Source organism: Ranitomeya variabilis, chromosome 6 (assembly GCF_051348905.1).
Source record: "Ranitomeya variabilis isolate aRanVar5 chromosome 6, aRanVar5.hap1, whole genome shotgun sequence".
Taxonomy (NCBI): domain Eukaryota; kingdom Metazoa; phylum Chordata; class Amphibia; order Anura; family Dendrobatidae; genus Ranitomeya; species Ranitomeya variabilis.
Window position 1 is genome coordinate 328762366 of NC_135237.1, and position 121896 is coordinate 328884261.

A 121896-nucleotide genomic window follows, 5' to 3' on the forward strand; every position below is an offset into this window, starting at 1 on the left:
GCGTAGTCAGGTCACAGGTCGAGGTCAGAGTATCAGGAAGGTAGCGGATCAAGACAAAGGTGTATGTCAAAGATAAATCCAAGGTTGGCAACGGATATCAGAATAGAACTCAGAGCACACACCACTTGAAAAGCTACAATTGGCAATGGTTCTAACAATTTTCATAGTGCTTAATAGCCCTGTAATCACCCAGAACAGATGACACCTGGGCGAGATCCCACAGACCCAGCCAGGTAAGGTGGCTGAGTTGTCTTTCACATTACTCACACCTCTGCATCAAATTGGGCTGTTGAGCTGTCACTTACAATCCTGACAGCTCAGCAAGCCCTCGACCCTATACAGCGGCAGAGTTATCATTCACAACATCCACAGGACTCCGTGAGTGGTGGAATCGTGACAGTAAACTGTGACACTGTCCCCTCTTCTACGGGGGCCACTGGACCTCCAAGCTTCCTATGATGGAAGGCCCTGACCAGACGATCAGCCATTGTGACTTGAGCTGGCACCCAGGATCTCTACTCCCATCCCTAACCCTTCCAGTGGATGAGATGCTAGAGGGAATTACCAACAATTTCGCCTTACAACTTGCGGCGTCATCAGGGGTTGAGACTATAAGGTTACGGAAGGGTCATATCCGTCCTTCCTCCTCGCCTGTAGCAACTGTTTTTTTTTAATGACTATAAGGTTTTAGTCTCAACCCCTGGTGACGCCGCAAGCCGAAACATGTTGGGAAGACTAATGGCTGCGTAATTTCAAACCAGAATAACAATGTGTGATGAGTGGATTTAAAACACGATCAATAGTCTTGAACTGGAATATAGTGGGTTAATGATATCAGATCTAATGGATCAGAACACATGATCCTTATGAGAGTAGATGACTACCAGTTAGTGATTTAGCAAAATGGTTGCATCAAAGAGACATTTGGAATCGCATATGCTCTATAGATTTTAAATGACATATTAGTTGCAGATCTTTTATGATCTGGCAACAAGGTAGTCGCCTGTATAAAGTCTCCTGGCTGTGAATTGAGCTGTGTGAAAATAACATAGCATTAGTGGTCAGATAATTTTGTGACCATTGCAGATTTGATCATATATCCCTACAAGCTTATATTAGTGGAGAATCTGAATGTGTGATTCTTCAGCAGTCATCTGTGAGATTGCACTGCAGAATAGATTATGATTCCTTATCCTTCGTGATAAAATCATCTATATGTCACTAATGCCAGTGAGCTTTAATGCGACTTAATATAGATCTGAGTTTGCTAAAATAGTAATCTGCTATATTTCAGGACATATTAAAATAGTGGACCCAAAGGTGGGCCATAAGCTCTAGTAAAAGAAAGAAATTGATACAGTGATCTATTGACATGTTCTATATTAGTATAGGATAGTGACATTATAGCTCAGAGTGAAGGGATGCTCCTGGGTGAATTTCACCTTGAATAGCAATACTGAAATTCCCTCTACAGCTAGAGCCATTATGGGTAGTGCAATAAATAATAAAAATACGCACTTTTGTCACTAAATCACTTTTGTGGTACACTCACACACACATTTGTTTTTTTAATTTTAAATGTGTTTCCTTTACAAAATAATTAAAAGTTATGTTTTACTTTATGATCTTTAATAGGGATCTCTAGTTGCCTTAGGCAAATTGTGTGGTAATTTAAACCCTATGCTGAATCCAGACAGTACTGTATGTAGCCCTAACATTCTTGAACCCTGGCCTGAACGTAATAGAAAATTGAATCTAGGAAAAAATAAGGACCATCTGGCTCGTCTTGGGTTTAAACGTTTAGCAGATTCAATATAGGGTAAATTTTTATCATCCATCACAACAGTGACCTGATGAATAGCTCCTTCCAAAAAAGTCTCCATTCTTCAAAAAGCTAATTTGACAGCTCACAGCTCACCATTCCCAACATCAAAAGCGCTCTCAGCAGATGAAAAATTTCCTAGAGAAAAATGCACATGGCCACAAGTTGGTCGGAGTTTTGATACTTTAAAACAAAACATTCCCTACTCCTACCTTTGAGGCATCTACCTCTACGATGAATGCTTTCTGGAGATTGGGATGGATTAAAACTGGAGCGGACATGAAACACTCTTTAAATTTTTAAATAGCTTCTAAAGCATCCAGAGTCCAAACTGTGCCTTTACGTGTAAGATTAGAAAGAGGTTTAACGATCTGTGAAAAATCCCTAATATATTTTCCCTAGTAATTGGCAAATCCTAGAAAATATTGCAATGCTTTAATGTCACGAGGTTGAACCCAATCAATAATAGCGTGCACCTTCCCAGGATCCATCTGTTAGGTGTCGAATTCCCGCCGCTGCACAGGGGGAATCTTGAACCTTGTCTGCTGCGGTCTCCCATTCTGCATCAGCCGCAGTGGAGCCTGCTCAGTGAAGACGTCGGTCCCAGTGTCTTGCTCAGCCTGATACTGTGCAAAGGGTTACAGCTGCCTTTCCAGGCTCTGCTTTTGTAGCCAGCACTGGTCAGCGGCGAGCAGGCTTTTCTCGGACTAAGTCCTGCTTTGCACACGCTGAGCATGCCCACAAGAGGACCTCTCATTGGAGGTCAGGGGTGACACGCTCAGGTCCTGTAGTGGCTCCTATTGGACCACTAGGAAGGTCCTTGTCTGCTGCAGCTATAAAAGTTTGGCATGGCCGCACGGCCATGCACTAGTATCAACCTATGTTATGAGCTTTGCTATCTTGTGGTCATGTATGCATGTGGTCAGGGTTGGCTGAAATAAGCCCCTAGAATACTGGCACCTCTGATGAGGAGTTTTGTGTGTATGGATTCAGGGCTGGCGTATAACCACTAGAATTTCGACTCCACCGGAGAGTTGTTCATGTGCTAGGCTGACTGCATGACTACTCTTTGCTTTTGCTCAGTTAGGTAGCTGTGATCCTCTGTGAGCTTAACAGGACACAGCATTTTCATATCTTTGCGATTCTGTGAAGTAACAGAGTTCGCTTGTGCCGCCATTTGCTAGCAGCAGGTTTCTCTCCTGCACGGTGGACTTCGGGTTGCGAAAGCACCTATTTAACATATATATTTACTCGGTGCGTTCCGCCAGCCCTAACAGTATACTAGCGCCAGTGTCTGGCTTGTAATGGCGGACAAACAGTGATTGCAGGGGTACATCCAGGAGCTGTAGGGCAGGTTGGCGACTCTCGAGCGTGCAACCTCAGCTGTGGATGTAACTGCAATAGCTGTTCAGGCTGCTAGCGTGCCTGCAGCAACTATAACCACTGCCATCCCTGTTCTGACCTTATCCCATCTCCCGCTGCCAGAGAAATATTCTGGTCACAGTTAAACCTGTAGGGATTTCGGAGCCAGTGCGGTATACACCTCGAGCTTCTGGCTGCACGTTTTCCCACAGAGCGGGCAAGGGTGGGATTTATAATCTCTCTGCTGTTGGACAGGGCGTTGGAATGGGCTACACCGCTGTGGGAGCGCGACGATCATGTGGTGCAGAGTGCTTCTCGGTTCTTGAGCACTCTGAAGCAGGTCTTTTTAGGACCTCGAGTCACCCATGATACGGCGCTCCAACTGCTGGCATTGACTCACGGGTCGTCCATGGTCAGCCATTTTGCCGTCCGTTTCCGGACTCTAGCCTCTAAGCTGGAGTGGCCGGATAAAGCTCTCATCCCGGTATGTTGGAGGGGGCTGGCTGACCATGTGAAGGACGCTTTGGCCACTAGGGAGATTCCCGCCATACTGGAGGAGCTAATAGCTGTATCCACTTGTATTGACCTCCGTTTTAATGAGCGGAGGTTAGAGCGAGCCCAGTGTAGGCAGAGGTTTCGGCTGGCTCCCACCTTCGCCAAACCTTTGGAATCTCCGGTACAGGTGCCCGAGTCACATGAGGCCATGGAGGTGCCACGAGTGGGATCTAAGTCCCAGACCGCTTGTGCACCCAAGGTCTCTCACGTCTGCCGGCAGTCAGGACATCTTGCCACCAGATGATCCCAGCAGTCGGGGAAACGTCAGCGCCTAGTGGTAGTAGGTGGAGGTACACTAGACATGGCAACGTTTGCCTCCAAATTGTCCTTTAAGGGGACAATTACAATAGGCTCATCCACTCATTCAGTAGAACTTTGCTTGGATTCTGGGGCGAAGGGCAATTTTATGTCATCTGCCTTCGCCCAACGACACGCAATACCTCCGGTGATGCTCGCCCAATCAGTGACCGTACGAGTGGTAAATGGGTCAACACTGCCCTCACAGATTACACACCAGACCATTCCTTTTAATCTATCCATAACGCCATCTCATCAGGAGATTATATCTCTGCTCGTCATTCCTGAGGGAATTGATGAGGTCCTGTTAGGGATACCTTGACAACGGTATCACTCTCTTCATATAGAGTGGTCCTCAGGGAGAATTCTGGGATGGAGTAAACCCTGTGAGGGTAGATGTCAGAGGGAGTGCATTCAGGTTGCTACAACTCAGGTACCAGCAGATCTTTCCTCTCTTCCCAAGCACTATTGGTCTTATGCAGACGTGTTCTCCAAAAGGGCTGAGGAGACCCTTCCGCCTCACCGTCCCTATGACTGTCCTATTGACCTCTTGCCTGGTGCAGAGCCTCCCTGGGGTCGAGTCTATCCGTTATCTCTCCCGGAGACGGAGGCAATGTCCCAGTATATCCGAGAGAATTTAGCAAGAGGATTCATTAGGAAGTCAGTGTCACCCGCAGGGGCTGGGTTCTTCTTCGTACAGAAGAAGAGTGGAGAACTGCATCCATGCATAGACTACAGGGGTCTTAACGCCATCACCATTAAGAATAAGCACCCACTACCCCTGATATCTGAGCTTTTTGATAGGCTACGGGGAGCAAGGGTATTTACTAAATTAGATGTGCGGGGTGCTTACAACCTGATTCGCATCCGTGAGGGGGCGAATGGAAGATGGCTTTTAACACCAGGGATGGGCACTATGAATGTCAGGTGATGCCCATTCGGGCTCTGTAATGCCCCAGCCGTTTTCCAAGACTTTGTACACATCTTCCGGGATATGCTCTCCACCTCGGTTGTCCTTTATCTGGATGATATTCTCATCTACTCTCCAGATATTGATTCCCACCGGAGAGATGTTTGCAAGGTCTTCGACCTCCTACGGGCTAACTCCCTCTATATCAAGTTGGAGAAGTGTGTGTTTGAGCAGGAGTCCTTACCTTTCCTTGGCTATATCATCTCTGCCCAGGGATTGGCTATGGATCCTGCCAAGCTACAGGCTGTGATGGACTGGCAGGAACCCCATTCTCTCAAAGCGGTGCAGCGCTTTATGGGGTTCATTAATTACTATCGCCAGTTCATTCCCCACTTCTCAACTTTGGTAGCACCCTTGGTTGCCCTCACCAAGAAGGGAGCAAATCCCAAGTCGAGGTCGGAGGAGGTCTCCAAGGCCTTTCTCTCAATTAAGTCACACTTCGCTAGCGCTCCCATCCTACATCGCCCCGATGTAGATAAGCCATTTATTATGGAGGTGGATGCCTCATCCGTTGGTGCTGGAGCAATCCTCTTCCAAAAGGATGACCAAGGTCGGAAGCATCCTTGCTTCTTCTTCTCCAAGACCTTTTCACCAGCGGAGAGGAATTATTCCATCGGGGACAGGGAGTTGCTAGCCATGAAGTTGGCTTTCTCAGAGTGGAGACACCTTCTGGAGGGAGCTCGCTTTCCCTTCCAAGTGTTCACAGACCACAAGAACCTGGTGTATTTACAGACAGCCCAGCGGCTAAATTCTCACCAGGCTAGATGGTCCCTGTTCTTCTTCCGGTTCCATTTCTCTCCATTTTCTTTCCTGGGAGAAGAACATTAATGCCGACGCTCTCACTCGCTCTGTAGTGTCATCAGAGGAGGAGGAGCCTTGGCTTATTGTCCCTTAAGAGAGCCTGAGAACTGTGGCTCCGGTTTCGCTAGAGTCTGTGCCCCCATGCAAGACTTTGGTTCCATCTAATTTGTGACCGGAGGTTCTCTCTTGGGCTCACTCATCCAGGGTGGTGACATTTTGGGATAAAGAGGACATCTGAGCTTTTGGCGAGGATGTACTGGTGGCCACATATGGCCCGTGACGTTGGGGACTATATTTGGGCGTGTGTGTCCTGCACCAAGAATCGGTCTCCTCGGCAACGGCCTGCTGGGCTACTTTACCCCCTGCCGGTGGCAGACAGGCCCTGGGAGATGGTCAGGATGGACTTCGTGGTAGGCTTACCCAAGTCTCGTAGCTGTAGTTATCTGGGTAGTCACCAACCATTTTTCTAAGATGGTGAACGTGGTTCCACTTCCACGGTTACCTTCTGTACAGGCTTTAGCGGCGTTGTTCGTGAAACATGTTTTCCGTCTACATGGCATGCCTGACAAAATTGTCAGTGACCGGGATCCTCAGTTTGCGTCTCGGTTCTGGAGAGTACTGTCGTTTACTCAGCACTGAGCTGAATCTCTCTTCTGCATACCATCCCGAGACGAATGGGTTGGCAGAGGGCCAACCAGACTCTGGACACATACTTTTTGTTTCCGCCAGGCAGGATGACTGGGCATCTTTGCTACCTTGGGCGGAATTTGCTTTGAACAACGCCGTAGCCGACTCTATCGAGCAGACTCCATTTCTCCTTAATTACGGCCAGCATCCGCGTGTCCTGTGCCCATGCCCTCCACCGATTCAAGGGTGGCAGACTGGGCGGTGGAGGCACGTGACATTTGGGACTGCACACAGGATGCCATCCGGGCCTCCAAGGAGAGAATGAGGGTTTCTGCTGATGTTCACCGGCGCCCCGCTCTGACCTTTGCTCCTGGCGACTTCGTGTGGCTCTCCGCCCGTAACATCAGGCTGCGAGTTGAGCCCACTAAGTTTGCGCCTCGCTACATAGGTCCTTTCAAGGTTCTGGAACAGGTCAACCCCGTGGTCTACCGTTTGGCTATTCCTCCGCACATTGGTATCACCGACACTTTCCGTATATCCCTCTTAAAGCCCGTCTATATGTCCCGGTTTTCCGAGTCATCAGGTTCGACCACGGATGAGTACGAGGTGAATTCTATCTTGGGGTGCAAGGTGGTACGTGGCAAAAAATACTATCTGATGGACTGGAAGGGCCACAGCCCAGAGGACAGAACCTGGTAACCTGTGGAGCACATTCGGGCTCCGCTGCTCATTGCAGTCTTTGAGCGTAGTGAGGCCCTAGGAGGGGGGGTAATGTTCGGTGTCGAGTTCCAGCCGCTGCACAGGGGGAATCTCGAACCTTGTCTGCTGCGGTCTCCTATTCTGCATCAGCCGCAGTGGAGCCTGCTCAGTGGAGAAGTCGGTCCCAGCGTCTCGCTCAGCCTGATACTGTGCAAAGGGTTACTGCTGCCCTTCCAGGCCCTGCTTTTCTAGCCAGCACTGGTCAGCGGCGAGCAGCCTTTTCTGGGATTAAGTCCTGCTTTGCACACACACTGAGGAAGGCCACGGGAGGACCTCTCATTGGAGGTCGGGGGTCACACGCTCAGGTCCTGTAGCAACTCCTACTGGACCACTAGGAAGGTCCTTGTCTGCTGCAGCTATAAAAGGTTTGCATGGCCGCACGGCCATGCACTAGTATCAACCTATGTTATGAGCTTTGCTATCTTGTGGTCATGTATACGTGTGGTCAGGGTTGGCTGAAATATGCCCATAGAATACTGGCACCTCCGCAGAGGAGTTTTGTGTGTATGGATTCAGGGCTGGCATATAGCCACTAGAATTCCGGCTCCACCGGAGAGGAGTTGTTCGTGTGCTAGGCTGACTGCATGACCACTCTTTGCTTTTGCTCTGTTAGGTAGCTGTGATCCACTGTGAGCTTAACAGGGCACAGTGTTTTCATATCTTTGCGATTCTGTGAAATAACAGAGTTCGCTTATACCGCCGCCAATTGCTAGCAGCAGGTTTCTCTCCTGCACGGTGGACCCCCGGGTTGCGAACACACCTATTTAACATATATATTTACTCGGTGCGTTCCGCCAGCCCTAACACCATCTTAAACCCTTCAGAAGATAGAATGAACCCTAGGAATGATATTTCTTGAATGAAAAAAGTATATTTATCCACTTTAGCAAACGAAGAATTTTCCCTGAGCTTTTGTAAGACAAAACATAGTTCGGATCCAGATTAGGTGAAAAAATTTGAATGTCATCAAGGTATAACACAACAAAACTTCCAATAACATCAGAAAATATTATTCATAGTTTTGAAATACTGCTGGTGCATTGGTTAACCAAAAAGGCATGACAAGACTTTCAAATAGACCCTCAGACATTACAAATGCTGTTTTCCATTCATCATCATTCTGGATGCATATCAAAATAATAAGCCACTCTAAGGACAAGTTTAGAAAACCATTTAGCCTCAGTAAGCTGATTATATAGGTTGTGGATGAGTGCAAGTGGGTAAGTTTTCTTAACCGTAATTGTGTTTAATTCACGGAAAGGACGGAGACCCCCATCTTTCTTTTTCATAAAAAACCCTAGTTGCTATAGGCGAGAAGGAAGGACGGATATGACCTTTCTGTAAACTTTTGCATATATAGTTTTTTCATGGCAGTATGTTCAGGTCCTGACAAATTGTACAGGCGAGCTTTAGACAATTTGGCATTAGGGATAAAATTAATAGCACAATGATAAGAATGACGGGAAGGTAGTATTTTTGCTCGTTTTTCTCCAAGAACACATTGCTGATGTCTTTCAGATTCCCTTTCCCCTTGGCCCACAGTCAATGAAAACAAATGCAGATAACCACAGGTTCTGGAAACATAAATCCACATTTAACAACACTTTATCAGAGGAATAAAAAGGTACCTGGAAGTCTGAGTGACCTCCTCAACAATCACCTAGACTTAGGCATTTCCCGTCGACTTGCTTGTTTAAGGGCGTATCGTGCAGTTCTAAAGAAAATGCCCAGCATGACCACAGTAAAAGCAGAGTCAGAGATTGCGCCGACATCTCCTCTCAACTACCCGAGAGCTGGCAGCTCCAACTTCCATCAGATCCACCTCAGCAACATGGACAGGTTTAGGGGAATGGCTTTTCACACCTCTCCCGAATTCTGTGATCCAACCGAATAACCCGAGTCATGGCCTCCTCCAAGAAACAAGGTGGAGTATGAAGGGTCAGAGTGTCCTGAAGAGTATCTGAGAGGCCTATGCGGAACTGGCACCTGTGAGATGCATCATTCCACAGCATTTCCATGAATCATTGCAGTAACTTGGGACAATAATCCTCAGCAGTGCGGGCCCCCTGTATCAGTGTCATAATCTTTGCCTGGATCCTTTAAGGTTCCTAATGCAGGGTGGGCCATTTATATGGATACACCTAAATAAAATGGGAATGGTTGGTGATATCAACTTCCTGTTTGTGGCACATTAGTATATAGGAGGGGGGAACTTTTCAAGATGGGTGGTGACCATGGTGGCCATTTTAAAGTTGGCCATTTTGGATCCAACTTTATTTTTTCTAATGGGAAGAGTGTCATGTGACACATCAAACTTATTGAGAATTTCAGAAAACAATGGTGTGCTTGGTTTTAACGTAGCTTTATTCTTTCATGAGTTATTTACAAGTTTATGACCACTTAGAAAATGTGTTCAAAGTGATGCCCATTGTGTTGGATTGTCAATGTAACCCTCTTCTCCCACTCTTGACAAACTGATAGCAACACCGCAGAAGAAATGCTAGCACAAGCTTCCAGTATCTGTTGTTTCAGATGTTGCACATCTTGTATTGTAAGGCAATTGTCTATGCTGTGAAGAAACAAGATGTGCAGCATCTGAAACAAGGGATACTGGAAGCATTTAGTTTTCATCACGGCAGCTGAATGATTTACAGCTATTAGCCAGGCTTGAGTACATGTGGGGGTTGCCTGGTGGCTAGGTATTCCCCACATGTAATCAAGCTGGCTAATAGCTGTAAATCATGATGCTGAGGTGGTGTAAACTTAATCTCCGAGCAGTCATAAATACTAAATTCCAAATGGCTGCGTTCCAGTTTTATCAACACCTGCCATTTCACACTAGTATTGTTGTGCTAGCCATAAAATTTCCTTTGCTCTCAATTTATCTCCTGAAAAGAAATCTAAGATCACAAATGACATAATATTGAATAATGAATAGTTTTATTTACACAAACATCTTCTAGAAAAAAGTATTAAAAAAATATGAAACATTAAAAAAATATATTTTTTTAATTAAAATGTCATCTCAGCTGAGTAATATAACCGGGCATTGAACGTTCATCAGTAGTTTACGGTTAACTCTGAATCTGCTGTTAATAAAGATACAGTAATTCTAGCTAAACTATGAAATAAGTCCAACATAGCGGTAGTAATCACAGGGTTTGTGTTAATTTTAACCAATTCAAGATTAGAGATGGGCGGACCCCTGGATGTTGAGGTCCAGCCGAACAGTTAAAAAAAAAGTTCGGGTTCGGATACCAGAACAGTATCCGTACCCCATTCCCTTGAATGGGGGGCCCAAACATCCAGTGTTTGCCAAGCTGTCATGTGCATGACAGCGCGGCAAACACTACTTCTGATCGGCGGTAAAATCATTACCACCAGTCAGACAGCCGCAGTTGCCACGCTGTCAAACGACAGTGTGAGCCCGCAGCTGTGATCGGAGGTATAAATTTTACCTCCAGTCACTGTCATAGGCTGATGGGCCTACTACTCCCATCAGCCTACACCTGCTGCCTGCCACTAATAACAGCGAGCGTAGGTGCGGCTGATGGGAGTATTCATCAGCCGGCGCCTACGCTTTAAATAAATAGTTAAAAAAAAAACGCATGGGTTGCCCTGATTTTTTTGATAATAAGCCAGGCAAAACTCACAGCTGGGGGCTGCAACCCTCAGCTGTTAGCGTTCGCATGGCTGGTTATCAAGAATAGAGGGGTCTACACGCATTTGTAATAAAATTTATTTAGTTAAATACTTAAAAACCAGCGTGGGATCCTTCTATTCTTGAAAACCAGCCTTGCTAATGCTGACAGCTGAGGGTTGCAACCAGCTGAATTTTGGCTGGCTGGTTATCAAAAGTACAGGGAAACTTGTGCCTTTTAAAAAAAAACTATTTAGAGTGCAGGCGCCGGCTGATAAATACCCCCATCAGCCGCTAATGCTCTTGCTGTAATTAGCAGCAGCAGGCGTAGGCTGCAGGGAGCAGTAGTTCCATCAGCTGACGCCAGTGACCGGAGGTAAACTTTTTACCTCCGATCACAGCTGCGGGCTCACACTATCATCTCAAAGCGTGGGAACAGCAGTAGTCTGACCAGCGATAATGATTTTACTGCCAATCAGAAGCAGTATTCTTCGCGCTGTCATGCACATGACAGCGCAACAAACACCCGATGGTCAGGGGGGGGGGGGGCGACCAGGACTACGAAGTGAAGTGTTCGGTGATCGTACCCGAACAGTAGGTGTACGGTACGGATGTCAAACTTTACTGTTCGGGTTTGCCCATCTCTATTCAAGACCAGGCAATTTACCCCTGTTCCTATTTCCGTTTTTCTTTTCATACATGGGAACTGAAGAGCTTCAACCACATGTATGAAAAGAAAGCATGGATCACATAAATTTTTCTCATGCGGATACTCAAAAGTATTGGCAGTAGCTTTTTTTAATTTATATTTTTCATTCATTTCACACATTCCGACCCCCTTAAGTTCATAAAAGACCTTTGAGAAGCATTGCAATATTTAAATACTTTTTTGATTTTCCCTGTAACTCACACATTAGCTCCAGGTATAGTAGAAATACAGCCTTCCTGGCAGCATGGCAGAGCTGACTGTGTCTCCTTGGACAAAGCAGCAACTGTTACTTCCTTACAACTAGCAATCACATGACCGCAGGGGCCAGAGGAAGAAGCACCATTAGCGAGTTGTAATATGTATACACAAAGCATGTTCAGTGCTTTTTATACAACATTAGCGAAGGCAGAGATGTTAATAAACCACCTGTGCCTTCTCTATGGAATCCCAGTTCCTGCAGTTGCATGTTTGCTTGCAGCTGCTCTATTGTGCATTTACCGGTACATTTTAGAAGATCACTGTAGAGTAGAATGTGGACTGACGAGATGTTTATCGTCTATGAGCTGTCTAGTAGGAGTTAATTAAGTTTGCTATTTAGGCCTCATCTTTCAAGTATGCAAAAAAATGTTCTGAGTTTCATTACTGTTTGGATCAGGTTTTCATCAGTGGTTCATCTGTTGCTATCAGTAAGTCATCACTGATTTTCACCTGAAAAAAAAAAAAAAGAAAAAACATAGCAAAGCTCCTATACATTGCATAGCTAATCATAGACAGCATATGGATGCCAATCACGTTTTCACTGACTCAGACTTGTATGTGCAATTTTGATCAGGGATTCCGATTAAAAAGGAGGACAAAAGAAGACATGTCTCCATGATTTTTTGGAGGATGCATGGACCTCAGACTTTAATGGATATCTGTTCTATCCTTAAAAATCACTTATCTATCCCAGCTAGATTGGAGTGGAGGTCTGCATGCTCGACCAATTCATTTATTCCCTATAGTGTGCCATGGTTCACAAATAAATGTATCCAGGTGTTAGAATGTCAAGTCAAAGTCCAGACCTCAATCCAATCGAGAATCTGTGGAAAGAGCTGAAAACTGCTGTTCACAAACGAGCTCCATCAAACGTCACTGAGCTCGAGCTGTTTGCCAAGGAAGAATGGGCAAGAATTTCAGTCTCTCGATGTACAAAACTGATAGAGACATACCCCAAGCAACTTGCAGCTGTAATTGCAGCAAAAGGTGGTGCAACAAAGTATTAAGTTAAAGGGGCCGAATAATATTGCACGCTCCACTTTTCAGTTTTTGAATTTCCACAAAAATTTAAAATAACCAATAAATTTCGTTCAACTTCACAATTGTGTTCCACTTGTTGTTGATTCTTCACCAAAAATTTACATTTGGTATCTTTATGTTTGAAGCATGATACGAGGGAAAAGGTTGAAAAGTTCCAGGTCGCCGAATACTTTCGCAAGGCACTGTATGTAATGCAGCTGATGTCCATGTTGTACAGAGCAGGCTCAGCTTCTGTGCCTGATCCATAAAGCGCTGACCCACGGCTGCCTTACATGTACTGTTGCTATGGGATTAAGCTGATATTTTGACATTAGTGCACTCAAAGATTAATATTTCTGGGTGTAGTGGGCACAGGTTTCTCAAGCGTCTCATAAACAATCTATGAAAAACAGACGGCATTTAAATGCTGTTCAATTTTTTCTTGAACCCGTGGACTTGCATTGGTGAGTTTGATCTAAGACTCAAGTAAAATCTCAGACCACTCAGTCTGCAAAAATACACATTCGTGTGAAAAGTGCCATGGACTAATAGGTACAAGTTCAAATATAAGAAGAACTCTGATAGTAGTTGTATGAGAAAAACTAATGTCTGAATGAGCCCTAAAGAGGACCTGTAACTTTCCATAAACATGTATTATACGTTACCTGCTCTAAATGTCACTGTTCTCTTGAATCTGGTATTGTTTTATTTTTTGTTTGGCCGCTGTTCATTTCTTGAGACATCGCCTCCTCTTCCTAGTGTGTACATCTACTCTAGTTAGCCAAGGATGGGTGGTCTCTCACTACTCTCTATGTGAATCTTCATAAGGATCATGTTTGCTAGGCTAGCACATCTAGATTAACATACAGGGAAGAGGGGCCATATATCAAGGAAAAAAGAAAAATAATGGCACATTGACATTTAGACAGAGGAAACAATTCCATCAGAGCAAGTGACACATCATCTTTACATTACAGCTTTCTTAATTCCTTAATGTCCCTAATTTTATTTCTATTTAAAAGGGGAAAACAGCCCACTCCAATGACATGACTCATTAGCATAGATAATCTGTTTTTTTCTAGGACCCAGCAGCTCTGCTATGTTGGCAGATACCCAGCAATTAAGTGATACCCAGGTCTTATATCAGCTGTGCCCATGCCACAGTACAACGCACTTATTGAGTGCCATGTTGACGGTAAAATAGAAGCAGTAATAAATCACTTCTTTCTTCTTGTCCCCACAGTCCCCGGCTGTGTCTGAAAGTTGAGGAGACCTGACCTCACTTCTGATAGATTGCGGGAACAAAAGCTTTAGCCGTGCGATATATTTACAATATCATGGGTCCTTGTGAGGTTCATAAAGGTTGCCGTAAAACAAATAAAATTACTTCAAGACATTACTATAATAAAAAATATATATTATAAAACAATGTGACCAAACAAAGTGCTATAAAATAAAAAGATTTCATGTTTGGGTGATGGCTGCTGAGCCAGATATTTGTCAGCTGGTGGGAAGTTGCTTGCTGGATAGCTGGGGATCCTCGTTGGCATGATGTTTCTTGGTATGCTTGTGCAGCAATTGTTTGTCAGGAGTGGAATACTGACAAAGGCTACATTTGAACATTTCTCTTGTGTGGTGCCGACGTATGTGGAGGTCGAGACTTTTCTTCTGAATACTAAAAATAATATATTAAATAAAATACGTTAATAATGTTTCTATGTTTTTGTTGAAGGTGGTAATACTAAAGCATTGCCTTTATATGAGATGATTAACATATATTACAAACAATCTTAAAAATTAATAAACTCATTTCAGACTTTCAAGAACATATTGAATCACTGGATGGCAAATATGACATGATATTTTCTCTCATGGCATCAAAGCTGTATCTAAGATGCTGAGCTGTGGGGTATGTAGTTTTCTAGAATTTAATTCAGTATTTTCATGTAAAAAGTGGGTTAAATGCTTGCAGGACAGATGGCCCTGTTAGGAATGCTCTTACTCCAAACAGTGATCGAGAGGTCTACATTCATTTACAGAAACTCATATAGGAAGAATTGTCAATCACCGAGTGTGGGGGAAGCAAGACACATAGGGTTTCTGTACAGCAACCTATAATGAAAATACGAACAGAAATCATAGATATATATATAACCCCCTTTATAACATAGTGCTCTAAGGCAAAGTCACCTTAAATGAATGTGGATGGGCTATACATTCTAACAATCACACAATTCATTCTCTCCCATCCTGCACCATCGTAAGACACCAAGAGAGGTATCATAGCTAACAGATAAATGCCATGCATTTACAAGGTAAATCAAATATGGCATTTATCACTGTTGAAATGCTCATAGATTTCTAGTATCATCCTAAAAGGAGACCTGTGGGATGCGAAAATGAAGATTTTTGGTATTCACGGTAAAATCTTTCTCGTAGCCTTCATTGGGGTACACAGGAACCATGGGATAGTATGTTACCACCTGGAGGCTGACAGTAAGGCCGGGGTCACACTTGCGAGTGCAATGCGAGAAACTCGCACGAGTCTCTTGCATCAATACCCGGCACTGATGCCGGCACTTGGGACCGGAGTGTGCGACTGCATAGAAATACATGCAGCTGAACGCTCCGGTCCCGAGTGCCGGCGGCAGTGCCAGGTATTGATGCGAGAGATACATGCGAGTTTCTCGCATTTCACTCGCAAGTGTGACCCCGGCCTAAGACTACATCTTAGGAATAAAAAATAGCTGACTCCTCCCTGCTAGGTTACGCCTAAGCAGCTGGCACACAGGTATTCAGTTATTGCAAATCAGTAGGAGTTGCAAAATCAAGAAAAGCGCCCCACCCTGAAAATGGAGGGTTCTGTTTCACACATCAGTGGCTCCGGTACGTGTGGTGACAGTTTCCTCACGTACCGGAGACACTGACTCACGTAGACACATTAAAATCAATATGTCTCTGCACATGTCAGCGTGTTTTCACGGACCGTGTGTCCGTTTGAAAAAACACGGAGACATGTCAGTGTTCATGGGAGCGCACGTTTCACACGGACCCATTAAAGTCAATGGGTCCGTGTAAAACACGTACCGTACACGGAAGCTGTCCGTGTGCCGTGCAGGAGACAGCGCTACAGTAAGCGCTGTCCCCCCAGCTTGTGGTGCTGAAGCCGCCATTCATTTCTTCTCTCCAGCAGCGTTCGTTGGAGAGAAGGAATGAAAAAATCTTTTTTTTTTTTGTGTTTAAAATAAAGTACACCATAGGGGTGGAGCCGCATATTCATCACTGTAATGAGCGGCACCACGTGACCGCTCATACAGGAAGAAGCTGCAGCGCTGAGAGGAAGCATCGAGGGAGCTGGGTGAGTATTTTATTTCCAGCGGGCGGGCGCACAGGGGGTGGGAGGGGGTTGGTTACAGGGTACTTTATTTTAAACACAAAAAAAAAAAAGATTTTTCATTCCTTCTCTCCAGCGAACGCTGCTGGGAAGAAGGAATGAATTCCGGCTTCAGCACCAGATGCAGAGGACAGTGCTTATCTCTAGTGGTGTCTCTTGCATGGTGCGTGTGGTACCCAGTCGGCACACGGGCGGCACACGGCTGCCGCACGTGTGCCACACTGATGTGCCACGTGAGCACACGGACACACGGATAACTCCGGTACCGATTTTTCCGGTACCGGAATTATCTGGACGTGTGGGACAGGCCTAATTAAGACTACAAAAAAAGATATCATGGTGATTACCAAAAATCTTATTTTTTTTTTTTGATTGCTGCATTGGGGGACACAGGAAACGTGGAACATCCTAAAGCTGTCCCTGCTGTCCAGTACTGCAGAAAGAAGAATAGCAATCTCTAAGTTTAACACGCAAGCCACTGCCACTTGTTGTACCCTTCTGCTAAGACTTGCATCCCTAGAAGCAAATTTTAGAGCTCCACAAAGATGTGGACAGAAGAAGACCTTCTGTATTGGCAAATCAAAACCAGACAACATTGGTTGCCCTCGAGGTGGTCTGACATCTTCCAGAGGAAAAAAAAAATACAATACTCTATAGGAAAGCCAAAATGGAGAGATATCTCTGATCAGTCCAAAAGAAAGTGGATGAAGGGCATCCAAGACTAGAATGAGGTCCCCCAGATCTAAGGGGGGGGGGGGGGGGCAATTCGGTGGCCCAGAGCTCTCCCTGCTCAGGCAAGCAGTCCTGATCAATGGTTTACAAGTCAGGTTCTGCTGGATAGCCATGGCTGGAACCTGACCATTGGAAGTCAACCCAGGCTCAAGACATACAAGCAAAAATTAAAAAGGTGGATATCGGTATAGGAGTGCTGCTGATTTGTTCTTAGGTGAGAATCTGAGACTTTCTAAATATAATGGTTTAAATGTGACATCTAAGGTCCTTGTTCCACAAATCAAGTCTAGCACACCTAATCTGAAAGGCACAAAGCCTTCTGAACTGTGGACTAAACAATTCTTGCTGGTAAATTAGAAGACTAAGAAATTGGGTAGACGAGATCACCGTTGGGAAAGGTTTATCTGGATGCTATGAGTGGTTTCGGGCCATCTCCAACAAAGAACGGGAGCTCTAGATACAATCTGAAAAATCCTGAGTTTAGCAGGGGAAACTGGGGAAGGAAAAACCAGCCCTGAACGGGAAAGATCAAAATTTCTCTGTAATGTAGAAGAACCCAGAACAGTCACCTAAAGAGGAAAACTCTAGTGGAAGAGCTTTGACTACATCCAACAATTTTTGGGCACTTGCTGGCTTTGCATCAGAAACTGAATTTTTTATGTCACCCCACAAGTGTTCTATCGGATGAAGGTCCGGGGATTGGGCTGACCACTCCATAACCTCAATTTTGTTGAACTGAAACCAAAATTTTGCTTGTTTACTGGTGTTTTTTCGGTCGGTTTTGTTGAAACACCCATTTCAAGGCCATATCCTTTTCTGCGTAAGGCAACATGACCTCTTCAAGTATTTTAATATATGCAAGCTGGCCCATGATCCCTGGTATTGCGGTAAATAGGTCCAGCATTGTAGTAAGAAAAACAAGCTCATATCATGATGCTTGCACCACCATGCTTCATTGTCTTTAGACAGTGCAGTGGCTGGAATGCAGAGTTTGGGTGTCATCTGACGAACTGTCTGCAGACCATGGACCTAATTATACTTTCATAGGGCCACAAAATGTTTCTCCATTTCTCTTTAGGCCACCATGTTCTTTAGCAAATTGTATCCGCTTAAATAATTTTTTTTTTATTTTAGCGTCGTGCACTGCACGTCGCAATGCGACGTTGCGGCGCACCGACGCATACTGTGGATGCGCCGCACAACGGGGGCAGCGGATGCTGTTTTTCAACGCATCCGCTGCCCCATTGTGAGGTGCGGGGAGGCAGAGTTCCAGCCGCGCATGCGCGGTCGGAAATGCTGCAGACGAGGCACCAATAAACGTTACATGTAACGTTTTTTGGTGGCAACGGTCCGACGCAACCGTCGCACTGCGTCGCTAATAAAAGTCTATGGAGAAAAAACGCATCCTGCAAGCACTTTTGCAGGATGCGTTTTTTCTCCAAAGCGACGCATAGCGACGTGCAGTGCACGACGCTAGTGTGAAAGTAGCCTTAGCTTCACACATGTGTCTTCTAACTCTCACACTACTCACGGGTAACTTGAGACTGTCTTTGATCATCCTGGAGCAGATTGTTGGCTGAGCCTTTGCCATTCTTGTTATTCTTCCATCCATTCGAATGGTAGTCTTTCTTTTTCTTCCACGTCTCTCTGGCTTTGGCTTTCCATTTTAAAGCATTGGAGATGATTTTAGCTGAACAGCCTAGCATTATCTGCACTTCTTTATGTTTTATTCTCTCCAATCAACTTATTAATCAAAGTACACAGTTCTTCTGAATAATGTCTCGAACGGCCCATATTTCTTAGGCTTTCAAAGAGAAATGCATGTACATGTCCTGGCTTCACCCTTAAAGGGAACCTGTCACCCCCAAAATCGAGGGTGAGGTAAGCCCACCGGTATCAGGGGCTTATCTGCAGCATTCTGGAATGCTGTAGATAAGCCCCCGATGTTACCTGAAAGAGGAGAAAAAGAGGTTAGAATATACTTACCCAGGGGCTGTCCCGCTGCGGTCCGGTCCGATGAATGTCTCAGGTCCGCTCCGGCGCCTCCTATCTTCATTCCATGATGTCCTCTTCTGGTCTTCACGCCGCGTCTCCGACGCAGGCATACTTTGTCTGCCCTGTTGAGGGCAGAGCAAAGTACTGCAGTGCGCAGGCGCCGGGCCTCTCTGACCTTTCCAGCGCCTGCGCACTGCAGAACTTTGCGCTGCCCTCAACAGGGCAGACAAAGTACGCCTGTGCCGGAGCCGCGGCGTGAAGACCACAAGAGGACGTCATGGAATGAAGATAGGAGGCGCCGGAGCGGACCTGCGACGCCCATCGGAGCAGGACCGCCCCTGGGTGAGTATAATCTAATGTCTTTTTCTCCTCTTTCAGGTAACATCGGGGCTTATCTACAGCATTCCAGAATGCTGTAGATAAGCCCCTGATGATGGTGAGCTTACCTCACCATCGATTTTGGGGGTGACAGGTTCCCTTTAAATATGGGCCACCTAATTCACACCTCTTACTTCACAAAATGATTGACATCATTAATTGAAATCCACACTGCTATTATTTTGAACACACCCCCTTTCAATTAATTATTCTAATGCACAGACTCAAAAAAATGCAGATCATGAATCTAAGATACCATGAACACAGGATTCCTACAAGTTGGAGAAGCCTATGAGAGTGACCAGCCAGCATTCTGCACTGCAAAGCAAAAATGACTAGCTGACTAAGGCTACGTTCACATTTGCGTTGTGCGCCGCAGCGTCGGCGACGCAACGCACAACGCAAACAAAAACGCAGCAAAACGCTGCGTTTTGCGAAGCATGCGTTCTTTTTTTGGTTGATTTTGGACGCAGCAAAAATGCAACTTGCTGCGTCCTCTGCGCCCGGACGCGTGCGCCGCAGTGACGCATGCGTCGCAAAACGCAAGTGCAACGCATGTCCATGCGCCCATGTTAAATATAGGGGCGCATGACGCATGCGGCGACGCTGCGGCGCCCGACGCTGCGGCGCCGACCGCAAATGTGAACGTAGACTAAGCCAGTCACCTCTGCCTCTAGAATTAGAGGAAGAGAAAAAGGTTAGTTCCTCACCTGCCTAATTAAGACTAAGACAATTCTCCTACTCAGACTCATGTCTGCCTCTAATTGACACCAGGCTAAACTGAATAACTGAGCATTGGCTGACGATGTAGACTGGTGAGGAGGAGTCAACTTTTTTTCTAAGATATATTCTTAGTGTCTGCTTCCAGGTGGCAGCATATTATCCCATGGTTCCCGTGTCCGCCAACAAAGCAACCGAGAAACATTCACATGGTTACTTCTAAATCAATTCACTGTAGAGTGTGTAGAATATGTGTAGCAAACTTGTACTGGCTTTACGCTCCAAAAAGCTCTGAAAAGATTTCTTGATCTGACTCCCCAACAGAAGCCGATTATGTGAGTAAGCCTTAAATGAGTTGCGCAATACTTAATATTGAGGGCCTGTCCTTAGGATACTTCATCACTTTCGTTTTGGTGGTGGCGCAACACCTGGCACACCTGTGATCAGTTGCGCTCGGTGCCGGCCAAGACTGGAAGTGATTAATTGCAGAGTAGAACTACACAAGCTCTGTCAACTTTATAGTGGTCACAGTAGGGTGCTGTAGTTCCACTCCTATTTAAATAAATAGGTATGGATGTGCAGTACCCGGCGACAGCCACTAGATAGTTGATGGAGTTTTGTAGTTCCGCTCAGCAAGTGAGGGCAAAACAGTTGACAATTGAGGGTGCCTGGTGTCACATCTTAAACAATCTGATATTTATCCTATGGATAGGCCATCAATATAAAGCACCAGACAACCTATTTAAAGCAGACCATAAAAATACATCTAGTATGAAATAAGTTAATTTGTGTGTTTGAATGCTGCACAATATCACAAGTCTCACTCACACAGCACAGAAGTAGGAAGTCTCTACAGCTGTCAAACAGTGAAACAGTGGGGAGTAAAGATGGGTAAACCGTGGATGCTCTGGTCCGGCTGAACATTTAGAAAAAGTTTAGTTGGGGTACTAGAACGGTACTCGAATCCAGACCCCATTCAAATGAATGGGAGGCCCGAACAACTGGTGTTTCCCATGCTGTCATCTATGCGACAGCGCGAGAAACACTGGCTCTGATCGGCTCTGTCATACAGATGACAGATGAGCCAACAGCTGTGACCGGCGGTAAAAACTTTACCACCGGTGACAGGCGTTGGCTGATGAGAGTATTAGGCCGGCGTCACACTAGCGAGTTTTACGGACGTATGAGCGCAGAAAATACGTCCAGAAAATACGGATTGCATACGGTACAATGATTCTCTATGGGCCAGCTCCTATCTGCCGTATTTTACGGATCCAGATTATACGGTCTTGTACGGCTGTAGAAAATCGCAGCATATTGCGTTTGTCAGCGTATTGCGCAAAAAATCCACCAATGAAAGTCTATGGGGGCGAGAAAATTACGGATTACACACGGACCATGTGTGTGACTTGCGAGAAATACGCAGCGGTGTTCTCTAGAAAAGCCGGCAATTCAGTGCGGGGTACAGTAAAATCACACTGACAGAATAGAATAGGTAGAATAAATGTGTACACATAGAATAGGTATATATATATATATATATATATATATATATATATATATATATATATATATATATATATATATATATATATATATATATATATATATATATACACTCACCGGCCACTTTATTAGGTACACCTGTCCAACTTCTTGTTAACACTTAATTTCTAATCAGCCATCACATGGCGGCAACTCAGTGCATTTAGGCATGTAGACATGGTCAAGACAATCTCCTGCAGTTCAAACCGAGCATCAGTATGGGGAAGAAAGGTGATTTGAGTGCCTTTGAACGTGGCATGGTTGTTGGTGCCAGAAGGGCTGGTCTGAGTATTTCAGAAACTGCTGATCTACTGGGATTTTCACGCACAACCATCTCTAGGGTTTACAGAGAATGGTCCGAAAAAGAAAAAAAATCCAGTGAGCGGCAGTTCTGTGGGCGGAAATGCCTTGTTGATGCCAGAGGTCAGAGGAGAATGGGCAGACTGGTTCGAGCTGATAGAAAGGCAACAGTGACTCAAATCGCCACCCGTTACAACCAAGGTAGGCCTAAGAGCATCTCTGAACGCACAGTGCGTCGAACTTTGAGGCAGATGGGCTACAGCAGCAGAAGACCACACCGGGTACCACTCCTTTCAGCTAAGAACCGGAAACTGAGGCTACAATTTGTACAAGCTCATCGAAATTGGACAGTAGAAGATTGGAAAAACGTTGCTTGGTCTGATGAGTCTCGATTTCTGCTGCGACATTCGGATGGTAGGGTCAGAATTTGGCGTAAACAACATGAAAGCATGGATCCATCCTGCCTTGTATGGAGCATCTTTGGGATGTGCAGCCGACAAATCTGCGGCAACTGTGTGATGCCATCATGTCAATATGGACCAAAATCTCTGAGGAATGCTTCCAGCACCTTGTTGAATCTATGCCACGAAGAATTGAGGCAGTTCTGAAGGCAAAAGGGGGTCCAACCCGTTACTAGCATGGTGTACCTAATAAAGTGGCCGGTGAGTGTATATATATATTTATTTATTTATATTTCACATAGCTAGTGAAATAGATAGTAGAAAAGCCGGTAATTCAATGCCGGCTTTTGCTATCTCCTTCACAAACCCGACAGGATATGAGACATGGTTTACATACAGTAAACCATCTCATATCCCTTCTTTTATTACATATTCCTCTTTACTAATGTAACAAGTGTCTCGGTGTAAAATTTGGGGTCTCTAGCTATTAAATTAAAGGGTTAAATTCCGGAAAAAATTGGCGTGGGCTCCCGCACAATTTTCTCCGCCAGAGTGGGAAAGCCAGTGACTGAGGGCAGATATTAATAGCCTAGAGAGGGTCCATGGTTATTGGCCCCCCCCCCTGGCTACAAACATCTGCCCCCAGCCACCCCCAGAAAAGGCACATATGGAAGATGCGCCTATTCTGGCACAAATATTCTGAAAAGTTCCCAGGCTCGAGTTCATATGAGTTCATCCAGCAGAGGGCGCATCACCGTGACTCGAGGTAACTACAGGACATTCCCCTGCATTCCATTCATTCACAAAGTTTTGGGCCGGCGTCACACTGGCGTGTTTTACGGACGTATGAGAAAATACGGATTGCATACGGTACAATGATTCTCTATGGCCCAGCTCCTATCTGCCATATTTTACTGATCCGTATTATACGGTCTTGTACGGCCGTAGAAAATCACAGCATATTGCGTTTGTCAGCGTATTGCGCAAAAAATCCGCCAATGAAAATCTATGGGGGCGAGAAAATTATGGATTACACACGGACCATGCGTGTGACTTGCGAGAAATACGCAGCGGTGTTCTCTAGAAAAGCTGGTAATTCAGTGCGGTGTACAGTAAAATCACACTGACAGAATAGAATAGAATAGGTAGAACAAATGTCTACACATAGAATAGGTATATATATATATATATATATATATATATATATATATATATATATATATATATATATATATATATATACATACATATATATATACATACATATATATATATATATATATATATATATACATACATACATACATATATATATATATATATATATATATAATGTGTCTCACTGACATAAATATATATAGAGAGAGAGAGAGACTGTATATATGTTTTTAGGAATATTTTAGCCGATGGACACATGATTTGTCCATTTTGCAAGCCTGCGCAAACAAAATCGCCGTACAGAAGCCATACGGATGCCACACTGATACATTTGTCTGTAAAAATCGCATCCTCGCATTGAATACGGAAGTATTTTGGGAAAATTACTGCGTATTACGGCCGTAAAATACGGACCGTATTTCCCTACGCCGGCCTTACAGACAGGAGCACAGCTGCATTAGCAGAGCTCCTGGGTGTAAAATGATTTAACCCCTTCAGATGGATTTACAGCGTGGGAAAAGACTGAACGACAAAAGGTATGGAATATTGTTGTTTGTTTTTTTTTTACTTTATTTCAGGTGACAAGGCTCTTCAGGTGGATTAACAGTATAATAAAATATTAAAACACCCTGTGTCTTTATTTCATTAAAATACTTTTTAATAATGTGTGTGTTTTATTAACCATTTCGTACTATTGGATTAATAATGGATAGGTGTCATAATTGACACCTCTCCATTATTAACCTGGCTTAATGTCACCTTACAATAGCAAGGTAACATTAACCCTTCATTACCCCATATCCCACCGCTACACGGGAGTGGGAAGAGAGTGGCCAAGTGCCAGAATAGGCGCATCTTCCATATGTGCCTTTTCTGGGGTGGCTGGGGGCAGATGTTTTTAGCCAGGGGGGGCCCAATAACCATGGTCCCTCTCTAGGCTATTAATATCTGCCCTCAGTCACTGGCTTTCCCACTCTGGCGGAGAAAATTGCGCGGGAGCCCACGCCAATTTTTTCCGGGATTTAACCCCTTAATTTAATAGTTAGAGATCCCTAAATTTTACACAGAGACACTTATTACATTAGTAAAGAGGAATATGTAATAAAAGAGGGGATATGAGATGGTTTACTGTATGTAAACCATGTCTCATATCCTGTCGGGTTTGTGAAGGAGAGAGCAAAAGCTGGTAATTGAATTACTGGCTTTTCTGCTATCTAGCGCTGAAAATATATATATATATATATATACATATATATACATATATATATATATATATATATATATATATATATATATATATATATATATATATATATATATATATATATATATATATATATATATATATTTATTTTCATGGCCAAAAGTATTCACACCCCTGCAATTCTGTCAGATAATGCTCAGTTTCTTCCTGAAAATGATTGCCAACACAAATTCTTTGGTATTATTATCTTCATTTAATTTGTCTTAAATGAAAAAAACACAAAAGAGAATTGAAGCAAAAAGCAAAACATTGATCATTTCACACAAAACTCCAAAAATGGGCCAGACAAAAGTATTGGCACCCTCAGCCTAATACTTGGTTGCACAACCTTTAGCCAAAATAACTGCGACCAACCGCTTCCGCTAACCATCAATGCGTTTCTTACAATGCTCTGCTGGAATTTTAGACCATTCTTCTTTGGCAAACTGCTCCAGGGTCCCTGATATTTGAAGGGTGCCTTCTCCAAACTGCCATTTTTAGATCTCTCCACAGGTGTTCTATGGGATTCAGGTCTGGACTCATTGCTGGCCACCTTAGAAGTCTCCAGTGCTTTCTCTCAAACCATTTTCTAGTGCTGTTTGAAGTGTGTTTTGGGTCATTGTCCTGCTGGAAGACCCATGACCTCTGAGGGAGATCCAACTTTCTCACACTGGGCCCTACATTATACTGCAAAATTTGTTGGTAGTCTTCAGACCTCATAATGCCATGCACACGGTCAAGCAGTCCAGTGCCAGAGGCAGCAAAGCAACCCCAAAACATCAGGGAACCTCCGCCATGTTTGACTGTAGGGACCGTGTTCTTTTCTTTGAATGCCTCTTTTTCTCTCCTGTAAACTCTATGTTGATGCCTTTGCCCAAAAAGCTCTACTTTTGTCTCATCTGACCAGAGAACATTCTTCCAAAATGTTTTAGGCTTTTTCAGGTAAGTTTTGGCAAACTCCAGCCTGGCTTTTTTATGTCTCGGGGTAAGAAGTGGGGTCTTCCTGGGTTTCCTACCATACAGTCCCTTTTCATTCAGACACCGACGGATAGTATGGGTTGGCACTGTTGTACCCTCGGACTGCAGGGCAGCTTGAACTTGTTTGGATGTTAGTCGAGGTTCTTTATCCAACATCCGCACAATCTTGCGTTGAAATCTCTTGGCAATTTTTCTTTTCCGTCCACATCTAGGGAGGTTAGCCACAGTGCCATGGGCTTTAAACTTCTTGATGACACTGCGCACGGTAGACACAGGAACATTCAGGTCTTTGGAGATGGACTTGTAGCCTTGAGATTGATCATGCTTCCTCACAATTTGGTTTCTCAAGTCCTCAGACAGTGCTTTGGTCTTCTTTATTTTCTCCATGCTTAATGTGGTACACACAAGGACACAGGACAGAGGTTGAGTCAACTTTAATCCATGTCAACTGGCTGCAAGTGTGATTTAGTTATTGCTAACACCTGTTAGGTGCCACAGGTAAGTTACAGGTGCTGTTAATTCCACAAATTAGAGAAGCATCACATGATTTTTCGAACAGTGCCAATACTTTTGTCCACCCCCTTTTTTATGTTTGGTGTGGAATTATATCCAATTTGGCTTTAGAACAATTCTTTTTGTGTTTTTTTCATTTAAGACAAATTAATTGAAGATAATAATACCAGAGAATTTGTGTTTGCAATCATTTTCAGGAAGAAACTGAGTATTACCTGACAGAATTGCAGGGGTGTGAATACTTTTGGCCATGACTGTATGTATGTATGTATGTATGTATGTATGTATGTATGTATGTATGTATGTATGTATGTATGTATATATATATATATATATATATATATATATATATATATATATATATATATTTATTAATATATATTGTAGCGTGGCTAAAGGTTATATAGTCGACGGGAGGTATGTATCACAGAGAAGGCTTGTCGCTGTGATGTAACCCGGAGTGTTTTCTTTAATGCACATAAAGCAATAAGGCATTGTTTGTTATATTTGGGTCCGGGTTACGGGTAGCTATGAGAGATGGGAGGGTCTGGCTACCCATATACCTCACCCCTGGGTAAGGGGCATAACCATGCCTATCTATGTTTTTTTCAGGACCTGTGGTGATGTCAGAACCACATGTCTAATCATGTGACAGGTACCTGGGTGTGGTTTCAGGCTACATAATGGAGGTGTGTTTGGCACATGGCTGTGAGTGTTTGGGAGTCCATCAGTGTGGACAGAGATCCCTGTGTCCAGGCGGGACACTACAGACAGGAGTCTGTGTGTGTGGAGGAGAAAGCCTCCACAGTGTGTTAAGGCTCCAGGACTGGGCCTGCGTGCTGGACATAGCACAGTCTGTGTGCCTACAGACCTGAGAGAGCGGAGCTCTGTTATGGACATTGAGGTCTCATCCGTCTGATGTAAGACTGTTTACCCGTTGTTCATGTTGCTATGTGGTTTATGGAGCAATAAACCCGGTGAACTTTTAAAGGAACGTGTCTCCTGCGTGTCAGCCGTTGCACCTGAGCGAGTGAACCCCTACAATATATATATTATATATATATATATATATATATATATATATATATATATATATATATATATATATATATATATATATATATATATATATATATATATATATATACATACATACACACACACACACACACAGTTGTGGCCAAAAGTATTGACACCCCTGCAATTCTGTCAGATAATACTCAGTTTCTTCCTGAAAATGATTGCAATCACAAATTCTTTGGTATTATTATCTTCATTTAATTTGTCTTAAATGAAAAAACACAAAAGAGAATGAAGCAAAAAGCAAAACATTGATCATTTCACACAAAACTCCAAAAATGGGCCAGACAAAAGTATTGGCACCCTCAGCTTAATACTTGGTTGCACAACCTTTAGCCAAAATAACTGCGACCAACCGCTTCCGGTAACCATCAATGAGTTTCTTACAATGCTCTGCTGGAATTTTAGACCATTCTTCTTTGGCAAACTGCTCCAGGTTCCTGATATTTAAAGGGCCTTCTCCAAACTGCTATTTTTAGATCTCTCCACAGGTGTTCTATGGGATTCAGGTCTGGACTCATTGCTGGCCACCTTAGAAGTCTCCAGTGCTTTCTCTCAAACCATTTTCTAGTGCTTTTTGAAGTGTGTTTTGGGTCATTGTCCTGCTGGAAGACCCATGACCTCTGAGGGAGACCCAGCTTTCTCACACTGGGCCCTACATTATGCTGTAAAATTTGTTGGTAGTCTTCAGACTTCATAATGCCATGCACACGTTCAAGCAGTCCAGTGCCAGAGGCAGCAAAGCAACCCCAAAACATCAGGGAACCTCTGCCATGTTTGACTGTAGGGACCGTGTTCTTTTCTATGCCTATGCAGCATCAATAGTAAAAAGATCTAATGTTAAAAATAATTAAAAAAATAAAAAATCATTACATTCTCACCTTCCGGCGCCTTTCCCAAGAATGCATTGCGGCAATGTCTCGACATCACGTAGCGGTCTCGCGAAATGATGAAGTAGCGGTCTCGCGAGACCGCTACATAATTACGTGTTATTGCCGCAATGCATTCTTGGGACCGGAGCGTCGCGAGGAGCATCGCTAAACGCCTGGGCTAGATCCGGGGGCCGACGGAAGGTGAGTATATAACTATTTTTTTATTTTAAGTCTTTTTTTTAACAAGGATATGGTGCCCACATTGCTATATACTACGTGGGCTGTGTTAAATACTATGTGGGCTGTGTTATATACTGCATGGCCTGTGTTATATACTGCATGGCCTGTGTTATATACTGCGTGGCCTGTGTTATATACTACATCTCTGTGCTATATACTACGTGGGCTGTGCTATATACTACGTGGCTGTGCAATATACTGCGTGACTGGGCAATATACTACGTGGCTGTGTTATATACTACATGGGCTGTGTTATATACAACGTCTGTGCTATATACTACGTGGGCTGTGCTATATACTACGTAGCTCTGCAATATACTACGTGGCTGGGCAATATACTACTTGGCTGTGTTATATATTACATGGAGTGTGCTATATACTACGTGGGCTGTGCTATATACTACGTGGACTGTGCTATATACTACGTGGGCTGTGCTATACACTACTATACATATTCTAGAATACCCGATGCGTTAGAATCGGGCCACCATCTAGTTTTTAATAACCAGGCAAGATAAAGCTGACACCTGGGAACTGTAGCCTGCAGCTTTTGGTTTTGCCTGCACTGGTTGTCAAAAATAGAGGGGACCCCATGTCATTTTTTTAAATTATATATTTACTGCAGAGGTGTTGGTTGGCGAAAACTCCCTTCATTGTACATCTGCTCACGCTGATATCAGCGAGAGCGGGCGTATGATGAAGAGAGTAGTATTTTCATCAGGCAACACCTGTGACCGCCGATAAACTTTTTATTGCCGGTCACAGCTGCTGGCTCACATGCTTTCACATGTGTAACAGCGTCAGAACCGCAGTGCTCTGACTGGTGGTAACGAACTTACCAACGATCAGATGACAGTGTGTGAAACACCCAATTTTTGGGCTGATGAACCCGAACAGTAACACGAACTTAATAGTGAAGTCCGTGTTCAGAATCTGCATGGACACTAGTTGTTCTGTACGGACAACGAATTTTACTGTTCGGGTTCGGCCATCACTAGTGGGGATCCAATTTCAGTCTCCCATTCTTAAAATGACAAAATTTTCATCACTAAATTTCACAGTATTTTTCTAGTTTTCCTAATCATGTATAGTTTAAAAAGATTTTATATTTTGGTCATCTTTTACTTCATCAAGTTTTCCAGTAGGCGATAGGTTCTCTTTAAATTACTATTTACTGATGAAAAGGATACCGTATATACTCGAGTATAAGCCGAGATTTTCAGCCCACTTTTTTGGGCTCAAAGTCCCCCTCTCGGCTTATACTCGAGTCATACCCAAGGGTCAGCAGGGGAGGGGGAGCGGGGGGGCTGTCTAATAATACTCACCTGCTCCTGGCGCGGTCCCTGCACATCCCTGCTTCCCGGCGCTGCAGTTTCTTCCTGTAGTGAGCGGTCACATGGTACCGCTCATTATAGTAATGAATATGCGGCTCCACCTCCCATAGGGTTGGTGCCGCATATTCATTACTGTAATGAGCGGTAACGGTGACCGCTCACTACAGGAAGAAAATGCGGCGCCGGGGAACAGACGTGCAGCAACGGCGCCAGGAGCAGGTAAGTATGACGGGGGCAGTGCGCGATATTCACCGGCTCCTCGTTCCACCGTCGGTGTCGCTGTGTCTTCCGCAGTGACGTTCAAGTCAGAGGGCGCGGTGACGCGATTAGTGCGTGCCGCCCTCTTGCTGAACGTCGGTGCAGAGGATGAGAAGACACAGCGGCGGTCAGCGGTGGAACGGGGAGCAGGTGACTATAGCAAGTGCCGGGGGCCTGAGAGGTGAGTATGTGATTTTTTTATTTTTTTAATCGCAGCAACAGCATATGGGGCAAATATCTGTATGGAGCATCTTATGTGTCCATGTGCAGCATGATATGGGGACATATATCTGTATGGGGCATCTTATGTGGCCATGTGCAGCATGATATGGGGGCAAATATCTGTATGGGGCATCTTATTTGGCCATGTGCAGCATGATATGGGGGCAAATATCTGTATGGGGCATCTTATGTGGCCATGTGCAGCATGATATGGGGGCATATATCTGTATGGGGCATCTTATGTGGCCATGTGCAGCATGATATGGGGGCATATATCTGTATGGGGCATCTTATGTGGCCATGTGCAGCATGATATGGGGCAAATATCTGTATGGGGCATCTTATGTGTCCATGTGCAGTATGATATGGGGGCATATATCTGTATGGGGCATCTTATGTGGCCATGTGCAGCATGATATGGGGGCATATATCTGTATGGGGCATCTTATGTGGCCATGTGCAGCATGATATGGGGGCAAATATCTGTATGGGGCATCTTATGTGGCCATGTGCAGCATGATATGGGGGCAAATATCTGTATGGTGCATCTTATGGGGCCATAATCCACATTTGTGCAGCATTATTTGGGGCATATTTTAATATGAAGCATCTTATGGAGCCCATCATAAACTGTATGGGGCATTATATGGGGCTCCTGATTCAATATGGATATTCAAAAACACTTAGCCTACTGATGTCTCAATTAATTTTGCTTTTATTGGTATCTATTTTTATTTTTGAAATTTACCGGTGGCTGCTGCATTTTCCACCCTAGGCTTATACTCGAGTCATTAAGTTTTCCCAGTTTTTTGTGGCAAAATTAGGGGGGGTCGGCTTATACTCGAGTATATACGGTAATTGATCGTTTTAATTTTCACAGTACATATCTTTTTCTTTTGGATTTTTTTCTATCTAGCAAACAGAGAATTCACCAACTACCACTATGGCAAACAAAAAGAGTTTATCATTAATCCTTTAAGACACATTAAAATCACAAAGTTTGCAGCACCTGCTTCATTCTCCATAACTGCACTTTGTCTATCATCAAATGCAGAAACTATTACTCAGTCTTCTAAAATTACAGGTAAAAAGAAATAATAAGAAAATATAATATGATCCAAAAGACAAAATGCAGGATGAAACAATTCAATTTATAGTACTTGTCAGACATCTCGTTTGACTAAGGAATAACCATATAAACTTACCAACTGTATGAACAATGCTGACACTTGTAAGGCTTCTCATGAGTATGCGTTCTGATGTGTCGGCGGAGAGAACTAGCATCTATTGATGCATAGGAACATAGTTCACATTTAAAGGGCTTTTCACCTACAAAGATATGCAATAAAATAATTTATTAATTATATTATTATTAAATGATAATTAAACCCAATTTAAGCCAAGAAAATGCTTAAAGGGGTTGTCTTCTACTGGACAACCACTTCTTAAATATTAATGTGGCCTATATAAAATTAAAAAACCTCCATACTCCTCTGAACATTGCAGTTTCAGTGATGTCTGCGATATGTCTCCCAGTGGTCATGTGACATTGTAAGGGTATGTACGCATGAACTTGATTTCCGGCGTTGCTGCAGCAAACGGCTAAAAAATTGCTCTAAAGGCAATTTAATTCATTTCTATTGAAAAACAACATAGCGTATGAACAGCTAAGGATTTTGATTTTGATTTTTTTTTTTCAAAACAAGTGACCTAAACATTCTTCCGGTGTTTTCCATTATGAAGCCACTTTATAACTTTACAATAGCGGTTAAAAGGAAAGCTACAAAAACATCTGGATGCTTTTTTTCAGCATTTGGCAACCTTTTTTTTAAGCATTTTTGCTAACATTTTATTCATCACTTAATGGATTGGATTTGAAAACACATGACAAAATCTCCTCAATATATTCTTACATAACACTTTAAAAAAAGCTGTAAAAAACAAGTGCAAAACATTTACAGGGAACGCAAAGAAATACAAAATTCAGGAAATGTTAACAAAAACATGTTAGTGCCAAGAAAACGTCAACTTCTCGAATAATTTTGTGCTTAAATACTAATCATTTTTGACAGCCTGAAAATAATGTGTGAAGGTACCCTTATGTCACATGAGCACTGCAGCCCATCAGTGGTCAAAGATGTGCTGCAGCATTCATAGTTCTGGCAGGTGGAACAGTCCAGAGATCTAGCCAGTTTCAGAGTTGTGCTTACAAGATCTATTAGAAAGAGCTCGTAAGCGCTGTGCATGTTCAGCCACCACTTTTAAACTGCAGTAGTAGGTGGTAATCTAGGCAATAAGCCATAAACAATAACATTAAAACTTTAAAATTTTATTATTATAAAATTAACAATTTTTCCCACATGAGAATTTTCCTTTAAGCCTTCAAAATACATTCAAAGAAAAGTCAAAAATGCTATGGGACTTTTACAGGATGAAAAGGGTGAAGTGGTCAAAAATGATTTTGAGAAGGCTGAACTTTTAAATTCCCATTTTGCATCCTTGTTCTCTGGGAAATTAATTGTAACATCAATGGATCTTCAAGGTGCTATCGAAGTAATACAAGTATCCACACTATCTATAAACAGAGAGATGGTGAGAGAACACTTAGCTAATTTAAATTAATTTAAATCTCCTGGTCCAGGTTAATTACATGTTAGGGTACTGAAAGGGTTAGCTGAGGAAATTGCAGAACCACTAGCTAGATTCTTTGAAAAATCCTGGAAAACAGGACAAGTCCCAGAAGCAAATATTGTCCCTATCTTTAAAAAAATGAAAGAAGATGGGAGCCAGGAACTTACAGGCCAGTGAAAGTGATGGTGATCAATGAGTGGAACAAGCTGCCACAAGAGGTTGTGAGTTCTCCTTCAATGGAAGTCTTCAAACAGAGGCTGGACAGATATCTGTCTGAGATGGTGCATTGTGCAGGGGTTGGACATGATGACTTTGGAGGTCCCTTCAAACTCTAGCTTTCTATGATTTAATGAATGCCACCCAAAATTTTGTTGAGATGCACATGATTAAAGGGAACCCACAACCAGGTTTGTACCATATGAAGTAAGGCAGTACCGTTCAGCTCTGATATACAGCATTCTAATGTTCTGTATAAACTATGTCCCCAATCCGGACTGCAAGACAAGAAAAATATATTTTATAATACTTACCTGTGGGGACGGTCGGGTCTGGTGTGCGTTGCGGTCATGATCCGGTGCCTCCTCTCTTCTTGCGATGCAGTCCTCCTTCTGTGCTTCATGTAAATGACACATCTTACGTCATCCACAGTGTCCCTGGCATTGTGCTCCTGCCCTATCGAGGGCACCGCAAAGTACTGCAGTGAGCATATGCCTGAAAAAGCCAAAGGGCCCCGTGGCATGCGCACTGCAGTACTTTACTCTGCCCACATCAGGGCAGAGAAGCATGCATGCGCAGGATCGCGATGCCGGCATGCTGTGTGGATGACGTAGCACACGTCATCCACACGTAGCACAGAAGGAGGACTGCATCGCAAGAAAAGAGGAGGCGACGGACCAAGCTCAGGGACGCCCACCGGTCCGGACCGCCCCATAGGTGAATATAATAAAAGATATTTTTCTTGTCTTGCAGGTCGGATTGGGGACATATATACAGCATATTAGAATGCTGTATATCAGGGCTGAAAAGTACTGGCCTTATCTCATATGGGACAAACCTGGTGATATGTTCCCTTTAACTTTAACCTTAACTTCACTACTTTACCGGTTACATCCTCATCAACTCTCCCTGATCCTACATGCCAGTTGTACAACCCCTGCTTCCCAGTAATATTAAATGTAAGTCTGTGCTCTCACGATTAATTTTTTGTGAGTTTTTTTACACTGCAAATTATTGCTGCATCAAAAAAGCAGCATCTTAGGCTTCTTTCACACTTCCGTCGGTCCGGGTGCATTGTAATGCAGTGAAGCGACGTATCAACGTACGTTGTGAAAGTACAGGAAAACGTGTGCGACGCATCCAGTGTTATGATGCGTCGAAGGAGTGCCAGCCTGCATTTTCAGGTATAAGATTCTGGAGAGGAGAGGGGGAGAGGGAGAGAGAGAGTTTTTTATTTTGTTTCCGGACTAGAAAATCCTTCCAGGCATGCTCAGAATGAAATAACGGGACACGTCGCTGGATTCCTGCTTTTGACGGTCAGCGACGGATCCTGCGCCCATAGGCTTCCATTATAGCCAACGACGGACAGCGCAGGACCCGCCGCTGAGCGATTTTCTGATGTGCAGAAAAAACGTTCCTCTGAACGTTTTCTCCTCCCGACGGACAGTTATTTTCCAATGGATCCAGTGCACGACCGATGAAACGGATGGCCATCCGTCATGAATACAAGTCTATCGGAAAAAACTGTATACTGCAGAAAAAATTGCAGGATCCTGATTTTTCAAAACGCGACGGATTATGACGGGAGGTAAATGACGGAAGTGTGAAAGAGGCCTTACAGTTCAAGCAAAGTGGATGGGATTTTTTTACTCAGTGTAAACCGATCTGTGGTGCAAGTTCCAAATATAAAACATATGAATTTCTCTTGCGGAGTTTTATGTGCAGATTTTCCCCATAGGCTTGCATTAGATGTTGAAAATCCGCAGGTAAAAAAAGTGTTTGAAGAATGGGGAAAAAAAAGGTGAAAGAAATGCAATTTCACCATTGTTGTTTGGGTTTCATTTTATGGCGTTCATCGTATGGTAAGGGTATGGATGCATTTTGAATATTTGATTGCAGAAATTTCTGCAACGTTTCTGCATCTCTTGGAATTTGTTGGCAGCAAAAACGCAATGGAAAAACCGCAAGTTCTTGGTGCCTTTTTGTACAGCAATGAATCCTTTTTGGGGCTAAATTAAGATATTTGAAAACAAAAAAGTTTTGTGGTGTAATTTCCTTCTTCAACACCTTCTTTTTTTCATACTTATTTGCCCCATCCCAGGCTAAAAAAAAAAGCCCTCAGCTGCCCCGGAAATGGCACTTTATATTTGAAGTGCCAATTCTGGCACTTAGCCCAGGCTCTTTCCAATGCCCTGGTGCAGTCGCATTGGGGTAATGGGATTAGAGCAGACCTGGGCAAAGAGCGGCCCCGGGCAACATCCGGCCCTCTGGCTGTCTCAATCCAGCCCGCGAACTGAAACAGCCGTGGGGCTGGAAACCAGAGGCCCACACCGTGCCCACCGGGTCGCTGTCTCCATAAGTGCTGACTACATTGGTGGAGGAGGGGCCTCCGGCTGTGTGGGGCTCATGCCGCATATGGGGGAGGCTGTGTGGGGCTCGTGCCGCATATGGGGGAGGCTATGTGGGGGGCTCATGCCGCATATGAGGGAGGCTCATGCCACATATGAGGGAGGCTGTGTGGGGATCTTACAGTATATTGGGGTTCATACGATATACTGAAGGGACTGTACTCAGGTTCAAACGATATATAGGGGATTGTCAGCATTCTTAATTCTGCTCAATATTAAGTGATACAATTAATATAATTATCAATAATATAATACCGTATTGTTCAGAGTATAAGACGCACCCGACCATAAGATGCACCCCAAATTTTCAGAAAGAAAATAGGGGGAGAAAAAAAGGTGTCAAATGGGGGTTCATCTTACAGTCCGAATTCAGCTTACCGGGGGGAGAGAGAATTGGCAGTGCTGGTGGAGCGTGGTCACAGGGGGTGTTCAGCGGTACCAGGCCGGTGCGGTGGCCTCCGGGAAATCCCATCCCAGGCTGGTGCGGCAGATTCAGCGGTGGTGCTTTGTGGTGCAGGGGGCTTCTCCGGCATTTTGTGAAAGACCGGAGGCCCTCACACATCCGTTGCTGCAATGCGGTGGCCTCCAGGAAAATGGCCGCCGGGGGCGGCACATGCTCAGGTTGAGATCTTGGCAACGAGATCTCATCCCGAGATCTCGGGACGAGATCTCAATCTGAGCATTCGCCACCCCCGGCGACCATTTTCCCGAAGGCCACCGCATCGCAGCAGATTGAGATCTCGTTGCCGAGATCACAATCTGAGAATGCACTACCCCGGCGGCCATTTTCCTGGAGGCCACTGCATCGCAACAATGGATGTGCGGGGCCTCTGGGCTTTCAAAAAATGCCGGCAGAGTCCCCTGCACCACCGCCGAACTAGCCTGGGAAGGGAGTGTGATTGTCGGACCAGGACCGCCGCAGAATTGCCTGACTCCTGCTGCCGCCACAGTATTTGTAAGTATATTCCAACTATAAAACACCCCCATTTTCCCCAAAAAATTTTGGGGAAAAAACTGCGTCTTATAGTCCGTAAAATACGGCAATTATAAAAATATATTGATATTAATATTGAGTAGAATTAATTTCAGCCTATTGGTTTGGCCCTCTACAACAGTCACAATCTCTCATGTGGCCCCTTGGGAAAATTATTTTCCCACCCCTGGATTAGAGGATGGTGGCAGCAGCTGCACTGACCCCAAGCCCTAGGTTTAGTAATGAACAGGTGTCAGCCAAACACCCTTATTACTAAAACTGTAAGTAAAGAGTTAAATAAATACACACACACACACACACATCAAGAATATAAAATTGTAGTATGCTGCGATTGTCCTTGTGTATCGGATGAGACTCGTCAATGCAAGTCAATGGGTGCAAGAAAAAAAAAAAAAAAATCACACGTTTCTTGGACCATGCGTGTGCCGTCCGAGATTTACACACCCATGTTCTTGTAAACCTGACATTTCTACTGCTGTGTACCACAAAATCACTGCATGACCCAACAAAATAGGATAGAATAAATATATACACATAGAATAGATATATAAAGATGTCAGTCACATATATATAATTAAAACCACAAAAAGTGCCCTTCACTGTGAAAACGGAGAACCGAGGCAATCAAGAAAACCTACAAAAAAGAAGTCATCCAATAAATTCATATAAAAGTGTATATTTTATTAAACCATGTCTAAAAAATATTTTTTTGCGCAATACGGTGACAAACGCAGCATGCTGCGATTTTGTACGGCCGTAGAAGACCGTATAATACGGATCAGTAAAATACGGCTGATAGGAGCTGGGACATAGAGAATCATTGGGCCGTGTGTTATGCGTATTTTATGGGTGTATTTTCTGCGCTCATACATCCGTAAAACTCGCCAGTGTGACGCCGGCCTAAAAGTGTTTAGTTTATTAAACCATGTCTAAAAATATTTCAAATGGGATGACATCATACAGAAAAGAAGCAAGCAAACATTGAGCAGAGGGATGCATCAAGTCCAACAATAATAATGAATACAGTCATGGCCAAAAGTATTGACACTTCTGCAATTCTGTCAGATAATACTCAGTTTCTTCCTGAAAATGATTGCAAACACAAATTCTTTGGTATTATTATCTTCATTTAATTTGTCTTAAATGAAACAACACAAAAAGAATTGTCCTAAAGCCAAATTGGATATAATTCCACACCAAACATAAAAAAGGGGGTGGACAGAAGTATTGGCACTGTTCGAAAAATCATGTGATGCTTCTCTAATTTGTGTAATTAACAGCACCTGTAACTTACCTGTGGCACCTAACAGGTGTTGGCAATAACTAAATCACACTTGCAGCCAGTTGACATGGATTAAAGTTGACTCAACCTCTGTCCTGTGTCCTTGTGTGTACCACATTGAGCATGGAGAAAAGAAAGAAGACCAAAGAACTGTCTGAGGACTTGAGAAGCCAAATTGTGAGGAAGCATGAGCAATCTCAAGGCTACAAGTCCATCTCCAAAGACCTGAATGTTCCTGTGTCTACCGTGCGCAGTGTCATCAAGAAGTTTAAAGCCCATGGCACTGTGGCTAACCTCCCTAGATGTGGACGGAAAATAAAAATTGACAACAGATTTCAACGCAAGATTGTGCGGATGTTGGATAAAGAACCTCGACTAACATCCAAACAAGTTCAGGCTGCCCTGCAGTCCGAGGGTACAACAGTGTCAACCCTTACTATCCATCGGTGTCTGAATGAAAAGGGACTGTATGGTAGGAGACCCAGGAAGACCCCAATTCTTACCCCGAGACATAAAAAAGCCAGGCTGGAGTTTGCCAAAACTTACCTGAAAAAGCCTAAAACGTTTTGGAAGAATGTTCTCTGGTCAGATGAGACAAAAGTAGAGCTTTTTGGGCAAAGGCATCAACATAGAGTTTACAGGAGAAAAAAAGAGGCATTCAAAGAAAAGAACACGGTCTCTACAGTCAAACATGGCATTGGTTCCCTGATGTTTTGGGGTTGCTTTGCTGCCTCTGGCACTGGACTGCTTGAACGTGTGCATGGCATTATGAAGTCTGAAGACTACCAACAAATTTTGCAGCATAATGTAGGGCCCAGTGTGAGAAAGCTGGATCTCCCTCAGAGGTCATGGGTCTTCCAGCAGGACAATGACCCAAAACACACTTCAAACAGCACTAGAAAATGGTTTGAGAGAAAGCACTGGAGACTTCTAAGGTGGCCAGCAATGAGTCCAGACCTGAATCCCATAGAACACCTGTGGAGAGACCTAAAAATGGCAGTTTGGAGAAGGCACCCTTCAAATATCAGGGACCTGGAGCAGTTTGCCAAAGAAGAATGGTCTAAAATTCCAGCAGAGCATTGTAAGAAACTCATTGATGGTTACCGGAAGCGGTTGGTCGCAGTTATTTTGGCTAAAGGTTGTGCAACCAAGTATTTGACTGAGGGTGCCAATACTTTTGTCTGGCCGATTTTTGGAGTTTTGTGTGAAATGATCAATGTTTTGCTTTTTGCTTCATTCTCTTTTGTGATTTTTCATTTAAGACAAATTAAATGAAGATAATAATACCAAAGAGTTTGTGTTTGCAATCATTTTCAGGAAGAAACTGAGTATTATCTGACAGAATTGCAGGGGTGTCAATACTTTTGGCCATGACTGTACATAGAGAACAACAATAAGGTCCCTTCATAAATCAATCAATAAATCAATAAAAGCACAGTGCTTAAAGCAGATCATGTGCAAAAATTCATGTGAATAAGGACCAGACACATCCTGCAGGACTGGGTGAAGTTATTTAAATGGTATATTGCAATGCATAGTAAGAGAGATTTTACTTAGGAGCTTTATAAGAGAGAAGAAACATTTCTCTGCACATCATAGCCAAACATAGAAACATATTAAAAAAGTACATGATAAGTATTGGCTGAAAAATACATATAATTACCCAAAGTCCAGACTGCCATAACGTACCCCCTGACGCGCATTTCGAGAATCTCTTCCTCAGAAGGGGTGCATTACTATGCATCTGCTTTAAGCACTGTGCTTTTATTGATTTATTGATTGATTTATGAAGGGACCTTATTGTTGTTCTCTATGTATTTATTATTATTGTTGGACCTGATGCATCCCTCTGCACAATGTTTGCCTGCTTCTTTTCTGTATGATGTCATCCCATTTGAAATATTTTTAGACATGGTTTAATAAACTAAACACTTTTAGGCCGGCGTCACACTGGCGAGTTTTACGGATGTATGAGCGCAGAAAATACACCCATAAAATACGCATAACACACGGCCCAATGATTCTCTATGTCCCAGCTCCTATCAGCCGTATTTTACTGATCCGTATTATACGGTCTTCTACGGCCGTACAAAATCGCAGCATGCTGCGTTTGTCACCGTATTGCGCAAAAAAATCGCCAATGAAAGTCTATGGGGGCGAGAAAAATACGGATTACACACGGACCAGCAGTGTGACTTGCGAGAAATACGCAGCAGTGTTCTATAAAAAAGCCGGTAATTCAATTGCCGGCTTTTCATTTCTCCTTCCCAAACCCGACATGATATGAGACATGGTTTACATACAGTAAACCATCTCATATCCTTTTTTTTTTTTGCATATTCCACACTACTAATGTTAGTAGTGTGTATGTGCAAAATTTGGGCACTGTAGCTTGTAAAATAGAGGGCTAAATCGCGGAAAAAATTGGCGTGGGCTCCCGCGCAATTTTCTCCGCCAGAGTGGTAAAGCCAGTGACTGAGGGCAGATATTAATAGCCTAGAGAGGGTCCATGGTTATTGGTCCCCCCTGGCTACAGACATCTGCCCCCAGCCACCCCAGAAAAGGCACATCTGGAAGATGCGCCTATTCTGGCACTTGGCCTCTCTCTTCCCATTCCCGTGTAGCGGTGGGATATGGGGTAATGAAGGGTTAATGTCACCTTGCTATTGTAAGGTGACATTAAGCCAGGTTAATAATGGAGAGGCGTCAATTATGACACCTATCCATTATTAATCCAATAGTACTAAATGGTTCATAAAACACACACACATTATTACAAAGTATTTTAATGAAATAAAGACACATGGTGTTGTAATATTTTATTAGACTCTTAATCCACCTGAAGACCATCGTCCTGAAACAAAGTTAAAAAAACAAACAACAATATTCCAGACCTTCCGTCGTTATGTCCCACGATGTAAATCCATCTTAAGGGGTTAAATCATTTTATAGCCAGGAGCTGTGCTAATGCACTCGCTCCTTCCTGTAAAACCCCGGGTACTGAATGGAAAGCAGGGTGACCTGTAGTTACCTTGAGTTGCGGTGATGCGCCCTCTGCTGGATGTCCTCATGAACTGGAGCCTTGGAAAAGTTCCCATGCTCGAGTTCCTATGAGGACATCCAGCAGAGGGCGCCTCACCGCGACTCAAGGTAACTACAGATCACCCTGCTTTCCATTCAATACCCGGGGTTTTACAGGCAGGAGCGAGTGCATTAGCACAGCTCCTGGCTGTAAAATGATTTAACCCCTTCAGATGGATTTACATCGTGGGACATAACGACGGAAGGTATGGAATATTGTTGTTTGTTTTTTTAACTTTGTTTCAGGACGATGGTCTTCAGGTGTATTAAGAGTCTAATAAAATATTACAACAACATGTGTCTTTATTTCATTAAAATACTTTGTAATAATGTGTCTGTGTTTTATTAACCATTTCGTACTATTGGATTAATAATGGATAGGTGTCATAATTGACGCCTCTCCATTATTAATCTAGCTTAATGTCACCTTACAATAGCAAGGTGACATTAACCCTTCATTACCCCATATCCCACTGCTACACGGGAGTGGGAAGAGAGTGGCCAAGTGCCAGAATAGGCGCATCTTCCAGATGTGCCTTTTCTGGGATGGCTGGGGGCAGATGTTTGTAGCCAGGGGGGCCAATAACCATGGACCCTCTCTAGGCTATTAATATCTGCCCTCAGTCACTGGCTTTACCACTCTGGCGGAGACAATTGCGCGGGAGCCCACGACAATTTTTTCTGCCATTTAACCCTTTATTTTACAAGCTAGAGGGCCCACATTTTGCACATACACACTACTAACATTAGTAGTGTGGAATATGCAAAAAAAAAAGGGATATGAGATGGTTTACTGTATGTAAACCATGTCTCATGTCGGGTTTGGGAAGGAGAAAGAAAAAGCCGGCAATTGAATTACCGGATTTTCACATATCTCGCGCTGAATGAAATATAAAAACAGAATATATATATATATATATATATATATATATATATATATATATATATATATATATATATATATATATATATATATATATGTATATGTATGTATGTATGTGTCTCAGTGACATATATATATATATATATATATACTGTATATATGTTTTAACGAACATTTGAGCCCATAAATCCATTAGATGACGGTTTTGCAAGCCTGCGAGAAAATATCGCAGTACGGATGCCATACGGATTACATACGGAGGATGCCATGCGCAAAATACGCTGACACACCCTGCCTACGGATGACATACGGATCACTATTTTGGGGACTTTTCTGCGTATTACGGCCGTAAAAAACGGACCGTATTTACATACGTTGAGTGTGACGCCGGCCTTACACATATATAATTAGTACAGTGTGTGTGCAGCTTACTGTACATGTATATAGTAAATGATTATTTTTCTGAAAAAATGACGTGTGCTCCTGCATCATTTTCATAACCAGCAGAAAGAAAGCAGACAGCGGGGGGCAGATGTTTAGAACCTGGGAAGGGGGTAATACCCATGGAACTTCCCAGGCTATTAATATCAGCTCACAGCTCTATACTTAGCATCTACTGGTAACTAAATTGGGGGACCCCCCAAAAAATTAAGTAGGGTCCCCTATATTTAATAACCAGCAAAGGCTAGGCAGACAGCTGCAGGCTGATATTAACCCCTTAATGACCAGATGTATTTTTGGTTTTGCATTTTCAATTTTTGCTCCTCTTACTCCTAGAGCCATAACTTTTTTATTTTTTGGTCAAAATAGCCATGTGAGGGCTTGTTTTTTGTGGGATGATTTCTACTTTTGAAAGACACCATTGGTTTTACCATGTTGTGTACTCAAAAATGGGAAAAAAATTCCAAGTGCAGTGAAATTGCAAAAAAAAAGTGCTGAACTGCCATTATGATTCTCAATTTTTCAATCATCCATGGGAGACTAGAAGCTGCCATAACCAGATCGGCTCTGCTACATACAGGCAATGATCAGATCACCTGTATGTAGCAGAATTGCTGACTTGCTATGAGCTACGACCACCAGGTGGCGCTCATAGCAATCCAGCACTGACAACCATAGAGGTCTCCAGGAGAGCTCTGGTTGTCATGCCATCCCACTGGTGACCTGAGATCATGTGATGGGGGTCACCGGTGGGCAGATTTCCGGCGCCATTACTGGAAGTGCATGTTAAGTGCCTCTGTCAGAGTTCGACAGAGGCATTTAAAGGGTTAATAGCTGCAGGTGGATCGCAATGACACCAGTGGCTGTTACAGGCACATGTCAGCTGTTCAAAACACCTGACATGTACCGGGAAAATGTGGGCTCACCTCCGGGGCCCACATCAAAGGGAGGGCGTCCGACATCGGCGTAAATTTATGCTCGATGTCGGAAAGGGGTTAATATGCCATGAAGGTGCCATGGATATTGGCCTTGCCCCAGACTAAAAACATCAGCTCCCAGCCATCCCAGAAAAGGCGTATCCATAAGATCTAATTCTGGCACTTAGCCCCGCTCTTCCCACTAGCCCTGGTGTAGTGTCAAGTGGGGTGATAGTTGGTGGGGTTGATGCCACCTTTGTATTGTCAGATGACATCAAGCCCAGAAGTTAGTAATGGAGAGGTGTCTATATGATGTCCCCATTACTAACCCCATAGTGATATTATAAAGAAAAAAAAGAAAACACACACCCAGAATAAAGTCTCTTAATTGTAAATTAGGGGGCAGGTCACCGAGTGATCAGTGATCTGTCAGCAGTCTGCATTATGAATACCTAATCAGAGCACCACATGAAGACCCCCCACAGGCCACTCCAGAGCACAGGCATATCATTAACTCAAAACTGAAAATAAAGATTAAACAACAACCACAAGATGGATTTCATTAACCAAGGTATCATTTTAATCAGTATAATGGTGCCGACCTGACACTGTCTGTAGGTTACTGTGCACAATCCTGCTGACAGGTTACCTTTAAATGCGGTTAGTAATAAATAGACCATCTATTAACTATTCTAACTGGTCAGATGGCTCTTACCTGTATGGACCCTCATGTGCTGTGTTAGTGAAGCTTTTAGTCTGGTCTTGTATTCACAGTGCGAGCAATGAAATGGCTTTTCTCCAGCATGTACTCCCATGTGTCTGTGCAATGCTAGTTTTGATGAACAGTTCCTAGGAAAAAAATGTATTTTGTCACAGCCTAAACACAATAAGCTTATTTAACTGCAGTAGATGAGATCATTAATGGCTGCTTTTATAAGGACTGGAACAAACATCACATAACAGACTGTTATAGAGGAAACAATGTCTAGGTTTTAGTGTAGCACTACATTTGTCTGAAGCATTTCAGTAGAAGCATTAAAAGAACAGTTCAACAAATTTGTCATGTTGAACAAGACAATGCAATAATGGCTGCACAGTGGAATACAATAATTATATATTTATTTAAATAAATGAGTTAACAGCATGAAATGTCCAGGCAAATGAAAACTTAAGTCCAAGTAGGTGTTATTAGTTTTTACTGAGGGGTGTATTTCTTTCTACTGTATGGTGCTGACCAATCATAAGTAGGCAGCCACACAGAATTGCAGAAGGACCTGTGACATCATCAGGGTCACATGACCCAAGTCCACATGTCCTGCTAGCTGAAGTGTCCAGCCTAAATAAACACTAAAGATATATTACATGCCACAGAAGTGTGGTGCCATTATCTTCAATGCTTATTTAGGCAGCACACTGTGGCCGGCAGGACATGTGGACTCTGATCATGTGACCATGATGACATCATCACAGGTCCATCTACACTTCTATTTTGCTGCCTGTAAATGATTGGTCAGTTTCATACAGGAGAAACATAAATTCCACCAGCAAAAAAAAGACCCAACTGAACTTAAAAAGTTAACTCATTGAGTGATAAATACATTTGCTTGCTAATATTTCTGCACACAACAAAAAAATAAATAAAACCTTTCTATTGCAGTGTGCAGCCACTATTACATGGTGTATCCAAGTTAACATGAACTTGGTGAAAGTCCTGTTTAAAGCACCAATCCATTCTAGACTGACCGTGTATCCTTAATATAGGCCTTCAATGTTAGATTAAGGTTTGAAGGGGACTAGGAAACTGCTCAGTATTTGTAGTAATGGCTGTACTTGGTTTTCCAGTGCTTTCGGCAGCCCCTTGAATGAGCCGATTGTCAAGGATCCCAGGTCAACACCCATAGCATTCTACTAAATTTTAAATAATCGGATAACTACTGTATTTTTTATTTTGCTAATTAGCAAAGTGAAGTCAAGGAATGATTGATGTAAACATCCTATAACACTATAGTATGCATCTATGGCCATCAATATATACAGTAGAGTTTATTACATATGAAAAGGAACTAGACATGGGCAAACGCTAGAATCATGCTAGTGAATGTAGCATTAAAAACACTGAATTCTATCTTTCAGAGGGGCCACTTATTTCCTGCACACTAAGCAATCTGGCTCGAGAGACTCAATTTTTCATTATCTTTTTGCTCTTGACTCACGGGGACGCATCCGCATAAAACACATGACCACGCGTACACAAAGTTAAAGATAGGTACGTAGGACGGATGCGGATCTGAAGGTAAGACGTACGCAGCCCTATGCTGCATACACAAACACTAGTGTGAACCTAGCATTACAAAGTGGTTCTTTATTCTTGAGAACTCAAAGGGATTGTCTAGGAGTAAAACAACTTTTTTTAGGCATGGATTCTTTGAAAATAATATAATAAATGAAATCATACTCATCTTCCAGGGCACCCAAGAAACCATCAATGGCTGCTCTGGAAGAATGGTCTGCTCCTTTTGGAAGTCTTAGCACCATTGCTGTCTGTGATTGGCTGCAGCCATCAGGTGACTAGGAAGCTCAGATGTTTTATGACAATGCTCTTATAATCACCAGACCCCTGTAGACCATCACAGGCTGCAGTGGTGCTTTGACTTCCAATTTTAGCAGACATTGCTTCAGGAGCTGGTACAAACCTCTGGTGTGATCTGTGCTGGATCCTCTCTGTAAGGAGAGTATGACTCAGTTTGTTATTTTCAAACAATCCATACCTTTAAAAAGTGTACTGTCAGGCAAACCCTTTAATGGGGATTCAAAACAAAAAAATCTACAGAAATTAAAAAAAAATGAAATGTTGTTATTCTATGGCTATTACAATAAGTGATAATAGGAGGGAAAACAGGATGTGAAGCGATATTGACTTTATATATATTTTTTATCTAATTTCTCAGAAAATGATTCTGTTCTTGGCGTCGCTCTGGTTGTCCTTTGCCGTTTGTAAGTCTACGAGAGCCAGAACGAGGCTCTCATAGACTTACACGGAGACCATGTGACCGTAGTTACCTCTGACTTCCAGCCAATCAGAAGGTGAGGTTACAAGATGGCGGATTGGGACCGGAGAAACGGGAAGGGGAACAGCTGAAGACAGAGGCTGGAAAGTAGAATACTGGGGGCAGGTAACACTGCTTAGTGATACCACTCCAATGCTGAAATAAGAAAAAAAAGAACAAAAAAAAAAACACACTGGCGTGGTGCTTTAACATGTTTAACATTCATGTCCCGAGCAGGTCACCTTCTGGAATGGTATATTTTATGCGTTTTTACATTTCTTTGAATAGCCCAATATTTATATCTATTTTACGTTTTCTCATTGATCACAAATGGAGCAGAAATCCCCTTTCATATTTCAGCTGTTTTGAAGGAGACTATTCCCAATTATTAACTTTTAGGTACATTGATGCATACATGTGTACATAGTGTTGGTCTTAAAATACTCACTAATTGCTGGCTTCTCTGACTATTGGCACCGCTTTGGTCCACTTCTGCACCTTGTAATGGGCAATGAGATTATCCGGATCGCACAGTGTGGACCCAGAAGTCTCTTTATCAATGCAAGTCTGTGAGACTTTCACAGACTTACGAGGCAGAGGTAGAGCACACGAATATTAGTGGCCAGACTAAATTTCTTTATGTTTTAGGGATTGTACTTTCGGTGTGATAACATCTTAACGACTGAGCACCTGACAACCATGCAAAACCTGTTTACATCAAGCAGGATGTTGATGACCGATCATGAGGTCATCAATATGAGATGTCCAGACAACTTCTTTCAAAAAGAGCAAATTGAGCAAATCGGAGTACAAAGCCTAATTGCAAAAATTCAGTTACATGCCAAAATTATGGTTTAAAAGCCACCAAAATAGTACTTACTGGTTATAGCCAAAGATCTCTAGCTGGATATGATGGTCCCCACTGTGTTTTGTTTACTTGGCTGCCACAATAATAGACTATGCCCACATGAAGGCTGTAGTCAATGTATCGTACTTCACTGAGGCCACTGATTGGGTGCAGAAGCCAGCCTGATTAACAAAAAACAGTGTATCTCACTGGAGAAGCGATGCTCCAGAGGTTGGGGATTTTTAGCGGTGCTTTTTTTTTTTGTTATTTTATACCAATCGCTCCCTTTAGACAATTTTTTTACGCTCTTTGGAAGCCCTGTAAAGCGATTGTCTCTTCTTCATAAATGGGTAAAATTGCAAGGAGCTTGTAAAAACAGGCAACCTCGCAATTTAATTGTTATTAAAAATCCTCTTCATTGCCGATAACTGAGGGTTTGTTTTTTTTTCAATTGTACAGCTTTTGGCACCCCTGTTCAAAATTACTATTAATGTGAACACTTAAGCAAGTTGAAGATTAAATGATCTCTAAAACCCTTAAGTTGAAGTTAAAAACACATTTCACTTATAATTTAGGCTAGAAAAATACAATTTTTAATCTTTTATATTTTAAAAATTAGAAAATGGGCCTATGAAAAAGTGTGGGCATCCTGCATGTTTACTACCTAGTAGCACCCCAGCTTATAAACGCTTTTTGTAGCCAGCCAAGAGCTTTCAATTCTTGTTTGAAGGATTTTCGGCCATTCTTCCTTGGAAAATGCTTCCAGTTCGGTGAGATTCCTGGGTCGTCTTGCATGCACTGCTTTTTTGAGGTCTAGCCACAGATTTTCACTGTATAGTTTCCTGCTCAATGCATATGTTACTGACCCCCTCTATTCTATTTTCAAGGCAAAGGGTGCAGTGCTTAGACGCTCTTTTCTTTAGAGCTTCTAATCACTGCTCTGAAGCTGCTGGATCGGTGAATGCAGCTTTAGCCTAAGTGTGCTCTTCCCAAGATGCAGGCTCAAAGCTGTTTCTGCTTGAAGCATCGGAGAACACACAGTTTGGACCAGCAGCACAGCAAAGAAGCTGGTCCGAACTGAAAATTAACATAGAGTTAAGAGGCATTTACACTGTAAGATAAACGTGAATAAGCATTGTTAAAAATGCTCATTTCATGATTATCTTGCCATGTAAACAGGCTACCAATCACTCAGTGAATGAGTGAAACACTCATTCTTCATGTGAAATGATCTTTTGTGCACCATAAAAAGTTCATTGCTCTTGGTGGTGCATCGCACTGTGTAAACACGGCTCGCAATTGCGAGAACAATGGCAGCCTAAGCGCACTGAGAGATCTAGTATAGGTTGCTCAGCACGCATTGTTTACTTTGGTCTGCCTGGCAATCAAACGGGCAACAATCGGTAAACGTTTACCGATCAGTGGTCATACTATGCCGCTGATCAGCCAGTGACTTGAGCTTCAATCTTACCCCATTTCATCATTGGTAGTGATAGCCCTAAAGAGGACCTGTCATCTCTCCTGACATGCCTATTAAAGTAATTATATACACTCCATGTAAAATAACAATTCTACATCTAGCTCTGCATTAAGCTGTTACTCTTTATAGAAATGTAACAAAAAATTGACAACTGGATGTTACCAATTTCCTTAGCAAATTAGTGTGTCTGCAGTATTGACAGTCTGATACTGTGAGTACTGATTAGACTGCATCAGAATGGGTATGGTCACATCCCAAACTGCTAATATCTAGATGTCAGTTTATTAATATATTTCTAGGAGAAATATTAAAGAAACTGCACAATGCAGAGCTCTAAAAAATATCATACCCTAAAATTGCCAGCTTAATGGGAATGCAAATTTTTTTTTTAAATAGGCAAGCTGACAGGCTCTTTGTCTGGTCTGTGACTACAGATTTATGAGTCCTTACAGCACGTGTGACACATGCTATCAGGATTCTCTGGTAATGCTGGTTAGCGGGAGATCATGTTACCGCAAGTATGTGATTTTTATACTTCTGGCTACATTCCAACTAGATGTACTTGGCCTCACTCAATTGACTGGTACTGAGTGAGGCAAGAATGTGATTTGTATACTTCTGGCCACATTCCAACTAGACGTGCTTGGCCTCATTCAATTGACTGTTAATGAGCGAAGCCGAGCTCGTCTAGTCGGAATGTGACTAGAGGCATGTAAATCTCATACTTGCAGTCACTTGACCACTCGCTCTCGCTGGCAGTACCAGAGAATCCGAACAGCATACGGTGTGCGTGCTGTTAGGATTCAGAAGTCTGCAGTTATACTTATTACTGCAAACTTCAATCAGAAAACTAGACAACCCCTTTTAAAATTATTCACATTTTTCTATACCAAGAATGTAGGGCCTAACTATTTCTTCATTCCATTCTTAAGAGCACCGCAATCTTTCATCTCGCTCTCTTAGGTAATTATGGTAAAAAACAGGAAGAAGTGTTTTCAAACACAAATCTTTTGATCCCTACAAAGGAAAAATGTGATAAAATATTGTGCCAGATGTTAGTTGGTCTGTTAAATTACTACTCCTCAGAAAATTCTATTTACATCTTTTCCTGAAAGCAAGTTCATCTCTAGAAAGTAATTAAAACGTAATTTACTGAATAAAAAGTATGCAGATTTGAGAGAAAATGGCAATCCTAACAGCTTCACACAGCGATACCATATGTCTGTGGATTTGTAACTGAAAAACTGTCAAAACTGCAAAAGCTAAACATCAGATAATGTAATCCACGTACAGTATCGCCAAATGCTAGAATAATAAACACTTAATAACAAAAGTTCCCAACATATTGCAATGCAAGTATGAATCACTGACAATGCTTTCCATTTAGCAGGAGAACAGATGAAATCCTATGCACTGGAGTTGAGATAACATTCCCAGTACTTTCCCCCGCTGGCATTTCTCTCTATCTCATGAAAGCTGTACTCGTGGCTACACAAGAGAGATGGGGAAAGAATGAGCCAAATATGATCTCATTTAGGGAGGCTAACCGTGTAATCTGACTCAGCGCACCGCCGCTGCGCTCTCAGACATGAATTAAAGCTGCAGCCTAATTTACCAATACATTACGGAAATTCAATGAGACAAGTCCTTCACATGAGCAGAAGGAATTCAGGGTGTTATAGCCACAGGGTCATTTAGTTTACTTTGGGCAGCCTGGGAAGTGTGGAATGACTCAAAGGAAATGAAAGGTCATTTGATACACAGGTGCTGTTCTGCAGTCAGTTGAATCAAAGTAGAAAATTAAAAACAATCCCGTTGTAGATAAAGATATAGTAACATACAGTATGAGGTGCTGTGAAATGCATGTCCCCCTACCATTTCTTTTTCTATTTTTACATATTTGTCACACTTGAACGTTTCAGATAATCAAACTTATTTTACTATCAAAGATAATTCAAGTTAAAGGGAGTCCATCAATCCCAAAATGCATTCTAAATGGGTTATACAGTGTTGTAGGGGACGTAGGCCCTATAATAACCATACTAGCGCTGTACCTGTTACTGGCACTGGGCCTGAGAAAATAACTTAACTGGTATGAAAATGAAGAGGGTCTGGTGCACTCTTGGTGTGGCCAAGAGTTTGGTGCCCGTAAAGCCTTCTTATTTGCATATTGGGGCTCTTCTTCCACCTCTCAGAGGAGCGCTGTCTGAATGCTGCCGGCGTGTCTGCAGCCGCTTGCGCCCGCAGTGGCCGGGAGCATTCTCCTTCCTGTCTCCTTTCTTCTGACGCCGCTCGCTACACTAAGGCAACTTTCACACTTGCGTCGTTTGGCCTCCGTCGCAATGCGTCGCTTTGGGAAAAAAAAAGCATCCTGCAAACGTGCCCGCAGGATGCGTTTTTGTCCCCATAGACTTGTATTGCTGACGGATCGTGACGTATGGCCATAAGTCGCGTCCGTCGTGCACTGGATGCCTCGTGTTTTGGCGGACCGTCGTCAAGAAAAAACGTTCAAGGGAACGCTTTTTCGTACGTCGCATCCGCCATTTCCTACCGCGCATGCGCGGCCAGAACTCCGCCCCCTCCTCCCCGGGACTTTAGAATGGGCAGCGGATGCATTGAAAAACTGCATCCGCTGCCCACGTCGTGCCAAATTTTCACAACGTCCGTCGGTACGTCATGCCAACGCTTAGCGACGGTCGCGTACCAACGCAAGTGTGAAAGAAGCCTAATACACCCAAAAGTACAGCGAGGGGCAAATACTTTTTCACAGCACTGTATACATGATTATGATATTACTACAACAATGCCTATTCTTAATTCTTCTGTACAATCAGTTTCTCTTATCACAGCCATATACCACCTCTCTTTTGGGCTAAATAATTCCTGCACCTCATTTGCCAATTCTTTTTCTTTATGCTGAAGAGCAAGAAAAAAAACAAGTGAATATATAAGCTGTTTCAGTCTCTTGAAACGCATACGTCCATCATGAGATGACATGACTAGTATGTAATACTTTATACAAGAGAATAAAAACATACCAATATAGGCTGTATCTGTGTGTGTGGGGGTGGGTAGTTGATAAATCTTGGTACTGTAATTTCAATGTCATTTTTAAGAGGTTGGGTTGCTGTGAGTGAAAATGAGCATTCAGATTTCTACATTCACAAATCCTTGTGCTCGCCATTTTTTGTATACACATGTATACAAATGATAATACAGATGAAAAATTGTCAGCTTTTTTCTGGATGAAAACAGCACAAATTTTTACACGGTCATGTGAACTTTTGCATACATCGGCAGTGAATAAAATTTACAAGAACAAGTGCAATTCTTGACATAGGAAACTGTATTGTAGCTGTAAAAATTGGATGTAATACGGTTGATCTCTACGGGATCCGATTCCTTTTGTGTGCACATAGACTTCAACAGCCAAGTCTCATCCAAAATACAGGAGGAGACTACTGTCTGCTGCATTTTTTTTTTTTTTTACATGAAATCTGAGCAGCCCAACCGAATAACATTGGTCTGAGTGCTGCCTGCGTGAGGCGAGTTTTTTTCCCCACAGACATTACAGGGACCAAAAATACAATCACTTTAGACTGTACACAATGGTATCCTCTTTTTAAAGGGAATCTGTCAGCAGGTTTTTGCTAAGTAATCTAAACAGAGCAGAGATAGAGGCTGAAACCCAGAATTCAGAGATGTGTTACTTGTCAAACTGTGAAGGATTTATCACTAGAGATGGGCAAACCCGAACAGTAAAGTTTGGCATCTGTATCGAACACCTACTGTTTGTTCACGGCCACAGAACATGGATGCCACCAGGAAGTCTGTGTTACTGTTCAAGTTCGGCGGCCCAGACACCGGGTGTTTATCGCGCTGTCATATGCATGACAGCGCAGCAAACACTGCTTCTGATCAGCTTTAAATTCATCCCCGCCGATCAGACAGCCGCAGTACCCACGCTGTCAAAAGACAGCGTGAGCCCCCCTGTGATTGGAGGTATACAGTTCACCTCTGGTCATTGGTGTTAGCTGATGGGACTACTGCTCCCATCAGCTGCCGCTAATATCAAGGAGAGCAGGAGCGGCTGATGGGAGTATTCATCAGCCGTCTCCTGCACTGCATATAAATAATTTAAAAAAAAGTGGGCTTAATGTCATCGGACAATACAAAGGTGACATGAACCCCTCAAATATAAACTCCACTTACCACCGCTACAGGGCAAGTGGGAAAAGCCAGGCACAGAGCCAGAATTGGCCCATCTAATAGATGCACATTTTCTGGGCGGCTGCGGGCTGCTGTTTTTAGACTGGAGAGGGCAATATCCATGGCCCCTTACCAGCCTGAGAATATCAGCCCCAAGCTATCTGTTGTTTAGCAAGGCTGGTTGTCAAAAATGGGAGGGTTCCTGACATTTTTTAAATTACTTATTTAAATAATTAAAAAATACGGCTTGGGACCCCTCTATTCTTGATAACCAGCCTTGCTGAAGCTGACGGTCTCCCAGCTGTGAGTTTTGCCTGGCTGGTTATCATAAATACAGGAAAACCCACTCCGGGTTTTTTTTTTATTTATACACAGGGCGGGCACCAGCTGATGAATACTCCCATCAGCCATTCCTGCTCTCACTGTTGTTATTAGCAGCAGCAGGTGTTGGCTGATGGGAGCAGTAGTCCCATCAGTTAACACCAGTGACCGGAGGTGAGTTGTATACCTCATATCACAGCTGTGCACTCACTATGTCTTTTGACAGTGTGGGAACCGCAGCTCTGACCGGCGGTAATGATTTCACCGGCGATCAAAAGCTGTGTTTGCCGCACTATTATGCACATTACAGCGTGGCAAACACAGGATGTTCGGGCCAGCCATTCAAATGGTTGGGGTTCGGGTTTGAGAACTGTTCTGGTACAAAAAATTTTTGTAACTGTTTGGCCGAACCAGCTGGACCCGAACATCCAGGTGTCCACCCATCTCTATTTATGACTAAGAGATTAAAGGGAACCTGTCACTCCCAAAATCGAAGGTGAGCTAAGCCCACCAGCATCAGGGGCTTATCTACAGCATTCTGTAATGCTGTAGATAAGCCCCCGATGTATCCTGAAAGATGAGAAAAAGAGGCTAGATTATACTCACCTGGGTGGGCGGTCTGATCCGATGGGCGTCGCGGTCCGGGGCCTCCTATCTTCATAAGATGACGTCCTCTTCTTGTCTTCACTCTGTGGCTCTGGCGCAGGTGTACTTTGTCTGCCCTGTTGAGGGCAGAGCAAAGTACTGCAGTGCTCAGGCACAGGGAAAGGTCAGAAAGGCCCGGCGCCTGCGCACTGCAGTACTTTGCTCTGCCCTCAACAGGGAAGACAAAGTACGCCTGCGCCGGAGCCGCAGCGTGAAGACAAAAAGAGGACCTCATCGTTAAAAGATGGGAGGCCCCGCACCAGACCGCTACGCCCATCGGCCCGGACCGCCCCTGGGTGAGTATAATCTAACCTCTTTTTCTCATCTTTCAGGATACATCGGGGGCTTATCTACAGCATTACAGAATGCTGTAGATAAGCCCCTGTTGCTGGTGGGCTTAGCTCACCTTCGATTTTTGGGGTGACAGGTTCCCTTTAGCATTATCAGACTAGTACTGCAACGGTCCCTCCTGTGACAAGCAGCTCAGTGTGTATGGACTTTGTACATACAGTGCCTGGTGTGGATGGGGGCAGCTTTCTCAGCTCTTCTTCATTTTAAGGCTAAGAGCACACGTTGCAGAATTGCCGCGGAAATTTCCTCGGCAATTCTGCAACTCCTGCAGCGGGTATATCGCATGCGGAATTGGCATGCATATTCCCGCAGAAAACTAGCGTTTTGCAAGCATAATTAGCTTGCAGAATGCTAGCGTTTTCCAAGCGATCTGTAGCATTGCTTGGAAAACTGATTGACAGGTTGGTCACACTTGTCAAACATAGTGTTTGACAAGTGTGACCAACTTTTTACTATTGATGCAGCCTATGCCGCATCAATAGTAAAAGATAGAATGTTAAAAATAATAAAAAAATTTTAAAAAAATGGTTATACTCACCTTCCGCAAACAGCCGATCTCCTCAGCGGCTTCCGTTCCTATAGATGGTGTGTGTGCAGGACCTTCGATGACGTCGCGATCACGACGTCATTGCGGGACTGTGACCGCGACGTCATCGCAGGTCCTTCACACACACCATCTATAGGAACGGAAGGGGCCACATGCACCGCTGAGAGGCAGGAAGACTCCGGGGCCATCAGAGGGTGAGTATATCATGATTTTTTTTTTTTTATTATTTTTTTTTAACAATTAGATGGTGCCCAGTCCGTGGAGGAGAGTCTCCTCTCCTCCACCCTGGGTACCAACCGCACATGATCTGCTTACTTCCCGCATGGTGGGCATAGCCCCATGCGGGAAGTAAGCAGATCAATGCATTCCTAGGTGTGCGGAATCCCCGCGATTCCGCAAATTTAATGAACATGCTGTGTTTTTTTCTGGAATGCGATTCCACTCAGGAAAAAAATGCAGCATGTGCACAAAAAATGCGGATTGCATTCTATTAAATAGGATGCTTAATGTGAGCGTTTTTTTTCGCGGTTTTATAGCGTTTTTATAGCGAAAAACCGCCAAAAAAACGCGAAAAATCTGCTACGTGTGCACACAGCCTAAATCTAAAGAACTGGAGAAAGACATAGGTTATTCCCCGGCTTGTCGTGATGAAGACGTTATATACTTCGAAATGCGTTGATGAATAAAACCACCTGAAATTTGATTGACATTCTTCATTTTTTCTCCACAGTAGTGCAGAATAACTCATTTGATTCTCTAGTTCTATGCATTTATCTCCTTGTAGGTCTGCAGGAGCCTTAGGCCTTATAAGTGGTTGTGTGTACACAACCCATCCAGGTGAGCACCGTCATGCATATCCTTCTATATTGTTACTCAGATAAGACCCTATTTGTGCTTTGTCTCCTCTTCAGTTTCTATCTCTCGGATCATTCTAAATATAAAAACTCTGTCAGAATGTCTGAACCCAATAAACTAAGTGATACATCATTGGATTCAGCTTCTCTTTACCTACATCATGCTGCTCTCAGATGAGGTAGCAAAAACCTGCTGATCAATTCCCTTTTATTCAAAGCAAGAATTCCTATGTCCTGGTTCACCGTATTTTTGTTCACTCACAGCAAAATAATATTTCACAAAAAAGATAAAATGGTGAGGATTTGAACCACAAGCAAAAAATTATAGAACATTTAATTGATATAGTTATAGCTTTACTGACATAACACTGGTCCCAACTGGGTACGACCTTCTATAACGCAAGGTCTTATGAAAGGCGAGCAGCTAAGACTGGCTTCTGCTTGCTCCAGATGCAGTATAACATGGTAATCAATGACATGGTTGGCTACTTATAGGATTGAGTCTTGCCATAGAAGAAGCAGTGTTGTTCTATTCTGGCTAATAGCACAGGATTCTGAAAAGAAGACTAAGTGGACAATTTCACCAGGATACCTGGTATTGGGACATCCTCAATCGGCTCATAGTAGCCAAGTTCAGTTACAGGAACATATCTAATGTTATTTTAAGAGAATCTAAATACAAATCAGCTAATATCCAAAACCCCCGACATATCTTTTTAGCCTAAAAACTGAAAAATGAAACAGAGCATGGGACACATGACAGACTGCACCAAATCACAAAGCTGAAATGTTACTTGATCTTTGCTGACACCTACTGGAAAATATGTATACTAGCTTTTCTTGTAAAGAATTATTACTTTACAATACAGAAAACACAGAAAATGGATATAAACTGCATACAAGAGTTCCCATGTAACAGATTTATAAGTAAAATCAGGACAGTCTGCATGTAAAGAACTGTAATGTGGTAGTAGTCAATCTAAGCTACGGCAGCACGGGATGCATGTGATGTGGAATCTCTGCAGTGGAAATGCCATAGCAAACTCTTAATAGCAATGTGGCACTAAAATACGGTTAAAGTTAAATGCTGCAGATGTACCGCGACTTCACCCTTTCCATTGCAAAATATGGAGTTTTCTGTAAATATCTGCAGCATAAATCCATTGTGGATGTAAGATCTGTAGCAGAGGTCGATTTATCTCCGCAGCGTGTGGTTATGATTTTAGAAGATCTCCTCCACCACATTGGTAGTCTAATACTAGCTTGTTATCAATCAGGATCAACTATGGAAAATTCACAGCAAAAACATCTTGTATAGATAGTCCCTTAGGGTCACATTACGTTAGGGCAGTCCGTTTAGCGCATAGCGCTACGGACTGCGCCAACGCAATGTCCCAAAAGGGATCGCGTTAGCCGATACCGCTAGCGCAGATCCCCGATCTGCGCTAGCGAGGAACGGACCGCGAACGCTGCGTTCGCGGTCCTTCACTCAAATGACGGCACATCGCTAGCGCACGCCCAATGTGAGCGGGCGCTAGCGACGCGTTCACCATTACAGGCAATGGCGGCGTTAATGAACTACGTTACACCGCGTTATGCCGCGGTGTAACGTAGTCCGTTAAACGCGGTCACAGAACGCAATGTGACCCTAGCCTTAGACATCAGAAAACTGTTCTGAGAGGAAGGCTAAAATGCATGAGAAATTATCCCATACGTACTATAATAATTCCAAGTTTGTAGCGATACAGAAAATCTTTAGACCTTATGTAATACTAGCTGTTTCCAGCCAGCTAACGCTCGGCATGCTCATTGCTATCTAATTAAAGGGAACCTGTCACCTGAATTTGGCGGGACCAGTTTTGGGTCATATGGGCGGGGTTTTCGGGTGTTTGATTCACCCTTTCCTTACCCGCTGGCTGCATGCTGGCCGCAATATTGGATTGAAGTTCATTCTCTGTCCTCCGGAGTACATGCCTGCACAAGGCAATCTTGCCTTACGCAGGCGTGTACTATGGAGGACAGAGAATGAACTTCAATCCAATTTTTCATGTGTTTATTTATTGAGTCACCAGCCTCAGAAATCGCAGGTTAACAGCAGCTTAGAGACCAGGTCAATGCAACGCAGAGTTCTAGCAGCAGACACATCTCTACAACAACTGTTAAGAGGAGACTTTGTGCAGCAGGCCTTCATGGTAAAATAGCTGCTAGGAAACCAATGCTAAGGACAGGCAACAAGCAGAAGAGACTTGTTTGGGCTAAAGAACACAAGGAATGGACATTAGACCAGTGGAAATCTGTGCTTTGGTCTGATGAGTCCAAATTTGAGATTTGAGTCTTTGTGCGACGCAGAAAAGGTGAACGGATGGACTCTACATGCCTGGTTCCCACCGTGAAGCATGGAGGAGGAGGTGTGATGGTGTGGGGGTGCTTTGCTGGTGACACTGTTGGGGATTTATTCAAAATTGAAGGCATACTGAACCAGCATGGCTACCACAGCATCTTGCAGCGGCATGCTATTCCATCCGGTTTGCGTTTAGTTGGACCATCATTTATTTTTCAACAGGACAATGACCCCAAACACACCTCAGGCTGTGTAAGGGCTATTTGACCAAGAAAGAGAGTGATGGGGTGCAACGCCAGATGACCTGGCCTCCACAGTCACCAGACCTGAACCCAACCGAGATGGTTTGGGGTCAGCTGGACCGCAGAGTGAAGGCAAAAGGGCCAACAAGTGCTAAGAATCTATGGGAACTTCTTCAAGATTGTTGGAAGACCATTCCCGGTGACTACCTCTTGAAGCTCATCAAGAGAATGCCAAGAGTGTGTAAAGCAGTCATCAAAGCAAAAGGTGGCTACTTTGAAGAACCTAGAATATAAGACATATTTTCAGTTGTTTCACACTTTTTTGTTAAGTATATAATTCCACATGTGTTAATTCATAGTTTTGATGCCTTCATTGTGAATGTACAATTGTCATAGTCATGAAGATACAGAAAAATCTTTAAATGAGAAGGTGTGTCCAAACTTTTGGTCTGTACTATATATATACAGTATATATATATATATATATTTTATTTTTTTTTTCACTAATATTTGAGCCCATGGATCCATTCTATGTCCATTTTGCAAGCCGGTGAGAAAATCTCGCTGTACGGATGCCATACGGAGGTTTACATGAGCAAAATATGCTGCCACACCTTGCTTGCAAATTACATACGTATCACTATTCAGGGAACATTTCTGCGTATTTGGTCTGTAAAAAACGGACCGTATTTTTATACGTTGTGTGCGACTCCAGCCTCTGTCTTTTTATGTCTTTCAGGTATTCATGTATGGACTACAGCAGATTCCCTGGACTACGACAGAACTGCATGGCTTTATTTTAATAAATTGGTGAACCTGGGAATGTGTGGGGGAGTCTTTATTGAAATCAACTTTTTTTTTGTGTGTGTATGTCTTTCTATTTTTTATTACCGGGTTAGTACTGGGGGAGTCTGATAGACACATCTCCATTACTAACCCCAGGTGTTGAAGAGCTGTGATTTTTGACAAATCATAGCTGTCATCAACCCCTAATACTATTACCCCTATTTCCACCGCACCTGGACAATCGGGATGAGCCAGGCAAAGCCCTAAATGTGATACTGACATGAAATTCTCACCAGATGTAATGACCCATCCAATCAACACAGGCAAAGAAATCAAACCATAGATGTCCATAAATTAAATTATGTATAATAATTAGAAATGACACGGGAAAAGTACTGAACACATGAAGAGATGTGCAAAAAGCCATGGAAAGTCATGACACCAGCTGAAATCTATCAATAATTAAAAAGTAATCCTGCCATTTAGTGAAAAATATTATCAAGTGGTTCAACTGAAGCCTATAAAAAGGTGTCTCATTACCAAGGTGCCACACAAGAAACATCTCATGATGGGCAAAACCAGTGAGAGGGCTCTAGACCTTCGCAACCTTATTGTTGCAAAACATACTGATGGCATTGGTTACATAATTACTGAAGGTTCCATTGAGCACGGTTGGAGGTCATAATCCAGTAGTGGATAGAACATCATTTTACCATAAACCGGCCACAACCAGGTGTTTCTGCAAGATTTCAGACAGGAGTGTAAAGAATTATCAGAAGAGTTGTCCAAGAGTCAAGGACCACCTGTGGAGCACTGCAGAAAGACCCGAAATCGGCAGGTACAGTTGTTTCAAAGAAAAATGTAAGTAATGCACTCAACCTCCATGGCCTGTATGCAGGCTCATCACATCAAGACTCCACTGATGAACAAAAAACATGTTCAAGCACATTTAACGTTTGCTTAAAGGGAACCTGTCACCTGAATTTGGCGGGACCAGTTTTGGGTCATATGGGCGGGGTTTTCGGGTGTTTGATTCACCCTTTCCTTACCCGCTGGCTGCATGCTGGCCGCAATATTGGATTGAAGTTCATTCTCTGTCCTCCGGAGTACACGCCTGCGCAAGGCAATATTGCCTTGCGCAATGCGTGTACTCCGGAGGACAAAGAATGAACTTCAATCCAATATTGCGGCCAGCATGCAGCCAGCGGGTAAGGAAAGGGTGAATCAAACACCCGAAAACCCTGCCCATATGACCCAAAACTGGTCCCGCCAAATTCAGGTGACAGGTTCCCTTTAACGCTGCTATTGATTAAACAAAAGTAAATAATGACAACATTCAATAGCGCTTACGCAGGTGGTAAATTAACTTAAAATGAAGTTAATAGCAATAATAATAATAATAATTTAAAATCAGAATAATACTAATACATTTTATTCACAGTGTAAAATCAAAAGCAAACTGGATTCGTGTGGCAATGTGGGGGACAGAGCCTCGTGTGGTAATGTGTGGGGACAGAGCCTCGTGTGGTAATGTGTGGGGACAGAGCCTCGTGTGGTAATGTGTGAGGACGGAACCTCGTGTGGTAATGTGTGGGGATGGAGCCTCGTGTGGTAATGTGGGGGGGCGGGATTGTATGGTAATGTGGTGGGGGCGTGATTATGTGTGGTAATGTGGTGGGGGCAGGATTGTGTGTGGTAATGTGGTGGGGGGGCGGGATTGTATGGTAATGTGGTGGGGGGGCGTGATTATGTGTGGTAATGTGGTGGTGGGGGCGGGATTGTGTGTAATAATGGGGTGGGGGGCATGATAAAGTGTGGGGGCGGAGCTACTGTGCAGGGGGCGGGATTAGCGAGTAATCAAGATGCTATATATATATATATATATATATATATATATATATATATATATATATATATATATATATATATATATATATATATATATATAGAGATATGGCTCTAGGTAACAGTGATTGCCCGGTTCTTTGTCTCATATGGCGGCAGGAGCAATGTTCTGTGATGACACTGAATGCCAGTGGTATAACTTGAAACTCATGGGCCCCGAAGCGAAAGCTCCAACGGGGCCCCCAAATATTTTAAATCTGTAATAGCAATAGTCTTTATCTATATGCCAAAGGCGCTTTTAGGGCCCCCTAGGCTCCAGAGCCCGGGTTCGATTGCAACCCCTGCACCTGTTGTAGTTACGCCCCTGGTGAATGCCCCAGTGTGAGCCTCAGAGTAGCTCACATACAGAGTACATGACAGCGACTACACTGCTATGAGGATGCCAGAGAACATACATCCACATACAGTTATCTATGTTCTAAAGGTCCACATCAAGTAATGTAGATTTTAGCATTGAAAAAAACATATTTAATAGGTTGCTAGTATTACCACTAATCAGCACTGCCTTCTTCACAGACCAAGGATTGACTTAACAGGGCCAGTATTGCTGCAGTACCAGGTACATTTGTTATTAATCTGACTTGGTATTCATTGTGCTGCATGGCAGATTATCAGGGGGTCTGGACTACAGGATCCCAGAATTATAGAATTTTATTGCACTTTTACCACTTAATGGTAAGTGATGGTCAGTAGTCTATCAAGAGGCGAGAATATTTTTTAAAGGGAATCGGTCACCTAATTTTGGGCCTATAAACTGCGACCACCGCCATCAGAGGCTTATCTACAGCATTCTGTAATGCTGTAGATAAGCCCCCGATGTAACCTGAAAGATAAGAAAAACAAGTTAGATTATACTCACCCAGGGGTGGTCCGGTCCGATGGACGTCGCAGCCCGGTCCGGAGCCTCCCATCTTCATAAGATGACATCTTCTTCCTTGCTTCCTGTCGCGGCTCCTGCACAGGCGTACTTTGTCTGTCCCATTGAGGGCAGAGCAAAGTACTGCAGTGCGCAGGCGCTGGGCCTCTCTGACCTTTCCCGGTGCCTGCGCACTGCAGTACTTTGCTCTGCCCTCAACAGGACAGACAAAGTACGCCTGCGCAGGAGCCGCGACAGGAAGCAAAAAAGAGGACATCATCACATGAAGATGGGAGGCCCCTGGGTGAGTATAATTAACTTGTTTTTCTTATCTTTCAGGTTACATCGGGGGGGGGGGGGGGGGGCTTATCCCCTCATGGTGGTGGCAGCAGTTTATAGGCCCAAAATTAGGGGACAGATTCCCTTTACAGTAAGAACACATTTTCCATATATATACAAAATGATGATTGCAGGTAGTCCCAATATGTAATACTACAGCGGACACCACTGTAGCGCCTACAGATAACTATAATGGAATAATAGTAATCATGATTACTACTAGGAATAACCATGTTATTGCAAAGCAATATGGCTCAGGATTTAGTTAACAGATCAGGGGACTCTTGACAGGGAAATGGCTATGATCTAATATGCATAAGGGAAAATGCGTCCTAGAAAAAAGTCACTTCTCAAAACCCAATAAAGGCATAGAATAAAGTCATATTAGCTCTCAAAGAACCCCTAGACAATGCCAATTTAATGAAGGTGGGTAAAGAAATGATTACCTGTTACAAATGTCACAACTGAATCCTCTCTTTGGAGCATTTTGCGGATTGATGGAGCCGTCAGAGGCAAGGACTCTATTTTGGTTCTCTAATTTCCCTTTTATTTTTGAACGATTTTTGTTATTCTGTTTGGCATGAATTCCTTTTTGATGTCTAGTCAGTTGGCGAATATTTTTGAAAGTCAGGTCGCAGGATGAACAAGTAAGAAGCTGGTGCTTTTGCTGGTGCTTTTTGTACTTACAGGAGTGGGCTTTTAATTGTGATCTGCAAAAATGAAAAAGAGGATCTTACATATAGTTTTGCATTATATAGTTACATAGGTTGAAAAAAGACCTAGGTCCATCAAGTGCCACCTTTCTCCACCAATTGTACATTTAGTCACTAAATTAACTATAACCCGCAATGTTATGTGTAATAAGGAAATCACCATTACTACCTCTTGTGGTAGGGCCATTCCACAGTCTGACTGATCTTCTGTCTCGCACTCGTGTTGCTGTCCCGATGTGCAGAGCTTTTAGCCGGTAGCGATGCTGGATCAACCGCCATAAAGAAAAACCATGATCCTTTAAAACACATTGGTTTGTTTGGCTGCATCAGCACTCTGTGGTTTCCTCAGGTGACGTCACACGCCCGTTTCACGTGGATCCACCATCGCCACTGGCCGGAGTGCTCTGCCCATTGGGACAGCAACACGAGCAAGAAACAGGTGGCGGTCACGCAACTAAGCCCAAAGAACTCACTTTCAGCCTGACAGTCGTCTATGGACTTTTCCTACCTAAAACAAGCAAAAGCAAGGTAATCCTTTAGAAAGTCAATGAAGGATATGCTAACTGCCACATTACATTTACCGGTACTTATGGCGGGACTTACATCATTGTCTTTCAATAAATGTTGTACTACTAATTTTGACACTAATACTATTACAATTGTGTTAACATTGTGGTACAATTGCTTCATTTTTATTTTATGCACACACTTCTCCTGTTCTCATTTTCTTTAAGTATCGTAATATTTATTTTTAGAGCAGAGTTTTTTCCTATATCCATTTTATTCTTTTGACCGGGCAGCACACAGAATCGATCTCTCTACCAGCAGCAATAGCCTACAGATGTTTTAGGAAGAGCGCCAGTGGATTTTTTTTGCGTTCACCTTTCCATTTTTTGCATCTTTGTACTTTATAATTATTATTATTCTTAAGGCATTTTCAATTTATTTTCATTTTGTGATTTGTACCGTTCTTTACACCCTTCTTCCTTACTTTTGATACTTATTTCCATTTCTCTAAATCCAGGTATTTACCATGGTACATCTCATGTGATCTATTTACCATGCTTCGATATTCCATACGTATTCTATACATTTTGGCTGTTGGTCATTCACTGTTTGCATATCTGCCACTGAAATGTTGGATATTTTAATCCTACCTTACTTCCTCCTTTTTATTCACTTTTATTATTATGTGAAATTGAACTAATAAAGATTTATAGCATTTTCAATCATTCTCTTCCAAGCACATCTTTGTATTGGTTTTCATATCTATATGTGCATGTAGCTTCTTCAAAGACAAGTCCAGTAAACCCTCTACATGGCCAGTCCGATTCTCCCTTACTGAGAAGTCAACATTTTCACCAATATGCAATTAAGTCTGTAGATCTGAAGCCTCTGTCACTCCACTCTCCTTTGCCTGAAGTCACACATCATAGAGGTTGTCAGTCACGCAGGAGAAGGTGCAAAAAGAGGGATAGAGCTGGAGTGACAAAGGCTTCAGATCTACAGCATCAATTGCATATCAATGAAAATGCTGATTTCTCAGTAAAGTAGTATGGACTGGTCATGTAACTATTTCAAAGACAAGTCCAGCAATACTTTTAGGCCACGTTCACACTTTGCGGCCTGCTCTGCGGGTTAATCCCGCAGCGGAATTGATAAATCTGCAGGGCAAAACCGCTGCGGTTATCCCTGCAGATTTATCGCGGTTTGTTCCGCGGTTTCCGCTGCGGGTTTCCGCCTATACTATTGATGCTGCATATGCAGCAATATGCAGCATCAATAGTAATGTAAAAAATAATAAAAATTGGTTATACTCACCCTCCGATGTCCGGATCTCCTCGGTGCTGCAGGCGGCTGTGCCGACAAGGACCTTCGTGACGTCACGGTCATGTGACCGCGGAGTCATCACGGTCATGTGACCGCGACGTCACCACAGGTCCTGCTCGCACAGCAACTGAGACCGGACGCCGCGGGCAGCGCTGAGAGGTGAGTATAGCATCATTTTTTATTTTAATTCTTTTTTTTACACCAAAATATGGTTCCCAGGGCCTGGAGGAGAGTCTCCTCTCCTCCACCCCGGGTACCATCTGCACATTATCCGCTTAACTTCCAGCAACGTGGGCACAGCCCCATGCGGAAAGTGAGTGGATCAATGCATTTCTATTGGTGCAGAATCGCTGCGATTCTGCACCAAGAAGTGACATGCTCCTTCTTTTTTTCCGCAGAAAAGCCGCGCGGCTTTTTCCGCGGAAATCCACAGCGTGGGCACAGCGGGTTTTGTTTTCCATAGGGTAACATTGTACTGTACCCTGCATGGAAAACTGCTGCGGATCCGCAGTGTTAAATCCGCTGCGGATCCGCGGCAAAACCCGCAAAGTGTGAACGTAGCCTTACAAGTACATAAATAGTTTTATGTGGGGGAAGGGAGGATGAAATCCTTTAAAATTCCCTTTAAAAACATAACAGACAGCATGTCAATGTGGAGGAACAGCTGCTGTTCTCTTACCATTAGGTCCTGCATGACCTCCAGAACTGATTTTGCATTTACTTTTCATAACAATAAAAAAAAGCAATTAAATACAAATATGAAAAAAGACACAAAAACATTCCTCCTCTCTGTTGACTAACATGAGACTTTCAAGCAATACTATGGGTGAGGTGGTTAAATCAATATAGAGAATGTACAACTAAACTTTAGCAGAAATGATTGATAAAGTAATGATATACTTTAAAATATATTCTCCTTAGCAGAATATTTTGCTTTATGATGCTAAAAATACATCAGCGTGTAGTTAACAGTTTTTCTCTTTAGACAAATTTATGTTTATGCCTCCATAGGACATAGAGGCAGATAAATATAATTATTATTTACAATAATTACACCGTAATTGTTTCCTTTTTGCAGAATACATGCTAATTAACCTTGTATGATAAATTCTACAGGTATAAAAATATATTACATTCTGTTATTGCTTATCTTGCTATATCAATACGTCTAATTTGCAGCACATACAGCTAACTTATCCATAAGGCCCCATTCATCCAGTATATGACAAAAGAATACTTAAACCAGTATTTTTTATTTCATAGTGTGATAAATTTTTGGGCTTATACTATTGCCAATAATGTGGCTTATGCTGCAGCCTTTTGTTGGAAGTATACATCAGGGAGTACATATGCCATAAAACAAAATAAATAACTTACTTGGTGGAAAATCTTTTGCTGCATTTGCTACATATAAAGGGCTTTAAACTGTTGTCATGCTTGCACAAATGCTCAAATATATTGTTCCATTCTTGTTCTACAAAACAATAGACATAAAATAACAGTTACTAATTAGGTGATAAAATAAAATGGGCTATAATGGCTGCTGTAGATGTCACAACTTAGGAAACAATTTTTTTTGCTAGGAAGTTATAAGGGTTAAAAGTTGACCAGCGATTTCTCATTTTTCCTATAAAAGTTACACAACTTTTTTTTTTTTTTTTTTAAGGGACCACCTCACATTTGAAGTGAGTTGGGGGGGGGGGGGGGGTCAATATGACAGAAAATACCTAAAAGTGATAGCATTATAAAAACTGCACCCCTCAAGGTGCTCAAAGCCACATTCAAGAAGTTTATTAACCCTTCAGGTGCTTCACGAGACCTAAAGCAATGTGGAAATAAAAAATAAACATTTTACTTTTTTCACAAAAAATGTGCTTTACACCTAAACTTTTTTATTTTCACAAGTGTAACAGGAGAAAGTGGACCACAAAATTGGTTCTGCAATTGCTCCTGATTACGCCGATACCCTGTACGTGGGGGAAAGCCACTGTTTGGGAGTATGGCAGGGCTCAGAAGGGAGGGAGCACCGTTTGACTTTTTGAACTCAAAATTGGCTGGAATCAATGGCGGGCACCATGTCGCGTTTGAAGACCCCCTGATGTACCTAAACAGTGGTTCTAACTCAACCATAACCCTAACACACCCCTAACCCTAACAACAACCCTGACCCCAACATCACCCTAACCCCAACCCTAACTGCAAAGAATGGAAAAAATATATATATATATTTTTATTATTATTTTTACTTAAGTAAGGGGGTGATAAAGGGGGAGGGTTGATTTTCGATTTTTCTTTATTTTGATCACTGTGATACAGTCTATCACAGTGATTAAAATGAACCATGTGCTCGCCATTTTCTTCCAGGAAGAAGACGTGGAAGTTCGTGGGACGGAGCAGGAGGGTCCGGGGATGGCAAAGATACCGGGGTTGGGCTCGGTGGACCCCAATTCTCTCTCCGTGGGTATGCTAGATCATATCAGAGGAGAGAGGAATAAATGGGAAATCTGACTTTTTTTTTTTTTGCAACTGCCGTTATTCGGTGAATAACGGCAATCACAAGACTAGAGACTGTAAAAACTGACCCGATTCATGTTCTCCGGGGCCTCAGCTACCCCCCCGTAGCAGAGACCTCAGAGATTTTACGATGCTGAGGGGCGCTATACACTTATTTCTCAGGTTAAAGGGAACCTGCCAAGTGATTGAGCAGTCAGAGATCGGCTCCATCTTTACAACTATATCTGTTTTACTCTGAAATGCTCCGGAGCTCAAGAAAAAAAAAAAACATACCTTGAACAGGGAGTCAAGAACGAGGTGACTATGTGGACTAGACAGGGGAATGAGTCCCTTCAAACGTCTCTCCACTCAGCTCTACTTGACTGACGGGTCTCTCCCTATACACACACAAAAATGAGAGGCGAGGGAGCAGCCGCGCTGAGTATCTGCCAGTCAGGCCTCTCTGCTTTACTCTTGTGACCAGTTCACTCCCTGTTCATATTATATTACAGTTCAGAGTAAAACAGGGATATTGGTAAAATGATGGAACAGTCCCAGATTTAAGCTGACCATGTTTCAGAGAGCATGAATCACCTGACAGGTTCCATTTAAAAAGGAGCATTCAGATTTTCTAACACATCTATTTTTATTAAATGTGTATTTTCTAATAAATATGACTGTCACTTAGTCAGTAAAATACTTTATAAAAATCTCTGAGCTCCTTTTATTCTGCAACTCTTTTCCATCTTGTAGCATTTCACTAAAATGCAGAGATATTCACATATATTTCTTCAGGAGCACACTATGTGAAATCTCTTCTTGCAGTACAACTGGACGTTTCTTCAGAGTTTTCTGTGGGGGCATGCATTTTCAGCCTCTCACCCAGATAGTACCAATCACAGCTCAACTATAGCAGTCTATCAGGCTCAGAGGCTGTGATTGGCAGTATCTAAGAGGTAGGGATGAAAGCCCACTCCCTCAGAAAAGTCTGGGAAGAAATGCCCAGTTTGTCCGCAAAAAGATTTCACGCAATGCGCACCAAAGAAATACATATGAATCTCTCTGCAATGGAGTGACACAGCACAAAACGGAAAAGAGCGGCAGAATCAAGGAAGCTCAGGGATTTTTACAAGTTATACAAGCTTGTGACCATTACCTCTGATTTCTGGTCATTCAGAAATTGCCATCACAAGATGATGGCATGGGAAGAGAGCAGCACTGGGAATAGCAGAAGACAACAAGTAAGTAAAATACTAGGCTCAGGGGCTTCGTGTCAGTGGCAGTACTCCAGCACTGTAAAAAAAAAGCTGGATTGGTGCTTCAAATAATAATTCTGGATAATCTTTTCTTGAAAAAAAATAAAATTGACAATATTGATATTACCAGTTGGGGGGTCCACACAGTTTGATATAGTCCAATTGCTGGTGATTGTATCAGACTTTGTAGACTTTGTAGGGAAACACCATTTTGAAAAGAAGAATTTAAACAGCTGGTTGTCATTTAATTGATCATGACACATTGAGGCCTCATTCACATCTCCATTAATCCTGTTGTTCTACTTACTTTCACTGTGTGCACAATTTTTAGGCAAGTGAGTATTTTGACCATATCATCATTTATATGCAGATTTTCCAACTCAGGATGTAAACATGAATACTTATTGGATGAAGCAGATCAGAAGATGTGCAATTGTGTAATGAAAGATGCTGTGGACTGAGGACACAACTCCATTTATCAAGGTGTGCAGAATTATTAGGCAGCTTGTTTTCCTCAGGCAAAAAGGGCCAAAAATAGATTTAACTATGAAAAGTCAAAAATTGTTACATCTTACAGAGGGATGCAGCATTCTTGAAATTACTAAGATATTGGGACGCAATCACAGAACCATTAAAAGTGGTTACAAATAGACAACAGGGTTGCAAAAACATGTTGAGGAAAAAGACTCACATTAACTGCCAAAGATTTGAGAAGAATCAAATGTGAAGTGACCAGGAACCCATTGTCCTCCAGTGCTGTCATATTCCAGAACTGCAACATCTGGACTACAAGGTGCTCAGTACTCAGAGACATGGCCGAGGTAAGGAGCCTGGAACCCGACCACTACTGAACAATACACAAAGTGCAAAATCAAGACTGGGCCAAGAAATATTTGAAGACGGATTATTCAAAGGTTAATGGACTGATGAGATGAGAGTGGCTCTAGACAGACCAGATGGATGTGTCCCTTGGCTAGGTCAGTAACGGGCACAGACCTCAACTTTTACTCAAATGCCAGCAAGGTGAAGGTCGGGTACTGCTATGGGCTGGTATTATTAAAGATGAGCCAACAGGACCGTTTTTTCCTTCATTTTTTCCTTAACTGGACCTTTTCGGGTCCAAGATGGACTTAAAATCAATTTTCAAACTGCGAGCTAGGTTTTGAAGAGTTTCTGCAAGCAGTGTTACTAGAAAAGCTCAGCAGCTTTAAAAAAAAAAACAACAATTTTTCTGCAGGACAATGCTCCATCGCACGCATCAAAGCACTCTACTGCTTGGCTAGCCAGTAAACACCATAAAATGAAGGAATAATGACATGGCCCCAACCTCAACTGACCTAAACCCTATTGAGAACTTGTAGGCCCTTCTTAAATGGGAGATTAACGGAAAGAAGACAGTACACCTCACTGAACAGTGTAATCCTGCACATTAACAGTTGCCCAATAATTATGCACATATAGATATTCTCTTAAGAAGCACAATATTTTACTTTTACTTTCTTAACCCCTTTCTGACCTCGGACGGGATAGTACGTCCGAGGTCAAAAGCCCCACTTTGATGCGGGCTCCGGCGGTGAGCCCGCATCAATGCTGGGACATGTCAGCTGTTCAAAACAGCTGACATGTGCCCGTAATAGGCACGGGCAGAATCGCGATCTGTCCGCGCCTATTAACTAGTTAAATGCCGCTGTCAAACGCAGACAGCGGCATTTAACCGGCGCTTCCGGCCGGGCGGCCGGAAATGAGCGCATCGCCGACCCCCGTCACATGATCGGAGGTCGGCGATGCTTCAGCACTGTAACCATAGAGGTCCTTGAGACCTCTATGGTTACTGATCGCCGGTAGCTGTGAGCGCCACCCTGTGGTCGGCGCTCACAGCACACCTGCATTTCTGCTGCATAGCAGCGAACATCAGATCGCTGCTATGTAGCAGAGGCGATCGTGCTGTGCCTGCTTCTAGCCTCCCATGGAGGCTATTGAAGCATGGCAAAAGTAAAAAAAAAAGTAAAAAAAAATGTGAAAAAAATAAAAAAAAAATATAAAAGTTTAAATCACCCCCGTTTCGCCTCATTCAAAATAAATCAATTAAAAAAAAAATCAAATCTACACATATTTGGTATCACCGAGTTCAGAATCGCCCGATCTATCAATAAAAAAAAAAGCATTAACCTGATCGCTAATCAGCATAGCGAGAAAAAAATTTGAAACGCCAGAATTACGTTTTTTTGGTCACAGCGACATTGCATTAAAATGCAATAATGGGCGATCAAAAGAACGTATCTGCACCAAAATGGTATCATTAAAAACGCCAGCTCGGCACGCAAAAAATAAGCCCTCAACCGACCCCAGATCATGAAAAATGGAAACGCTACGGATATCGGAAAATGGCGCAATTATTATTATTTTTTTTTTTTTTGTTTCAATGAGTTTTATTATGTTTTTAACAATAAACAGATCAGGAATAGTTTACCCACGCAGGGGATGATTACATATTTGTAAGACAATCAACTATAAAATCCTGAGATAAACCAATTTTTTACATATAAAGACAGGACAAAAACAGGGTGGGAGACACAATAGGGATGGGGGTGTTACCAAACCACTTTATGGCATTATGAAAAATTACAGCAGACATTGACCACTTAAACACGTTAGTATATATTACTGTGAGGAAATATAAATAAAATTGAACGTGTACGTTAAAATCTTGATAGATCTTGGGTGGAAGAGGGGGTTAGATAAAACGGCGAGTTTCAAATAGAACAAAGGAAGAACTTCCAAGTTCCACAAAAGAAAGAGGCATTATGGAGAGAGTACTAACGCCTGAGATAAGCAAGTGTTGGAGTCCAGGTCCAGCCAAGGTGACCATGTCCGAAAGAATGTATTCCAACTGTCTGTTCTAGTCGCTTGAATACGTTCGTATAGCATTATTGCACTCATTCTGTCTTTGACCGAAGATATAGAAAGCGATGAAGTCTTCCACTTTGATGCTATATGTATCTTAGTTGCCATGCATAGTAGATTAAGCAGTTTATGTGAATACTTCGAGAAACCAGGATGTTTAGAACCCAATAAGAAAACAATCGGGTCAAGATGGAGAATTCTATTAAACATTTTCTCTGCTATGGCTTTTACTTCCTGCCAAAGCGTCAGGACTAGGGGACAGTTCCACCAGATATGTTTCATATCACCTGGGACATTACAACCTCTAAAACACATATCAGATAAATGAGGATAAATGACCTTGAGTCTAGTAGGTACCAAATATGTCCTCTGAAGGACTTTGATCGAAGATTCCACCAACGAAACCTGGTGGCTACCCCTGGAGATGTTGTCACAACATCTGTGCCAATCCTCCAAGGACATAGTAAATCCCAGGTCTTTTTCCCATTGTTTCATATACTTTAATTTCTCATTATCATGTGTAGCATTAATTGTAGAGTATAGTAAATAAATTGTCCCCCTACCCAAGGGGTCAGAGAGACACTTCTGTTCGAAGCCAGACAAGGGGAAGGTAGCTTTATTCACTACATTTTGTTTGGCAAAATTAAAAATTTGGTTCAAACGGAAGGCCTCTCGAACTGGGGGATTATATTTTTGAATGAATTCTTGTATAGTTAACAATGTATTGAATGGGGTACACAAATGTCTCAACGTAGTCATACCATTTAGTATCCACCAAGAGTAAGGGCGGAGGTCCAAACCCGGTCTGAACATTGGATTGTTAAATAAGTATTGTAGTGGTGTAGATTTAGATTGGAGCCCAAGTTTGAATCTCTCTTTACGCCAAAGAATTAGTGATTGAGCGGCAAAAGGTGTTTTGGTAGAAATGTCATGTGGCAGTTTCTCTGTGGTCCACAATAAACCTGACAGAGAATAGGGTTTTAACAGGTAAGATTCCAAATGGACCCATCTTGGTTTATTACTGGTTGAGCAGACACTGGTTAATTGAGCAATTTGAGCAGCTTTAAAATAGGCCATAAAATTAGGTAAGGACAAACCACCTTTCTTTCTGTGCACAAACATCATTTTTTGCTTAATTCTAGGTTTTTTCCCCTGCCAAATGAATTTTGAAATAATAGAGTGTATTTCCTGGAACATCTTTAAGGGTACTGAAATGGGAAGGGAGCGAAACAAATATAAAAACCGGGGGAGAGACACCATTTTAATGGCATTCAATCTTCCAAGCCAAGACAATGGCATTGTAGACCATCTGGCCACATCCCTCCGGAGATTCTGAATTAGTGGAACATAGTTCCATTTATAAAGCGATGACTTATTGGTGGTAAGGTTTATTCCCAAGTATGTCAGGAAGTGTTCTCTTTTGGTGAATCCAAATTGGGTGATTAGACTTGACTGTATCTCTTCAGGGGTATTTATGAATAAAGCTTCAGACTTTTCGATATTAATTTTAAGGCCCGAGACCAACTCAAACTCACGGAGTGTCGAAAACAGATTGGGGAGGGTAGTGTAAAGGTTAGTGATGGTCAGTAAGAGGTCGTCAGCAAAGAGACTAACCTTATATTGGTTACCAAGGCCTGGAGGGCCTAATATGTTAGGGTTACTTCTAATGGCTTCAGCTAAAGGTTCCATCGCTAAAGCAAATAATGCTGGTGATAGGGGGCAACCTTGTCTAGATCCTCTCCCAATATTGATCGGAAGAGGTTGTATTGAGGGTAATTTGAGGTATGCAGTCGGATTATCATACAACAGGTGAAGACTAGAAAGTAGAGTTTGGGGGATACCAAACTTGGGGAGGATCGTGAAGAGGTAAGTCCAGGATAGGGAATCAAAGGCCTTTTCAATATCTAATGATAATAGTAAGGTCGATTTTTGCGAGTTATGAGCAGAGTGAATAATATTTAAGTTTCTTCTTATGTTGTCAGGACCTTGCCTCAAGGGTATAAAACCCACCTGGTCTCCATGTATTAGTGAGGGAAGTATTTTGTTGAATCTGTCAGCAATAATTGACGTGAATATTTTGAGGTCCACATTTAGAAGTGAAATGGGCCGGTAGTTTTTAGTTAATAGATGGTCCTTATTCGGTTTGGGGATCACAGCCACTTGCGCAAAATAAAATTCAGGGGGCATCTGGGATCCAGATAGAAGAGCGTTACAGAAATTTTTTATGTGTGGCGTAAGTGCATCCTGGAACTTTTTGTAGTAGAGGGTTGTGAGGCCATCGGGGCCGGGTGCCTTACCCGTTTTCAAATTTTTTATTGTGAGTTTTATTTCCTCATCTGTTATATTAGCTTGAAGTTGTTGAGATGTGGATTCATTAATTTTTGGAAGTGTTAAGTTTTGTAGAAAGGACTGCAAAAGATGGGGGGGAGGAGATTGCGGGGAAGAGTAAAGTTTTTGATAGTATTCATGAAATTCTTTGTAGATAATTTCGGGGTGAGCCGACACTCGGCCTTTAGAATCTTTAATTGATGGAACCGTATTTAGCAATTCTTTTATTCTTAACTGGCGCGCCAACATTTTACTCGGTTTATTTGCTTGTCTATAAAAAGTGGCCTTGGTCCAGGTTAATGCCCTCTCTGTTCTATTAGTAAGTGTGGCATCTAGTTGCAATTTAGTACTTTGTATCTGTTTAATTAGATAACGTGAAGTAGATATTTGGTTTGCTTGTTCTAGTTTCAACAGCCTAGCCTCTAATTTATTTTGAAGTTCAGATCTATTCTTTTTTTTATTGGCGGCCAGTTTTATAAAGGATCCCGTAATAAATTTTTTATGGGCCAGCCATACGTTTCCAGGAGACGAGTCCTCGGTAACATTAGTTTGGAAATAGAACTTTAATTCTTCTTTAATTTGGGTGGTGGTTACAGGATCTGTGATAAGGGATTCATTTAGACGCCATCTAAACAGACGCGATGTCGCAATATTAAAATTAAACACAGAGAATACGACGTCATGGTCAGACCACGAGGACGGAATATGGCGGGAAAATAGAGTGGATGGCAGTGAATGTGCTGTGGTCAAGTGCAGGTCGATTCTTGAATATGTCTTGTGCACAGATGAGAAGTAAGTATAGCCTCTTGCTGAGCCATTGGTTTCCCTCCATGTGTCTACCAGTCTATTCTCGTTCAACAAATGCACAATTTTTTTCCTATCTGATTTGGATATATCGAATCTTCTCAAAGCGCTACTGTCTAGGAGCGGGTTCAAAGTGAGATTAAAATCCCCACACCATATCAAGTGAAGGTAGGGAATAGTAGATATTTTGGACAGGATAAGTTTTAATACTAAAGTTTGAGTATTGGCGGGGAGATAGCTATTTATTATGCAAATATTTTGACCTTGCAGAGTACCATGAATAATTATAAACCTACCCTCCGAATCTGAATATGTGTTCTCAACCTGGAGTGGGAGACTGTTTCTGATAAATATGGCCACTCCTCTAGTTTTCCGATCCCAAGAAGCTAAATGAAAACGCGTATAGTGAGAATCAAAGTATTTGGGGGCTGAGGACTTGGAGAAATGAGTTTCCTGTAGACATATGATATCGGGTTTCTGCTTGTGATAATCTATAAAGGCTTTTCTACGTTTCATGGGGGAGTTAAACCCCCTTACGTTATGGGAAAGAACTCTACACATGACAACACAGCCAACAACTGCTAGGGAACAAAGTGACCTGGGATTTCAAATTAAACTTCTTGATAACAGACCATGGTCTATATGGGCAATATCGGTATGAAGAGCCATTTCTGTGGAGACACAGTGGGAAGGAGACATAACAGGGGGAAACAGTGACAATTAACAAAAAGAACACCAGTAAATGGGCCCAAAACCCAAATTGTATGGTGATTCGGATCACCATATTAACGGGGGATCCAGATATCACCAAAAGTGAGCAGCATGTAAAGTACCCGACAACCCAACCCGTATATGAAAATGCCCTTATAAGTGAGGGGAAGGGGAGTAGAGAGAGGGGGAGAAGAAAAAAGAAAAAAAAAAAAAAAAAGAAAAGAAAGAAAGAAAAAAAAAAAAAAAGGGGGGGGGAAAGGGAGGGAGGGGGAAAGAGGGGGGGGGGAGGGGGAAAGGGGGGGGAAAGGGGGGGGGAGGGGGAAAAGAGGGGGGGGGAAAGGGAGGGAGGGGGAAAGAGGGGGGGGGGAGGGGGGGGGAGGGGGAAAAGAGGGGGGGGAAAGGGAGGGAGGGGGAAAGAGGGGGGGGAGGGGGAAAGGGGGGGAAAAAAGGGGGGGGGGAGGGGGAAAGAGGGGGGGAGGGGGAAAGGGGGGGGGAAGGGGGGGGGAAAGGGGGGGAGGGGGAAAGAGGGGGGGGGAGGGGGAAAGAGGGGGGGGGAGGGGGAAAAGGGGGGGGAGGGGGGGGGAAAGAGGGGGGGGAGGAGGGGGAAAGAGGGGGGAGGGGGGGAGGGGGAAAAGGGGGGGTAGGGGGGTAGGGGAGGAAGGGGGGAAGGGGAAAGAGGGGGGGAAGGGGAGGAGGGGGGGGAGGGAGGGGGAAGGAGGGGAGGGAGGGGAGGAGGGGGGGGGAAGAGGGGGGAAAGAGGGGGGGGGAAGAGGGGGGGAGGGGAGGAGGGTAGTAAAGTAAGAGAGGGGTGTAACATTAGGGCATATATTATTTAGCTCGGAATCTAACATGAGAACAACTTCTTAAGGGAAACATATCACTTCGTAGAGGCTATGCTCTACAGCCTTATAGAAAGAACATAAACCTTATATTTTGAAACTGTACAAATAACATTCTGACAAAGATGCCAACAATTTTGAGAGAAAATCTCCTGATCGCCATTTTAAGTGCGGTCAAGTAACCCGGGAATTCTGGCTCCTGGTTCTTGGGGCATTAATCCAGTCTTTAGTTGGACGTGGTCTCCGTTGTGGTTGAGGTGGTGCAGCTTCAAGGAGAGGAACTCCAGCGCGTTCAAGCACTTTTCTGCCATCTTCTAAGGAACGGCAGATGAAGAGTTCATTGTTGTGAGAAAATGAAAGAGCGAAGGGGAACCCCCATTTATATTTTATCTGCAAAGCCTGAAGCGCTGTTGTGACAGGCCTGAGGGCTCTTCTCCTAGCTAGTGTAGATGGAGAGAGATCAGCATACAGTCTCACCGAGTCCGGCAGGCCCGGTAGGGAAGCTAAGTCCCTTGTAGCAGCCAGTATAAGGTCTCTAGATTCTTCGTAATGCATCTTTAGAACAACATCTCTAGGAAAATCTGAGGTGCGGGGTTTGCCCAGAGCCCTATGTATTCTTGTGATGTGCAATAGGCTTGGGTCTATGTCAGGCAGTAATGCTTTAAACAATGCAGAGGCAGTATCCTTTAATGTTGAAATCGATTCAGGGAGACCACGAATTCGAATATTACTTCTGCGGGACCTATTTTCGTAGTCCTCACATTTTAATTCTAGGTCTGTAATTCGGTCAGCCTGGTGCTTAATAGTATCTTTGTCTTCCTCTAATGCCTCTGCAGTGGCATCCATTTTATCTTCCAGGGCTGAGGTACGCTGGGCTATGTCCTGCAGCTGCAAAGTAACAGTCTGCATGGCTGTGGTGAGCTCAGCCCTGAAAGTCTGTTGAAGTGTCTTTACTAAAGCGGCCGTGGGGATAACATCACCTGCAGCCATTACCAATTCCTCAGGGCTGGCCCCGACATCATGTGGTGGGGAAGGAGCCGACATGGAAGAAGTTGCGGCGGCCATCTTGCCCACTCCGCCTCCAGTCAGAAAGTCGGCTATTGTGCGGCTTACCGGCTGTTTTGCAGAGCCTTTCTTTGGCATATCAGGCCGGGTCGGACTCCGAAGCGATAGCGGTAAGTTCCCAGTGAGAGCAGGGAGATTCCGGCGCTCTATGGGGTCTCGTCGGTAGATCGGGTCACGGAGCTCAGCAGAGCATGTCTGGCTCCGTCAGAGTCCGCGCATGCGCCCCATTATTATTTTTTTTTAGCAAAGTTTGGAATTTTTTTTCACCACTTAGATAAAAAATAACCTAGTCATGTTAGGTGTCTATGAACTCGTAATGACCTGGAGAATCATAATGGCAGGTCAGTTTTAGCATTTAGTGAATCTAGCAAAAAAGCCAAACAAAAAACAAGTGTGGGATTGCACTTTTTTTTGCAATTTCACCGCACTTGGAATTTTTTTCCCGTTTTCTAGTACACGACATGCTAAAACCAATGATGTCGTTCAAAAGTACAACTCGTCCCGCAAAAAAAAAGCCCTCACATGGCCATATGGACGGAGAAATAAAAAAGTTATGGCTCTGGGAAGGAGGGGAGCGAAAAACGAACATGGAAAAACGGAAAATCCCAAGGTCATGAAGGGGTTAAATATTCAGGTTTATTAACCGTTTGGATTAACCCCTTCATGACCCAGCCTATTTTGACCTTAATGACCTGGCCATTTTTTGCAATTCTGACCAGTGTCCCTTTATGAGGTGATAACTCTGGAACGCTTCAACGGATCCTAGCGGTTCTGAGATTGTTTTTTCGTGACATATTGGGCTTCATGTTAGTGGTAAATTTAGGTCGATAATTTCTGCGTTTATTTGTGAAAAAAAAAACGGAAATTTGGCGAAAATGTTGAAAATGTCGCAATTTTCACATTTTGAATTTTTATTCTATTAAACCAGAGAGTTATGTGACACAAAATAGTTAATAAATAACATTTCCCACATGTCTACTTTACATCAGCACAATTATGGAAACAAAATTTTTTTTTGCTAGGAAGTTATAACGGTTAAAATTTGACCAGTGATTTCTCATTTTTACAACAAAATTTACAAAACCATTTTTTTTAGGGACCACCTCACATTTGAAGTCAGTTTGAGGGGTCTATATGGCTGAAAATACCCAAAAGTGACACCATTCTAAAAACTGCACCCCTCAAGGTGCTCAAAACCACATTCCAGAAGTTTATTAACCCTTCAGGTGTTTCACAGCAGCAGAAGCAACATGGAAGGAAAAAATGAACATTTAACTTTTTAGTCACAAAAATGATCTTTTAGCAACAATTTTTTATTTTCCCAAGGGTAAAAGGAGAAACTGGACCACGAACGTTGTTGTCCAATTTGTCCTGAGTACGCTGATACCTCATATGTGGGGGTAACCACTGTTTGGGCGCACGGCAGGGCTTGGAAGGGAAGGAGCACCATTTGACTTTTTGAATGAAAAATTGGCTCCAATCTTTAGCGGACACCATGTCGCGTTTGGAGAGCCCCCGTGTGCCTAAACATTGGAGCTCAACCACAAGTGACCCCATTTTGGAAACTAGACACCCCAAGGAACTTATCTAGAAGCATAGTGAGCACTTTAAACCCTCAGGTGCTTCACAAATTGATCCGTAAAAATGAAAAAGTACTTTTTTTCACAAAAAAATTATTTTAGCGTCAATTTTTTCATTTTCACATGGGCAACAGGATAAATTGGATCCTAAAATTTGTTAGGCAATTTCTCCTGAGTACGCCGATACCTCACATGTGAGGGTAAACCACTGTTTGGGCGCACGGCAAGGCTCGGAAGGGAAGGCGCGCCATTTGACTTTTTGAATGGAAAATTAGCTCCAATCGTTAGCGGACACCATGTCGCGTTTGGAGAGCCCCTTTGTCCCTAAACATTGGAGCTCCCCCACAAGTGACCCCATTTTGGAAACTAGACTGCCCAAGGAACTTATCTAGATGCATAGTGAGCACTTTAAACCCCCAGGTGCTTCACAGAAGTTTATAACGCAGAGCCGTGAAAATAAAAAAAAATTTTTCTTTCCTCAAAAATGATTTTTTAGCCCGGAATTTTTTATTTTCCCAAAGCTAACAGGAGAAATTGGACCCCAAATGTTGCTGTCCAGTTCGTCCTGAGTACGCTGATACTCCATATGTGGTGGTAAACCACTGTTTGGGTGCTCGGCAGGGCTCGGAAGGGAAGGCACGCCATTTGGCTTTTTGCATGGAAAATTAGCTCCAATCATTAGCGGACACCATGTCGCGTTTGGAGAGCCCCTGTGTGCTAAAACAGTAGAAACCCCCCACAAGTGACCCCATTTTGGAAACTAGACCTCCCAAGGAACTAATCTAGATGTGTGGTGAGCACTTTGAACCCCCAAGTGCTTCACAGAAGTTTATAACGCAGAGCCGTGAAAATAAAAAATAATTTTTCTTTCCTCAAAAATAATTTTTTAGCCCGCAATTTTTTATTTTCCCAAGGGTTACAGGAGAAATTTGACCCGAACAGTTGTTGTCCAGTTTCTCCTGAGTACGCTGATACCCCATATGTGGGGGTAAACCACTGTTTGGGCACACGTCGGGGTTCGGAAGGGAAGTAGTGACGTTTTGAAATGCAGACTTTGATGGAATGCTCTGCGGGCGTCACATTGCGTTTGCAGAGCCCCTGATGTGCCTATACAGTAGAAAACCCCCACAAGTGACCCCATTTTGGAAACTAGACCCCCAAAGGAACTTATCTAGATGTGTGGTGAGCACTTTGAACCCCCAAGTGCTTCATAAAAGTTTATAACGCAGAGCTGTGAAAATAAAAAATAATTTTTCTTTCATCAAAAATAATTTTTTAGCCCGCAATTTTTAATTTTCCCAAGGGTTACAGGAGAAATTGGACCCCAAAAGTTGTTGTCCAGTTTCTCCTGAGTACGCTGGTACCCCATATGTGGGGGTAAACCACTGTTTGGGCACACGTCGGGACTCGGAAGGGAGAGAGCACCATTTGACTTTTTCAACGCAAGATTGGCTGGAATTAATGGTGGCGCCATGTCGCGTTTGGAGAGCCCCTGATGTGCCTAAACAGTGGAAACCCCTCAATTCTAACTCCAACACTAACCCCAACACACCCCTAACCCTAATCCCAACCCTAACCCCAACACCCCTAACCCTAGTCTTAACCCTAATTCCAACCCTAACCCTAAGGCTATGTGCTCACGTTCTGAATTTGTGTGCGGATTTTTCACACCATTTTTGAAAAATATGCAGGTAAAACTCACTGCGCTTTACCTGCGGATTTACCGCAGATTTCCAGTGTTTTTTGTGTGGATTTCACCTGCGGATTCCTATTATGGAGCAGGTGTAAAACGATGCGGAATCAGCACAAAGAATTGACATGCTGCGGAAAATACAACACAGCGTTTCCGCGCTGTATTTTCCGCACCATGGGCACAGCAGATTTGGTTTTCCATAGGTTTACGTGGTACTGTAAACGCGATGGAAAACTGCTACGAATCCGCAGCGACCAATCCGCTGCGGATCCGCAGCCAAATCCGCACCATGTGCACATAGCCTAATTCTAACCCTAATTCCAACCCTAGCCCTAATTGTAACCCTAACCCTAATTGCAACCCTAACTCTAATTCTAACCCTAATTCTAACCCTAACCCTAAGTGCAACCCTAGCCCTAAGTGCAACCCTAGCCCTAAGTGCAACCCTAGCCCTAAGTGCAACCCTAGCCCTAAGTGCAACCCTAGCCCTAAGTGCAACCCTAGCCCTAAGTGCAACCTTAGCCCTAAGTGAAACCCTAACCCTAAGTGCAACCCTAACCCTAAGTGCAACCCTAACCCTAAGTGCAACCCTAACCCTAAGTGCAACCCTAAGTGCAACCCTATCCCTAAGTGCAACCCTAACCCTAAGTGCAACCCTAGCCCTAAGTGCAACCCTAGCCCTAAGTGCAACCCTAACCCTAAGTGCAACCCTAACCCTAACCCTAATGGAAAAACAAAAATAAATATAATTTCTGTATTTTATTATTGTCCCTACCTATGGGGGTGATAAAGGGGGGGTATTTACTATTTTTATTTTGATCACTGTGATAGAACCTATCACAGCGATCAAAATGTACCTGGAAAGAAACTGCCGGCCGGCAGAGTCGGCGGGCGCACTGCGCATGCGCCCGCCATTTTGGAAGATGGCGGCGCCCATGGAGAAGACCGAGGACTCCGGGAGGGACATCGGAGCTCGGTAAGTATGGGGGGGTGCAATCGGAGAACGGGGGGAGCAGACAGGAGGACGGAGGGGAGCATGGGACATGACAGGACGGAGAGGAGGAGATCGGTGGCGGTGGGGGGGGGCAGATCGGGGTCTCCAGCCATGGCAGATGCTATTGCAGCATCGGCCATGGCTGGATTGTAATATTTCACCATAGAAGCAGAACTAAATTAAGTGTCAGCTCTGTCAAACCACCCTCTAAAGTAGTACTGAACATAGTCATAATCTTTCAAGCTGAATTAATCCAAAATACACAATACCCGATCCCTTAACACCAATAGATCTCCTTCAGACGTCCGTGATTGCTACAATATGTAACACAGACCACTGTACATCAGTTTTGGATCTGAGTATCATCAGTCAGTTTGTGCGATCATTGTTTTATCAGTGACAAAAACACTCCTATTCATTGCAATGTTAACCCCTTAACGACTGCTGATATGCCTTATAACGGCGGCAGTTAAGGGCACTTATGCTTTAGCGCCACTATTTAATGATAAATAAGTGTATAGCACCCCCCCAGGATCGGAATTTCTCCAGGACCCCAGAGAACATGATTTGGGTCAGTTTTTACTGACCACAGTGTTGCGATCGCCGTTATTACCGGTACAACGGCGACCGAAAAAAAAAAGTCCAATTTCCCATTTAATTTCTCTCTCCTCTGATGTGAGAACACATCACAGGAGAGAGAAATGGGGTCCCCCAAACCCCTCGGTACCTCCAGAGTCCCTGCAACCCCCCACCGTGAAGTCCCGCGGGTCGCTGGCGTCTTCTTCCAAAAGAAAATGGCGGGCGCAGTGCGCCCGCTTAGATTTGGCGGCCGGCACCAAGCAACAATAGGAAATCTTTCCTATTGGTTCATTTTGATCACTGTGATAGACCCTATCACAGTGATCAAAATAACAAAAATAGTAAAAAAATCCCCCTTTATCACCCCCTTAGTAAGGAAAAATAGTAACATAAAAAAAAAGTATTTATTTCCATTTTTCCATTAGGGTTAGAGTTGGGCTAAAGTTAGGGTTGGACTAAAGTTAGGGTTGTGGTTATGGTTGGGATTACGGTTATGGTTGGGATTAGGGTTAGGGTTGTGTTGGGGTTATGGTTGGAGTTAGAATTCAGGGGTTTCCACTGTTTAGGTACATCAGGGGGTCTCCAAACGTGACATGGAACCACCATTGATTCCAGCCAATTTTGCGTTCAAAAAGTCAAATAGTGCTCCCTCCCTTCTGAGCTGTGCCGTGCGCCCAAACAGTGGCTTTCCCCCACATATGGAGTATCGGAGTACTCAGGAGAAATTGCATAACAAATTTTGTGGTCCATTTTTTTCCTGATACCCTTGTGAAAATAACAAAAATTGGTTCCAAATTAATTTTTTTGTGGATTAAGTAAAATGTTCATTTTTTCCTTCCACATTGCTTTAGTTCTCATGAAGCACCTGAAGGGTTAATAAACTTCTTGAATGAGGTTTTGAGCACCTTGAGCAGTGCAGTTTTTAGAATTGTGTCACTTTTGGGTATTTTCTGTTATGTTGAACCCCCAAACTCACTTCAAATGTGAGGTGGTCCCTAAAAAAAAATTTTTTTGTAAATTTTGTTGGAAAAATCGGTGGTCAATTTTTAACCCTTATAACGTCCTAACAAAAAAAATATGTTTCCAAAATTGTGCTGATGTAAAGTTGACATGTGGGAAATGTTACCTATTAACTATTTTGTGTGACACCACTCTCTGATTAAGGGTATAAAAATTTAAAGTTTGAAAATTGCCAAATTTCCATTTTTTTCATAAATAAACGCAAGTTATATCGAAGAAATTTTACCACTCACATGAAGTACAATATGTCACGAAAAACAATCTCCGAAACAGTGGGATACGTTGAAGTGTTCTAGAGCTATAACCTCATAAAGTGACAGTGGTCAGAACTGTAAAAATTGGCTTGGCCATTAAGTACCAAATTGGCTCTGTCACTAAAGGGTTAATAAAGGACAACACACATATTGTACAAGTATCATCTGTATGCTGGCAGTGATTTTCATGTGCCCTTAAACATTTTTTTACAGAGTTTATTTTACAGATTTTTTTTAACCCCTTCACGACTTTGCGACTTTCCATTTTTGCACTTCTTTGTTTTGCTCCCCTTCTTCCCACAGCCATAACTTTTTATTTTTCCATCAAAATGGACATGTGAGGGCTTTTACTTTTGAACACCACCATTGATTTTTCCCATATAGTGTACTGGAAAAAAATTCCAAGTGCATTGAAACTGCAAAAAAAGTGCAAGTCTACAATTGTTTTTTGGGTTTTTTATTTATCGTATTCATTAAATGCTAAAACTGACCTGCCATTATTATTCTCCAGGTCTTTACGAGTTCACATATATCAAACATGTATAAGTTCTTTTTTTTTTAAGTAAATGGTGAAAAAAAAAAATTAAAAGTTTGTAAGAAAAAAAAAAGCCATTTTAAGAGACCTGTAGAGTCTCCACTTTTCGGGATCTGGGGCAGGTAGAGGGCTTACTTTTTGCGCACTGAGCTGGCGTTTTTATTTATACAATTTTGGGGTAGATATGATGTTTTGATCACCTGTTATTGCATTTTACTTTACGTGCGGCGGCCAAAAAACGTAATTCTGGCATTTTGATCCCATTTCTTGTTATGTCATTTACTGATCGGATTAATTGTTTTTATATTTTGATACATTGGACAATTCTGAAAACAGCGATACAAAATATGTGTTTAATTGGTTTTATTTTGAATGGGGCAAAAGGGAGATGATTTAACCCCTTTCTGACATCGGACGTACTATCCCGTCGAGGTGGGGTGGGCCCGTATGACCACCGACGGGATAGTACGTCCAGCGCGATCGGCCGTGCTCACGGGGGGAGCGCGGCTGAGTGTCAGCTGACTATCGCAGCTGACATCCGGCACTATGTGCCAGGAGCGGTCACGGACCGCCCCCGGCACATAAACCCCCGGCACACTGCGATCAAACATGATCGCAGTGTTCCGGCGGTATAGGGAAGCATCGCGCAGGGAGGGGGCTCCCTGCGTGCTTCCCTGAGACCCCCGGAGCAACGCGAAATATTCACATGTGTAAAAAAATTAAAAAAAATTCCCCAAAAAAATATATATATTGTTCCTATAAATACATTTCTTTATCTAAATTAAAAAAAAAACAACAAAAGTACACATATTTAGTATCGCCGCGTCCGTAACGACCCGACCTATAAAACAGTCCCACTAGTTAACCCCTTCAGTGAACACCGCAAAAAAAAAAACCGAGGCAAAAAACAACACTTTATTATCATACCGCCAAACAAAAAGTGGAATAACACGCGATCAAAAAGACGGATATAAATAACCATGGTATCGCTGAAAACGTCATCTTGTCCCCCAAAAACGAGCCGCCATACAGCATCATCAAAGAAAAAATAAAACGTTATAGTCCTCAGAATAAAGCAATGCAAAAATAATTATTTTTTCTATAAAATAGTTTTTATCGTATAAAAGCGCTAAAACATAAAAAAATGACATAAATGATGTATCGCTGTAATCGTACTGACCCGAAGAATAAAACTGCTTTATCCATTTTACCAAAGGCGGAACGGTATAAACGCCTCCCCCAAAAGAAATTCATGAAAAGCTGTTTTTTGGTTAATCTGCCTCACAAAAATCGGAATAAAAAGCGATCAAAAAATGTCACGTGCCCGACAATGTTACCAATAAAAACGTCAACTCGTCCCGCAAAAAACAAGACCTCACATGACTCTGTGGACCAAAATATGGAAAAATTATAGCTCTCAAAATGTGGTAACGCAAAAAATATTTTTTGCAATAAAAAGCGTCTTTCAGTGTGTGATGGCTGCCAATCATAAAAATCCGCTAAAAAAACCCGCTATAAAAGTAAATCAAACCCCCCTTCATCACCCCCTTAGTTAGCAAAAAATTAAAAAATTTAAAAAATGTATTTATTTCTATTTTTCCATTAGGGTTAGGGCTAGGGTTAAGGCTACAGTTAGGGTTAGGGCTAGGGTTAAGGCTAAAGTTAGGGTTTGGATTACATTTACGGTTGGGAATAGGGTTGGGATTAGGGTTAGGGTTACCGTTGGGATTAGGGTTAGGGATGTGTTTGGATTAGGATTTCAGTTATAATTGGGGAGTTTCCACTGTTTAGGCACATCAGGGGCTCTCCAAACGCGACATGGCGTCCGATCTCAATTCCAGCCAATTCTGCGTTGAAAAAGTAAAACAGTGTTCCTTCCATTCTGAGCTCTCCCGTGCTCCCAAACAGGGGTTTACCCCAACATATGGGGTATCAACGTACTCAGGACACATTGGACAACAACTTTTGGGGTCCAATTTCTTCTGTTACCCTTGGGAAAATACAAAACTGGGGGTAAAAAATAACTTTTGTGGAAAAAAAAAAGATTTTTTATTTTCACGGCTCTGCGTTATAAACTGTAGAGAAACACTTGGGGGTTCAAAGTTCTCACAACACATCTAGAGAAGTTCCTTGGGGGGTCTAGTTTCCAATATGGGGTCACTTGTGGGGGGTTTCTACTGTTTAGGTACATTAGGGGCTCTGCAAACGCAATGTGACGCCTGCAGACCAATCCATCTAAGTCTGCATTCCAAATGACGCTCCTTCCCTTCCGGCTCTGCGTTATAAACTGTAGAGAAACACTTGGGGGTTCAAAGCTCTCACAACACATCTAGATGAGTTCCTTAGGGGGTCTACTTTCCAAAATGGAGTCACTTGTGGGGGGTTTCAATGTTTAGGCACTTCAGTGGCTCTCCAAACGCAACATAGCGTCCCATCTCAATTCCTGTCAATTTTGCATTGAAAAGTCAAACGGCACTCCTTCTCTTCTGAGCTCTCCCATGCGTCCAAACAGTGGTTTACCCCCACATATTGGGTATCAGTGTACTCAGGACAAATTGGACAGCAACTTTTGGGGTCCAATTTCTTCTCTTACCCTTGGGAAAATAAAAAATTGGGGGCGAAAAGATCATTTTTGTGAAAAAATATGATTTTTTATTTTTACGGCTCTGCATTATAAACTTCTTTGAATCACTTAATGGTTCAAAGTGCTCACCACACATCTAGATAAGTTCCTTAGGGGGTCAACTTTCCAAAATGGTGTCACTTGTGGGGGGTTTCAATGTTTAGGCACATCAGGGGCTCCCCAAACTCAACATGGCGTCCCATCTCAATTCCAGTCAATTTTGCATTGAAAAGTCAAATGGCGCTCCTTCGCTTCCGAGCTCTGCCATGCGCCCAAACAGTGGTTTACCCCCACATATGGGGTATCGGCGTACTCAGGACAAATTGTACAAAAAGTTTTGGTGTCCATTTTCTCCTGTTACCCTTGGTAAAATAAAACACAATGAAGCTGAAGTAAATTTTTTGTGAAAAAAAGATAAATGTTCATTTTTATTTAAACATTCCATGTTCGCTCATCACTACTGCTGGAGCAAATATTGGCCACTTTTTCCCTCGTAACAGGTCCTCTTTAAATGGGCATTTTTTTTAATTTTATGTTTACGGTTTGTTTCCTGCGTTACTGGCCATCTCAGCAGTCTATTGGAGTACAGTGCTCACAATTTCTTCGCTATAGAGCTCGCAAGCGCTGCTCTGAAACTAGCCAGATAACTGGATCAAGCTTTTCCCCGCTGTGCTCTCCCCCGCTGCAGAAGTAAAGCTAACTCATAACACGTGGAGTGCAGAGGGATTTCGGTCCAAACTGTCAAATCAGTTAGGAGCAAATTGTCCTACAACAACCAGGAGAGCTCCTCAAAGTTGAGAAGACCCCTTAAAATTTAGGTGTGGTCATGCATAGCATGAATAGAAAAAAAAGGAAGGTAGGTCAACACTGGAGTGATTAATGAGCAACTAGTAACATAAGCTGCCTAGGAAAAATATTAAGCACATACCCACAAGTCCACATTGACAACACTTGAAGACATCTTCGTTATGACAGGTCACATGCAGGTTTCTAACACTTTCACTTTCAAATGATAAAGGGCACTTTGTGCACAAGAACAGTTCACTCTTCTGATCATGGCCTCTCATGTGGCTTTTCCATGCATTCTGGGTCATGAACCGTTTCCCACATACCTGACATTGGTAGCGCTTTCTTACTAGACGATGGCTTTTTATGTGCTTTTCCATTGGGTCCCATTCATTCATGAAGAGGCCACAATAAAAGCAGGTGAACCCATCACCATCATTGTGGCACTGTGTATGTACTTTATAGGTGTCCTTTGTCTCAAATTCAAGTTGACATGAAGCACACTTATGACTTTTTTTGTGGCTATCGTTATCTTTGATCTGTTCAGTCGACAAGGAGGGTAGATTGGCAAGCCTTCTAATATTGCTCCTAGTTCTTACAGATTTTCTTACCAAGTTGCTTTCAGGAACTTTTGTTTCAGTTGATAAAGAGAGGGGTCTCAGGTTAGAGATGCGGTATAGACCCAGAGACAAGAGGTGCTCGCATTGAGCATCATCTTCATCTTTACTTTTGGGAGAATTAGCAGAGCTCGAAAGTGGAATGCAGTCACTTGGCATAGATTCATCCATGGGAAACTCTGACTGCTCTCCATCAAATAATGAATTCACATCACTTGCACTGACCATATTTGTACCCATATTTTGGTCCCCAAGACTCATATCACAGGACGCTGGGCTCAGAGTGTTCAACATTCTGTACAAGAAGGGCATTTTTTCCAAGTTTTCCTCGTTCTCCTTGTTTTCTTGACTCATTTCCTCTCCAATACCATAAGAATCACTTTCTTCTTGTTCAGTGCATTCTGATATCAGAGGAGTTTGATCCAGCTGATGCACGTCTGACACATGAAGACATATTTTATTTTTCAAGCTGCTGGTAAACTGGCATAGTTTGCACCTATAAACCTCCAGCAAAAATACTTCCACCAGGTTGGCTATCCTGGCATCTAAATCTTCTGCATTAGATGCATAAAAACTTGTCGCTGTAATCTCTGTGTGGATATGTAGCGTTGTTGGCGTGATTCGCTCAAATTTGTATTTCAGTTCATTCATTTTTCAAAAGAAAAGAAAACTGCCTAAAGGGAAAAAAAAAAAAAAAAGATTACGGTAATTATATGGAAAAAAATGCTGTTAACTGTTAGATCTGAAAGGTTTTAACTGTGACTGCACTCTTGTATGTGAGCCCTTAACTGTTACGAAATACAGAATTCTATTTTTTTGCGATACGCCGTAATGGTGTACAGTGATATCTACGGCAGTATTAAACTCTCACCAGATGTTGGTAACAAGTTACAACCCATCCACACAAAGAAATCAAACCATAGACGTCCATGAATTAAGTTATGTGTAACAATGAGAAATGACACAGGGAAAAGCAATGAACACTCTTACTGAAATGTAATAATTAGTACAAAAGCCTTTGTCATTTCTCATTATTACACATTCTACTCATTATTACACATAACTTAATGTATGGACATCTATTGGTTTGACTTTTTTGCCTGTGTCGATTGGATGGGTTGTTACTGACATCTGGTGAGCATTTCATGTCAATAGTACTCTTAGAATATTTACTAAAGAAACTGGTGTCGTGTTCAATACTTAATTAATCCGCTGTATATAAGCAACATAAATTGAAAAAAAGCTGCAGGGTTTGAGATCTGAAGCAAATGCTTTCAATGCAAAAAGTAACGGTAGGTGCACACGGTCGGTAATTTGAAGCTTTTGACGCAGCACATGTCTGCTGCGTCCAAAGCGCTGACGGCTATTGAATGCAGGTGATTCCGCATGTGTTCATTGAACCATGCGGATTCACCGCATCCAATACATTGTACAAGTGAAATTTATCTTGACATGCGGTCTGGAAAGACGCGCTGCATGTCCGTCTCCGCGGGTGATCCTCGGGAGTCTATGCAACCACTGTGGGCATGGGATTTCTTGAAATCCCATCCACTATGCTGTAACATCTGGACGCTGTGGGTTGGACACTGTGCAAGTACCCAGCATCCAAACCGTAGCGTTTACAGACCCTGTGCACCAACTCTAAAATGTGCAGCCAGTGCGTGAAATTTCTTACAATTTCAAACACTGTTCTGACAATATAGAGTGCAGCTTAGTATATACACACAATAGACATTTCAACTGTGGACCTGTTGAAGTGAGATCTGCTTCAATACATATGGCAGCTGATGAAATCGTCTGGTTATGCCGTGCATTTCAGCCTTTGAATAGCAAAAGATCTGCAGTAACATTCACAGTAAAGATTGCCAAATTCTGGTAGTTGGTCAAGTTATGCTGCGGATGTTTCCATAGTTCGTACATAAGATTTCTTAAAATATCATGTGCATAACATTTTATGAAAACCCAGTACATATGTGGTGAGACCATACCCTTCCTTCATTCATTGTCTTCTAAACTCAAAAGAAGGCTATGGAATCAATATGTTAACACTTTACAGGGCTAAGAGATATGCAACAGAGTTCTGATCCCTAACTCGATACTGAGAAAAATATTAAAATAAAGATTTTAGGTCAATGTCAGAGAAAAATTAAAAATGCAGACGTACTCCAGAGACGGGACATATAACCCTCACATTGAACTAATTATAACTAGGGAAGAGAGAAATGAATTAAACCAAGGGAACTGAGATAGATAACACTTCGAACTCCATTGAAGTAGGGGCCTCCTGCAGTGAACAGGTAATTGCCACAGGAGCTTTGTTTTGGGAAAAGACCGCAAGTCTGAGATTCGTTTATGCAGAGGTGAAGTACACTTTCAAACCATAGTGCTTCCTCTGATCAAAATCTTTTTAGATGTTTTGGAGCCAACGGTCAGTGATGAATAATGGGGTTTTGCATCAATCTGATATTTATGGGAGATATATTTTCTGCATTGTAGCAAAGGGACAGACATAGTGCATTCACTCACATCACCATAAGGCTGGAAGAACCTCTCCAACTTAATATAGGTCCAATGCATGATGCTATCCATGTCATGTTTCATTCCTATAGACAGGTAAAATCATGATAAGAAACATGACACCAATATCCATCGCATGGGACCTCCAGGGGCAAAAATACCCTGTAAGTTGGGGATCTGTTATGGTTCTCAATGGCAAGAGAACATAGCCCAGCATACATAGGAACTAGCTCTTGGAAGGATGGAAACTTAAACTGACCATGAACTAAACCTGCCGCACAACTAACAGTAGCCGGGTAGCGTAGCCTGCGTTTTATCCCTAGACGCCCAGCGCCGGCCGGAGGACTAACTAATCCTGGCAGAGGAAAATATAGTCCTGGCTCACCTCTAGAGAAATTTCCCCGAAAGGCAGACAGAGGCCCCCACATATATTGGCGGTGATTTAAGATGAAAATGACAAACGTAGTATGAAAATAGGTTTAGCAAAATCGAGGTCCGCTTACTAGATAGCAGGAAGACAGAAAGGGTACTTTCATGGTCAGCTGAAAACCCTATCAATACACCATCCTGAAATTACTTTAAGACTCTAGTATTAACTCATAACATCAGAGTGGCAATTTCAGATCACAAGAGCTTTCCAGACACAGAAACGAAACTGCAGCTGTGAACTGGAACAAAATGCAAAAAACAAACAAGGACAAAAGTCCGACTTAGCTGGAAGTTGTCTGGTAGCAGGAACATGCACAGAAAGGCTTCTGATTACAATGTTGACCGGCATGGAAGTGACAGAGGAGCAAGGTTAAATAGCGACTCCCACATCCTGATGGGAACAGGTGAACAGAGGGGATGATGCACACAAGTTAAATTCCACCAGTGGCCACCGGGGGAGCCCAAAATCCAATTTCACAACAGTACCCCCCCCTCAAGGAGGGGGCACCGAACCCTCACCAGAACCACCAGGGCGATCAGGATGAGCCCTATGAAAGGCACGGACCAGATCGGAGGCATGAACATCAGAGGCAGTCACCCAAGAATTATCCTCCTGACCGTATCCCTTCCATTTGACCAGATACTGGAGTTTCCGTCTGGAAACACGGGAGTCCAAGATTTTTTCCACAACGTACTCCAACTCGCCCTCAACCAACACCGGAGCAGGAGGCTCAACGGAAGGCACAACCGGTACCTCATACCTGCGCAACAATGACCGATGAAAAACATTATGAATAGAAAAAGATGCAGGGAGGTCCAAACGGAAGGACACAGGGTTAAGAATCTCCAATATCTTGTACGGGCCGATGAACCGAGGCTTAAACTTAGGAGAAGAAACCCTCATAGGGACAAAACGAGAAGACAACCACACCAAGTCCCCGACACAAAGCCGAGGACCAACCCGACGCCGGCGGTTGGCAAAAAGCTGAGTCTTCTCCTGGGACAACTTCAAATTGTCCACCACCTGCCCCCAAATCTGATGCAACCTCTCCACCACAGCATCCACTCCAGGACAATCCGAAGATTCCACTTGACCGGAGGAAAATCGAGGATGAAACCCCGAATTACAGAAAAAAGGAGACACCAAGGTGGCAGAGCTGGCCCGATTATTGAGGGCAAACTCCGCTAAAGGCAAAAAAGCAACCCAATCATCCTGATCTGCAGACACAAAACACCTCAAATATGTCTCCAAAGTCTGATTCGTCCGCTCGGTCTGGCCATTAGTCTGAGGATGGAAAGCAGACGAGAAAGACAAATCTATGCCCATCCTAGCACAGAATGCCCGCCAAAATCTAGACACAAATTGGGTTCCTCTGTCAGAAACGATATTCTCCGGAATACCATGCAAACGAACCACATTTTGAAAAAACAGAGGAACCAACTCGGAAGAAGAAGGCAACTTAGGCAGGGGAACCAAATGGACCATCTTAGAGAAACGGTCACACACCACCCAGATGACAGACATCTTCTGAGAAACAGGAAGATCCGAAATAAAATCCATCGAGATGTGCGTCCAAGGCCTCTTCGGGATAGGCAAGGGCAACAACAATCCACTAGCCCGAGAACAACAAGGCTTGGCCCGAGCACAAACGTCACAAGACTGCACAAAGCCTCGTACATCTCGTGACAGGGAAGGCCACCAGAAGGACCTTGCCACCAAATCCCTGGTACCAAAGATTCCAGGATGACCTGCCAACGCAGAAGAATGAACCTCAGAAATGACTTTACTGGTCCAATCATCAGGAACAAACAGTCTACCAGGTGGGCAACGATCAGGTCTATCCGCCTGAAAATCCTGCAAGGCCCGCCGCAGGTCTGGAGAAACGGCAGACAATATCACTCCATCCTTAAGGATACCTGTAGGTTCAGAATTACCAGGGGAGTCAGGCTCAAAACTCCTAGAAAGGGCATCCGCCTTAACATTCTTAGAACCCGGTAGGTATGACACCACAAAATTAAACCGAGAGAAAAACAACGACCAGCGCGCCTGTCTAGGATTCAGGCGTCTGGCGGACTCAAGATAAATTAAATTTTTGTGGTCGGTCAATACCACCACCTGATGTCTAGCCCCCTCAAGCCAATGACGCCACTCCTCAAAAGCCCACTTCATGGCCAAAAGCTCCCGATTCCCAATATCATAATTCCGCTCGGCGGGCGAAAATTTACGAGAAAAAAAAGCACAAGGTTTCATCACGGAGCAGTCGGAACTTCTTTGCGACAAAACCGCCCCAGCTCCGATTTCAGAAGCGTCGACCTCAACCTGAAAAGGAAGAGCAACATCAGGCTGACGCAACACAGGGGCGGAAGAAAAGCGGCGCTTAAGCTCCCGAAAGGCCTCCACAGCAGCAGGGGACCAATCAGCAACATCAGCACCCTTCTTAGTCAAATCAGTCAATGGTTTAACAACATCAGAAAAACCAGCAATAAATCGACGATAAAAGTTAGCAAAGCCCAAAAATTTCTGAAGACTCTTAAGAGAAGAGGGTTGCGTCCAATCACAAATAGCCCGAACCTTGACAGGATCCATCTCGATGGAAGAGGGGGAAAAAATGTATCCCAAGAAGGAAATCTTTTGAACCCCAAAAACGCACTTAGAACCCTTCACACACAAGGAATTAGACCGCAAAACCTGAAAAACCCTCCTGACCTGCTGGACATGAGAGTCCCAGTCATCCGAAAAAATCAGAATATCATCCAGATACACGATCATAAATTTATCCAAATAATCACGGAAAATGTCATGCATAAAGGACTGAAAGACTGAAGGGGCATTTGAAAGGCCAAAAGGCATCACCAAATACTCAAAGTGGCCCTCGGGCGTATTAAATGCGGTTTTCCACTCATCCCCCTGCTTAATTCGCACCAAATTATACGCCCCACGGAGATCTATCTTAGAGAACCACTTGGCCCCCTTTATGCGAGCAAACAAATCAGTCAGCAGTGGCAACGGATATTGATATTTAACCGTGATTTTATTCAAAAGCCGATAATCAATACACGGCCTCAAAGAGCCATCTTTCTTAGACACAAAGAAAAAACCGGCTCCTAAGGGAGATGACGAAGGACGAATATGTCCCTTTTCCAAGGACTCCTTTATATATTCTCGCATAGCAGCATGTTCAGGCACAGACAGATTAAATAAACGACCCTTAGGGTATTTACTACCCGGAATCAAATCTATGGCACAATCGCACTCCCGGTGCGGAGGTAATGAACCAAGCTTAGGTTCTTCAAAAACGTCACGATAGTCAGACAAGAATTCAGGAATCTCAGAGGGAATAGATGACGAAATGGAAACCAAAGGTACGTCCCCATGCATCCCCTTACATCCCCAGCTTAACACAGACATAGCGTTCCAGTCGAGGACTGGGTTATGAGATTGCAGCCATGGCAATCCAAGCACCAACACATCATGTAGATTATACAGCACAAGAAAGCGAACAATCTCCTGATGATCCGGATTAATTCGCATAGTTACTTGTGTCCAGTATTGTGGTTTATTACTAGCCAATGGGGTGGAGTCAATCCCTTTCAGAGGTATAGGAGTTTCAAGAGGCTCTAAATCATACCCACAGCGTTTGGCAAAAGACCAATCCATAAGACTCAAAGCGGCGCCAGAGTCGACATAGGCATCCGCGGTAATAGATGATAAAGAACAAATCAGGGTCACAGATAGAATAAACTTAGACTGAAAAGTGCCAATTGAAACTGACTTATCAAGCTTCTTAGTACGCTTAGAGCATGCTGATATAACATGAGTTGAATCACCACAATAAAAGCACAACCCATTTTTTCGTCTAAAATTCTGCCGTTCGCTTCTGGACAGAATTCTATCACATTGCATATTCTCTGGCGTCTTCTCAGTAGACACCGCCAAATGGTGCACAGGTTTGCGCTCCTGCAGACGTCTATCGATCTGGATAGCCATTGTCATGGACTCATTCAGACCCGCAGGCACAGGGAACCCCACCATAACATCCTTAACGGCATCAGAGAGACCCTCTCTGAAATTCGCCGCCAGGGCGCACTCATTCCACTGAGTAAGCACAGACCATTTACGGAATTTTTGGCAGTATATTTCAACTTCATCTTGCCCCTGAGATAGGGACATCAAGGCTTTTTCCGCCTGAAGCTCTAAATGAGGTTCCTCATAAAGCAACCCCAAGGCCAGAAAAAACGCATCCACATTGAGCAACGCAGGATCCCCTGGAGCCAATGCAAAAGCCCAATCTTGAGGGTCGCCCCGGAGCAAGGAAATCACAATCCTGACCTGCTGAGCAGGATCTCCAGCAGAGCGAGATTTCAGGGACAAAAACAACTTGCAATTATTTTTGAAATTTTGAAAGCAAGATCTATTCCCCGAGAAAAATTCAGGCAAAGGAATTCTAGGTTCAGATATAGGAACATGAACAACAAAATCTTGTAAATTTTGAACTTTCGTGGTGAGATTATTCAAACCTGCAGCTAAACTCTGAATATCCATTTTAAACAGGTGAACACAGAGCCATTCCAGGATTAGAAGGAGAGAGAGAGAGGAAGGCTGCAATATAGGCAGACTTGCAAGTGATTCAATTGAAAGCACACTCAGAACTGAAGGGGAAAAAAAAAAAAAAATTTCAGCAGACTTCTTTTTTCTCTCCTTTCTCTGCCAATTAATTTAACCCTTTGTGGGCCGGTCAAACTGTTATGGTTCTCAATGGCAAGAGAACATAGCCCAGCATACATAGGAACTAGCTCTTGGAAGGATGGAAACTTAAACTGACCATGAACTAAACCTGCCGCACAACTAACAGTAGCCGGGTAGCGTAGCCTGCGTTTTATCCCTAGACGCCCAGCGCCGGCCGGAGGACTAACTAATCCTGGCAGAGGAAAATATAGTCCTGGCTCACCTCTAGAGAAATTTCCCCGAAAGGCAGACAGAGGCCCCCACATATATTGGCGGTGATTTAAGATGAAAATGACAAACGTAGTATGAAAATAGGTTTAGCAAAATCGAGGTCCGCTTACTAGATAGCAGGAAGACAGAAAGGGTACTTTCATGGTCAGCTGAAAACCCTATCAATACACCATCCTGAAATTACTTTAAGACTCTAGTATTAACTCATAACATCAGAGTGGCAATTTCAGATCACAAGAGCTTTCCAGACACAGAAACGAAACTGCAGCTGTGAACTGGAACAAAATGCAAAAAACAAACAAGGACAAAAGTCCGACTTAGCTGGAAGTTGTCTGGTAGCAGGAACATGCACAGAAAGGCTTCTGATTACAATGTTGACCGGCATGGAAGTGACAGAGGAGCAAGGTTAAATAGCGACTCCCACATCCTGATGGGAACAGGTGAACAGAGGGGATGATGCACACAAGTTCAATTCCACCAGTGGCCACCGGGGGAGCCCAAAATCCAATTTCACAACAGGGATCTAATAAAATTCTAAAAGACCTAGCACATCCCACAACCAGCAACCACACGAGCTTATCAAGGGGAGGTATGTGGGCGTAGCCTTGAACTAATAAAATTGAAAGTTTGGGTCTCTGTCTTTGCTCATTCAGGAAGACATGAGTTTGCTGTGAGAGTGTTTCGTTTTCCTAATCAGAGTGCTTCACTCCATAAAGATAAGAGCCACTCCTGCAATATCAGGCTTAGTAATTCTCTTTTGTTATTCCTTTTTATTTTATGTAATTGTATATCGTATTGTTTTGCTTGCATTTTGCATCATATTTGTATTTTTTTTTTTTATAAACACTACCTACCTTTCTGGATTAAATATATAAAATGTATTAGCTCTATTCCTCTTGCTCTGTAAACCGCACCCCTGAAGCCATACACTACCTGTAACGGGTGTCCAGTCGACCTGCATAAACGACTGGTTGTGGCAGCTAGTAGGGGTTCCTTTTTATGTTATTGTGGAGCTGGCAACGACCGTACCAGGATATATATTAGTGATGAGCGAATGTGCCTGGATAAGACGTTATCCAAACATGCTTATATTTTAACAGAGTGTCTTCAGCGTGCACAAAAAATACGTTCTGAGTCCCTGTGACTGCATGTCTCACGGCTGTTAGACAGCCGCAACACATGCAGGGATTTCCCGCTTGTTAGGCAATCCCTGCATGTGTTGTGGCTGTTAGACAGCCATGAGACATGCAGCCGTGGGGTCTCGAACATAGTTTTCAAGCATAATTTTGAGCATGTCGAAGACACTCGGTTAGCATATGAACATGCTTGGGTAATGCCTTAGCCAAGCATGTTTGCTCATCACTAATATATATCTTTTTCATGTTTTGGAATCGGGGAAGTATATAGCATATGCTCAGTGTGAGTTCCCCACAGAGAAACGCATGTCCGTTTTTGATCAGAGACACAGGTCAAAGTTACCCAGATAAATCTAAGGGACTGTGAAAATCATGGACACCACATGAATGGCATCAGTCTGCTATCCATGTGCTAACTGTGATTAGAGCACCACTCCAGCGTTTGTTTTTCTTTTATATTGCAGCGCTGGAGCGGTGCCACTAATCTAAGTCACGGGCACCTCGTCTCATATTCACCAGCTACAGTCTTCTGTTATGGGAACTGCTCCACCCGGTTTCCAGAAGTTTGTGACCTGTCGAATTGCTCCAATGTTTGCTGGTGCGATCCTGAAGTCACAACTCACTGCAAGTCTATGAGAGCCAGAACAAAGCTCTAATAGACTAGCAGTGTGAACTTGTCACCATTACCTCTGACTTCTGAGCAGTTAGAAGTTGCGGTCATAAGATGAAGGCACCAGAAACGGTTGAACATTGCGGCTGGTAAGTATAATACTAGATTCAAGGAACTTAGATTATTTGCACCACTCAAGCGATAGATGAAATAAAAAAAAAAAAATGCTGGAGTGTTGATTTAAAGAAGCTGTTATGATAGTGCAGCAACTTACTCGGGAAAAATAAGTAACACACCGGCACTCAGACCGAGCGTTCAGCTACATAGCAATACATGCAGCGGCACACTCCGGTCCTGAGTGCCGGTGTTCTGAAATTTGTCGGCATGTCGTAGATAGTAGGGATGGGCGAGGCTACGGAGTCACGTGGCGCAAACTGACCAATCACGGCCAAGCAACAGCTGAAGATGCAGGGTGGAGAGAAGAGGAGCTCTGGGCGGCAACATGCCTGAAAATTTCAGGGACGGGCGTGAGTATGGCACCTGGGGGCCTGGTTAAAACCACAATAGTGAGGGAGGGGGCGTGACAAAGGGAGGGGGGCGTTACTATGCTCAGAAATTTCAGGGCGTCTTCATTTCTGCAAAGGGGGGTGATTAAAGCAGCGGGGAGTGACTACATGCCGAGAAGGGGAGTGTATACATGCCCAGAAATTTCACCAGAGGGCGTGATTAAGGCAGGGGGGAGTATATACATGCCCAGGAAGGAATTGAACACTCAGGACAGATAGCCGAGAGGAGAAAAGCAGTTATGGAGGACGCTACGGCGGTGAGTGCGCTACGACTGCGATCATCGCTCCATCTGAATGAGCCCCTATCTCATCTCTCTCTGTGAATGTGCCCCTATGGTAGTGACTGTGATCATAGCTCCATGTGAACTGGTTTATGGGGGAGAATTTATTCTGCGCAATAAATGTCATGCGGGCTATTAATGGTGGTCTGCACGTGCGCATTTCTGCTTACGGGGTACTATGGGGTGTCTTAGGGTGCAGGTGCTATTACAGGAGTTTAAAGGGTGTCGTTATTGTATTATTAACACTTATTGCAGATAGCTGAGAGGGGGTCGGAGAAAGGGGGAGAGGTGGGTGTGTTTTCCCAGATCTTCCTGGATCTTTCTGGAAAGATCAGAACTGCGGAGAAAGGGGGAGAGGTGGGTGTGTTTTCCCAGATCTTCCTGGATCTGTCTGGAAAGATCATAACTGCGGAGAAAGGGGGAGAGGTGGGTGTGTTTTCCCAGATCTTCCTGGATCTTTCTGGAAAGATCAGAACTGCGGAGAAAGGGGGAGAGGTGGGTGTGTTTTCCCAGATCTTCCTGGATCTTTCTGGAAAGATCAGAACTTTATTGATGTCTGTCGACCCCCTGATACATCAATACACCTCTGGACAAATCAATACACACCTCAACACTTCCCTACATCCACCAACACATCAATACACTTTGCCCGGAGCAGGATCGGTCAGTATTTCACTCTCACGGGCAAGAGAACGCTCAGTGTAAAGTAGGTCTAATGTCATTTACACCAAAAAGTGTTAAAACTGTGTTTCTTTTAGACGGCTGGTGTTAGTCTGCTTCTGTTCTTTGTGGAGTGGATGCTCTATGTATGAGACCTGCAATATTCCTCTATGGCCCCATCACCACCATGTGCTGGATTTTACGAAATTGTCGTATAGTCAGGTCACTAAGTATTTACACAAATTTTTATTGTGGTTAAACCTGTGTCTCAAAACCTATACAGTAAATTTTTTTTAGAAAGGGCTCGTATAAGGTATCTCATTATAATAATTACATATCGACTTATAGGCATCAGTCTGCGCGTATATTACAACATATATGAAGTCACTTCTTAATGTAGCCTTTTGGATGTATGTGACATATATTATGTTTTCCAGGTGCGATGCAAGTACAGAAAATATTTGAGTTTTTATACTCCACACTGTGAAGTTATTAACTCATAACATTTATTTTTATAAGTATTGTTGTGTTAGTAATACATCCTTTTGTTTATATTACCTTGTCAATTTTTTTTTTTTCAACACCTTGTTTTTAGTCATGGTGGAGAAATATACTAGCATGTTTAACTTCCTCTTCACGGGACACTTTCCTGAACATTACACATCAAAACAGCGATATCAACTAAAAAAGCATGCAGACAATTTTACAATAAGGGGTAAGTATCCGAAATCTGTCTGATCTTGTTGGCTTTATATATTTACATGTGGAGTTAACCTTTTTTATAATTTTGTTTCCAGATGGTCAGCTGTTCTTCAGTCATCGTTTGGTGGTTAAAACTCCAGAGCAGGCACGGAAGATCTTCGAACAATTCCATTCGTCTCCACTGGGAGGACATGGTGGATTTGTTAAAACTCTATCTGCAATATCTACAAGGTTTTTTTGGAAAGGAATGTCTGTCGATATTCAACAATGGGTAAATATTTATTGTAAAAATAATTGGTTTGTTTCTACAAATTTATCACAGATTGATATACCACCAGTAGCAGGACAAGTATAATGGCCCCTTCACAAGAGTGTTTTGGTTTGTGCAGTAGTATAAACCCATTTAATTCAATGGCCCTCTGTTAATGAGAGCTTCCCTGCTATGTTTTTAAATAAAACATAGCAAGCAATGTTTCTCTGCGTTTTTACCCAAGACCATGCCAATACTGGTTAATGTCCCTTTGGTAACTTAAAAGAACAACTGTGTCTTTTTTTTTAACGTTATTCATAGAAAGCACCACCCACACATAAGGCTACATTCACATGGACATGAGTTAGATTGGGTAATTAGGACCCTAAAAATCATCACATATGGCCCCCAAAACCTTCAAGATTCCTAACACATGCGTAGCAATGAATAGCTTTTACATACATGAATCATACACTGACTTTTTAAGGGTCTGTCCACATGGCCGTTATTTTAAGCGTGTTATTTTGTTTTTCGCGAATAATGCAAGAATTTCCTGCAAAAAAGCCAAAAATAGTCAAACACAATGCAAGTCAACAGGAGTGTTCCCATTGCCTTGCAATCAAATGCATTGCGTTCAATGTGCACGCAAAATCACGGATATTCTAACGCAATGCCAGCTCTGCGTTGCGTCACAAAAACATCTGCGCACGATGCTAAATTTGGTGAGGTTGCGTGTTTTGGTGGCCAGATATGCGGCTGTTTTCATATACTGACACGCGCGACAACCCCCTCTGCCGTGGTTCCTCTTTACCCGGAAGTGTCTGTGTGTTCGTTCTGTGCATGTGCGCGCATGACGTAGCGTCCAATGGCGTCATGCATGCGCACTTATACCCGTGGTCGCGGCGGTGAGTTCACAAAACCGATTTTCATTTTTATGTGGGAACATAAAAACGATAGTCTCTACTAGTTTTATGCCTTTTAAGGCACACAGAAGTAAAAAAAGTAGACAAAAATTTATGTATTAATATCTGGCGATGCGTTATGCATCCGGCAGATAACGTGTGGTAATTCATGGATATTCAAAGGACCAGATTCTGCATAAATTTCACCGCCTGTCTGAACGTGGCCTCTCGAAAGTGATCTTATTCATGTTTTCTCATATAAAATCAGGAATTACAGCAGCATGCTGTGTGACAACGCTTCTTAAAAATGCTGCATTTTCACACAGTCCTAGTGTGAACGGTGCCTAACTCTCGCAATCGTCAACCTTTCAAAAATCCTTCCTAGTAGCCTTGAAGGTTGCATTTGTGAACAAGACAGTTGCTGATGCATTTTTTGAGACGACATTTAAATAAAGTGTTAAATTAAAAAGTATTCACCTTTTTTGAAAGTTCCAAAAATATTAAAATAATTATCTACAGATTAAAGAGTGTGACGTCTGTCAAAAGGTTGGAAGGCCCTTAATCGCTCCACAATCCTTGGATTGTATAAAGGTAAAAAATTTGGTGGATATTAGTTTAGTAATATGTAAAAACTGTGTCATATTAATTTCCTTCTTTTGAAATTAGGTTTCCTCGGTTTGGGAGCTGGTGGGAATTGACCTTACTGGTCCTTTTCCACAAACCAAAGATGGCTTTCAGTACATACTGACTGCTACGGATTACTTCTCTAAGTGGGTGGAGGCTTTTCCGTTAAAAACAAAATCTGCAGCAGAGGTGGGGCGCCATCTTTGTTCTATGATTTATCGCCACGGCTGCCCCAAAAGGATACTTTCGGATCAGGGCAGAGAATTTGTAAACACAGTGAGTACAATTTACTTGTCCATGTCTTTCTTTTTACATTTTGTTTTTATATATAATTGATTGTATACATAATAGTCTTGCCATTGTGGTGTGGTATCACATTCTAAACTTTGATTTACAAGCTCAACCAGCGCATGTGCGAAATGTTACAAATAGAGAGGAGCGTTACTGCTGCGTACCACCCACAGACGAATGGTTTAGATGAAAAAACAAACCACACAATAAAGCGGTAAGTACAAAATTTTATACAGTGTATACTACATTCATGCGTATGTGTTTTGATTAGCTGACGAATTGTAGAATATAGAGTTCTTTCATGAAAATTATTTGTAGATGAAAGCGATGCTCCTGAACAAAAATGTTTTCTTCCAAACCATATTCACTGCTTCCATTACAGTCTCTACTGCATCTGCTGACTATAGGCACTTTACTCGATCATCTGATGTGTTTTTTATTTATTTATTTTTTTATTTTTTAGAGCACTTGCTAAATTGGTCAACGAAAAACAAGACGATTGGGACGTGTATTTGGACGCCACTCTTTTTTCCATTCGATCAAAGATGCAAACTACCACAAAATACTCCCCATTTAGAATAATGTATGGTAGAGAGGCTGTCTTCCCTGTTGAAGTTCCTGTGGAACTGCCAGTGAGTTTTTTTGTTTTTAGTATTTTGTTTAGAATTTAGTTTGTTTATGTTTTCCTAAACAAAAAATTTAAAAATGTCAATTTTTTTAGGCACTTTCTAAACCTTTTTTCAAAAGCTTTGCTAAATTTTAATTTCCACAGCTTTCCACTATCATCCTGCCTAAAGCAGAGGAATACACGTCGTTGCTGAAGAAAACTTTGATGGCTAAAGACAGAGAGACCGTGGCCCAAAATATTGCCATCAGCCAGCAGAAACAGAGGAAGAAACATGATGTCAAAGTCATGAAGAAATACAAGGGTGTTACATACAGCATTGGGGATGAGGTCCTGCTTCTTAATTCCAGAAAACGTGGAAGAAAAGGAGGAAGGTTGGAACCCGACTTTAGTGGGCCCTACATAATCCAGAAGAAGCACGGAAAAGTGTTGAAATTGGCCAATTCAGCAGGCATGCCTCTGAAACAGAAGGTCAACCAGGACCAAATAAAGCCATATCTTAGGAAAACATTTCCAGAAAATGAGGAGGGACGGGCAATCAAGACTTCGGATGACATCACCAAAAGTCCATCCATTGTGCCTACTAATATTCCAGCTCTTAACACTACTTCTCAACTTGTGGTAAGTATTAACCCCCCCCCCACCACCAAAATAAATTTCCTATATAGCACATGTATCAATAATAAAAATTGTTGTGTTAGTTCTTACAATGTAACATTTGTCTTTACAGTTTTAATTCCATTTATAAATAAAAATTACTTTTTATTAATTTGTTATAGCCAACATCTTTAAATGTCAAGGAAACTTTACAAGAACAAGGTAGCATTTAATTTGTATCATGTTTGCAAGCAGACCACGTTGGTCTGCTTGTTAGTTAAATAAATATTTCGTCAGTGCCCTGTTGGCCCATCGTTTTTCAAGTTGTTGGCCCTGTTGGCCTTTTTATTTAATTTTAGCCATCTTTGTTTGGATAGGAGGTAGGGTGTAAGAAAACATTTCTTATTAAAGAAAGGGTCTATTATATATAAATAAATATATATATAGATATATATATATATATATATATATATATATATATATATATATATGACAAAAAGTAAGATAGTTCCAGGTTGAGCTATCAATTTATCCGATCATTAAACTGAATCATACCCTACTTTTTTTTTTTATTATTATAGATTTTATTCCTAAAAAAAATATGTAAATTATTTATTACCTAAATTATTTAAGTAATAGATTTAAAGGGTTGCCTATTTACACAACTCCAAGAAGTAAAATTAAGCAGTTATCAGACAATTACAAGAAAAAAAAAAAAAAAACACACAAATTGTGGATGAAGCTTGCTTCTCAGATAATAAATAACAAACATGTTAGAAAAAAAGATGTTGTAAAGGGTATCAGACCTTTATTTTTTAAAAGTCCTGATAAAATGGCCCTCAGGAATACTCAACGTGGCCCCGATTCCTGCAACGTTCCGAGGACACGTTCTCCTGCTGCTTCCGTGTACCGGCGCGTGTTGTTAGCGTTGAGCGCCCCTCCATTAAAATTAATAGGGCGCGCTCCTGCTTGCCTGCGAATCCATCTATTGAATGGTCGTATTTGCAGGCGAGCGGGGGCGCTCCACATTCACTTCAATGGAGGCGCACTCACCGCTCACAACATGCGTCGGGAACCGAAAAGCTGCCAACAGCAGGAAAACACGGCCTCGGAGCGGCGCGAGTCCAGGGCCAAGGATGACTATTCCTGTGGCCCTGTGTATCATTACTTTTAACCAAAAAAAAAAAAAAAAAATCAATGGGACGGAGCACATGGGTGGTAGGTGAGTAGCAACTAGATCTCGAACCTCGGACGTGTGTCCCTATAGCACCTTATGGTTTAACTCCAGTCACATTGCCTTATGGCTGTGGCCACATAAGTACGCTATGGTTAACGGCACGTGCTTAATTTTCACATAGGTTTATGTGTTGACGAGAGCCCACAACTGTAGATCTAACTGCGGCCACTGAAGCCCATGTGGAAGCAAAATAACAACACTTGATTGTAACTGCTGTTATTTCCTATTTTTTCTATGGCCCACAGTCAAAACAATTTGGACTTCATTTGATGATCAGGCATTGTTAGGAGCGGTAGGATCATATAACTTGTATGTCTCCTCGTTTCATTCTCTACATGGGACTGGCTGGATTTGTGACGAGGTAAGACAGTACAGTTTTGCACTATTGCTTTGTATTTTTAGTTGATTTTACATTTCAGTTATGTGTTAGGAAATATATGTATATTTTTGATTCATTAATCACAAAAAAAATTTCCCTATGTTAAGGTCATTGATGCATACCTCCACCACCTCAAGACAGAACATCAGGAAAGTTTCACTTACATTTTTTTTCCAAATTAAACAATATTTTGAAAATTTACGACTGCTGAATAATTGTGCAAAATTCATATAATTTCAGGACTCAATATATTCGATGTGCTGCGTCACAGCAACAGAATTATTCTATGGACAACGCCGCGGTCTTTCTAAGGTTAACGATTTAGCAATAATTATTTTATTTTACACTACCCTTTATACAGTCATATTATTAAATAATTTTTTCTACCATTTGAGATGCCGACCCCATGTGAAGACATATGGCTATGCCCCTTCAATGTTGGAGCACACTGGGTTTTAGTGGTATGTACCACCATAGTTCTGTGTTTTATTTATATATATATATATATATATATATAAAAAATTTTTGTGTACTTTTGTTATTTTCAACATCGTTATGGTGGCACAATGACCACTGCGGTATCGACAGCTTTGTGCTGTTTATTTTTCAGAACTATTACAGCTTACTGCTGCGTAGCATTTGTGTTGTGCCACCACAAACACAATCCAGGGTCCAGGAGTCGCCTTTCTAATTTTTAGAAAAAAAAAGGCCTTTACTCAAGGGGCAGGTTAGGAGTAGAGATGAGCTGATCGAACTCGAACATGTTTGATTTCCAAACATTTAGATCGCACATTGTTCTAAATGTTCGGTTCAAGCATGTTCGAGAATTGTATTGGTGTAGAATCAAACATCCGAACAATGTTCGGATGTCCGATTGCATCATGGCCGCTGGCAAGGGAATGTTCCCTTTTTTTTAAAAAAGTGCACATACCCTCGCTGTGTCATACTCACCTCCGCCCTGGGTCACGCGCCGATCTGAGGCCTCCTTCTCCCGCTGCCGCCGTTACTTCCGGGTATCGGCGGGAGCTGGGAGACGTGACCACGCCTCCATGCGGGCCAGATTGGCTGTGCGTGATCGCATCATCGCGCATGCGCGATCACGTTTGCGATCGTGTCATTTTGTTTGTGATCGCGATCACACTGCGCATGCGCGAGTGTTCGATTTCTGTTCGATTGCGGAATGGAACAGAAATAGAACCGAATCCGAAAAATAAATGTTCAGCTCAAAGTTCTTATCGCACCAAACATTTTTATGTTCGCTCATCTCTAGTGAGGAGCTGTACTGATGTAGCCACTCCAGTGAATGCTTGTAGGCCTAACAGAGACGTCATATGACTCAGTTGTCTGACGTGTCACATGAGGACTTTTCGATTACTGTTTACCAGACGTGCACAATACAATGCAGCATAGGGCAGTGTAGTTACATAAATATTTATCAATATTTATTTTCTGTTTAAAATAACACCTAATTATTTGTTTAGTATTGAATGGCTCCTTCAGTTGTGCGTATGAGTCCCATTTGAAAGATAGCTGCAGCCCTATGCCACGACTGCTAAGGGTATTGCTCCTACTGATTTCATATGATTTAGGTTTTACTGCGTTTGCCGCTGTGTATAACGCCTGCATATGCAGGCCACAGTGGTAATCAAACATGTTCCATTATCATGGTGTAATTGTCAAGCTTCTAATTAGGGGTTAGGGTGGACCGAAAAAACAAAAGGTGGATCAGAACCTCAGACTACCAGTCAGCGAATGTCGGCACAACTCCTTAAATGAAATGTTGTTACTACCTCTGAAGTCTGGCCTTTAACACAGCGTTCACAAGCATTTGTACACACTGTCATTTTCAGCATAATCACCTTTTGAAGTATTAATCAATTACTACACAGACTACGTCTACAGTATTGCTGTGTATAACATCCTTTTTTTTCTTTTTAAATATTAATGAAGATAATTCTAAAATCACAGAAGGTTTTGCTATTTATTGACCCAATGGGGAACGAAACAAATTATGTAGCAACAGTGATTCAAAATTGGAGGTAAGTACAGTTTTCAGTCGCACAACTATCATTGCCCGATTACAGGTGATCTTAATACAAATCTTTTATCTTCCTTACCACAGTACTCATGCAAATTATCTTTCCCCGTATATTCGCTGGTGCGCTAATGTGAAGATACAGCCTAACACTCCTCCAAATGATGGCATCGCGTGGCTGTCTGCAAGACAAATACCCACTAATCGATATGTGTCATGCTATAGCTCTGCACCAGCACAATTCTGATTCCGTTCTATAATGCACAATTTTTTTAAAAACAGCCCAAGAACGCACCTCAATTGCGGTCTATGTGAACGCACGAACGTAGATTTTCATTGCGCCGCCGTCATCAGCAGGCTGTTTTTCTTCATATGTGCACCATTAAACAGTCGTTGACCAGGCTTCTGGATAATTGTGGGTAGAGCAGAGGAAAGGGAATAAAATTTAAAAAACAAAAAAACTATTTTAATGTTTATGAATAGGTGCTGATTAAAACAAACTGTTTTAATTGATCACACGTTGAAGGTTATTGAAATTAGTTGGGCCTTTTTCTAAAATATAAACGCATTAACTACACATACACAGTTCACTTCAGTATAATAAAGGGACACACAAAAATATGTGGTTATTAAATTTTTTTTAATAAAATGTATAACATTGCAATAACATTGTCATTGCGATGAAAGGGAGCAGAAAAAGTAAGGCTAAGTTCATAGTGGAACATTGACCACCAAAATGGACATATCAGTAATTGGTGCCGCATTCCTGGGTCAAAGTGCAGTGCGGTATCCTGCCATAGGCACCTAAGGGTTCGAGTTGTTTCCGATAGTGCAATTGGAAATTTCTCAGGCACTATCAGGGCTACGGAAAACACAGGCAGCCTGTTCTAATTTTTTTCTGAAATTCTGCAGCAGGAACATTAACGTAGATGTAATGAAGTTGATAACCGTAGCCGTGCACATACATGTATTATGATTAGGTTCATGACTTCCGAGTTATTAACGCATCCTGAAATACACTTAAGTGAACAATCACAATTGTGCAAATAGTCACAGGGGTTAGTTGAATGTGACATGACTTAACATTTGCATTGCCAAGGTGCCTTTACGGATGCGGCTATTTAGTAGCAATGCTTGAAAAAATCAAGCATTAACACAGAATAAGTTTCGGGGAAAAAAAAACATTTAGTCAAGGGCCTTTTTCGTGGAAAAAACACCAATATGAATGTAGCCTAATACATAATTAAAGCCATTTAAAAAAACTGTTGCCTTCCCTCCTCCACCAGCAAAAGTCACTATAAATTTTAAAAAAATGACCTTTTAGTTATGTGTACAGCCATACAAAATGGGACTTTGCACATAACAGTTGTTAATCATTGTTGTTGCAAATCAATTGACTACGCACCTCTTTTGCTCACTAATCCTTCAACAGCATCTTCATATTGTGTTGGACCATTTGCCATTTCAGCATTCCCGTTGGAATGGTGCCTGTGGTTGTAAAAAGCTGCCTTTTTTGGGTAGGCGTTCATTACATGATGAACCGCTGCAATGCTGCACATAAATTAATCCGTCTTAGACTGTTGTGAAAAGAGCCACACATAAATATTAAGATTTTAAAATGTGGTCTTACAATACATTTTGTGGTGGTTGAAATAGAAGTTTTGGTCATAAAAGATATTCTATGTTAACTGACATTAAATGAGATGTGAACAAACTTTTGTTATAACATAAACCCACCCCCTCCGCTGCACTCACCCTCCCGCACTGTATTGCGCCGCTATCTGCCACTGCGAACAGTTGATTGAGACTCCCGCTGCATTTGAGTGCGCAAGCGCGCAGACAGATGTTTATATCCAGAGCGTGGCAACGCGCCCATTGATTTGAATGGATGCGTGGACCCGCTCAGCACTGTAACGTGAGCCGTAGCGTGGGGGCGCATGTCAAAGCGGGAGGCTTTTGCTACTGGTATGAGCGCAGGAGAGCAACGCGATACAGAGTGGGAGGGTAAATGCAGTGTTGGGGGTGCTTTTATGTAATAACAAAAAAAATATACACATGTCATCTTGTTATGTAATTTTTATGTTGACACAACTAAATGCACTCATTTGCCTCAGAATGATTTTTAAAGTCCTTTTAAATTGAATGTGTTATATTATAATAGTTCTTTCATAAAGTCACGGAATGAAGAGGCGAGAGAGTGGATGAAATTGTGCATGAAACACCGTAACCAGCAAGATACAAGTAGCTGTGGCGTTTTGGTAATGAAGGTAATTGCTTTCCTACACCTATTACCTGATTTATGTTTATGGCTGTTCCTCGTTGCTGAAATTAAAGAAAATTACATATGTGTCATAGTATTGGCAGTTGTGATCCTTGCAAAATAAATTAGTACCTCACACCAACCTAAAGCTTTTATTTTGCCTTTTTTTTTTATTTGTGTTTCAACAGCTTACACTTTCATTGTAGTAGAAATGCGTGTTGTTGCTACCATGAGGGCTATCCACTAGCGGGGAGGGGGTGACCAGGCAATTGCCTAGGGCCACATGTGTCCATGGTGGCTGATTTCAGCCTCCGCCGATGGACATTACTATATATTAATAATCTATGCAGGTTTCAGGGCTGCCGCTTTCTTTCTACAGCGATGCAGCCGATCGTAGAGGTGGGCACTCCCGCCACTGTGCCCGGGCCCCCGTTCTCCTCACACCTCCTTCCTCTTGGCACACCACCTATTGGAAGGAGGTGGGATGCGCCTCATCAGAGCGGCAGCAGTTGCAGGGTTATGACGTGGAGCGGGCACTCCACGTCACATGCGATTCCTTTAGCAGTACAACGTGCAGGGCTCCATGTCTCTGGACCGCTGTGAAGATCAATGTCACGGCGTAGGAGGAGTACAGAGGAGCAGTAATATCAAATTCGGTTAAGTATGAGGTGCTGCATAGTGGATGGCCCATACCTATGTTGCACTGTATAGGGGTCATACCTCTATGTGGCATTATATGGCACTAGACTGTATATTGGCCATACCTCTATGTGGCAATGAATATGGGGAACAATATGGCAATGTAATGTATATGGGTCAGACCTCTATGAGGCTCTGCATATGGGCCATACCTTTATGTATCACTTTATATATGGTGCACTCAATGGCACTGACTGTATATGAGCCAGTATAACTGCATAAGGGGCACTATATGGCACTATTACTGTATACTGTGCACTATAACTGTATCTGGTGTACTATGATGGTATATAGGGCAGTATAACTGTATAAGGGGCACTCTATGTGATACTAACTGTATGGGACACTATATGGCTAAATTTCTGTATATGGGGCTCTTTATGGCACTATAATTGTATATAAAGCATAACTATGCGGCAATTATTGTATATTAGGTTTAAATAAGTGCCACTATTATTGTATACTAGCTGTACTACCCGGCTTCGCCCGGGTTAATAACTGATGTTAGCAAAATAGAATGTGTTAAGAAAAATGTGTTCTGCACACAAAAAACATAAAACAAATAGAAATGTAATTATTTAAAGGCAAAAACTAAGCCCCGTGTCCATATTCCCATCATACATCCTCCATCCCATAGTCCTGTGCCCATATACCCATCCCATAGTCCCGTGCCCATATACCCATCATACACATCCTCCATTCCATAGTCCCATGCTCATATACCCATCCTCCATCCCATAGTCCCGTGCCCATATACCCATCACACATCCTCCATCCCATAGTTCCGTGACCATATACTCATTATGACATCTTCACCATGGCAACCATTCTGACAACATCGTAACCATGGCAACCAATATAACATAACCGTCACCATTACAACCTATTATGACATTATTGTCACCACTGCAACCTATTATGACATCGTTGCCGTGGCCACCATTATGACATTTCCGTTGATACACACACTTTTCCTTTCACAGTAACTGTTAGTTATAGCACCTCACTTCTCTCATTATCCCATCACGCCTCTCATTTTCCCGGTCACATCTCTCATTTTCCCCCTCACGTCTCTCATTTTTCCATCACACCTCTCATTTTCTCCCCTCACTTCTATCATTTCCCCCCTAACACCTGTTATTTTGACCTCACACCTGTCTTTTTCCAATCACTCCACTATTTTCCCCTCACTCCTCTGCTTTTGCACTCGCACCTCTTCACTTTCACCTCACACCTCATTTTCCCCTCAGTATATACCTGTATGTCATCTGCTCCTGTATATAGTATATACCTGTATGTCATATCCTCCTGTATATAGTATATACCTGTATGTCATATCCTCCTGTATATAGTATATACCTGTATGTCATCTCACCTGTATATAGTATATACCTGTATGCCATCTGCCTTGTATATAGTATATGCTTGTATGTCATCTCCTCCTGTATATAATATATAGCTGTATATCATCTCCTCCTGTATATAGTATATATGTGTATGTCATCTCGCCTGTATATAGTATATACCTGTATGCCATCTCCCCTGTATATAGTATATATGTGTATGTCATCTTCCCTGTATATAGTATATACCTGTATGCCATCTCCTCCTGGCTGTCAATTTGCCTCCAACAATTTCCCTTTCACTTTTTCCCCATTATGTAGATAGGGGCAAAATTGTTTCGTGAATTGGAACGTGCGGGGTTAAAATTTCGACTCACAACATAGCCTATGACGCTCTCGGGGTCCAGATGTGTGACTGTGCCAAATTTTGTGGCTGTAGCTGCGACGGTGTAGATGCCAATCCCGGACATACACACATACTACATCCACAAAGCACTCCATGGCTCAGCACCACCCTACATCTCCTCTCTGGTCTCAGTCTACCAACCTACCCGTGCCCTCCGCTCTGCTAATGACCTCAGGTTAGCATCCTCAATAATCAGAACCTCCCACTCCCGTCTCCAAGACTTTACACGTGCGGCGCCGATTCTTTGGAATGCACTACCTAGGTTAATACGATTAATCCCCAATCCCCACAGTTTTAAGCGTGCACTAAAAACTCATTTGTTCAGATTGGCCTACCGCCTCAACGCATTAACCTAATTATCCCTGTGTGGCCTATTAATAAAAAAACAACAACATAATCACGTTCCTTCATCATGTTCTCATACACTTTATGCAGTTAATAGCCTCTGTGTCTGTACTGTTACATACTTAGGCAGTTAACTGGTTCATGCAGCTTTACATGAACACCCGAGCCTTACACTATGGCTGGTCCAAATAACTAAAGCAATTGTTACCATCCACCTCTTGTGTCTCCCCTTTTCCTCATAGATTGTAAGCTTGCGAGCAGCAGGGCCCTCATTCCTCCTGGTATCTGTTTTGAACTGTGATTTCTGTTATGCTGTAATGTCTGTTGTCTGTATAAGTCCCCTCTATAAGTTGTAAAGCGCTGCGGAATATGTTGGCGCTATATAAATAAAATTATTATTATTATTATTACATACATACACACATACACACATACACACACACCCACATTCAGCTTTATATATTAGATGTTGCATAAATATGCGGCACTTTTACTCTATTTGTAGGCTTAACTATGCAGGACTATTACTGTATATGGGGCAAAACTATCTGGCCCTATAATTGTATGTTTGGACATAACTATTTGGCACTATTACTATATGTATGTGAATAAATTTGCTGTACTGCTGCTGTATATGGTGCAAAAATGCTTATTACTATTTACTGTATGGGCTTAACTATGCAGCACTATTTACTGTATATGGAGCTTAACTATGTGCACTATTACTGAATTTAGGGCATAACAATGCAGCAATATTACTGAATGGGACCATAATAATGCTGCACTATTACTGTATGGGGAATAACTTATGCGCTATTACTGTGGTGCATAAATGCTGCACTATTAATTTATGTGGTATAAAACCTGCGTTACTACTGTATGTGGCCTAACTGCCGCGCTATTACTGTATGTGGGCCTTAACGGTGCTGCATTACCTCTTTATGGAGGCACATTACTATTTTTTGGAGCCTAAGACAGGTTATTATTGTTTATTAGCCTTCACTATTATTGTTGTTGTAAACGGTGGCGTATTACTATTTATAGCCTATAACCGTATGGCCATCATAACTACAATAATGCAGCCCATTACTGCCCACGATAAATGATAATTTGAAGGCCCATTATACCACGACAAATAATAATGAAACCCATTATAGCCGAACATAACTAATAATGCAGTCCATTAGGCCACCTTAGCTAATAATGCAGGCCCATTATACAACACCTAAACTAATAATGCATTCCGTTATACCCCCATAACTAATAATGCAGCACTTTAGGCCCCCTTAGCTAAGAACGCAGGGCCATTATATCCTATAACTAATAATGCAGCCCATTATACACCCATAAATAATAATGCAGCCCATTATACCCCCCATAACTAATAATGCAGCCCATTATACCACCATAACTAATAATGCAGCACATTATACAACTCATAACTAATAAAGCAGGTCAATTATGGGAGTCGTTTATTTTATCATATTTATCTATTATTACTGCTAAAATCTAGATTTATCTCTGTGGCTCCTTTCACACTTCCGTATTCTCGAAATGTATGTAAACATACTCCTAAACGCAAGCGTATTCGCCTACATTCCAAAAGAGTGGAGCCGATATTTTAACGCCGAAACGCTTCGCTACGTGTATCAACGTGTATGGTAAGTGTAGCGGTATACATATACGCAGCTTGGTTAGCCGACAAAAAGCAGGCATATGGTATTACAACCTGTTCCTAATCCAACGCGGATGCGCCTGCTGCAATTGCCACGTATGAGGAAATACGTTCTATATGCGGGGCAAGTTGACTCAACTATACTGTGTCAGTACTAAATTTCCAAACCTACGGCCCCACCTGTAATTATGCCCAGGGCCCAGCTTTGCATCTAAAAAGGCCCTGTTTGTCTCATCATAAATAAATGTTGGAATATAGAAATTGATGACATCTACAAATGCAGAGGTCCTTGGCCAATAGATAGTGAGAAACTATCATAGAAAATGTTTTTTGGTTTCCTACAATTGTGAAATAAGGTTTAGATGTACCATAACATATGCAATTGTTTTTTTAGTTTGCAGAAGAATTTCTTTGGAAAAAACAAATTGATGGCGTGGAGACAACTGGAAAAGCTGTAGAGGAAGCACGAATGGACATAGCGTGCTCCCTGATACAGTATCTAAAGGTATAACCCCACATTCTCAGAACATTATACTAGCATTCTATTTTCTATGTCTCACAATCATTGTTATAACCATCAGTGACATGTATAATTAAAAATGTCTTTCCTTTTAAAATCCCTCAGGTTGGCGCCCCTTCAGTAGGCAGTAGGGTCAGCATAGAGCCTGGATGGGAGAAGAGGAGACAATGATGACGTCAGGCCGGGCCCTGACTGGCTGGCGGCGGTCACGTGGCCCGCTTCCCTTTTAAGAAGGGGATGAGGTGCCAGCGCCCTCACTTCGTTGCCGCCAGCCACTGAGTTGTACCTTGGTAAGTATGTCTGCTTTTTTAGATGCCTTGCTGGAGCAAGTCAGAAGGAGGATCGCTTAGGAGGGACCTGGATGGCTTCTCCCGGCGCTGGATGGAGCTCCTTCAGGTGGTGAGTATGGCGCTGCGGGAGGGAGGGCTGAGGCCTTCTTTCTGGCGTGACGGGGAGCGGTAATGGCACTGGCGCAGAGCAAAGCAGGAAGCAGCGCAGCGGCCGGTATGTGTGTGGCGCCGGTCCTTGTGGAGGGCGATCGATTGCTGGACGTGGATGCGGCGGCAGCGGTGAGTGCCCCGGCGCTGGAAGAGGACTCGGCACATGTGCTGGGCCTGCATGATGTCCCCGGTAGGGCGGGCCTTGGCACACGTGCAGAGGCCGTGTCTGATAGTGCGGCAGTGGTGTCTGATCCCCGGGAAACACGTGCTGCTGAGAGGATGGCAGCGGATGACGGGGACGGCAGTTACACTGGTGTATGTGCGCAGCAGGCCCTCGCCATTGGTTGGAGCGAGCAGATGGCATCGGCAGTTGATGGGGAGGCGGGGCCTGCTGCTGGTATGAAGACTGCTACGTGTGAATGGGAACGCATGGCTTTAGATGCGGCTGAGTTAAATGTGGTTTCGAAAAGGAGCTGCAGATCAGGGAGACCTGTGTCTAAGATGGCTGCAAAACGCCCAAAACGTACCACCTTGGTGCCGGAACGCTTATGCGCGGGGACTGGCCCTGTGCTGCGTGGTTCGGGTCGGGGGAAGCGCAGAGCTTCTGTGGATGCGATCCCTCCTACGCCGAAAAAGGCTGGTGGTTTTTCGGTGGGCCAGCGTGTGGCGGCCTGCAAGGGAAAAGGGGCGGCTGACCCTTCTGCAACGAAGCCGGACGAGAAAGTGGCCGGCTGTTCTGACTGTTTCGTACCTTCCCCCCACATAGGTTCACGCCATGTGGCTGGGTCGGCTGATATTCAAGGGCCTGCTACGGTTGCAGGAGGTCCGCCCGCGGTGTAGTGTGCTAGCAGTATGGATGTTTTGTTGGCGGGCGTACCCGGGCAGGGTCAGTTGAACCCTTCATTGGAATTATGTATAGAGAGAGCGGTGGAGCGTGTGAGGCAGCGGCGATCGGAGGCTGGGTCACGCTGCGGGTCGAGTTACCGTAGCGGGCGAAGATCGCGCCATTCTTCTGGTGTCTCGCACTCTTGTTCTGTTTTCTCAGGTGCTGGTCGTTTGGCGTTTCGGGGATGACGCCGGAGCAGGTCAAGACGAAGATAAGTTTCCAGGTATCGGCTGCGGGAGCCGCGTCGGTACGGACCACATGGAGATGTGATGTCAGCACCTCGAGTCGTTGAGTCAGCGTTTCCCATCATAGCTGCTGGATCGGCGGATGTGAATCCATGTTCTTCCTCGGAGGTCGTCGTCTCGAGGGACCTGGCCCCTGCGCCTTTTCCAAGTGAGGGCAACTGCGTTGCCGCTTGGGGTAATGGAGGGCCTGTAAATTAATTCCTGTCATTGCTGAAAGCGGCTGTGGAGAAATCCACTCCCTCTGCGGTGACTGCATCTGCAGGTGAGGTGGTCGTCGCCCCGCCGTTGGTTGCGGCGGATACTGGGGCCTGTCCGGGAATTGCCCGGAGGGACTCCAGCTTTTGTGACTTACTGCTTGTTGCGCCCTCCAGTTCGGAGACGGAGAAGGCCAGGGATCTTGCTCTTCATTATCTGCAGCAGTTCGGCTGGATTGTCAACTGGAAGAAGTCGGCGTTGATCCCGTCTCAATCTGTTCAGTTTCTGGGGATGATCCTCGACACTCGACGGACCCGGGTGTTTCTTCCTATGGAGAAACAGGTTTCCATTCGTCACCACTTTGAGGCTGTGCAACGGACGGAAAGGATGACGCTGCGCGCTTGTATGCGTGTCATGGGACTCCTAGTTTCGGCGATGGAGGCAGTGCCGTTAGCTCAGTTTCATTCCCGTTGTCTAAAAAGATTCATCTTGTCCCAGTGGGATCGTTCCTTGAACTCGCTGGACCGCCTTATCGCCATCTCCCCGGAGGTTCGCCAGTCTCTTGGTTGGTGGTTGCGTCCGGGGACGCTTGTTCGAGGGAATTAGTTCCTACACGCTTAAAATAACGGCCATGTGGACAGACCCTTAAAAAGTCAGTGTATGATTCATGTATGCAAAAGCTATTCATTGCTACGCATGTGTTAGGAATCTTGAAGGTTTTGGGGGCCATATGTGATGATTTTTAGGGTCCTAATTACCCAATCTAACTCATGTCCATGTGAATGTAGCCTTATGTGTGGGTGGTGCTTTCTATGAATAACGTTAAAAAAAAAGACACAGTTGTTCTTTTAAGTTACCAAAGGGACATTAACCAGTATTGGCATGGTCTTGGGTAAAAACGCAGAGAAACATTGCTTGCTATGTTTTATTTAAAAACATAGCAGGGAAGCTCTCATTAACAGAGGGCCATTGAATTAAATGGGTTTATACTACTGCACAAACCAAAACACTCTTGTGAAGGGGCCATTATACTTGTCCTGCTACTGGTGGTATATCAATCTGTGATAAATTTGTAGAAACAAACCAATTATTTTTACAATAAATATTTACCCATTGTTGAATATCGACAGACATTCCTTTCCAAAAAAACCTTGTAGATATTGCAGATAGAGTTTTAACAAATCCACCATGTCCTCCCAGTGGAGACGAATGGAATTGTTCGAAGATCTTCCGTGCCTGCTCTGGAGTTTTAACCACCAAACGATGACTGAAGAACAGCTGACCATCTGGAAACAAAATTATAAAAAAGGTTAACTCCACATGTAAATATATAAAGCCAACAAGATCAGACAGATTTCGGATACTTACCCCTTATTGTAAAATTGTCTGCATGCTTTTTTAGTTGATATCGCTGTTTTGATGTGTAATGTTCAGGAAAGTGTCCCGTGAAGAGGAAGTTAAACATGCTAGTATATTTCTCCACCATGACTAAAAACAAGGTGTTGAAAAAAAAAAAATTGACAAGGTAATATAAACAAAAGGATGTATTACTAACACAACAATACTTATAAAAATAAATGTTATGAGTTAATAACTTCACAGTGTGGAGTATAAAAACTCAAATATTTTCTGTACTTGCATCGCACCTGGAAAACATAATATATGTCACATACATCCAAAAGGCTACATTAAGAAGTGACTTCATATATGTTGTAATATACGCGCAGACTGATGCCTATAAGTCGATATGTAATTATTATAATGAGATACCTTATACGAGCCCTTTCTAAAAAAAATTTACTGTATAGGTTTTGAGACACAGGTTTAACCACAATAAAAATTTGTGTAAATACTTAGTGACCTGACTATACGACAATTTCGTAAAATCCAGCACATGACAGAATGGTGATGGGGCCATAGAGGAATATTGCAGGTCTCATACATAGAGCATCCACTCCACAAAGAACAGAAGCAGACTAACACCAGCCGTCTAAAAGAAACACAGTTTTAACACTTTTTGGTGTAAATGACATTAGACCTACTTTACACTGAGCGTTCTCTTGCCCGTGAGAGTGAAATACTGACCGATCCTGCTCCGGGCAAAGTGTATTGATGTGTTGGTGGATGTAGGGAAGTGTTGAGGTGTGTATTGATTTGTCCAGAGGTGTATTGATATATCAGGGGGTCGACAGACATCAATAAAGTTCTGATCTTTCCAGAAAGATCCAGGAAGATCTGGGAAAACACACCCACCTCTCCCCCTTTCTCCGCAGTTCTGATCTTTCCAGAAAGATCCAGGAAGATCTGGGAAAACACACCCACCTCTCCCCCTTTCTCCGACCCCCTCTCAGCTATCTGCAATAAGTGTTAATAATACAATAACGACACCCTTTAAACTCCTGTAATAGCACCTGCACCCTAAGACACCCCATAGTACCCCGTAAGCAGAAATGCGCACGTGCAGACCACCATTAATAGCCCGCATGACATTTATTGCGCAGGATAAATTCTCCCCCATAAACCAGTTCACATGGAGCTATGATCACAGTCACTACCATAGGGGCACATTCACAGAGAGAGATGAGATAGGGGCTCATTCAGATGGAGCGATGATCGCAGTCGTAGCGCACTCACCGCCGTAGCGTCCTCCATAACTGCTTTTCTCCTCTCGGCTATCTGTCCTGAGTGTTCAATTCCTTCCTGGGCATGTATATACTCCCCCCTGCCTTAATCACGCCCTCTGGTGAAATTTCTGGGCATGTATACACTCCCCTTCTCGGCATGTAGTCACTCCCCGCTGCTTTAATCACCCCCCTTTGCAGAAATGAAGACGCCCTGAAATTTCTGAGCATAGTAACGCCCCCCTCCCTTTGTCACGCCCCCTCCCTCACTATTGTGGTTTTAACCAGGCCCCCAGGTGCCATACTCACGCCCGTCCCTGAAATTTTCAGGCATGTTGCCGCCCAGAGCTCCTCTTCTCTCCACCCTGCATCTTCAGCTGTTGCTTGGCCGTGATTGGTCAGTTTGCGCCACGTGACTCCGTAGCCTCGCCCATCCCTACTATCTACGACATGCCGACAAATTTCAGAACACCGGCAGCAGTGCCGGGTATTGAGGTGTGAGACTCACACGAGTTTCTTGCAAGTGTGACCCCGGCCTAACTCAGATTTCGTGTGTGTGTGTCTTTATTTAAGGCCGGGATCACACATGCGAGAAACTCGGACGAGTCTCGCAACTTAATACCCGGCACTGCCGCCGTCACTCGGGAGCGGAGCGTGCAGCTGCATAGAAATACATGCAGCCACACACTCCGCTCCCGAGTGCCGGCGGCAGTGCCGGGTATTAAGATGCGAGACTCGTCCGAGTTTCTCGCATGTGTGATCCTGGCCTAACTCTTTAGGTACCATTTTATTATGTTTATTACTAAACATCGGGCTTTGTATTATCTATAGATATTATCTACCTATTATCTAGTATTGGAAAACCCCTTTAAAGATAGACAAAAAAAAGACAATTTGAGGCTTTGTGGAAAAATCATGAATCGCATGCGCCATTTTGATGAATTTGGCGCAAAAAGCATTAGCAAAAAACACATATCAAAGAAGAAAAAAATTTAAAAAAGGTCTGGGCCTCATTTCCATAATTTATAGCTGTCACTTCCCCAATCTCATCACTCCCTGAGGAAGCATTGGAGGACGAGCAGTGTTCCTGGGTGCTCTAGGTGGCACAGCTTCTCATTATCTTTTTACATTTACTCTTTAGGACTTATCTGATATTACCAATACATAACATTTGCATATTTGTGAACATCTTCAGATCATTTTTGATGTGGCACTTCATTATTTAATTCTATTATGAATTGTTATTTATATTATCTATTGTGCTCTTGTAAAATATTTTGGATGTTTAGGTTTTTTATTACTTAAGGCACAATATTATATGCACATTAATGATATTCTTTATTCAGAATATAGATATATATCTTACAAAACCCACAGCTCTATGCACTTTAGGTCCACTTTCCATATTGAAATGGTGTTCATTATGTAGTATTCAATCATAAGCAACTTCCAGGTCATTCTTCATTATTTATATCACGCCATATGTACACATTGTTGCTATCTGTGCTCCCCTACTAATTTTTATCTAAATTTATCAATGGGTTTTAACTATTGTCTTCTCCACTTAATATTCGCGGCACGAGAGGTCACTACAGGATTTATTATGATATCAGGGCCGAAATTTTAGTTTAAGAAGGAGTTGTCCTATTAGTGGACCACCCCTTTAATGGGAAGGCAAAAAAACAAACACCCGGAACATGTCTGGTAGTGATGAGTGAACGTACTGGGCTAAGCAGTTCTCGGAGCATGCTCGGGCGCTAACCGAGTGACTTCGGCCTGCTGGGGTAATATGTTCCAGTCCCCGCACGTGCGTATCTCACAACACATGCAGGGATTGTCTAATGGCCGGGAGACAGGCAGCCACGGGGACCCGAACAGATTATGGGAGCGCGCCCATGTCACTCGGATAGCATCAGAGCATGCTCAGATAACACCTTATCCCAGCACGTTCGCTCATCACTAATGTCCAGCCATTTTGGGACTGTTTTATATGTGTTTTTAGCTCTAAAAAACACTAGCGTTTTATTCATTACTTGATGAATGACATAAAATTGAGAAAATCTCCCCCCTCCTCCAACAATAAATAAAAAAATAATGCTACAAAAACAAATAAAAATGTTTACAGAAGCCAAGATAAAGCTTTAATAAAACACGCTTCAGGGTACAACAAAAATGCTGCGATTGCCTAAAAAATGACATTGTGTGAACATGGCCTTATGGGGTCCATCATGACACGACCCCTGGAAGAGCACAGATGTGAGAGGGACATTCCTCATACTTTACAGAGGCAGCGCCTGGAGCAGCTATGGTTTTACTATCAGAGGATACAAGGCATAACGGAGCACTACAACTCCCAGCCAGCTCTGACAACCTGCCGCACAATCAGCGGAGTGTAAACGCGTGGTTACCAGCCGCAGCTCCGACCTGCCAGCAGCGCGCGTTACGCCGCCAGTTCCACTCGTACTCACAGCGGTCCCCAGGCGGCTCCCGGCCCGGTCAGCTGGGCACTCGTCTCTCCGCCGCCGGCCGCCCCTTCCTCACACTCGCAGCTGCCTGTTGCTCTCGGTGCAGCGCTTCCCGTGCTGCCTTTTTTTTTTCCTTTCAAAAAACTTTATTGACAGCGGCAAACGTGTTTAGCCTTGTTCTGTGCACATAGCGTTACTGTCTCCAGTGTGTGAGGTGCGGCTGCTATGTGCTGGGACCTCACAGCAGCCTGTACTCGGGGAATACATGGGTGACAATGCCAAGCTTTCATGCCGGAAATCTGTGGTAAAAAGCTTTGAAAAGTGGCGAAATGTTCTCCCAATGCGGTTCTGTGCACAGATGTTAGACCTTTTTCTCGTTATTTTTGCCCAGCACTATCTTAAGCTGGAGTCACACTAGCAATTTTAACCCCTTCAAGCCCCAGCCTGTTTTCACCTTTCTGACGGGGCCAATTTTTACAATTCTGACCCTTTATGAGGTTACTAGATGGCAGCCCGATTCTAAAGAATCGGGAGTCTAGAATCCATATATACTTTATTTATTCAAATGTAAGAATAATACAATTAATAAATAATAGTAAGAAAGAACAAAAAATGGCTGCACTCACCAGCTCTTGACAATTCTTGACAGTACGGCACATTTCTGATTGGTCGCTCGGGGCAGGCGGCAACCAATCAGAAAAGTGCCGCGCACCACGAAGGCATATATCTTTGTCCACCCTGAGCGGGTGTAGGACGCTGGTGACGTCACTTATCTCCGGACATTATCTCCGGACAAAGCCACGGAAGTTGGCACAAATTGCCGGAAGTAGTATTCTAGGCAATTATATATTAGATTCTAATGTTATCAGTGTTTACCTTTGAACGTTTATATTGTATTGTCCTGTCACCAGCCATGTGTACGATTATCGGCCGAAAGCCTCTCTGGAACCAATAATCACCCCATGTAAAGGTATCTTTATAAGTTAAAGATTCAGAATACTATGACTTTTATCATATCCTGAACAGTCAAGTTTTTTATGAACCGTTAAGGTTTTCTGGTTGAAGTAAAAAAAACTCTGAGTGTTTACAGTTTGAAACCATAAAATGTTGAAAAATTATGTCATTCTTGAGTATATCACTCAATGGTGCTCATAAACGTGTCAAATTTGATCTATAATATACTTTAATATACGCTACTTTAATCTTTAATATACTTAAGAACAGGGCCCCAGACATCACACAGGGGGTCTGAAACACCGCACAGTGGTCCAAAATATCGCTGTGCTCTGCCTGGGGCCCCATATGCTGCCTGGGGCCCCTGTGCTCTGCCTGGAGACCCATATGCTGCCTGGGGCCCCTGTGCTCTGCCTGGGGCCCCTGTGCTCTGCCTGGGGCCCCATGTTCTGCCTGGGGCCCCTGTGCTCTGCCTGGGGCCACTGTGCTCTGCCTGGGGCCCCATATGCTGCCTGGGGCCCCTGTGCTCTGCCTGGGGCCCCATATGCTGCCTGGGGCCCCTGTGCTCTGCCTGGGGCCCCTGTGCTCTACCTGGGACCACTGTGCTCTGCCTG

At 42.9% G+C, this 121896-nt stretch overlaps 1 protein-coding gene across 1 annotated transcript; it reads right to left on the reverse strand.

The window, feature by feature from the left end:
- Positions 1-14220: 14220 nt before the first annotated feature.
- On the reverse strand, positions 14221-120584 carry LOC143782402 (uncharacterized). The gene is made up of 7 exons (XM_077269803.1): positions 120332-120584; positions 86956-88104; positions 65727-65823; positions 62253-62516; positions 43752-43885; positions 31389-31512; positions 14221-14495 (listed from the first exon to the last, which is right to left on the reverse strand). The coding sequence occupies exons 2-7, from the start codon at positions 88079-88081 to the stop codon at positions 14321-14323; spliced, it is 1920 nt and encodes a 639-aa protein (XP_077125918.1). The 5' UTR covers positions 88082-88104; positions 120332-120584; the 3' UTR covers positions 14221-14320.
- Between the last annotated feature and the right edge of the window lie 1312 nt (positions 120585-121896).

Coding starts and splice junctions, on each gene's coding strand:
- LOC143782402 (XM_077269803.1), bottom strand. CDS start 88,081: ATGAATGAACTGAAATACAAATTTGAGCGAATCACGCCAACAACGCTA. Junction 62,517..65,726: donor AGCAAAAGATTTTCCACCAA/GTAAGTTATTTA, acceptor TCATTTTTGCAG/ATCACAATTAAAAGCCCACT. Junction 43,886..62,252: donor AGTTGTGACATTTGTAACAG/GTAATCATTTCT, acceptor TTTTTTTCCTAG/GAACTGTTCATCAAAACTAG.